The 122,928-nt window shown below is 37.0% G+C and overlaps 3 protein-coding genes, 3 non-coding genes and 1 pseudogene across 6 annotated transcripts in view; 6 read left to right on the top strand and 1 right to left on the bottom strand.

Annotated features, from left to right (window-relative positions):
* Positions 1 to 19,951: 19,951 nt before the first annotated feature.
* On the top strand, positions 19,952 to 28,511 carry RABGGTB (Rab geranylgeranyltransferase subunit beta). The gene is made up of 9 exons (XM_037042251.1): positions 19,952 to 20,045; positions 20,956 to 21,063; positions 22,263 to 22,460; positions 23,020 to 23,125; positions 23,940 to 23,992; positions 24,071 to 24,181; positions 24,760 to 24,885; positions 27,504 to 27,653; positions 28,001 to 28,511. The coding sequence occupies exons 1-9, from the start codon at positions 20,043 to 20,045 to the stop codon at positions 28,139 to 28,141; spliced, it is 996 nt and encodes a 331-aa protein (XP_036898146.1). The 5' UTR covers positions 19,952 to 20,042; the 3' UTR covers positions 28,142 to 28,511.
* On the top strand, positions 20,793 to 20,871 carry LOC118985753 (small nucleolar RNA SNORD45). The gene has a single exon (XR_005066188.1). It is a non-coding gene; the product is annotated as a small nucleolar RNA SNORD45 (small nucleolar RNA).
* On the top strand, positions 21,375 to 21,456 carry LOC118985743 (small nucleolar RNA SNORD45). The gene has a single exon (XR_005066185.1). It is a non-coding gene; the product is annotated as a small nucleolar RNA SNORD45 (small nucleolar RNA).
* On the top strand, positions 22,597 to 22,668 carry LOC118985748 (small nucleolar RNA SNORD45). Its single transcript, XR_005066187.1, has one exon. It is a non-coding gene; the product is annotated as a small nucleolar RNA SNORD45 (small nucleolar RNA).
* Positions 28,512 to 29,395: 884 nt separating the features above from the next.
* On the top strand, positions 29,396 to 103,912 carry MSH4 (mutS homolog 4). The gene is made up of 20 exons (XM_037042238.1): positions 29,396 to 30,408; positions 35,265 to 35,447; positions 46,018 to 46,178; positions 47,280 to 47,390; positions 49,876 to 49,991; positions 50,877 to 51,050; positions 59,988 to 60,160; positions 63,004 to 63,071; positions 70,540 to 70,614; positions 73,192 to 73,256; positions 74,336 to 74,505; positions 77,800 to 77,936; positions 79,215 to 79,318; positions 80,359 to 80,483; positions 82,339 to 82,539; positions 85,257 to 85,375; positions 86,676 to 86,804; positions 95,125 to 95,299; positions 96,960 to 97,048; positions 103,724 to 103,912. The coding sequence occupies exons 1-20, from the start codon at positions 30,165 to 30,167 to the stop codon at positions 103,910 to 103,912; spliced, it is 2,808 nt and encodes a 935-aa protein (XP_036898133.1). The 5' UTR covers positions 29,396 to 30,164.
* Positions 103,913 to 116,140: 12,228 nt separating this feature from the next.
* Positions 116,141 to 116,252, top strand: LOC118985673 (uncharacterized; annotated as a pseudogene).
* Positions 116,253 to 118,039: 1,787 nt separating this feature from the next.
* Positions 118,040 to 122,928, bottom strand: part of ASB17 (ankyrin repeat and SOCS box containing 17) — a 13,060-nt gene continuing 8,171 nt past the window's right edge. The window contains exons 2-3 of the mRNA XM_037044144.1: positions 120,976 to 121,255; positions 118,040 to 118,246 (exon numbers count right to left, since the gene is read on the bottom strand). Of these exons, the coding sequence (XP_036900039.1) occupies positions 118,040 to 118,246; positions 120,976 to 121,255 (487 nt within the window). The remainder of the gene's footprint in view (positions 118,247 to 120,975; positions 121,256 to 122,928) is intronic.

The following is a 122,928-nucleotide window of genomic DNA, read 5'->3' as shown; positions in this document are numbered from 1 at the left end:
TTATGGACACTGCCCCGCAGTGTCCCCGGTGTTATGGATGAGATATGAGAAAATTCACACGGACTACAGGGTCCTGTGGAGGAAAAGGGATGACACAGCTACTCCCTCAAGGGGGGAGTGCCTCAGAGCACCCTGGCCACTTTCTCAAGGGGAGAGCGTGCTGACACTTGCCTTGACAGGGTTTTATTATTGGGTTTCAATTTGCACAGGAATACAGGTGAAGTTCATTCATCGTTGTCAGGCAGTAAGGATCAAACAGATAGCATGTAAAGAACTATGAGGGCCTATTCTGAGTCAGGGGCTGTTAGCTAAAGGACTACAAAACTTTGGGAAACAAATTAATTTCCTGCTTGGACCCTTATCAATTAATTGAGAGTATTCTTACCAAGGCAGGTTTCACAGGATTTAATGTATTCTCTGTCTTTTTTAAAAAAAAACTTATTTAGTTGTTGTTCAAGTATAGTTTTCTGTCTTTTACTCCCATCCCAGCCCACCCCCCCCAGTACCCCCCACCTCCCTCCCATTTCTACCCCCCTTAGTTGTTGACCATGTGTCCTTTATACTAGTTCCTGTAGATCCTTCCCCTTTTCCCCTGAAATTCCTTCCCCTCTCCTCTCTGGTCACTGTCAGTGTGTTCTCTATTTCAGTGTCTTTGGTTATATTTAACTTGCTTGTTTGTTTTGTTGTTTAGGTTCCTGTTAGAGGTGAGATCATATGGTATTTGTCTTTCACCCCTGCCTTATTTCACTCAGCGTAATGCTTTCCAGTTCTGTCCATGCTGTTGCAAGGAGTAGGAGCTCCTTCTTTCTTTCTGCTGCATAGACTTCCATTGTGTATATGTACCATAGTTTTTGGATCCATTCATTTACTGCTGGGCACCTAGGTTGCTTCTAATTCTTGGGTATTGTAAATTGTGCTGCTATGAACATTGGTGTGCATAGGTTCTTTTGGATTGGTGTTTCAGAGTTCTCAGGATATAATCCTAATAGTGGAATTGCTGGGTCAACAGGCAGATCCAATTTTTAGTTTTCTTAGAAAATTCCATACTATTTTCCATAGTGGTTGTACCAGTCTGCAATCCCACCAACAGTGAACTAGGGTCCCCTTTCCCCCACAACCTCTCCAGCACTTGTTGTATGTTGCTTTGTTTATGATGGCCATTCTCACTGGTATAAAGTGGTATCTCACTGTGGTTTTAATTTGCTTCTCTCTGATACCTAGCACTACTGAGCATTGTTTCATGTCTCTGGATCCTCTATATGTTCTCCTTGGAGAAGTGTCTGTTCAAGTCCTTTGCCCACTTTTTAATTGGGTTGCTTGTCTTATTAGAGTGGAGTAATGTGAGCTCTTTGTATATTTTGGAGATTTAACCCTTGTCTCAGGTATCATTGGCAAATATGTTTTCCCATACAGTTAGTTCTCTTTTTATCTTGATACTGTTTTTCTTAGCCATGCAGAAGCTTTTAAGTTTGATGAGATCCCATTTGTTTATATTTTTCCTTTATGTCCTTTCCTGTAGGGGACATATCAGTAAAAATATTGCTATGTGGAATATCTGAGATTTTCCTGCCAATGTTCTCCTCTAGGACTTCATTGGTATCACAGCTTATATTTATGTCTTTTATCCACCTTGAATTTCTTTTTGGTTATGGTGTAAGTTGGTGCTCGAGTTTCATTTTGTTGCACGTAGCTGTCCAGTTCTCCCAACACCATTTGTTGAAGAGGCTATTTTTACTCTATTTTATGTTGCTGCCCCCATTGTTGAATGTTATATTGCCCATAGAGACTTGGGTTTATTTCTAGGATCTTTGTTCTGTTCCATTGGTCTATGTGCCTGTTTTTATGCCAGTACCAGGCTGTTTTGATTACAGTGGCCTTGTAATACAGTTTGCTATCAGGTATTGTGGTCCCTCCTACTTTGTTCTTCTTTCTCAAAATTGCAGCTGCTATTCGGGCTCATTTATGGTTCCATATAAATTTTTGAAATGTTTGTTCTATGTCTGTGAAATATGTCATTGGCACTTTAATGGGGATTGCATTGAATCTGTAAATTCCTTTGGGCAGTGTGGACATTTTGATGATGTTAATTCTTCCAATCCATGAACATGGTATATGTTTCCATTTGTTTGTGTCTTCCTTGATTTCTTTCTTCAGTGTTGTGTAGTTTTCTGCATGCAGGTCTTTTACCTCCTTGGTTAGGTTTATTTCCAGATATTTTATTTTTGTTTTTGCTATATCGAATGGGATTTGTTTCTTGATTTCTGCTTCTGCTGTTTCATTGTTGGTATACAAAAGTGCCTTTGATTTCTGGATATTAACTTTGTATCCAGCTGTTTTGCCAAATTCATTTATTAGTTCGAGCAGTTTTTTGGTAGAGGCTATAGGATTTTCCATGTACACTATCATGTCATCTGCAAACAATGACAGTTTTGTTTCCTCCTTTCTGATTTGGATGCCTTTTTTTTCCTTTTTATGTCTGATCGCTGTGGCTAGTACTTCTAATACTATATTGAATAGAAGTGGTGAAAGTAGACAACCTTGTCTTGTTCCTGATCTTAGTGCAAAACCTCTTAGTTTTTGCCTATTGAGTATGATGTTGGTCTTTCATATATGGCCTTTATTATATTGTGGAATGCTCCCTCTGTTCCCACTTTGCTGAGTGTTTTTATCATAAATGGGTGCTGTACCTTATCAAAAGCTTTTTCCACATCTATTGATATGATCATGTGATTTTTGTCTTTGCTTTTGTTTATGTGATGTATTACATTTACCAATTTGCAAATACTGAACCATCCTTGCATCCCTGGGATGAATCCCACTTGATCATGGTATATGATATTTTTAATGGTCATGGTGTATGATCTTTTTAATGTAATGTTTTGTTGAGGATTTTAGCATCTATGTTCATCAGCGATATTGGCCTGAAGTTTCCTTTCTTTGTTGTGTCTTTATCTGGTTTTGGAATTAGGATGATGCTGGCTTCATAAAAAGAGTTTGGGAGTCTTCCATCATTTTGGATTTTTTGGAATAGTCTGTGAAGAATAGGGGTTAAATGTTTTGTAGAATTCTTCTGTGAAACCATCTGGTCCAGGGCTTTTGTGTTTCAGGAGTTTTTTGATTACTGATTCAATTTCATCTGCTGTTATTGGTCTGTTCAGGCATTCTGCTTCTTCTTCATTGAGTTTTGAAAGATCATATTTTTCTAGAAATTTGTCCGTTTCACCTAAGTTTTCAAATTTCTTGGCATACAGTTCTTCATAGTAATTTCTTACACCCCTTTGTATTTCTGTGGTGTCAGTTGTAATCTCTCCTCTTTCATTTTTGATTGTTTATTTGGGTCCTCTCTCTTCTTTTCTTGATGAGTCTCCTTAAAGGCTTGTTGATTTTATCTTTTCAAAAAAAAAAAACAGCTCCTGGATTCATTGATCCTGAGAATTGTGCTTTTAGTCTCTATGTCATTTAATTCTGCTCTGATCTTGGTTATTTCTTTCCTTCTATTTGCTCTGGGCTGTTTTTGTTGTTGTTCCTCAAGTTCTTGTAGGCATAGGGTTAGGTTGTTTGTTTGAAATGTTTCTGTCTGTTTTAGGTAGGTTTGTATTGCTATAAACTTCCCTCTCAGGACTGCCTTCACTGTGTCCCATAAGTTTTGGGTTGTCATGAGTTCATTTTCATTTGTTTCCAGAAGCTTTTTGATTTCTTCCCTAATTTCATTTTTCAACCATTCATTATTTAATAGCATGCTATTCAATCTCCATGAGTTTGAGTGTTTTGGATCTTTTTACTTAGGGTTGGTTTCCAGTTTCAGTCCCTTGTGGTCAGAGAAAATGCTTGGGATGATTTCAGTTTTCTTAAATATGTTGAGGCTTTTTTTGTGTGTCCTATTAGGTGGTCTCTCTTTGAAAATGTTCTGTGTGCATTTGAAAAGAATGTCTATATAGCTTCTTTGGGATGAAGGGCTCTATATATATCAGTTAAGTCCATTTCATCTCTGGTGTTGTTCAGTGCCACAATATCTTTGTTGATATTTTGTTTGGAAGATCTGCCCATTTTTGACAGTGGAGTGTCGAAATTGTGTTGCTACTATAATTGTGTTGCTGTCAATATCTTTCTTGAAGTCCTCTAAGATTTTCTTTATATATTTGAGTGCTCCTATGTTGAGTGCATATATATTTACAATGTTTATGTCTTCTTGGTGGATTCTTCCCTTGAGTATTATGAAGTGACTTGCTGGGTCTCTTTTTATAGCCCTTTTTTTGAATTCTATTTTGTCTGAAATGAGTATTGCTACTCCAGCTTTTTTTCCTTGTCCATTTGCTTGGAAAATTTGTTTCCAGCCCTTCAGTCTTAGTCTGTGTAGGTCTTTTGTCCTGAGGTGGGTCTCTTGTAGGCAGGCTATGTGTCGGTCATGCTTTCTTATCCATTCAGCTATTCTGTGTCTTTTGATCGGAGCATTTAACCCATTTACTTTTAAGGTTATTATTGATACGTACTTATTTATTGCCGTTTTTGTACCTGTGTTCCTCTTTGTCTCTCTCTTTTCCTTCCTTTCCTTAAAGCAGTCCTTTTAGCATTTCTTGCAGAGCTGGTTTGGTGGAAGCGTATTCTTTTAAACCTGTTTGTCTTTGAAGCTCTTTATTTGGCCTTCTATCTTGATTGAGTGCCTTGCTGGGTAAAGTAGCCTTGGTTGCAGGCCTCTGGTTCTCATTACTTGGAATATTTCTTGCCATTCTCTTTTTGCTTGGAGCATCTCCATTGAGAAGTCAGTAGTTAACCTTATTGGGGCTCCTTTGTTTGTTACTTCCTTTTTATCCCTTGCTGCCTTTAGGATTCTCCCTTTATCTTGGAATTTTGCCCTTTTGATGATGATGTGTCTTGAAGTGGGTCTCTTTGGGTTCCTCTTGATTGGGACTCTCTGTGTTTCCTGGATCTTTGTGACTTTTTTCTCATCAGATTAGGGAAGTTTTCCATCATTGCTTTTTCAAATAGGTTTTCAACCCCTTGCTCTTTTACTCCTTATGATATCCCTATTATTCAGATATTATTGCGTTTCATATTGTCTTGCATTTCTCTTAATCCCTGTTCATTCTTTCTGAGCCTCTTTTCCTTTTCTTGTTCTTTCTGGGTGTTTTTTTTTTCTACTTTTTCCTCCAACTTGCTGATCTGATCATCTGCTTCATCCATCCTGCTTTTGATTCCTTCCATTGTGTTCTTCAGTTCAGAAATTGTATTCTTCATGTCCTCTTGGCCCTTGCTGATAGTTTCCATTTTGTTTTTCTTGTTGATATAGTTTGCAGTGAGTTCACTGTAATTCCCCTGTAGTTTCTGGTAGCTCATTATGAGCTCTTTGAACTTCTTGATAACCAGTGCTTTGAATTCAGTATCTGATAGCTGACTTGCCTCTATTTCATCTAGCATTCTTTTTGAGGCTTCCTCCTTTCCTTTCATTTGGGGGTTGTTTATTTATCTTCCCATTGCTTGTGAGACTTTTTGTTCACTTCAGCTTCTGAATTGATTTGTTCTGGCTTCCTGGGTTTATGGTGTGAACTTCTGTGGTATAATACCTGTGAGATTCAGTGGTGTAGTCTCCTTGATCTCCCCAGCTCACTGGTCTTGGGCTGTTTTTTGAATTTGGTCTGGGTTGGGGTTTGGGTTTTGGTTGTTTTGGTGTCTTTCTTTTGTGGGTCCTTCCCACCAGCTGGTTAACTGATGGTCCCTCTGTCCACCACCTTTTTAAATTTGTTGTGCTTATGAGGTCAGGTTTTGCTGAAGCTAATTCTTCCATGTGCACGAGGTTTTGAGGATTCTCTTTTGCTCTTGTTCAGTTGCTTCCACTGGGTAGTTTCTCCAGTTTTCAGTTGTATATCCAGATAGGTCTTGGATTGAGGTTTGCCTGGTTTCCACTCCCTCCTTCACCTTCTTCTGATGTTATCTGTTCATGGTTCTTTTGTTGTTGGGTTTCCTTTTCCAGTGGGCATCCTAGTGTTCACTGCTTCCCACTACTTTTTTTTTGTAATCAGTTAGAAGGGAAGGCAATATGGTTTATGACAGCAGGAGAGTATTCTATGATATTTACAGTAGCGGCCAGTAGAGAAGAGATAGGAGATCTTAGGCTATGTATAGTGTTAACCGTAATCTTCAACCCAACTAGCCACCTTTAAGAAAGGATGGAAAGAAGATAAGACTTGTTGGGGAGGGAAGGTTTGTGAGTTGGATCTAGAAAGCAGTGAGGTTGTGGGAGGTCAGACTCTGAAGTAAGGTGAGAATAAAGGATAGTAAGTAGGTGTAGTGTGTGAGTGAATAGAGTTAACCACTACAGCCATATAGTTCAGGAAACAATGAAGTGGGCTAAGATCTGGGAGGGGTGTTGTGTAATATTTATGTGTAATATTCACAATAGTGTGGGACAGCTATTATTTACAATAATACTACAGCAATAATCATATGACAGAACCTATGAGATACCAAGAATAGGGAGTATCGGACCTTCAATAGTGTGCTAATGGAGCACAGGTGAAGTGAGGGACAGTAAAATAGCTATACACTATGAATGAGAGGACAGGGGAAACCCATCAAATGATACAGTATAACCATCCAGGGCAAAGAAGACTATACAGAAAGAGGAGGAATACAAAGATACTATTAAAATAAAAAATGTAAGAATAATGAAAAATAATAATACAAATGTGCAGCAACTTATAATTTCCCTGCTATAGCAAAGTGAAATTTGTCTCTCTCTCTCTACTGTTGGGATGCCCCTCTTTGAGTCCAACTCTGGTCATATGCAGTTCCAAGATTTTGGTCTCACTTGTGGGTAAAAAAAAAAAAAGGCAGGAGAAGGGATGAAAAAAAAAGCAAGAAGTGTGGAAAGAAAGGAAGAAGGAATAAAACAAGAAGAAGGAAAGAAAGGAAAAAGGTATTGAAAAATAAAACAATGATAAAGTTAAAAAAATAAAAGATTACTTAAAAAAAGAAAAAAAAACACCTCTTGTTGGTTTCAAACTGGCCAAACCGGTTTTTCTGGTCTCACTGGCTGCAGCAGGCTGAGGGGCAATTGGTGTGGCCTTTCTCCCTTCTCGGTGTACTCAGCCAGTCTTGCGAGCACTCTCCTAAGATCCAGTCTGGCTCCTCTCCCCAGGGAATCCAAGACCTCTTTAGAGGACTCCTTCCCGGGGAGTCACTGCCATGGGCTGGGGTGCGGGCGTGCACGCCATCCAGGCTTCCCTGGTACCACAGGCTTGGGCGCAAACCTTTCCCAGTGCTATGGGGGAACACTAGGCCTTCTGCTCAACCTCAGGATCGCTGCCAGGCTGGGTGGATAGTAGGCTGAGCAGCTGTTGCAGGAGGATCCCCCAAGCAGTTTACTTTTCAGGAAATTTCTCCCACTCAGTCCTGCCACTCAGCTCAGCCCAATTCTCCAGCCAGACTGGCGCAGTCTGGGGTCAAAGTCGTACACTGCGACTCTCAATTCTCCCAAGCCAGCAACCACAGACTCCATGGGTGATCACGGCCCCCGTGTTTGCCTCCTCATGCCCATTCCCCTGTCTGCAACTTCAAGCAAACAGGTCTCTCCAGGTGTTGCTCAAACCACACCCAGCCGGGGAGGGAGGGAGCTGATGACCCGGCTCTCTCCCAAGGATTCTACTGTGGGCCCTCAGCTCCCAGAGATCGAGGCAGACCCAGCGCTGGGCCCCTGGTGCCAGGTGTGGGCGGAGCCTGCCAGCTCCAAGCTGGTCCCTCACACCTTACTGTCCTGCAGCCGTCTCCTCACCATCTGGTCTTTCAGTGTCCCCTACAATTTCTGGTTTCCTATTTTATTATATGCTGGGGCTCTGTTGGCTATTTTCCGCGTTCCTCCGCAGATTGCCCAGGTTTTTCTCCCATGTATGGAAGGAAGTGGAATCCTCTCTGTCCTACTCTGTCACCATTTTCCCTCTCCCATATTTTCTCTTAGGCCTGATCACTGGGAGAGCCCACCCTGTCTAGCACAGGGCTGCACCACTCTCTGTCATTATTTCAGGCTTAAGTCAGGCAGAGGAGGCAAGATAGCCAAGAAATTAGGAGACTTCTTGCAGACAGAATGAGGACTCAGGCTTTGTCAAAGCCGAGGGGTGAGGGTCCATCACCCGGTTTCTCCATAGTCCCCCAAGTCCTTCCCAGGGGCCTCCATGTGATCATGCCTGTCTTAGGTCATTACCCCCTCAGGGAATCTTACCCGTCATTGGCTAACTGACCAAGCATTGGGGGCCAGTTATGGAAGAAGTAAAAGGATTGAAATGGTGCCCCTGCCAGGGAGATAAGCTTTGTCTCCTTAGTGGCTTATGGTCTGGAGGTCGCTCACTCAGCCTTAGCCATGGAGGGGTTACAGCTTCTGAAACCAGGCAGGGAGGACAGTTCCCAACAGTCGGGGTGCATACAAGAGGCAGCCAATCAGTTTTTCTCTCCCTCTCTCTTTTCCCTCTTCATATTGCTAAAAATAAAATCTTTTTTTAAAAAAAGAGTGCGTATAGGGAATCTTTAGCCCCAGAGGTCAAGGATTGGGTTAAGTCACACCTCTATTAGTCAGCTAGGGCTGTCTTAACAAAATGCCACAGATTGGGTAGCTTAAACAACAGGAATTTATTTTCTTGACAGTTCTATAAGCTACAAGTCCAAGATCAAGGGGTCATCTGGGTTGGTTTCTGGTGAGGGCCTCCCCTGGGTTATAGACCTCACTGTCTGTACTTACACATGAGGAGAGAGAGCTATGGCGATGTTTTCCCTTGTTATGAGGAAGAGACTGTCCTAGTAGGGCCTTACCCTTATAACATGCAACCTTAATTGCCTTTCTGAGGGCCCTGTCTCCAAATGCAGTCACATGGGGAAAAGTTAGGGCTTCAAGATATGAATTTGGGGAGAGTATAGGGTGGGGGAAGACAATTCAGTCCATTACACTACCCTTTAATTGTTTTGTCTTTCTGGTGGCCAGCTCTTTCTAAGAGCCCCATTCAGAATCACCTAATTTGCATAAATGTAACATATGATCTTTTGAAAGGGGCTCATTATGATTAGTGAACTATTCCAAAAATTCCAAGAATTTAGGAACTCAGAGCCAGGGACTGGGTAACAAGGCCAACTCCATATTCTATACCACACTAAATTATGAAAATAATCAAATATTTTATAAAAGATACTTACATGACTGTTTTTATGTTCAATTATGAAATTTATTTTCATGGCACAGCTAGAGATTGATAAAGGGATTTAGAAACTTTCTAATACCCTAAATTGGGTATTACATAGGAATTAGAAGTTAAATAAAATACATACATTCCAAATGCTGACTTGAATTGATAAATTACAAGTCGAAAAATGTACCTACCAATTCTAAATATAAAACTCCTAGATAAAAATGTGTTCCAAAGCCATATGATGAGAATAATAAGAGAATTACAAGTTACAAGTTACAAGAATTACAAGTTACTTCATTGAAGTAACTTGTAATAAGTATTAATCAACAATTGTACATAACTACCAATGAAGACTTTGGTTACAAATGAACTTAAGCTACTTTAAAAAGTGAACAAATATTTGCCCCTTGAACAACTCAAGAGTTAGGGGCAATGAACCACCCATCCACTTCTACCCTTGTGCAGTAGAAAATTGCTAATAACTTTTGACTCCCCCCAAATTTCATTACTAATAGCATGTTGTTGGCCTGAAACCTTACTGAGAACATAAACAGTCCATTAACACATATTTTGCATATCGTATATATTCTTTATAGAGTAAGTTAGAGAGAAGAAAATGTTATTAAAATCATAAGGAAGAAAACAATCATAAGGAAGAGAGTACATTTACAGTGCTGTATGTATTTATTGAAAAAAAGCCACATGTAAGTGGGCCAGTGCTGTTCAAACCCAGGTTTTGTAAGGGGCCATCTGTATATTGAAGTGCCTCATGAATCTGAAGGGTGGAGATGGAGTCAGTTTGAGATAGGGACTAAAACCCAAATAGTCTCTAGCAATACACGAAATACCATTTTTCTAACCTGCAACTCTACTAGTCACTGGCATGTTTCAGTCTCTCTCATTCTGTAGCCTAGCTTTCTCTGTTGCTTTGATCTCATGATAGAATAAGATTTAGTGTTGATACATTACATTTCCCACTATTTATAAGCTGACTATCTAGGGCTATTACAGCCAGAAAGGGAGGTAGAGTCATCTCTCTAAAAAATAAATAAAATCTTAAAAGAACCATCAATTCACAGAAGTATGCAACATGATTATTAGTTGCATACTTCTGTGAATTGATGGGTTTTTTTTTAAAGATTTTATTTATTTTTAGAGAGAGGAGAAGGGAAGGAGAAAGAGAGAGAAATATCAATGTATGGTTGCCTCTCACATGGCCCCCACTGGGGACCTGGCCTGCAACCCAGGCTTGTGCCCTGACTTTGGTTCACAGCCCACGCTCAATCCACTGAGTTACACCAGCCAGGGCTGAATGGATGGTTCTTGAAACAAGATTTGGTCAGTTTATGGCAATTTTAATGTATGTTTAAGGAATTTGCCAGTCATCAATTTGCATAATGGGAGAAGAGATTATTCCAAAACCCCGATAAAAAGAAAAAAGAAATAGCTGTTTATATGCTCCCCAGAATGACATCCATTAATATGAAAATATTACCCATTATCAAGTACTACAAAAGGTATTTGGAGATTAAAGATTAAGTTCTACAGGCAACCGTGTTTTTGTTCATTGAATTTATTAGGGTGACCCTGGTTAACAAAATTATACAGGTTTCAGATGCACAATTCCATAACACCTCATCTGTGTACTGTATTGTGTGTTCACCACCCTTACGTCTTCTTCCATCACCTATATTCCCCCTATACCCTCCTCTACTTCCCTCTCCCTCCCCCTCACACACTGCAATCACCATACTGTTGCCTGTATCCATGAGTTTGTTTTCTTTTTGGTCACACTCTCCAGCCCCCCAACCATTCTCCCACAGCTATCAGCCTGCTATCTATGAGTCTGTCTCTATTTTGATTGTTAATTCATTTTCTTTATTAGATTCCACATATGAGTGAAATTATATGGTATTTGTCTTTCTCTGATTGGCTTATTTTACTTAGACTGATGCTCTCTAATTTCGTCCATGCTGTTGCAAAGGGTAAGATTTCCTTCTATTTTATGGCCAAGTAGTATTCCATCATGTAAATGCACATCTTTTTAATCTACCCATCTACCAGACAACAATGTTTTCATTGTTATTTCAGCACGTTAAACATTTCATTGAACTCACTGAATGAGGAGACTAATAAGATGTTAAAACTGGTAAAGGGAGAATTTGAAGAACAGACATATAGGCAGTTAGAAATGTTTAAAAGAATTTGCTAATAGATATAAGATTGGCTTATAACCTATAGGGCGATAAAATCTAAAGTGGTCCTCTTTTCCACAGAGCGGAAATCAGTTGTAGTTCATGGTTCATTTGAATTACTCTCAGTCTTGTATAATTTAACTCCTAACATTACAGAGTTATATAACAACCTAGCCAATAGAAAGACAATCACAGGTACATACCCCTTCAGAAAATACCCAGAGCACCTATTAGACAATACCTAGCACTTCACTAAAAGATTGCTCAGGCCCTGACTTGTGGCTGAGTGGGTTGGATGTCTCCCCACAAACCAAAACATTGATGGTTTGATTCCTGGTTAGGGAACATGCCTGGATTGTGGATCAGGTCATTGTCCCTCTCCCTCTCTTCTCCCTCCCTTCCCCTCTCTCTAAAAATAAAAAATAAAAAATTTATACAATAAAAGGCTACTCCGTAATTTCTTTTATCCATTTCGAAGTCTTTGACAATGTTTCCTGAAAGTCTCTTCCCTATGATCACAATCTGTGAAGATTATTTTTGATGACAAAAAGGCAGGTTTGACCTATTGACCTAGAAACAGCAAGAGTGTTAATTGTGTAAGCCTTCTTGTATTAACTTTGCAAATCCAGAAACATGATTAACTTCTGTCTGAAAGTTTTCATAAGGATACTCAAATTAGACATTTAGTCTCCCAAATTTGCTATCTGAAGCCTAGGGAAGCAAATCCAATAAACTCTTCACCAGATATCCCCAGTAGTACCTAAGAATTTGGGTGACTTTCTCTCCTCATCTTCTCCAAAATTTACTAAGGTTCTTGGCTTGCAAAGAAGGTCTCTGTAAAAATAAAACGCACTCTGTAAGCCATGTACCATTTCAGTTTTACTGGAAGTTTTTTAGGCATTGACCTTACATATAAACTTAGTTTGTTTATTAATAGTGAGCTAGTCATAGCTGATTAAATGAGAATTATTCTCAAATATGACTTTAGTTACACAATCAGTTTCTTCAATTATATCCTGGTGAGCAGGAGTACAGATTCCTTTTGAGTATTGCCATGAAATGTAAGGAGATCCAGTAAACATGTTTGAATTCTGGAGACTCAGAAACAGATCCCACTTTAAAATTCCAGTTTACAAAGGCAAAGTCCACTAGAGTGAAGGCTAGATATAGATTATGAATTTAAAAGGGTCTCCACACATATCCATAAAAAGAGACTGTTACAGCTGCATGAACAGTAATACAAAGAAGTAACCATGATTAAATTTCCTCATTGGTTAATTCAGTTCTCTGCAATTGTTCTGGATCTTGGAGCAGTTAACTACTTCTAAGAAGCCATCTGCTATCAGACTAAAGAGTCCTAGAAATCCTGATTCAGTGCACTGGTATGGTGTAAAATTTGTCTAAGCTATTGCAGCCTGGACGTCTGTACCCAAGAGGCTTTGTTGAAGAATGTGTCGATAGTTCAAAACACCTGATCCTTTCTGTGAGTCTCTGAGACTGCCCTGAATGCACAAACTTTGGCCTGTAGCTTACAGCCCAGTCTTCTATCTAGCATCAGGTAAAACGGGACCAACTGTAGATGACTGCTTTAGTTTAGGCAGCTGTAACAATACCATAGACTGAATGGTTTGAACGACAAACATTTAGTTCTTACAGTTCTAGAGGCTAGGAAGTACAAGGCCATCTCCTGTGCTGCAAACTGCTAACTTCTTGTATCCTCTCATGGCAGAAATAAGGTGAGGGAGCTCACTTGCCCTATCAGAATGGACTGTGTCCATCTGCATGCAGAGAACTTTACAGCCACATTCCCCCCACTCCCTTTGATCTCTTTGTTCTGTTCCCTCTCCCATCTTATAAAAGCATCTGCCTACACTGAGAGCTGGAAATGGGCTTTGAGACATTAGTCCTCCATCTTTCTGGGGGATGGGCTTTGTGACATAAATCCTCTATCTTCCGCGTGGCTGGCATCTGAATAAAACAGTTCACATCAGCACCTTCCTTGAGTATTGTCTCTATAGCACCAGGAAGCTGGACCTGTGCTCGGTTACAAAACTACTCTTTTCTCTTGAAAAATAAAAACCTAGGACTTCTGGCCAAGATGGAGGCATAGGTGGAAACACTGTGCCTCCTCGCACAACCAAGTTTAAAGACAACAAAGTTTTAGTAACAAAAACACAACCAAACACAGAAAATTGAACTGTACAAAAGTCCAACAACAATGAACCATTCAGCCAGACCAGTGAAAGGGGCGGAGTCAGTGGCTGGTGGAGCGGGTCGGGCAGGAAAAGGTAGCCAGACCGACCCAGGTGTGCAGGTGGCAGTTGGCAGACCCCAGGCATGGCAGACCCAGGGAGGGTGTGGGGCTGCTGCTGACCATGGTCACACATTCACACTCAGATAAACCAGGCAGAGGAGGGAGCAGTGAGACAGACCTCACAAACCAGGGCCCCAGCAACAGGAATTAAAGCCTAAAAGCACCAATTGGAAAAACTTTCAGGGTCGAGGTGCCAGGAGAAGCTCCCAGGCTCACAGAGAGTTCATTGGAGCGACCCAAAGGGTCCTGGAGGGTGCACAAGCCTACGCACCGAGGACAGCACCAGAATGGCCCAATTTGCTTGTGGGAAGCATCAGAGGGGACCAAAATCTGAGAGAGAGCAGAACAAACACCAGTTCCCCTCTCTGGCCCTGCCCCCATATACACTGTCACAACCCAGGGATGGGTTCTCCCCACCCTGGTGAACACCTAAGGCTCCACCCCTCATATATAACAGGCGTGAACAGACCAAAACATTATGGCTCAGGAAGAACAGCTCAAAGCCCCAGAGCCAATACTTCTAAGTGACCAAAAGATAGCCAACCTATCAGATGCACAGTTCAAAAATACTGATGATCAGGATGCTCACAGAACTGGTTGATTTTAGTCACAAATTAAAGGAATAAATGAAGGCTAAACTAAGTGAAATGAAGGGAAATTCACAGGGAACCAATAGTGATGGGAAGGAAACTGGGACTCAAATCAAAGGAGTGGACCAGAGGAAGAAAAAAACAAACAGAAAAGCATGAAGAAACAAGAATTCAAAACAATGAGGAGAGGCTTAGGAACCTCCAAGATATCTTTAAATGTTCCAACATCCGAATTATAGGGGTACCAGAAGGGGAAGAGGAAGAGCTACAGTGGAAAACTCATCTGAACAAATAATAAAGGAGAACTTCCTTGAAGGAAATAGACTACCAGGAAATTCAGGAAGCTCAGAGTCCCAAGGAAGGTCGACCCAAGAAGGAACACACCAAGGCACATCATAATTACATTAGCCAAGATTAAAATGAAGGAGAGAATTCTAGAAGCAGCAAGAGATAAGGGGACAGTCACCTACAAAGGAGTGCCCATCAGACTGTCAGCTGATTTCTCAAAAGAGACCTTATAGGCAAGAAGGGGCTGGAAAGAAGTATTCCAAGTCATGAAAGGCAAGGACCTACAGCCAAGATTGCTCTATCCAGCAAAGCTTTCATTTAGAATGGAAAGGCAGATATAGTGCTTCTCAGAGAAGGTCAAGTTCAAGGAGTTCATCATCACCAAGCCCTTATTATATGAAATGCTAAAGGGACTTATATAAGAAAAAGATGATGAAAAATATGAACAGTGAAAGGACAGCAAACTCACAGTTATTAACAACCACACCTAAAACAAAAGCAATCTAAGAGGACAACTAGATCAGGAATGGAACCATAGAAATGGAGATCACATGGAGGATTAGCAACAGGGGAGTGGGAGGAGGAGAAGGGGGGAGAAGGTACAGATAATAAGTAGCATAGACAGTAGGTAGAAAATGGGGGGAGGGCAAGAATAGTATGGGAAATATAGAATCTAAAGAACTTGTGACACATGGACATAAACTAAAGGGCGGGGAATGGTGGAGAATGGGACAACTGTAATGGCATAATCAATAAAATATATTTAAAAAATAAATAAAAATAAAACTGGTTAAAAAAACTATACAGAGCTGTATTTTTCTGTCACTATTGCTCTTATTATAGTTATATGGTCATCAAAGAACGTGACTTCTATTTCACAGAGAAAGCTTGGAGGGAGGCTACTGAGAACTGTTTGTCATACATAAACATTTTAACAGACCAGCAAAGCTCATAAATATTAACACAACTTTACATGGCTATACATATCACTTTACAGCCTAAACTGGCAAAAAGAAACATTTATTAACCTGACCCACCCAAAGCTATAACTTATTCCAGAGTATATAAAAATAAGAAACAAAAGAAATATAAAAAAGAAATGTATATAAACTTGATTTTATGCTCAGTAATCAATGATTTAATATCGTATGAAAGAAACAATGTGGTCATGCAATAATTATTCACTAATTCACTCAATATCAGCCCAAGGTTTTAAATTTCCTAAAGATCTTAAAAGTTATTTTCAGTCTGACATAATATAAAACATAACTACTATTGGAATTTTAGAAGTTACAATGATTCAATTTAGTGGAGCCCAAATTTACATTTAAAGAAATCAAACTTTATGTAAAATTTAGATTAGCTATTTTGACCAATAAATTAGTATAAAATGTTTAGGAAATTTAGACTAATTAATTTCTTCACTGAAAAATAAACTGAAATTACACATATGGTACTGTACTTATGTACAGGAGAGAAGGAGACATATAGGTGTTTTTTTTCTTTAACCTAAATTACTAAAACTTTGTGATCTATCCAAAGATTCACCTTAATTACATGAACTTGAAAAATGTTTCTGAGCTAGCAATTTCTGTAAGAATACTTTTTTCATTTAATGTCTAGCTCATTCAGAGTACTAGAGGTTAATATTTAAAATTTTCTGTTAATTTGGGGACCATTCCATTTATAACTACTTATTTATCTCTAAAAACTAATCAGATCGGAGTTGCTTAATCTGAGGCATAATCTAATTTGTTAATTCATACTGTTCAAAAATAGTAAAGTATTATATGGATGTGTAATTTCAGACATATTACAGACCTAGACACATTAAGAACTTAAACTTTCCCAGTGTACAACTTCAGCCACTGGCCAAAAGTAAACCTACAGGTTTGGATCTCAAAGAGCATTAAATTTAATGCCCCATTGGGCATTAAATTCTTAACTGATTAGGGCTCTCTCACATACAGATACATTAAAAAGAAGTAAATAGCAACAGGTGGAGTTAATTTTAATATACTGGGTCTAGCACAAATAATGCCCCCTTTTTAATTATAAAATCTTTTATTATAAAATTATAAGCATATAATTTTGTACATAACAACATTGCACTTAAGCACACCCTGACATTTTAGGTGAAATGTTCAAATTAAAACTTAAATCATCACACACACATTATTACCCTACCAATCACATTGAAGCAAGCATTACTTCTGCTAGACACTGTATTTTATTTAACTCAATATATCCAAAGTATCATTTAAACAATCATTACTTAAAAAATAGTTAATGAGATATTTTACTTTACTTTTACTACTAAGTCTTTGAAATAGGGAGTGTTTTTTATACTTAAAACATGTCTCAGTTCAGATTGGCCTCATTTCAAGTGCCCTATGCAGTTACATTGGTCAGCACAGGTCTAGAGGTATAGATGAAACTTGTTTTTCATCAATATTTTTTAAATTTCTTAATTATTTATTTTCAGAGAGAGGGGAAGGGAAGGAGAGAGGGAGAGAAACATCAACGTGTGGTTGCCTCTCATGTGTGACCCACTGGGAACTGGCCTGCAACCTAGGTATGTGCCCTGACTGGGGATTGAACCACAATCCTTTGCTTCACAGGCCACACTCAATCCACTGAGCTACACTAGCCAGGGCTATTTTTCATCAATATTGATGGGCATTTTTATTTTTTGAGAGGGCAAAATATACCAAATTTTAAAATTACCATAATATTCAGTGAAAAGTAAGCCTTCCTTAACTTCTGTCCCCAGGCATTTCTCCTTCTATTGGCAAATGCTCTTAGTAATTCTGTGAATGTGCAAATATTTCCATACACATTTCCCTTTGTTTCCCACATAAATAACAGTGTATTTGGCTACTTTCATGGCTTGGCACTTTTTGGCTTTGTTTTTACTTATTTTGGAGATCTTCCCAAAACAATATATGCAGAGTTTCCTCATTCTTTTTTAATTGGTTCATAATGAGTATATCATAATTTATTTAACCCTTGCTGGTTAATTAAAATATTTGTAATCTGCCCTGGCTGGCGTAGCTCAGTGGATTGAGTGCGGGCCTGCGAACCAGACGATCGCGGTTCGATTCCCAGTCAGGGCACATGCCTGGGTTGCAGGCCAGTTCCTTGCATGCTAACTACCAGCAGGGGACGCACAAAAGGCAACCATACATTGATGTTTCTCTCCCTCTCCCCTTCCCCTCTAAAGATAAATAAATAAATAAAAATTAAAAAAAAAAAGAAAAAAAAATAAAATATTTGTAATCTTTTGATATTGCAAAGACTGTAGCAATGACTATTCTTGCACAAGTCATTTCATATTCAAGGGAGAGTGTCTGTAGCATAAATACTTAGAAATAGAATCGTTGAATGCATTTGGAAGAATTGCTAGAACATATACTCCCCATGTAATCATGTGCAGGAACCTTATTTTCTTTAATCTACCTTTTATTTTGAGTTTTTCCCTTTGACTTAAACTGGCCTCACCTAGTGGGGCCAGTTTCACCAACCTCCACGTCCCTTGCTTAATCATTAAGCCCTCAGGACGATGAAGTTTGTGTCTGCATCCAACAGTATTAGGAACAAAGCGTGAGGTCTGTTGACTACAGAGAAGAGTTAAGGTCAAGTTAAGAAATACCACCTAGGCCTCAGTTGTGTTTCAGCCCCAGAAAGATCCCAACTAACTGCATGCTTGCAAAACCAGACTGAATAATGCTATGGCTGAAGTCAGGACTGGGTACAATGATCAACTACCCCCTAGCACTGACCAATCAGTAGACACCAGGACACTGACAATGACCCTAACTCCCTTAGTCACCATGATTAAATGATTTCCCCCCCCATATAACCCAGCCCCTTGAAGCTGGGATGGGGAGTCATTGGGGAGCCGGGTATTTGAGCATGAGCTACTTGTAACTCTCAGGGTGGCCCCATCTCCTTAATAAATCCTTACTTTCTTTGCTGTAAATGCCTGTTGGTGCGTTACTGGGCTTTCAGAAGTGCAGGCAAATGGACCCCTTCAGTCCAGTACCACCTATACATATTTCCATTTTGCTCACCATTGTTCCCCAGAACCTACATAAATATTTGGCATCCAATATATATTTGCTGATAAATTTATAATTTAAATATTAAATCCAATATATTTATAAAATAGAAAGGAGGCTTATTTTTCATTTCTTCAGCAATTACTGACTCAATCATACTTTTCGAATCTGATGCTTGTATTAGTTTTATTTTGACCATTCCTTTTCCTGGGAGATCTGATTACCCCATCTCTCCCTGGGTTTCTTTCACTCCTCCACAGCCCTCCCCCATCTGATTAAGAAGCTAAAGGTGGGAAAATCACATTAATATTAATAAGGCAGCCCTGGCTGGTGTAGCTCAGTGGATTGAGCACGGGCCTGCAAACCAGAGGATCACAGATCAATTCCCAGTCAGGGCACATGCCTGGGTTGCAGGCCAGTTCCCAGCAGGGGACCCACCAGAGGCAACCACACATTGATGTTTCTCTCCCTCTTTCCTTCCCTTCCCCCCCTAAAGATAAATAAATAAAATCTTTAAAAATATTAATAAGGCAGACTTTGTAAAATAAAACTATTATGTTAGAGACGGTTATCACTGAATGTTAAAAGGCTCAACTCACCAGATATGGTTAATTCTAAGCTTACACAATTTTAATAATGGAGCCTCAAACTGTAAATGGAAATATCAACAAAATTACAGGGAGAAACAATGAAATCTATTATCGTAGATTCAACACTCAATTGATAGCCCACACATATCACACTCAGGAACCCTATTCCAAATTGTTACTGAATACAACATTTGTGGTGCCAATTTTTTCTAACTGGTGTTAAAAAACGATTAAGTATGAAAGACCTAAGAAAGCACAAATGAGAACAGCTGTAACTCCCAGCAAATCTGAATTCTGTGGAAACCTCTTAAAAGAAACTGGGATATTTCTGTTTTCTAAAGTTATTTCCAAAACTTCAGCTTTTAGCACTTCCTAAAGAAGTAGGAGGCGGGGGAAGGGGAGGGCGCCGACAGAGAATGGACAAGGCAAATTGAAGTGGAATAGGAACATTTCCTAAGTCCCTCAAAAACACATTCATTGAACGACTACTACGTGCAAAAATTCTAATTACCAGCGACTTCGGATCTTCAGCAAAGAGCCCTAAGAACAAGTAATTTCTTAAAAGTAGTCGAGATATTTAAATATTACATAAAACTTTTGGAGCAATGGATACGATTACGAGACGAGAAAAGCCCCTGTACCCAACGGCAGAGCCTTTGGGTACAGGCAGCGAAGACAGCTAAGAGCAGTCGGTGGGGTCCTAGGGCAGCGATGGAACAGGCGGACGTTTGGTCAACTAAGTGGGGCCTCGGAGGGGACCTGACGGGCGGTTCTGCGCAGGCGCTTGCCTCCAAAATACACCCAGGAACTATCGAGCTTCCCTTTTCGCTTTCAGACATGGTGAGTGTGCGTGTGTTTTGCGCTGCTCTCTGCGGTAGTCTGGGCAGGAGGCTGGGTAGGGTGATATTGATCAGCTCAGTGATCGTAGCGTGGTACATCAAATATTTGAGAATGGTTGGGTAAAGGCACGGGCCTTGGAAGGTTTCTTAAGGGCCCTGAGGGGCTGAAGTTATTATTCAGCTTTTTTTCCAGACCTCATGGGCCCGGTTGCGGCTTTTAATTTTATCCAGGTTTCTTCCTGTTTGGCGGGCTTCAGTATTCAGTGGCCCAATTTCTAAATCCCTCAAAACCAGGACAATAGGCGGTACTTTTTACCTTCCATATACATACGTATATATTTTTTGTGGCTCAGTTCTTAAGAATTGTGATTGGCATGGTAGTAAATTTTAAATGGGATCGAAAGCAGATTTACTACTTAGTACGTTTTGGTAATCTTCATGACATACATAAAATGACAATGAGTACGTTGCAGTCCCAATCACGAAGTAAAAATAAATGTGGAGAAATAGAGCAGCATGCTAGTTACCTGGGGGCTGGTTGCAAGAACAGAAACTGAAGCTGGAGAGGGACATGCTTTAAAACTTGGGGTTTGAAGGAAATGCTTTGAAACTCGAATGAATTTTAGTGCTCCCGCTTGCTTTTTGTGACATGCGAACCATAAGTTGTCTTGAAATGCTAAGTTTTGATATTTTCCTGTGTTAATTTTACTGTAAGGGAAAGATACGCAACACATAAAGGTATTTTTGGGGTCTGTGATGAGTTGGCATGTATTCTGAATCTAAAGTTGATTACAACTACTTTAGCTCTAGAATTACTCTGAGACCTGAAAAATACCTGAATCATTATGAGGGCTCTGGGCTGAAACATCAGAAGATAACCATTTATGAAATCATCACTTTTATTTTGAAAGGGCACACCACAGAAGGATGTTATTATCAAGTCAGATGCACCTGACACCCTGTTATTGGAGAAGCATGCAGATTATATTGCATCTTATGGCTCAAAGAAAGATGATTATGTATGTATGATTTTATGTTGAAAGTTTTTTTCGAACAAATCAGATTCTTCCTAAGCAGTCAGTAGGTAGGTCATTATGGCCCATGTTTCTTAAAAATGGTATCCAACTCCTGCATTCCAAGGACTGAAGGTAATGTCCTTGAAGTGCAGTGAGGACTGCCATTAGATAATCAAGGTTGAATATACATCAGAATTATAGTTCTTACCGCTACTTAGAGGCTGTGACAAACTAGATTGCTGTCTTGCCCAGACTACAAGAGGTTTGAGAAACCAAATAGATTTCTACTTTGGTAGTTGAGGTGATACTTTCAAGGTCAATGATGTCTTGGCATGTATTACCTGAATTTATGGCTGATGTGTAATAACACTAGCTCTAGAATTACTCTGAGACCTTGAAAAACTCACGTTGATTTTAAACCAATGTAGAGCAGTTTTCCTCTGTAAAAGTAGGAAACAACTGACCTGAAAATAATTTTTCCCTGTAGTGTCCAAGCAGCTGTGTTATTTATCATTCTTGGGAAACACCTAGTATTGGTAAATTCATAAGTGATTGGTTCTCATAACTCGTTATGGGGGGATTGGGAGCATGTTTTTTTTTTTTCCTTTCCCTCTCCCTGAATGACTAAGGGATTAGGGCTCGACTTATTCCTGCCTTTTTTTGGTGTTCACCTGCTGCTTTCTTCAAACCCTGACTTCTGGATCACAGCAAACTACTAACCCCACCCGTGTGGTTCAAAGCATCTTAAAATGTAGCACTGATGACTAGCAAAAATTTGTGTCTGGAATAATCTTAATAGCAGACTTTATTTCTCTTTGATTAGCCATTGTTACCAGTTTTAATGTTTTACCTGTGACTTTTGGTTTTTGTGTATTTATATCGCTTAATAACAGGTAATGCATATTTGCACAAAGTCCATGTATTAAAAGTGAATATCTAATAAGTCCAATGTAGATATTGTGAAAGAAATGTTCCCCCTAAACTTGTGTCTTTTTCTGACTTAGACTTATGCTTGGCTCCTGGGAAAGATTAAAGTGCTATTTATATAGTCACAAGTGAGTTATATACTTATCAGATAGTGGGTTCTCTACCCACCCACCCTCCCCACCAAACTCAACTTTTGACAGTATTAAATGTTTTTGTGTTCTGTTTCTAACCCAGCATGAGTTCAGACTGACACAGTAGAGTAATTTGTGTTTTAGGAATACTGTATGTCTGAGTATTTGAGAATGAGTGGCATCTACTGGGGTCTGACTGTAATGGATCTCATGGGACAACTACATCGCATGAATAGAGAAGAAATTCTAACGTTCATTAAGTCATGCCAACACGAGTGTGGCGGAATAAGTGCTAGTATTGGACACGATCCTCACCTTTTGTACACTCTGAGTGCTGTCCAGGTAAATGCTAATTAAATTTAGCAGTTATGGTAGTGTATGCTCTTACCTGAGAGTGAGGACATTGAAACAAGGAAGGTGACAAAATGAGTATGTGAAAAAGTTAGCCTAACTTTTGCAAATGAAGTCTATTCCACAAGGTCAATGATGTCATGGCATGTATTAGCTGAATTCAAATTTGATGTCAATTCTAAAATCACACTGAGACCTTGAATGGTAAAATGTTTATATGTTTGAGAAGAACTAGGTAGAATTAAAAATGTTTTAATTTAGACAAAGAAGATCCACAAATAAGGGTCAAAAGTCTACAGAAGTTAGGCTGTTTAAGAGTGTTAAAATTTTAAGTTGCAGTTTATACGTAGAAAAATGATTTTTAGAGTTTGGGTTTGTTGATACTGTAATTTTGTTTCATGGAAGATAGTTTATATATTTGAGAAAAGTTTGCAATATGTGTAGACAAGAGGGCATGCTTGACGATGTAAAAGGTCATTGAGGAAGAACATTAGATCAGACTTACCAGGGTTGAAGATGTATTGACTTAATGTTTTGTTTTTGGTTATAGATTCTTACTCTCTATGATAGTATTAATGTTATTGACATAAATAAAGTTGTGGAGTATGTTCAGAGTCTACAGAAAGAAGATGGTTCGTTTGCTGGAGATATATGGGGTAATGTCAGTTTAATCTATGCTACCCAAAATACCAATATGAAAATGTTTTGTTCTAGTGATAAGCTTTGCTACATATTTTTTAAGTATAATTTATTGGAAGCTTTGCTAATTTATAAACGATTTAAGCTCTTCATCTTTTCAGGTCCCACTAAGCAGCTGGTCTAACTGGAGTTAATAGTCTGCTGGAAGTTCCAGCATGCACTGTGCTAGTTATATCAGCATATGGGAGCGCTGGAACAGAGGGGGCCAGTCTAAAAGATAAGGTAGGTGAATTTTTCCCCCAGTATTTGGTGGCTTTGTAAAGTTTTTTTTTTTTTTTTTAACAAAAAACTGCTTACTGGCAGGGGAAAACTATTAAAAAACTTTACAAACTTACTGAATATTTGAGTGGAGGGAGGGAATAGCATTTTACTTGGTAAATGTATTTAGATAATCTCTACTTTAGGGCTGAATACAGTGCAGGCCGGAGAGACCAGCTGCTTCCTGGGATGTGAAAATCAACTTTTATATACTAGGGTAAGTTTATTATTATTAGAAATTGACTAGTCCGTTTGGCTCTATAAATTACCTTCCCTTTCTGGGCACTATATAAGCAACTGAGGATAATTTGCTGTATTTTTGAGAGAGCATTTTTTTTCTTAGTTTTCTTAGAAGTAAAATGACATCACTTGAGATTTAGTTTACATTCTGATGACCTAAAAGTAAATTTTAAGCTTGAATTTAACTGTGGTAGTTGTACAGAGTAGCTTGTATGTATTATGATCAGAAGCCTCTAAGAACACTTAAATTTTGGTGTGATCTTTCATTTTTAGGAGAAATTGATACAAGATTTTCTTTCTGTGCGGTGGCAACTTTGGCTCTATTGGTAAGTTATGACAATGTATTGAAATTAATGTTTATGGTTATTCTGGAATTTAATAGGGATTTTTTTTTCTGTTTATAGGGGAAGCTGGAAGCTATTAATGTGGAAAAGGCGATTGAATTTGTTTTATCATGTATGAACTTTGATGGTGGATTTGGTTGTAGGCCAGGTTCTGAGTCCCATGCTGGACAGGTAATTCACTAATACAGATTAAAATACATTGATAGCAGTTTTAGTTTTTGTTAAAGATGAGTGCAGTTAATTTGAATGTAATATAATGTAGGATGTTAAATAACAATAGTTGCTAATTGCTGGTTAAAGAAAACTTTTTTTTAAAAATAATAGTTTGCTTTGTATGCATTCCCCTGTGGTGAAACTCTGTCCCAGTCAAATATAAGTAGGTTTGTAATCACCAAAAATACATTTTGATTTTTCTTAGTTTCTAACTAAGCAATTGAAAACATTTTGTTCCTATCTACTTTGAATGAAACTATTGCGTGTGTCAAACAACATTGTATACATGTAAATAGTTATGATACAAAATTATTTTAGCCATGGAGAAGTTTTGACAGTATTTCATTGCAAAATTGGATCCTGGTAATAGTACGCTTGGATTTTTTTTTTCCGAAGAATATTGTGACATTTCCAAGTTTGCAGTTCTAACTGTTGAAGTGTTACTTAGTTTTTACGAAGAGTGGAGTTTTAATTTGGTAATATTTACTACTTATTGAAAATTATTATATACATACACTTTATGTCTGTAATTTTAGATCTATTGTTGCACAGGATTTCTGGCTATTACTAATCAGTTACATCAAGTAAATTCCGATTTGCTCGGTTGGTGGCTTTGTGAACGACAGTTACCTTCAGGTGGACTGAATGGAAGGCCAGAGAAGGTATTGTTTCATAAGATAAACTGTTCTAATAGCTTTATAAGCTTTAGTGAGTACTACTTTATCTTAGCTCTTACAATATTGCTCTTGTAAATTAATAATTTTTATCTTCTGTTACAATTTTTCTGTTGTACCCCTGAAAAAAAGGCCCTTGTGAAAGTAAAACAGCTGGGGCTGAAATGCTTCTTAAACCTGGTGACCATTTATAAGACAACTCGATGTTTACTGGAGGGAAGGCAGTTTGGAAGGGTAATAAAAGCGGGTCAGATACACAGTGGTGGAAGATGGTTTGACTCTGGGTGATGGGCACACAATACAGTATGCAGATTATGTATCATAAATATGTACACTGGAAACCTATATAATCTCATTAACCAAGGTCACACCAGTAAATTTAACTGAAAAAAAGAATGCAGGTTGGGAGTTAAACCTTGTGAAAAAAAGACACTTGAAGGAAAGATGTGCATGGTGCCTTTACAAATTTGTCTTTTGATCTTTTCTGTACTGGGGTAGACTCATGTTTGTTTTCACACATAATCTGAATTCTTTAATGGTCTTTCTCCCCTTTTTATTTCTGGACAAATATTAAGTTATGCATTAAAGGGTTTATGTCTGGGAGCCAGACTACTGTTCAGTGAACACGTTCATCTAGTATAGAAATCTCCATGTTGGCCCTGGCTGGTGTATCTCAGTGGATTGAGGACAGGCCTGCAAACTGAAGGATCCCCAGTTCAATTCCCAGTCAGGGTACATGCCTGGGTTGCAGGCCAGTTCCCAGCACGGAATGTGTGAGAAACATTGATGTTTCTCTCCCTCCTTCCCCTCTAAAAATAAATAAATAAAATCTTAAAGAAAGAAAGAAGTCTCCATGTTGACTTATGGGTGTGAAGGGACAATAGATTTGTCAAATCAAAGAGATTAAAAAAATATATTGTTCTGGCCTGTGGCTTAGTTGGTTAGAGCAGCATCCCATAAACCAAAGGGTTGCGGGTTTGAACTCCTATCAGGGTATGCATGGAAGGCAAACAGTGATGTTTCTCTTTCTCTCTCCCTCTCTAAAATCAGTAAACCTCCTTGGGTGAGGATTTAAAATACTGTTAAAACTTTTCATTCAAAATTTTTGTCTTTTTTTGAAAGGAAAAACTAATTTTTTCACAGTTGGATTTGGAAGAAGGGAAAATTTTTTCCTTCAGTGTGTTTAGCTCTCACACATTATCCTCTAAACAGTTTTGTTTAGTTCTCACACATTGAATTGGGTCTGTAAAGGCCAGATAGTAGATATTTTCAGCATTGCAGGACATACAGTCTTACTGCAGCTAAACTACCCTGAAGAGCAAATGCTGCCATAGACCGGCAGTTTTCACTTGGTGTGCTGCAAGAATTTTTAAAGCATGCAGTGCCTGACTAGTTACAGGGACTGATCTCTTATTTTGGGTTGTCAAAATAAAAAACAACAGCAACACAACAATAGCTGTTTTACTGTGATTGTTACATCAGCAAAAAATATATTTTTTGTTGTGCCACAGATTTTTAGTGATTTTTGTGTTTCATGGAATGAAAAATGTTGAAAATGCCTGCCAAAGACAAGCAATATATAGGCCTAGCTATTTTGCAATAAAACTATGGATACATTTGTACTTCATAGGATTTTTCCTGTCAGAAAACTTAAAACTGCATGTGTAAAAACTTCTTTGGTTGTCTAGGTTTAACTCGAGCTATAGCTTGTTGGGCCTTGACCTAAAAAAATAGGGCCTGGTAGTTCTTTAATTTTTGTTTACTTTTACTTCCTTAATATTTCCAAATAAGTCGGGGAGGGAGGGGCACCTAGGGAAATAACCAGGTGGTTTCTACTTAAGATCCTATTGAAAACCTGACCAACTCTTTTTTTTTTTTTACATTTTATTTATTTTGAGAGAGGGGAAGGGAGGGGGAGAGAGACATTTGGCCTCTTCAGTGACCCCAGTCAGGGACCTGGCCTGCAACCTTGGTACGTGCCTTGACCAGGAATTGATCCGGGACCTTTAACTTTGTAGAACAATGCCCAGCCCTCTGAGCTATACTGGTCAGGGCTGGGCAACTTCCAACAGTTAGAAAATGGGTTGGGATTGGAATTGGAATTGACAGGAATGGGCATATACAGTGTAGGGCAACTTTTAATATGCCTGTGAATAACCCAAGGATCTTGTTGAAATGAAGATTCTTAACTCATTCTCAGATGGGATCTTACATTTCTTAAACAGCCATGTTTTGAGGAGCCAGGCTATAGGTGGTTTTTAAGCAGGTGTGTTGGACAGCACTTGTTGACTATTCTAACTGTGGAAATGCATCATACATCACCATAGATTTCATGAGCCTTACCACCAGCTTCTTGGATAAGAGACCGAGTTAGGCATTCATTCACTGCGATGAAATAAATGTAGGTGGATGTTATGAAGTACTGAAACACAGCATAGCTTTCTGTGGATTGGAGAGTTTGATCTTTTTTTTTTTTCCGTCATTCCGTCTTTATGAATCAGGATTTCCAACACTGCATATCAGTCTGTCCCTGTACTTCTCCCCACTCCTACCCATGTGTGGTTTAAAGAATAAAATTGTGGCAACTTTGTGGCTTTTTCTCCTAGTTACCAGATGTGTGCTATTCATGGTGGGTGTTGGCTTCTCTAAAGATAATTGGAAGGCTTCATTGGATTGATAGAGAGAAACTGCGTAGCTTCATCTTAGCATGTCAAGATGAAGAAACTGGAGGATTTGCAGACAGGCCAGGAGATATGGCAAGTATATTTCTGACATGATGTAACAGTTACATTTCAGTGTTTTGTGTTGTATGTTTCTAAGCTATTCCAGATTTATCCAAGTGTTGCTTTGAAAGCAAGATGCTATTTTGGGTAATTTTTGAGACTACAAAGAATATAAAACAAGTTTTCAGAAATTTCTTATCACATTGCCAAAATAATGTATGGTTACATCACAATTTGAAGCCATTTTTTATTAAGAAAACTTGAAGCATATACTCAAGTAAAGGAAATAAAGTGAGGTCCAATATAGATAACTGTCATTCAGAAGCAGGGTTTTAGACATTTTCATTTTGTAACACTAAGTTTTCATTTTTTTTAAATAGGTAGATCCCTTTCATACTTTATTTGGAATTGCTGGATTGTCACTTTTGGGAGAAGAACAAATTAAACCTGTCAGTCCTGTTTTTTGCATGCCTGAAGAAGTACTTCGGAGAGTGAATGTTCAACCTGAACTAGTGAGCTAGATTTATTGACATAAAAGTTGCTTGGTATAATTTTGTCATCTTTTGTCATCCTAACATTTCTGTATTTGAAATGCTTATCAAACTTAAAATGATTTCTATGTTAATATTTTATATATGATTGTGTTAATTTTAATAAATTATACAATTATACATACTGTAAAATAAAGGTCTGTCTTGTTTATGTTTCAATGTATTTAAATTTTCCTAATGGTAATCTGTAATTTAAGAACTCTAGTTTGTGTTCCCTTCATATGTTACATAGTAATTCATGTAAATTGACCTGTGTCAATGAGATTGTTAACTGATACAAATTGATAAGCCCCACAGAAGAATTAAAAGATGCACAAAAATAAATGGCTTTTGAAGTCTGGGAGTTATTTCGAGTGCTTATGGTTACCCTGAAGTGGTCACAGTAACTTAGGTAAATGACAGTTCACCATCTTAGAATATGATTGCAACTTGGACTACACTTTTTTTATAATTTTGAATTTTTTTATGGCAGAGTGCGAGCTATTTATTACTGAGGGAGTGTTGGCTTTTCCACCCTCCTGAGATAGACAGATGCCACAATAATTTTTTTAAGATTTTGTTTATTTTCAGATAGGGGAAAGGAGAGGGAGAGAAACATGGGTGTTTGAGAAACATTGATCTGTAGCCTCTCCCATGCCCCCAGAGGGGGACCTGGCTTGCAACCCAGGCATGTGTGCTTACCAGGAATGGAATCAATGACCTTTTGTTTTGTGGGACAGTGCTTGACTTAGTAAGCCACACCCAGTGGGGCCTGACGGCACTTTTTGTATCTTCAGAAAGACTGAAATGAGCACAAGTGTTCTCAGAGTGTTGCATTTTTGGCGAAAAATATTTTTCTTGAGATGGAATTTGGAATTTCTCAAATGTGTTTGCAATACTCTGTGTTGGTCATTTTAAGCGATTTTGTACGTGAATATTCACAACACACATTGGTCAGTGTCAATTTTAACATTTTGAATATAGGTGCTTAGATCAATCGGAATGTCCAGGAGTATTTTGACAGGTAACTAATTTGAAGAGTTTTGGCTAAGTTGCAGTCTTACTGAAAGCTTGCAAGTCATTAGGTGGAACATTTAAATGGCATGCACAGGAAGTGTTTGAAGAAGCTTGGAGGGCTGCCATCATTGCCTGTGGTTGAACTACTCTGAATACCCAATTTATGATAATTGCATGTGTTCAGTGTTTTAAAAGGATGCCTTCTAAGGGTATCAAGAGTGTATCTGTATGAAGTTGATACTATTTCCATACTGAAGAAAACTGAGCAGATACATAGTTTCCCAAAGATTATTTGTTGAAAAGCTAGAGTTTGAAGTATAGTCTGCTCCTAAATGAATTACAGGTGTGAAACCTCAATAGTAGAAATTGAGAGATTGGGATCTATTAAAACTGCCCCAGGAGAGATCCATTGTTTGCCTGGTTCGTATTATACTGTGTACAGAACCATCTGTTTACTGGTTGAAGGCTGTCTTGCAGTGCTAGTGTCCTTGTGGATGCTTACACTTAAGAGGTTAACTGCTCTTCCCTGTATTTAGCCACAAGACCCATGTTAGACGGATTGTACCATAAAGTGTAAGCATGAAAAAGGAGCTAGTGTATTTGGGAGTATATGGGAAATGTTAAGCCTTGGGATACAAGAAATAGGGTGCTATGTAAATAATGGGGCTACCAAACTGATGGTCATTGGTAGGCTACCTACATGCAGGGTACCACCTAAACTACATGTTGAGGAGTACTGTACCTCAGATAAAGGCCATAGCCAAATCCTGCAGGGGTGTACACCAGTTATGAATAAGGGAAAGGTGGTATGGAAAGCTAGGGTCCTCTGCCCCTGCGCTCTGTGGCTTTGCGCCTGCGCTCTGTGGCTTTGCGCCTGCGCTCTGTGGCTCCGTGCGTGCCTTTGCGCGACGTCCTCCCGCCTTTTCCCTGCGTTGCTTCTTTCTCACAGCTAAGGTCCCGTTCGGAAGTGTCACCCTGGGGCCTGAGGTTTGTGAAGATGCTGAGGCCTGAGATCTCTTCAGCTTCACCTTTTGCCCCTGCTGTTTCTCTTGAATCTCTAGAGGCTCGGTCCCAAGGGCCCCGCTACAATTTCGGGATCCAGGAGACACCCCAGAGCCACCCTTCAGCCAAGGCCTCGGCCGCCACGCCGACCGGCACGTCTGGGGCCGCAGGCGACCGGAGCAGCAGCAGCAGCAGCAGCAGCCTCCCTCGGCTTGCGCCACGTACCCTGCCAGCTCAAGGCAAGGAGTGGGGAACGGATTCCCCACGGGGGCTGACCTGAAGCTCCTGGAGGTTCAGGGAGCAGGGGCTGGTGGTTTGCGCAGTGAGATTTCAGTTGTGGTTTGGTTGGAGGGTGACAACCAGGCGCTCTGGGAATTTGAGGGTCTGAGTGATTAAAAGGCTGGACTCTCCAAATTGATATTATTACGAGGATGTGATGGTGGATGGCGAAGTTCTGATGAAGGCCAGAGTATCCGGTATAATATCGCTCCTTCCTTTAGCCCAGCCTTCCCCACCCAAAATACAGTTGGTCATTGATAGTGTGTGGGGTGGTGGTAGGGTCGCAACCCTACCCAGTCGAAAATCCTTGAATAACTGGACACCCTCAAAACTTTTCTAATAGCCTACTGTTGACCGAAAGCCTTACCACTGATAATATAGTCGATTAATGTGTGTTTTCTATGTTTATATGTGCTATATACTGTATTCTTACTATAAAGCAAGTTAGAGAAAAGAATATTATTAAGAAAAATCTGTGATTAAATACCTGTATGTTCACATACTGGTATGTTTCACAATAAAAAGTAATAACGCAAAACAATTATAAGGAAATATATTGATAGTACTTATTGAAAAAAATATGCTTATAAGGACCTGCATGGTTCAAACACCTGTTCAAGGGCCAACTGTATATGACAAAATGATAGAATTTGTGTACAGTTTGGTGATAGGAGTGATGAACCTATTGGCTCCTGAACTTAAGTCTCCAGGCCTTCTAGGATATGATGAAAATAGATTAAACTTAACATTTTATCAAATTCATGTTAATGGTGTGCTTAGTATTTTAAAATGTGTATCCTTCAAGGTGAGTTCAACTCATTTATTTTATATTTGATCACCCATGGCAAAACCATCACTTTTTTCACATTCTATTGCAGCTTAATGGGAAGTAAACAAATGTCGGATCCAGTGGTCACTTTTCAGTTTATCCTTTGTGACCTTTCCACTGTATTTAATACTCATCAGTCTTCTCAAGAATTCTCTTAATTTGGTTTTCTTGATTCTACTCCTCCAATTTTCTCCTACATTCCAGAGAACTCTGCTCAGCTTTGTTAGTTTCCTAATTATTGGTTTGTCCTTAGAGGTTTTTTTTTTGCCTTCTAGACCACTTCAACCTGGATGTGATGATTATCACCACAGTGCTCATTGCATCTATACTACAAATTCCAATTTCAGACTGTCGTCTGAAGAGTTTCAAGTGAGGGCCCTATGGACACCTCAGACTCACTATATGATTAGTTGAATTCATCTTCCACTTAACTCAATCATTGGGCTGCCTAAATCTTAAACTTAGAAGATTTTAACAATTCAAATGTTCCCTCACTCACAACATCCAAATATAGTCCTCTCTATATTGTTCAAATAATTCTGTCCTTATCTCTGTCCCATTATAGGCCCTCAAATTTTATGTCTGAATTGTTGCATCAAACTTCTAAGTATTTCTTTTTCCAAGCTTAGTGTCACCAGAGTCATATGGAAAGTGAAAATGTTATCATATCCCTTGCCATTTACGTCAGTGGCAATTTTCAGGTAAAAGATCAAACTCTTGAGCAGGATAACAGGCCGTTCAGGGTCTGTTTCTGGACTTTACAGCCTTATCTCCCATCAGCTCTTAATGGTTACTCCATTTTCTAAGCTAACTGGGGTTATTTTCTAAGCTACTTGGAGTTTTTACAAGGCAATATGCATGTTCACTTTGTTAGTATAATCCTCCTCTTCATGAAATGATTTGTCACACATTTATTTTCAACACTAATAATAGCATCCACCAATTAATGAGTGCCTGCCTACTCTCAGCTCCTTACTAGGCATGTGGTGTTTATGATCCTCATAGTAATTCTGCAGTGTTTTTTTTTTCTTTTTTGTCCCCATTTACAGAAGGACCCAAGGCCCTCATGGGTGAAATAGTAATGCTAAGAGATGAGAATAATAATAATATGGGTTCCCTGGGAACTTACAGTTCAGTAGGGAAGACAGACTTAAACATCAATAAATAAAGTTTTTAAATACCTCAAACTGTATTTGAGGTATTCACAGATGTTTGGGGTCTTTGTATGAAAGGTAGGGAAACAAAAGGAAAATTTTACAGAAGGAATACAACTTGACCTGGTGTTGAAGTATAATTAGGACAAAGAGTGTTAGCTAAAGAGGAAAGAACAACTGAACATTCTTAAGAAAAAAAACCTTATGCAAAAGCACAGAAGTATGATGTAACATGCCTACAAATAATTTTGTTTGGCTAGAGCAGTAGGGTAATCTGATAGAAACTTGAAGTACTTTTTGGCAGTTGGTAGGGGAGGCAAATAGGTTTTGTTTGCCATGCCAACAACAGGTCTCTGGCTTTGGTTAATGGGTACATTGTAGTACTGTATCCTGGGGGTGGTAGGGGAGGCATTTGGGTGGAGAACCACCTTTTAGAGGGAAAATGATGAATTCTCTATGGACACGATGGCTCTGAAGAACCTCTTCGATATCAAAATATTCATATTAAGGCAACTGAACATACGGATCTGGGGCTAAGAAGAGAAACTTGGGAGAGATACAGATTTATAAATTCCCAGTATATTTGAGGTTAGAGGGAAGAAGATAAAGAAGGTACAGCAAAATAGAGGTCAAGGAAAAGAGTGAGTGAGTTTCAAGAATGAGCTTAGAATCTAAAAGTAAACAGAAGAAGACACAGCCCTCTCTTCAGATTCTGGTAACCACCCACTCCTTTCCTTAGCTTCTTTAAGCCTATAGATGGTAATGGAACACACTTTCTTCCAGAGGTACGCTCTTCTTTATGATGTTATCCTTACACTCTTTCCACACCTTTGTAAATATTCCTTTTGTCAAACTCCTACAGTTATTCTAGTTTGAATATGTCATCCAACTTTTGCTGGGAGTTAGATTTTATCATATGGTGAGTATGGGGAGACCCTGAGGAGTTGTAAGAATGAGAAACATACGGTGAAATCTCCTTTTCTAAAAGCAATATGAAGACTATTAGGCAAAATACTGAAGACAAGGAGAACAATTAGGAGATTTGCAAAGGTTCTGAAGAAGATAAGGGCCTGAAATGGGCTAGGAAGAATGGAGGTGGAGAGGAATTTTAGATATTTAAAGAAAAAGAGTTATGAGACTTGGTCATGGATTGATTGTTAGAATTGATGAATGGGGAATTAAGAATGACTCCTAAGTTTATGGCTTGGGTAATGGTACAAGATGGCACAGTTGACCACAACTGGTAATAAAAAAAATTAATTTTGAGGAAAAGATACTGAGTTCAGTTATGGACATTTAAAAATTTGAGGAAGATATCTAAAGGTTCACATCCAAAAGATCAATAGACATAGGGATCTAGAGCTACAATGTCTGGTAGAAATTTGTGATGATAGAAATATTCCATATCTATGCTGATATGGTAGCCACTAACTGAATGTAGCTTGAGAGCATTTGAAACATGACTAGTGTGATATAAGAACTGAATTTTAAATTTTATTTATTTCTGATTTAATGTGAATAGCTACATGTTTTAAATAGCTACTATATTGAATAATGCAGGTATCGATGTAAGAGTGATTTGTGCATTTTAAAAAAGGTTTTGTTTATTTCAGAGAGAGGGGAAGGAAGAGGGAGAGAGAGGGAGAGAAACATCTTTATGAGAGAGAAACATCAGTTGGCTGCCTCTGGCATGTCCCCAACCTGGAACCTAGCCCACAACCCAAGCATGTGCCCTGACTGGGAATTGAACCAGCAACGTTTTGGTTCACAGGCCAGCACTCAGTCCTCTGAGCCACAGCAGCCAGGGTGGTTTTTGCACTTTGCATTTTAGGACTGAAAAAGTAAAAGAAGAATAATATTTTGTGTTGTGTGAAAATTACATGAAATTCAGATTTCAGTGTCTACACATAAAGTTCAATTGAAATACAGTCATGCTCATTCAATTACATATTGTGTATGGCTGCTTTCCCACTATAGTGTCAGGGTTGAGTAATTGTGACAGATCTGATGGCCTACAAAGCTTAAAATATTTACCATCTGGCCCTTTATTAAAGTTTGCCAACCTGTGACACTCCTCAGTGTCGAGGAGTTAGGGCTGTGTTTGAAGGCTTGAGAGTTGTCAGGAAATAGATATTAATAGAAACCAAGATAATAGATGAGATTCCCAGAGAAAATGGGTAATGTTAATATGAGAGGTGGTGAAAAGGTATGGAACCCTGGGAAACCAATAGTTTAGAGGCAGACAGAGGAAAAGGGACTTGGCAAAGGAAACTAAAAAGCGACTTAAGGAGAATCAACATAGAAAGTTGTCATGGAAATAAAAGGGAATGTGAGAAAAGAGCCCCATTATTTTTTTAAAAGACACTATGCAGGCTGTTGTTGTACATTCTTTTCACTTTTATGACAACCCTGTAAAATAGATAATGTCTCAGACCAACAGTTTAAGTAAGTAACTGAATTCAAGTGAATCTAGTACTTTCTTTGTACATTTACATGGGAGGAGAAAATTTTAATGCAGAAGTCAACAGAGGAAAGGCAGCCTCATAAGTAAACCTATATGGTGTGTTTAAAGATTGGAAGGTAATTTACAATTTTAGCAAGAGTAGTGTTAGTGAACCTGTAGAAGCAAAAGCCATATAAGCAAACACTTTTCCTTATGTTTTAGTACAAGATTATTTATCAGTAATGTCATTTATCATAATTTGTTACATTTTAAAAAATCATTAACTGATAAAATTTTATAGAAAGTGAGCATGGTATAAATTATAGGGATTAATACATAATTGCATAGTTATAAATCTTTAAGAATTGATTTTTAATTTTTTGAATTTAGGTTCATACTTTGGAAACAAAAGATCTTATGCAGAAAAGACATGTGCATCAAAGTTTACTTTTGGTACAAGCTCTTCTTCCGCACAAGACAATAATTATGTTCGAACAGTAAAAACTCCATTGTCTGCTGGAAATCCCCAGAGATCAGGTTATAAAAGTTGGACACCACAAATGGGATATTCAGGTAAAATGAGTGGAATATTGACCTAAGTGACTTTTTGAAACTTTAAAAGGTTTTAAAATTATGAATTAGGATGGCTAAGTTCATTGGAAGTGTTCTGAAACTGATATGAGTGATTAAAAGATAAATACATTCATTTATCCAATATGTAATCTGAGACAAGTTTAATAAACCTATGTAGTTTCGATAGTTTGTTAATAAATGCAGGTCTACATTATTTTAACCTTTCTGAGCACAGAAAGGAAGCACAGGAAAGGAAGAGCTGTCCCTTTTGTACATAATGTTTGTTTAAATCTAGAAGCTGATTCTGGTTTTAAAAAATACTTAAATTTTAGTTTTTATCTAAATCTACTAGATTTTCTTGAGGGGAAAATGAGTGAAATAGGTCTTAATGTATAAACATTCCCTGAGGTTCATACAGTAGAATTTCTTGGTTACCGAGTATGTGAATGTTTTCATGTGAATTTACAAGATTATGACAGATTGTTTTTCTGAGTGTTTGTACCAACTACAGTCTTACTAAGAATTAATGAGAGTTCTAGTTATTCTACATCCTTCTCAACATTTGATTTGGTCAGATTTTCTTAATGTTTACCACTCTAACAGTTGTAAAATACTGCTCTGTAGTCTGAATTTGCATTGTTCTAGTTACCAATGAGGTTGATTATCTTTTTGTATACTTTTGGTCATAGCGCTCATTTTTTGTGAAGTGACTGTTTATGTCCTTTGCCCATTTTTCTTTAAGATTATTTTCTGGATTTGGAGAACTTATTTGTATATTCTGAATACTAAATCTTTTGATGATTGCATGTATATAGCTTCTGTAGGTTTGTAGTATGTCTTCTTCCTTTCTTTGTGATGTCCTTTGATAAACAGAAAATCTTAATTTTTTAGTAAATGTTCTGTATCTGCTTGAAAAGAATGTGGTTTTTTTACAATTGTGTATATAGATTTCTACTAGGTAATTTTTAAAGTTGGGTTGGTTAAGTCTGTATCACTACTGACTTTTTTATAGAGACATGTTAAAATCTTCCATTATGATTGTGAACTTACTTATTTCTCTTGTAGTTCTGTAATTTTTTTAGTATTTTGAAGCTATTTTAGTAGGAATATAAAAATTTAGTAATATGTCTTGCTATAAAATGGCTGTCTTCATCTCTAGATATGCTTTTTGCCTCAAAGTTTATAGCAACTCTTGTTTGTTAGTGCTTAAGTACTTAAGTAAATTGCTTAAGTACTTAAGTACTTAAGTAGTATATATTTTTCTTTCTTTTTTTTACTTCTATACTCTTTTCTTTTTTTAAAATATATTTTATTGATTATGCCACTACAGTTGTCCTATTTCCCCCCCTTCACTCCCCTCCATCCTGCACACTCCTCCACCACTATCCCTCCCCTTTCATTCATATCCATGTGTCACAAGTTCTTTAGATTCTATATTTCCCATAGCGTTCCTGCCCTCCCCGCTGTCTATTTTCTACCTACCATCCATGCTACTTATTCTCTATACCTTCTTCCCCCTTCTCCTCCTCCCACTCCCCTGTTGCTAACCCTCCATGTGATCTCCATTTGTATGTTTCCGCTCCCGATCTAGCTGTCCTCTTAGTTTGCTTTTGTTTTAGAAGTGGTTGTTAATAACTGTGAGTTTGCTGTCCTTTCACTGTTCATATTTTTTATCTTCTTTTTCTTAGATAAGTCCCTTTAACATTTTATATAATAAGGGCTTGGTGATGATGAACTCCTTGAACTTGACCTTGTCTGAGAAGCACTATATCTGCCCTTTCATTCTAAATGAAAGCTTCGCTGGGTAGAGCAATCTTGGCTGTAGGTCTTTGGATTTCATGACTTGGAATACTTCTTTCCAGCCCCTTCTTGCCTTTAAAGTCTCTTTTGAGAAATCAGCTGACAGTCTGATGGGCACTCCTTTGTAGGTGACTGTCCCCTTATCTCTTGCTGCTTCTAGAATTCTCTCCTTCATTTTAATCTTGACTAATGTAATTATGATGTGCCTTGGTGTGTTCCTTCTTGGATCCAACTTCTTTGGGACTCTCTGAGCTTCCTGGACTTCCTGGAAGTCTATTTCCTTTGCCAGATTGGGGAAGTTCTCCTTTATTATTTGTTCAAATAAGTTTTCCATTCATGGCTGTTCATCTTCCCCTTGTGGTACCCCTATAATTTGGATATTGGAACATTTAAAGATGTCCTGGAGGTTCCTAAGCCTCTCCTCATTTTTTGAATTCTTGTTTCTTCTTTTCTGTTTGGTTGGTTGTTTCTTCCTTCAGGTCCACCCCCTTGATTTGAGTCCCAGTTTCCTTTCCATCACTATTGGTTTCCTGTGCATTTCCCTTCATTTCAATCAGTTTAGCCTCCGTTTGTTCCTCTAATTTGTGGCTAAAATCAACCAGTTCTGTGAGCATCCTGATCACCAGTATTTTGAACTGTGCATCTGAAAGTTTGGCTATTTCTTGGTCCCTTAGACTTACAGGCTCTGGAGCTTTGGACTGTTCTTGAGTCATAATGTTTGGTCTGTTCACACCTGTTATGTATGAGGGGCGGAGCCTTAGGTGTTCACCAGGGCCAGGCGACCCAGTAGCTGGGTTGTGATGCTGTATGTGGGGGCGGTGTCAGAGAGGGAAAAAAATGGCACTTTGCTCAGCTCCACGCTCTCTCTCAGATTTCTGTCCCCTTTGCGGCTTCCCACAAGCTAATTGAGCCCCTCTGCTACTGGTTCCCGGATGTGTGGACCCGTGTACTCTCCAGGACCCTGTGGGTCTCTCCAGCAAACTCTCTGTGGGCCTGGGAGCCTCTCCCTGCCTCTCAACCCCAAGAAAGTCTTTCCAGTTGGTGCTTTCAGGCTCTAATTCCCACTGAGGCCCTAGCCTGAGCCGTCTGTCTCACTGTTCACTCCTTGGCTTCGTTTATCTGTGCGTGAATGTGTGACTGCAGCCAGCCAGCTGCCCTGTGCCCTCACTGGGTCTGCCGGTCACCGCCCCACACCTGGGATCCACCAACTGCCTCAGCCTCCACTCCTGGGTCAGCCAGCCCCACCCTGCTCCACTGCTGACTCCACCCCTCTTATTGGTCTGACTGAGTGGTTCCTTGTTGTTGGACTTCCATACAGTTCAATTTTCACTGTTTTGGCTGCATTTTTGTTTCTAAAACTTACCTGTCTTTAAGTTTAATTGTGGGAGAGGGCACAGTGTTTCCACCTATGCCTCCATCTTGGCCAGAAGTCTTACTTCTATACTTTTATATAGTCAATTGACCTCAAAGAAACATTTACTACTTTTGCTAGGCTTACATTTTCAGATTCTTATATTTTCTGGTATACACCCCAAAATTCCTCAGTATCTTTCTGCTCTTTAATATTTTTTAAAGGTAAATTGAAAGTATCAGTATGACCTCATGGTGTATTTTTAACACCTTTATTAAGATATAATTGGCATACAATAAACTGCACATTTAAAGTGTATAATTCACTCGGGCTGGTGTGGCTCAGCAAATTGAGTGCTGATCTGTGAACCAAAGGGTCCCCAGTTCTGTTCCCAGTCAGGGCACATACCTGGGTTGAGGACCAAGTCCCCAGTAGGGGGAGTGTGAGAAGCAACCACACTGATGTTTGGAAACATTGATGTTTCCCTCTCTTTTTCCCTCCCTTCTCCTCTTTCTAAAAATAGATAAATAAAATCTTTAAAAAAAGCAAAACAAAAAAATTTACGTGTATAATTCAACATATTCTGACGTATAAACACAGGCATTCCTGAAACTCTTCCGTGCTTTTAAGAAGTTTTTTGTATGTTTGTTTGGATTTTTGTTATGTTTATGTTTTGTATGGTTTTGGCATATATGTTTGTATATTTATGTTTTGTTTAGGAATTTGTTGTTTTCATCAAAAGAATTGGTTTAATAACTCTGTCTATCATTACTAGAAAGCAGAAATTGGAATTTTTCATTTTAATAGTGTCAAATTTGTCAATATTTCCTTCTGTGATTACTGCTTTGTGTATATCGATTAGGAACTTTATTTCTGTCCCAGGACAGAAAAATATCTGCCTGTAACTCCCAAGAGTTTTGAAGTTTTTCATTTTATATTTAAGTTTTTAATGTACCTGGAATTGATTTTTTGTTTATGAGATAAGTCAATTTCATTTTTCTCATAGAGATAATGTCTATTTCTTGAATATCGTTCCTCCACTGAATGGGAATGCCACCTTTGTCATGTATCATAGACCCAAATATTTATGCTTCTGTTTCTACCTCTCTTTTAACCTCCATGAGTCATTATGTCTATCTCTGCCAATATCACACTGTCTTCAGCTGTGTATTACATCTTGATTTCTACAAGGGCAGCCCTCCCACCTTTATCTTCCACTGACCATTTTTTCTTCTTCAGAGGAGTCTTGACTCTTCTTGTCCCTTTGCTATTCCATATCGTTTTTAGGTCAGTTTATCAAGTGTGTCTCAAACAACACATTGAATTATTAATTGAAGTTGCATTTGTACTAATCAGTAGATCCCTTTAGAGAGAATTAAAATACTGAGTATTTCATCCATGAATGTGGATATCTCTTCACTTAGGCCTTGTATAAAGTTTTTCCACAAGGTTTTATAATTTTCTACATACAGATTTTATATATGTTAGATTTATTTCTGTTTCTGATAATTTTTTAAATTATATTTTATTGATTATGCTATTATAGTTGTCTTGATTTTCCCCCTTTGTCCTCCCTCCACCCAGCACCTACTCTCCCTCAGGCAATCTCCCCACCATTGTTCACGTACATGGTCATGAATATAAGTTCTTTGGCTACTCCATTTCTTATACTGTACTTGACATCCCCATGGGTATTCCGTAACTACCTTTTTGTACTTCTTAATCCCCTTACCTTTTCACCCATTTCCCCACAACCCCCTCCAATCTGGCAACCTTCAAAATACTCTGTATCCATGATTCTGTTTCTGTTCTTATTTACTTAGTTTGTTTTTTAGATTCAATTTTTGAGAGATATGTGTTCATTGCCAGTTTATTGTTCATAGTTATGATCTTGTTTTTCCTAAGTCCCTTTAACATTTCATGTAATAATGGTTGGTGATAATGAACTCCTTTATCTTTTTCTTGTCTGGGAAGTTCTTCATCTGCCCTTTGATTGTAAATGATAGCTTTGCTGGGTAGAGCAATCTTGGCTATAGGTCCCTGCTTTTCATGACTTTGAATATTTCTTGCCAATCCCTTCTAGCCTGCAGAGTTTCTTTTGAAAAGTCAGCTGACAGTCTTATGGGAATTCCCCTGTAGGTAACTAACAGCTTTTCTCTTGGGGCTTTTAAGATTCTCTCTTTACTTTAATCTTTGGCATTTTAATTATTATGTGTCTTGGAGTGGGCCTATTTGCATCCATATTGTTTGGGTCTCTCTGTGCTTCCTGGACTTGCATGTCTATTTCCTTCACCAAATGAGGGAAGTTTTCTTTCATTATTTTTTCAAATAGATTTCTAATTTCTTGCTTTTTCTCTACCCCTCTGGTACCCCTATGATGTGAATGTTGGAACAGTTGAAGTTATCCCGGAGGCTCCTTATACTTCCCTCATTTTTTTGAAATTTTTTCTTTTGTTGTTCTTTCTCTTGATTTTTATTGTCAGTGACTGTATTAGTTTCCTAATATTGCCATAACAAACTACCACTGACTTGGTGGTTTAAATAAAAATTTACTTTCTCACTGTTCTAATGGCTAGAAGTTCAGGGTCAAGATATCAGTAGATTGCCTTTATTCAGAGGCCTCCCTCTCTCTTTGATTTGCAGATGGCTCTCTTCTTCTGGTCCCTTTACATAGCACCCCTGTTCTGGTGTGTGTCCTAATCTTCTAATTTTATAAGGACACCAGTCATATTGGATTAAGGCTTAGCCTAATGATCTCATTTAACCTTACTGATTTCTCTAAAGACCTTATCTCCAAAAACAGAGTGTGAAAAGATTTACAGTTGTTTGCATGGAAAATAATACAATAATTAATAAGTACTACAAGAATAAAGTCTGTGTGTTGTATACTCATCCCTATAGACCTACCTTTTCCCCCACCTTGTATAATCACATTCTGAATTCAGTTACTATCCCAGTGAACCAAATGGTTAGGACTTCACCATATGAATTTGTGTGGGGGGGGCACAGTTTATCCCATGATAGCCATATTGTTGTATTATTATTATTTCTAATAACTTTTGGCTCCCCATTGCTGTTAAGATCAAGTTTAAATATCTTGATATAGTTTATGAGGGAGTGCATGATATAGATTTAGTCAGGCTTTCCAGCTTCGTCTCACCTATTTTCTCACTTGTATTTTACATTTTAACCTTACTCAACTTTTTTCTGTACCTTGAACATGGTACTCTCTCTCTTTTATGTATGCTCTTTCCTTTGCTTAGAAAACTCTTTCTTCCCCTCTTCATATAGTCAACTCTTTTTTTTTTGGTTGCTGTACTTTTCTATTAATCTGTGCTCTTGGAAATACTGAGATATGCCTCAGAGAATTCCCTGAGTTTCATACATAGTCCACTTTGCCTCGATTGTGTGTAGCAACATGATTTCCCACTGGTAATCAGGATTGACCACTTTACTCATAGATGCCCCCCAACCTTTCGTTGCTAATTGGTTCAATAGCATACATAAAGAGCTAAAAATGGTCAGGTGGGAATTTCATCTTCCAAATCAGTGGAACCGTGGTTGTGTCATCTGGTGGAAGCAACAACCTTGTAGAAAGTAAGATCTCCAAACCAGCAGAGCTCAAAGTTGACAGGATGGAACATAAAAATGCTTAAGGTGGGCTCATAGGTATGATAGTGTGAGTAGTTACTCCCACTTCTACCTTTTGATTCCCGGACCTGTATATTCTGGCTCTGAGGAATACAGCATCTTTTAATGGTCTCTGATTCAAAACATATACAGCATTCTCTAAGATAGAACCCATTCTTTGAGAGTGCTGTACTCTAGTTGACACCATAATGGAGTTTAAAAAGCCATTCTGCTATTCTGTTAAGCTCAACATTTCTGAGTGGTGGGATATGTGGTAAGATCAGTCAATTCTATGGGCCCGGGTCCATTGATGTATTTCCTTTGCTATGAAATGAGCTCCTCGATCAGATGTATCACTGTGCTGAACACCTTGATGGTGAGTAAGTGATACTATGAATTTATACATGGTAATGCTGGTGAAAGCATTGTGGGCAAAGAAGGGAAATCTGTATCTACAGCATGTATTTGTTCTAGTGAGGATGAATATTTTCCCCCTCCATAATGGAAGAAATCTAGTGTAATGAATCTAAGGTTATGGGCTGTCTCCCTGGGGAATGGTGCTTTGGGGGGCATTTAATGTTGAATTTTAATGTTGGCAGATTAGGCACTCAGCAGTATGATTAACCAAGTCAGCTTTGGTAAGAAGGAACTCATGTTGAGCCCATGCATAGGCGCCATCCTTGCCACTGTGGCCGCTTTGATTATGGGTCTATTGAGGAAATACCTGGGTAGCTTGGTAAAGAGGCTACTTCATATCCACAGAGCATATTATTTTGTCCACCTGATTATTAAGAGTGTCCTCTGCAGTGGATGCTCAAAGTTTATGCCCATTCTAAGAGATTCATCCACATCTTCCCCAGCTTTTCTTGTCACCATCTTCTAATCCTATTCCTTCCAAATCTTTAACTGTCTAGCTAGACTTTAGGAACTGCTTATGAATGAGTCTAAATCTATGTGCCTGGTTATCCTTATTCCAGACATGTAGATACCTATACTGTTTAAAGTTCTACCCAAATTAAAGATTGAAATGAATAAAATAAGTTAAAAAAGCAAAAAAAATAGTAATGCATATCAAATATCTTTTAGAAAATATTTTGTTTATTTCTGGGAGGGGGGAAGAGGAAGAAAGGGAGAGAGAGAAACATTTTGATTGTTTGCCTCTTGTAGGTGCCCCAACTGGGGACAGGGAATTGAACTGGTGACTTCTCACCTTGCAGGATGACATCCAACCAACTGAGCCACACTAGTCAGGGCAGCATATCAGATATCTTAATGAAGGAGGAGTTTCTTAGAAGAAAAGTAATGGAAGAAATTATAAACAAAAGCATTGTCTATACAAAGAAGAAATCTTTGAGATATGAAAAAATTAATATTAGTAGTAACTACAAATTATTCTGATTGAGTTACAAAATACTCATAAAAACAGATTGAAAACATTAAGACCTAGTAAAAATTGTACCCCTGACCAGGTAACTTGGTTAGGGTGTCATTCTGATATACCAAGGTTGCAGATTTTACCTCCAGTCAGGGGCTCAAGGGGAAGCAACCAGTGAATGCATAAATAAGTGGAACAGCAACTCTGTGTTTCTATCTCTCTATCCCTCTCCCCTTCCCTCCCTTTCTCTCTCTAAAATCAATACATAAAAAATTAAAAAGACCTAGTAAAAATTATATTAAAAGGGTATAAACATCTCAAAAGAAAATACAGAAAACAGAGGAATGTGTTAAATTATATTCAATTTTTATAGTCATTTAAAAAATAGGAATTTAAGCTTAAATCTATTAAATTAACCAATAATAATAATAATAATAATACATTTTAGAGGTAATTTTTGGTAAGGATACTATAAAATTGTTTTTTCTCATACTGCTGATGGAATTAAAAATTGGCATAATTCTGAAAGGAAATTTGCTAATATATATGAGATCCTTAAAAAATGGTAGTGTTCTGGGGATACAATGCAATATCCATGATGTATCATAGGGTTTTATACTTGAATCCTATATAATTTTATTAACTAATGTCATTCCAATAAGTTTAATAAAATTAAAATGGTGGCTTTCTATTATTTGACTTCCAAGGATCCACTTTAAGCAAATAATAAGAGACCCAGAAAAAAGCTTTATGCATAAGGATGCTCATTATGCAGGGTGGGGCAAAAGTAGATTTACAATTGTGTGTAAAACTACAATAATTAATGAATAATAATATAAGAATAAACTCTGTGTTTCACATCCAATTGTATACCTATTTTGCCACACTCTATAGTATTGTAGGATTGTTTATAACAGAGATAACAGTAAGTATTCTTATAGAAGTTTAAAGGACGTGTCTGCTGAGAGTACTGAAATTTCCATTGGAAAGTGGTATTATTTTACAGTTACAAATAGGAAGGTCATATTCTATTGCAGAGCTTCAACTGACTCCTATAGATGTAATGTGAGCTCAATCACAATGTATAACATGGCTTTCATGGCAAAAGGATTCTGAAAACTAGGCATAGTAGCTTTTTACATGAATTCTTAAGTTGACTACTAACAAGATAAATGTGTAAGTAATTTTGTATACATATTAGTAGAAGACTAGAAAAAAGTAATCTAGGTCAGGGAGAGAAAGGAGGGATGAAAAGGGGTACCTAGAAATGTTGACAAGGGAATATAAGAAATTTTACTTTGAAAATAAAATTTAGGTATTTTTAGTCTGACATTTTTATCTATGAATAATGCTGTATATTTAAATAATTTCATATACTTTACAAACACTTTTATATTATTGCATTCTTAAAACAACTTTGTGTAAAAGGTTCTGTATTTTCAATTTACAAATGAAGAAATAGTAGTTCAGAAAGGTCAAACAACCTACCTGTTTATAAGGCACATATCTCAAAACCAGTTATATTCATATATGTAGTGATCAAGAGCACCATACTCGAAACCAGACTTCCTGAGTACAAATTCTGACTCTGCCAGTTCCATCTGTGCCTCAGTGCTCTTGTAAGTAAGTGGAGAAAATAATGATGTCCGATAGAACTGTTGTGACAATGAAATGAATTAATCCAAGGGGAGAATTTAGGACATTCTTGTCACATTAAGAAATAAGATATCCACCATTACACAGATATCTTGAAATTGGAGTTTATAGTTATATAATGTTTTATACTTGAGTTAGGCAGAGCACTGATTCCTTTATATTTTGTGATCGATGATTATTTATTATGAGATAATTTGTTTAAATTTATATAGCTTTAAAAAAAAGATTTTATTTATTTATCTTTAGAGGGAAGGGAAGGAGAGAGGGAGAGAAACATCAATGTATGGTTGCCTCTCGTGCGTCCCCTGCCGGGAACTGACCTGTAACCCAGGCATGTGCCCTGACTGGGAATCGAACCATGATTCTTTAGTTTGCAGGCCTGCGCTTAATCCACTGAGCTATGCCAGCCATGGCCATATTTATATAGCTTTTAAATGACAGAGTAAGATAAATAATCTAGGTTTTTTGATCCCGAATTCAGTGTTTCTTTTATAGACTACATTTCAATAAAATGCAAAATAAGACACTGTGTAAATTTGTTATTTCTGAGTGTGAATGAAGTTTAAGTTTTGGCAAAATACTGTGGAAATTAATATTTTTATTTGGTCTGAATATGAAAATTTATTTTTTAATGACTAAAAAAGGATTATTGTCTTGGATATTAATAGCCATGTCCTAGACTTGAAGCCTTGAGATCTTGAGAAAAAACTAGAAATTATTATTATGAATGTTTACACATTAAATTTTTTTTTTAGCAGCTACGTCCTCATCTGCAGTTTCTGCACACTCCCCATCAGTTATTGTAGCTGTCGTAGAAGGGAGAGGACTTGCCAGAGGTGAAATAGGAATAGCAAGTGTTGATTTAAAAAGCCCACAGATTATATTATCTCAGTTTGCAGACAACACAACATATACAAAAGTGAGTATTTATAATCCTAGAAAATGGTTGATCTAGTGGGTACTAGCCATTTTCAAGTCAGTACTTTACTAATTAGTGTACTTTTTGGTAGAATACTGATTATTTGGTATTATTTTAATGTTAGTCTGAATTAAAATAAAATTGTTCTATATCTGATTTTTAAATATATCTAGTCCTAAAAATAGTGTTTTGCTGTTAAACATTCTAAATTACTGTTAATATTAGTTTCTAAAATTATCTTTAAATTGTAATTCCTGGATTTATTCTAAAAATAATATGTGTATTAATGCTGTCTCCACAGTGTTATTTCTACTGAATTTCAAATACTTGAATATTATTTTTGAGGTTTAAGGAAAGTTGGTCTCTTAGATTAGTCATAATTTAATCTCTTCTTGCCTTTACTTCTTATTACTCATGAAGAGGGGCCACTGGTCTGTTGCCATGGGAATTTTTGTGACTTAACAGGTAGAGGTAGTCTGTGGCTACTCTTTATATTCTAAAAAGCATACTACCTTCATCTCTGTATATTTCAGATTTTTATGCAACTTAAAAAGAATAGGAAGCAATTTTTTATAAAATAGGAATTTTAGTCAAACTGACTAAGAATTTCTGTGTTCTAGGGTAGTTTTCAGAAATGTACCTTATACTGTGAAAAGCATAACTCATAAAGCAAATGTTTCTCATCTCTCATTTTTTTACTTTTTAATTTCTAAGCTATACTGGTAAAGTCATATTGATTGTATCGCCATAGTTGCTCTTTTGAGTGTTTTTGATAGAGATGAATAAAATGCTGGTTAGAAAAATTTCTTTAAAAAATCTTAGGAATACATATTTGATCAATTCAAATTAATTTTTAGACTTAGAGATATTACAAGCTATTGTGACTAAAATACAACTTATGTTTATGTTAATTTATATTTGTATAGGATATATATTTAATATACAATCATTAGAAATACCTTTTAATTGAAATATGTAATTAAGACAGTTAATTTTATATTTTATGAAGTAATTTTAATTCTCTCTCAAAAGATTGAAACTTTTTTGTTTTAGAGAATCCTAAGTTTACATTTAAGAAATTGATTATTCAAATGATTTCAGGTGATCACTAAACTCAAAATTTTATCACCTTTGGAAATAATAATGTCAAATACTGCTTGTGTTGCGGGGAACTCAACTAAGTTGTTTACTCTGATCACAGAGAATTTCAAGGTAAGTGATTTTATTCTCAATAGTTACATTTGAGATCTTTATTTAAAACCCAGTATTTCCATGGCTGGTGTGGCTCAGCAGATTGAGCATCTACTTGCAAACCGACAGGTCACCAGTTTGATTGTCATACATCAATGTTTCTCTCCCTTCTTTTCCCCTCTCTCTAAAAATAAATAAATGAAACCTTTAAAAACTCCAATTCTTTGAGGAACTTTATAGGGTGGGGCAAAAGTAGGTTTACAGTTGTATGTGAAACACAAAGTTTATTTTTGTATTATTATTTATTAATGACTGTATTATTTTCCATATAAACAATTGTAAACCTACTTTTGCCCCACCCTAAAGGATACACCAAATACAAATTCTAATCTAATGAACTGTTAATACATACAATAAAAAGAACAGGGAATCCACTAATTTGACTTTGCACCTTTATCTACTTTAAATAAAAGGAAAAATATTTTAGGTACTAAGGAGGTTTTTTAGAGTATACAGGAAGCAGACCATTAGAGAAAGCATGGATTTCCTTAGGTCTGGCTTCCTGGAGACTAATTACTAAGCTAGCAGACGCGTTGAAATTAAATTTCTTGTTTTTTAGGGAATAGCAGCTATCAGCAAGTACTTTTCCTTTAGAGAATTTGATCTGTATTACAGAATTATTTCAGCTTCACCTGGTAGTATGGATTGCCTCACAGTTAGCCTACTACTTTAGCCTCCCGCTGTGGGACTATGACAGGTGCGTGCTCTGGAATCTTACCGGACCAGTGCACTTTCCCTCAGTGAGGCCGTTTCCACCATATATTATGGTTTATTTCATCCCTCTAGCAAATCCCCCTTTTTTTGTTGTAAGGGCAGCATTGCATTTGGAATAATTCCTGATGAGTGCAAATTATTTTTATAATATACTGTATTTTGTAATGTTTTCAGACTCCTCTTCAACACTTTTGGAATCAAGCTGAGATTTAGGGTCCAGTGAGTTCTTTATTATTCTTAATATACAGAATCTGCAGTCATGTAAGATTTCTTCTGGTCCTCTTAGAGATCCTATGTAGTAGCTTTGCTGTGTTTCACTCATTGCTAAAAATTGTCCCTCATGTAAATCTGTTGTCTCCATTAGACAAGTCTTCTCATGTTGTTTCTTTCATTCATTATTTTTAACTTCTTTCTATCGCCCTTATTAGTGCATACCTCTCAAACTTCCATTATTTTTTTGATTAAGCATTACAAGTTTTGGTTATAAATAACCAAGTTAAACTAGCTTAAGTAAAAAAGGAAATGTATTGGCTTGTATAAATTGGAAGCCACATATTTGGAGAGATAGTATTCATACTGTCATTCCCACCACCATCTTTTTTTTTATCTGCTGATAAATTACCTCTACAGTGGTGTCAAACTCATTTTCACCAGGGGCCACATCAGCCTCACAGTTGCGTTCAAAGAGCCAAATGTAATTTTAGGACTGCATAAACGTAACTACTCTTTAACTAGGAGCAAGGAGCTTGGTGCTGCCTATTGCATATCAACTATGCTAGAAAAGTGACTTACTTTTCAGAATTTTACTTGTATGGAAATTATAGTTAATAAAAGTTAGATCATAGGGTTGTTGTCTTCACAATGACAGCTGTTAAAATATTCTTGGCACATAACAAATTACCTATCTGTTTACAGTTGTTTTCAGTCTTACAGATTTTAAAAGTACAGCATTGGATTACCTTTCTTACCTAATTTTATTCAAAGTAGTATACCTCTTGCTCTACAACTTTATGCTGTTTTTTCTTTTTTAAAAACAAATTCCATTATTGACTTTATTTTAAGTAGGTTAAATTCACCTCATGTAGACATCATTTCATAAATTTGACAGGTGGGATTGATGTTTTCATTTTAGTCAACTAGCACATTATAAGTATGTCAGGTTGATTGTAAAATTTTGTGTGATGATGTTGTTGTAGAGTAAAATTACTAGAAGGAAGAGACTCTTGTATTATTTTTTATTATGATTCCTAACATATTGAGTTAAATTTCATGTGAATACACTTTGGTAAGAGCTATAGGCTGTCTGTCATTCACTTAGCAAGACACATAATCATTCTTTTTTGCAGATAACAAAACTTTTTAATTCTGGAAAACATTAAAAATAAACTTTATATAATATTTAAGCTATGTACAGACATGTGTTTAACAAGCCAGTTTTGGGCAAGTGCATGAAACTAAACATTTATTTATTTATTATCTTAAAAATATTTATGTATTTATTTTTAGAGAGAGGGGAAGGGAGGGAGAAACAGAGGGAGAGAAATATTGGTGCAAGAGCTGTCAATTGGTTGTCTCTTACATGCCCCCAACTGGGGACCTGACCCACAACCACTGTATGTGTCCCGACCGGGAATCCAACCAGCTAGCTTTCTGTTCATAGACTGGCATTTAGTACCCTGAGCCACACCAGTCAGGGCTAAAAATTCATTTTGAAATTAAAATTTTTTTTCAGAATGTAAATTTCACTACTGTCCAAAGAAAATACTTCAATGAAACGAAAGGATTAGAGTACATTGAACAGTTATGCATAGCAGAATTCAGCACTGTTCTGATGGAGGTTCAGTCCAAGTAAGTTATAACTTAAGGAAAGTTATAAATGTTTAATGTGAGTTCTACAAGGATAATATCTTTTGTCTGATTTGTTCTCTGCCATATTCCTACCACCTAGAAAAGTGCTTGGCTTATCATACAACTGGATAATTATTGAAATAGTTAGAATAGTTAATTCAGGTTTGCACACAAGACATATCTTGTTAACTGAATTTATATAGAATCTCTCCAAATTAGTCATAATCTATTGTCCCCTAGTGGTTGCTGCTCACTTTACTTTGGAGTCAGCAGCTCAAGTAGCTATTGTAAACTAGAAATGAGAGGGCACAGGAGTTAAATACATTTAAAGTTTTGTTTTGTTACTTCATACCTTTACTCCTAAAAGCCTCAATCTGAGACAGGGAATGATATTTTTGGAAAGGCTATTTCTTAGAACATGCTAGATAGACACTTTCTCTGAGCCAGGTTGGACTACTTGTTTACTCAGTTAATCACAATGACTACCCTCCCTGGGATTGTAATGGACTTTCCTATGCCTTGGGGTCTCCCGACTTACCTTTAAGGCTCAGAGTCTTTCAACATTATGTGAATATTTAGAATGGTGCATCAAAAATGACACAAATTCCTGTTGAATATCGACTTCTAACATATGGTTTATTGGCATCTAATATCCCTTAAGTGTCAGACTTCAGAAAGTTGTCTGTTTTCATCAAGTTTTATGTTTTGGAGATAATTTACATAGTTTTCAAAAATCAGGAACACTTAGTGTATTTTTGGGGGATTTGAGTGGTGTTATGCAAATATTTATAATTTTCCTGATATTGAGGTAAAATAAAGTTTTCATTTTATGGTAGTTTTTTTGTTTTAAAGATTTATAGTATTGTATCATTGGTCATCTTGCAGGTATTACTGCCTTGCAGCTGTTGCAGCTTTATTAAAATATGTTGAGTTTATTCAAAATTCAGTTTATGCACCCAAGTCTCTGAAGATTTGTTTTCAAGGTAGTGAACAGACTGCCATGATAGATTCATCATCAGCCCAAAACCTTGAATTACTAATTAATAGTCAAGACTGTAGGTAAGATCACCCATTTTTTATAAAATATATCAGTATATTTTATTATATCATTTTATATGAATAGTTATTATATATTTTAAAAAATTAATGGAGAATGATTGCTGTTGTTGCTGGATGCTTCAGATGTTTCACCAAAATCAGGTATTAAAAAAACACTTGTGGAAATGGCATAAGCATCATGGCGAAGTGAGAGGACTCCGTTGTTTTTCCCCTTAAACTGACAGCAAATCAGACAACTATAACTTAACAAATGGTCCCCTGCTCAGCACACAAACATGCCTGAAAGATCCATGCATTGGGGCATCTGAAGTTGAGCATTTTGGTGACACAAGATAGGGAAAGGACAGGCTTATAGCAGCTGCTGATGCAGTTCAGAGCTTGCTGTAACTCCAGTGAGAGCACGAGCAGAGAAGTCAGGCCTCACACTGTGGCTGGAGCATAAGACAGGCAGAAGCTGTTTCTTTTGAGTAAAGGTTTGTCCTTGCTCCATTTCATTGTGGGAGAGCCAGGTAAAGGTGGCTGGGAAAAACTAAACAACACAGCAGTGCTGGCCACCATTACGGGAAGGGGGGCAGAGCTGCAAGTTGCAACTTTGTTCCCTGCCACCACCTTCCTCTCAGAGCCTGGTAAAGAAAGGTGGGAGGCTTTAAATAACTCAAAAGGGTGACAGCCATTACTGGAAATGGGCAGATTCATAGGATAGCAAGCTTGCTCCCTCCACCCAACACTCCCCAGCAGAGCCTGGTGAAGAATTCTGAGACTCCCCAAGCAGCATAGCAAAAAGACAGTACCTTACCTATCAACCTACTAAATTGTTGAGAGGAAAATAGATTCTAAACAAGAAAAGAGTTTACTACATCAGATGCTGTGAATAACAAAGGTAAGTTAGGAACACAGAAAGAAAATGAAAAATCTCTAGAAACCAGACAGTGATTTAAGGTTTTAATTATTTATTTTTAGAGAGAGGGGGAGGGAGGGAGAGAAACATTGATACATGATGCTGATCACACACCCCCAACCAGGGACCTGGCCCACATCTCGGGCATGTGCCCTAACCAGGAATCAAACCTACAACATTTCAGTTTTCGAAGTGGTGCCCAACCCACTGAGCCACAATGGTCAGGGCCCAAACAGTGATTTAAATGACAGAGAATTCAACACTGCAGTTATGAAACAAAAGGATTAGAGTACATTGAACAGTTATGCAACATAGCAGAATTCAGGACTGTCCTGATGGACAATATGATATATAAAATAACACAGAAGGGCAGTTCAATGAGGTTAGGAATAACATCAATGAATAGAAGAAATACTTAAAAGAGATTGAAACTATAAGAAAGAACCAACCTGAAATTCTGGAGCTGAAGAATTCAATAAAGGACATGAGGTATTCACTAGAGAGTATTGAAAATAGTGTAAACCAGATGGAAGACAGAGAGAAACCTAGAAGTGACCCAGGAGGAAGATGAGAGAGAACTAAGAGTAAAAAAATTTAAGAACTACTTGACAACATTAGGAAGAGCAACATAAGGATAATAGGTATGTATACCTGAAAGAGAAGAGAAGCAGGAGAGAACAGAGGGCCTACCCAAAGAAATATTGATGAGAACTTCCCAATTGTATCAAAAGAATTGGACTTTAGCATGGAGGAAGCTAGCAGAATGCCTAATTATATCAATGCAAAGAGACCTACAAGACATTTTATTCAGGCTGTCAAAAATCAATGAGAGACATGACCTGTGTGTCTGAGTTGATTGGGCATCGTCCTGCAAACCAAAAAGTCACCAGTTTAATTCCTGGTCAGGGAACATGCCTAGGTTGCAGGTTCATTCCAAGGTCACTGGGTACATGAGGCAACTGATTAATGTTTCTCTCCCTTTCTTTCTCTCTCCCCCTTAAAAATGTTAAAAATGTGCAGATAACCTGAATAGACACTTTTTCAAGGAAGCCATAGAGATGGCCATCAGATAGATGAAAATATGCTCAAATTCACAAGTCATAAGAAAAATGCAAATCAAAACAATGAGATACCACCTCACACCTGTTAGAATGACTTGTCAATAAGACAAGAAATAAGTATTGGAGAGGATGTGGAGAAAAGGGAATTCTTGCATACTGCTGGTGGGAATGCTGCTTGGTGGAGACACCATGGAAAATACCCAGGTTCCTCCAAAAATTAAAAATAGAACTACCATATGACCCAGTAATTTCACTTCTGGATATGTACCCAAAGAAACCCAAACATGACTTCAAAAAGACATATGCATCCCTATGTTCATTGCAATATTATTTAGAATAGCCATGACTTGGAAACAACCTAAGTGTTCTTTGATGGATGATTGGATAAAGAAGGTACTATTTAGCCATAAAATGATGAAATACTACCATTTTTAGCAGCATGGCTGAATCTTGAGAAGGTTATGGTAAGTGAAATAAATCAGATGGGAAAAGGCAAGAACAGTATGAAACAAAACAAACAAGCAAACTTGTAGATGCAAACAACAGGATGATGGTTACCACAGGGGAAATCATAGGAGGGAGGACGATGAGTAAAGTGTATCAAATATATGGTAAAAGACAGAGACTAGACTTCATGTGGTGGCCACACAGTAGACTGTACAGACATCAAATTATACAGATGCACATTTGAAACTTATGTAATATTATTAACCAGTGTCACTCCAATAAATTTAATTAAAAATATATTTGTACTAAACAACAACAAAAAGTCCCAATGCAAAACTAAGCAAAGGATTTGAATAGGTTTTCCTCCAGAAAAGATATACAGGTGGCCAGTAAGCACATGAGAAGATGCTCAATATTGGTAGACATTTGGGAAGTGCAAATCAGAACCACAATTATGTACTACTTCACACTCAGCAGGATGGTGATTATGGAGTAAATGCAAAATAAATGTTGGTTATGCTTTGAAGACATTAAAAACCTGGCTCATTGCTTGTGGGGATGTAACATGATACAGTCACTTTGGAAAACAGTATGGTAGTTCCTCAAAAAGTTGTACATAGAATTACCATATGATCCAGTAATTCCACTTCCAGGTATGTACCCAAAAAACTGAAAGTAGGAAATCAAACAGATACTTGCACATCAGTGTTTATGGCAGCATCATTCACAGTAGCCAAGAGGTGGAAATAAACCAAATGTTCACCAATGCATGACAGTGAGTAAACAAAATGAAATGTGTACACACAATGGAATATTATTTAACTTTAAAAAGAATGAAATTCTGATCTATGCCACTAGATATATGAGCCTTGAAAAACATGCTAAGTGAAATATGCCAGACAAAAGGAAAAATGTTTCATGATTTCACTTATATGAGGTATATAAAATAGGTAAATCCATTGGATGGATTTACAGAGTAATTAGGAGGTTACCAGGGGCCAGGGAAAATGGGGAATGGGGAGGTGCTCTTTAATGGATATAGAATTTCTGTTGGGATGTTGAAAAAGTTCTGGGAATAGTAGTGGTGGTTACATAACATTGACAGTATTTTTAATGATACCGAATTGTGCATTTAAAATGGTTGAAGTGGTAAATTTTATGTATGTTTTATCTTGATAAAAAATGATACGATTTGTACTCTTTTAACAGTCTCTCCCTAAGGTTGGGAAGGGTACTTGAATTTTTCAGAGAGTAGAACTTAAGTGTTCTCTCTGTCTCTCTCACACACACTGATAAACATGTGAGGGATGTGTTAACTTGATGGAAGGAATCCTTTCACAGTGCGTACATATAGCAAATCATTGCAGTGTGTACTTTATGTTACAGTTTTGTTAGTTATACCTCAATAAAGCTGGAAAAAGATATTGTAGTTAGAATACCACATAATTAAAATAATTAGCCTAAAATATATACTGGATATGCAAGGGCTTTGTAGTCATTTGAGAAACTAAAACTAAAGTTGGATCTACTTGGTCTGTGGTGTTTAGACTAGTTGCTGGTTTTACTGGTAGCCTAAACTGACTATTAGACAGAGTACCAGGATCAAGCCGTAGAATTTACCACAAAAGGTAATAGGAATATTGATGGTCAACATTAATGAGAGAGAGGGAGAGGTGTAGACAGACACTCACACACACACACATTAATCAATTTCATCATGGGGACCTAAAGTAAAATAAAAATGTTACTAGAAGATAATGTAGACAACCTGTGGTGGTGGTATAGCCGAAATGTATTAATCTGGGCTCAGTTTGTCACAAAGAATTGTGAACATGTCTTTTCTCTTTAAGGAATGGCAGTCTAGAGGAGACACATAGTGCCATTAATATGTGCTAAGTACAGTGATAAAAATTGACATTAAAATGTTGGGATCATAGCAAAGACAGAGTTTGTGGGCTTGGTTATTAAATGGGAATAATTAACAAAAGTATTCTGAGGGAGGTAATATGTGAGATGTTTTGAAGTACACATAGAAGTTTTCCAAATGAAGAAATAGCAGAGTTTAATAGTAAAAAACATTAAGTTGTGAAACAATGATTTTCTATTTTTTAAAAAATTTTATTATTTTTAGAGAGAAGGGAAGGGAGTTATATTTTGAAATACAAATAGAAGTTATCCAAATGAAGAAATTGCAAAGTTTAAGATAGTAAAAAGCATTGTTATGAAAGAATGATTTTTTTAAGGATTTTATTCATTTATTTTAAGAGAGGGGAAAGGAGGAAGAAAGAGAAGGAAGGAGAGAAACATCAATGTGTGAGAAATGCTCACACATCCCCAGCTGGGGACCTGGCCCACAACCCAGACAGGTACCCTGACTGGTAATCGAACTGGTGACCAGGGAAATGCCCGATCAACTGAGCCACACTGGTCAGGGCTTAAAGAACAATTTTCAGTATAACAGTATGGTATATGCGAAGAAACTATAAGCTATTCAGTATTACTGATTGGTAAATGCAAGGAGAGAATTAGTAAGCTTAGAGTAGTTAAGTCTTAGCTTTCAGTAATTAAATACAACTTCAGACATGAATAAAAGGGACACATTTTAAATGATTGTGAATTTTAGTATTAAGATAATTGAAGAGCATAAAGAGTACTTTGGACAACTGAAATCTTAAACTGCTCAGTGCTGCTAGTTTAGAGTCATATTTGTTTAAATATCACTGTCACTTCATTGTGCATCATCTTGGCTTCACTTTTGATTATGTTGAAATCTCTAGACATTATTTGCTGTTGCAAACTTAGAAATCTAGGTCATCTAATTTTATTATTCATTTTAGTCATTAAGAACAGTTTAGATCTGTCTTGGTACTGTTGGTACTGCTTTTAGTAAAGGTAAAAGTAATATTAATATTATATATACTAACTTCATTTCCCCATCAGTAGAGTGTCCTCAACACGTTTGTAGTTTAAAGATGTTTAATGGTTGCATCATAATGGTTTAAAATTATAGTCTTTTTAGGAGTTTACATTTATTTGTACCTATTATTCCTTTTCAGCTTAGCAAATAAGTAACTTTTCCTCTTGCTAGATAAAAGGTATTAAAATAATATGATCTGGAAAAATTAGACTATCATTGAATAACATAGGGTAACAGAAAGTCAATAACCAAGCCTGATAATTATTACAAAGTACTTTATCCTCAGTTTCACTTTGTCACATTTCATAATTAATCATTGTTTATCATCATCAAACATTGCTTGAGTTCCTGTTATAAATTAAATAATATGATATATTACCTTCAGGAGGTCATATTATAGTTGAAAAGGAGATACTGAGGTCTTTTCACAAACTTGAGTCAGAGTGTCAGGTTAAAAGGTGGATATTCCGCACACTGAACTTTCTGAATAGCTCTAAGGTTTCCATAGACTTGTCACTTGTTCAGTTCATTGTTTCACCTGTTGATTTTCATGGGAAATGGCAAGTTTGGGTGCACTCCTCACTTCATTTGTTCCTGCAGAAGTCAAGTTCTCAAAAAATTTAAAAAAAATTAAAAAAAGAAATGTGCCTGTGATGAGAGATCCCAGCCAGGACACAATTTGAGTAGTTCCCTAAGAATTTGTTTAAATTGATATAGCAAATAGAAAATCAGGTACTTGACTAAAACTTAAGAATCATTCTTGTTTTCCTCTCTTCTCAATCTAGATTCAATTATCAAAATAATCCTCTTCATTCAACCTTCAGAGTACATACCAATTCTGGATAATTTCTTACCATTTTCAAGGCTACAGCCCTAGTGCATACCTTCATCATGCCAGCCTGGACTACTGTAGTATCCCTTAACTCGTCTCTCTGCCTTCTTAGTCTCCTACAGTTACTCTATTCTCAACCTAATGGCTAGAGTGTTATGTTTTTAAACCAGAAATCAGATCTTGGAACTCTCCTGTTTAAAACCTTTCAATATCTTACATTACTGTTAGAATATAGTCCAGACTTTTTTTAAAGGTTTTATTTATTTATTTTTTGGAGAAAGGGGAAGGGAGAGAAACATTGATGTATGAGAAAAACATTGATCAATCGCCTCTTACATGCCCTCAGTGGGGGACCTGGCCCTCAACCCAGCCATGTGCTCCAACTGGGAATTGAACTGGTAGCACTTTGGTTTGCAGACCAGCACTCAGTCCACTGAGCCACACCAGTCAGAGTATAGTTCAGACTTTTTACCAAGGCCTACAGGGACTTCTGTGTCCTGGCTTCTATCAGCTGGCTCCAGTGGTGTAGCCTTCCTGGTCATCCAAGCTGGGCACTTTAGGTCTGTGACCCCCTGCCTTCAGGTGGGCTGGGTACACCTTCCTGTTGTAGTTGAGCCTTTATTGCTGTTGGTACATCATTAAGTGGGGTTTATTTCCAGCCCAGTCTTCTACAAGGACTGGCTGTGACCACCAACTTCTGTGGAGGATCAGCTATGCAAGGGCCAACCTCATGAAGCAAGATTTACTTCAGCAGGGCTGTTGTGGCTGCTGAGTTCATCCCTTGAGTGTGTTATTTGTGGAGATGGTTGGGTGGTGCTTTGGTGTGGTTTGAAGCTGTCCGCTGAGTGCGTTGGCTCTGGGGCCTCCCAGGAGGTGCAGGCCAAGGTCATCTGCCTCCTGCGTTATGCCGGGGGCCATTTGGCATGAGTTACAAAGCAATCTGCAGATGGCTGCTACTTGTGCTAGACTTGAAGGTGTCCAGGAGAGGCCAAGCTGCGAACCAAGGCTGGCTGTTGCTAATGCTGGGCCTGGGGCCACTTAATGAGAGGTACAGGGCACAGTGAGGCAGATGCTGCTTGTTTGAAAGATTTTGGGGAAGTTTGAACATGAGCCAAGACAAGCCATTTGTATGGTAAAGCCAGTGGAAACAGCTTGGATGGGCCCCCGATGTTAGGTGGGGCAGGGTCTTAGGAAATCACCAGGTGGGCTAATACTGTGAGCCAGGTTGATGGAGATTCAGATTGTCCATGCCCTTGTGCAGGCTCTGTGGGATTGGGTGGGTTGGGGTTTCAGAAAAGGAAAATGACCTCTGTCAGCACTTCAATCTGGAAGAAAGCTGCCCCTCCTTCTCTTGGCCTGATGCCCTGATTGAGAATTCCTTCCTATATCCCTGGTGCCTTTAGAGCTACTTCCCAGTGCTGAAGCTCAGGAGTGAATACTAGTAAATTTCTGCAGGGGGCTTGGGGACAAGTCCTTTAAAGGGAGCCCCTGGGTCTTTAGTGGTCCTTTGTCTCAGCCACAATTCCTACTGTTTTTTTTTAAGATTTTATTTATTTATCTTTAGAGGGGAAGGGAAGGAGAGAAAGAGAAACATCAATGTATGGTTGCCTCTCATGAGTCCCCTGCTGGGAACTGGCCTGCAACCCAGGCATGTGCCCTGACTGGGAATCAAACTGCGATCCTTTGGTTCTCAGGCCTGCATTCAATACACTGAGCTACACCGGCCAGGGCCCTACTGGGTTTTATAGCCAGAAGTTATGGGGACTTTACCTGGCACTGGAACCTTGGGCTGGGGGGCCAGGTGTGGGGCTGGGAATCCTGGCACCTCAGCAGGATAGCCCTCCTGATTTCTATCCACCACTGGTATTCCTCATCTCTGCCCCTCAAATAATAATAATTAATTATTATTGTTTGTTCTGCCCCTCCTACTAGTTTTGATGTAGCTTTTTTTCTTTGTACCCTTAGTTGTAAGGACTGCTGTTCAGCTAGATTTCAGGCAATTTTAAATGATGATTGTTCTGTAATTCAGTTGTAATTTTGATGTGGTTGTGGGAGGCTGCGAGTACCACATCTGCCTACTCCTCCATCTTGACCAGAAGCCTGTTTTTCTTTTTTTTTAGAAACAGTTTCTGTAATTGAGATTATTTTTTCCTTTCATTTGTAATTCTCTAATTTCTTAAATTAGAACCAAGTGATTATATTAAATACTTGTTTTATCAATGTGAAAGTTCTTTCCCCCTTCAGGATTAATTATTATCATTTGCTTTTCATCACAGGAAAAACTATATTTTTATTATATAAATTTTTATCGATATCATGCTGTTACTGATGGAATGCTGTGGGTTAGAACATTTTATGTTAGTCTGAATATTGAGAAAATTGTTTTTTTAATTTAAATTTTTTTATTTTTTCCATTACCATTTATCTCCTCATGCCATCATCTACCTCCACCCACACCCCTTCCCCACCCCCCACTGCAATCACCACACTGTTGCCTGTGTCCGTGGAAAAACATGTTACGTGTAAGAAGATACTGCTGATCCTTGTTAATCAAAGTGTGGTTCATGGACATACAGCATATTACGGAGCTTATCCAACATGTAGATTCTCAAGCCTTATCCCAGACCTACTGAATCAGAATATGCATGTGATTTGTGTGCCTGTTAAAGTGTGAGAATCACTACTGTAGATCATAGTTATTCAATTACAAAGTTAGAGTGCAATTTTCTTGAATTTTTTCTTTGTATACCTAATGAAAATTTTCAAACTTGTGATTTCAAAGGAATAATCACACCCTCTTTGGTGTTCTGAATTACACTAAGACTCCTGGAGGGAGTAGAAGACTTCGTTCTAATATATTAGAACCTCTAGTTGATATGGAAACCATTAACATGAGATTAGATTGTGTTCAAGAGCTACTTCAAGATGAGGAACTCTTTTTTGGACTTCAGTCAGGTAAATGAATATTCTCTAATTTTATAAATACAAATTATTAGAAAAAATAGATTATCTTGTAAGGACACCAGTCAAGTTAAGGCCCACCCTAATGACTTCATCTTAATTTGATTACATCTGCGAAGATCCAGTTTCCAAGAAAGGTCACATTCACAGGTACTGGGATTTAAGACTTCAAAATATCTCACTGGGGGATGCAATCTAACCTATAACATGAGGTAAGAGAACTACCCTTGGTACCTGGCTATTTGTTCATTGGCATAGCAGTGCAATGTTCTTCTTAAACCTCTAGGTGGAAGGGCAAGTTATATACATTGTTCCAAATCCAGTTCTGGTTTCTAGGAGCTTCGGCTGTCTTCCATACCCCATTCCCCAACCACCCGTCCTGGTGTTCTGGGAAGCATTTACAGTCTGAACAGTTTTTCCTCAGTCCAATTCCCAATACATTTTAAATAGTTCCTTCAAAATCCTGGCAATGTATTGACTGTGACTGCATTTTCAATGTTGTTAAATATATTTAATATATAGTTATATTAAATATATTTAGTATTTAAATATTAAATATTTTAAATATATCCCAGTGTGTTTAGTGAACTTTTGGATAGGTACAAGGAAACCATTTTTAACTGGTAATTTTTTCTTGGTTGCAGCAACATCTTACTGGCTTACCTATACCTGGCATTCTGTGTAATACATAAGTGCCCGGAGTGTTAAGTCATTTAATCATGTAATATTAGTCAAGCTCTATCTCTATGTTTTTTCTGTCTTGACAGTTTATAATTTATCATTGCATGTAAAAAGTAGGGGAACACAACCATACAGTATGGTGGGAGATGAACTTTTATAGTTCATTAAAATATGAGAGTCTGAACCTCATTAAAAAGCCCAGTACCTACTTTATTATAGGCATTTTATACATATCAGGGATAAAAAGATAAGGAAGATTAAGCTATAAGTTTCTGTCATCAAAGATCTTACATTCATGTTAGGGAAACAACTCCAATATATGATGCAATGTGGTAAATGCAGTAATTATTGATATTTTATGGGAACACAGAAGGAGGAAATGGGATTAAAAATAGAATCCAGTGGGATTCACAGCTTTATCTTAAGGAAATGAGTAAGACTTTGACCAAAGAAGAAACCTAGAAATGACTTTCAAGACAAAGGGAACATGCCTGTGTAAATTATGTTGATGCACATAGGGACAACAAAAATATTTTTTAGATGTGGTAATGGAGATAAAGATCTTGTGTGAGTCCCACTGGCTGTGATCTTGAATAGTCATTACTTTCTAGATTACACTTGTTTTTCTGGAAAGTTGGGGAAGGTAGAGTCAAGATAATATTCTACAGTTTTACTTACATTGATATAAAAAAGCTTGTTGTTTTTAAGTTTAAGGTATGGCCAATACTTATTTATGACTTGAAGCCTTGGGGAATGGTAAGAAATGAGAACTGGGATTAGCTTATCAAGGGCTTTTGTATAATACTAAGAAATTTGGATCCTATCATGTAAAACTTAGGGAGCTGATAGTTTTAAACTGAGAGAGTAGTATGATCAAGTCCTTATTTTAGAAAAACTATTTTGGTGGTTATGATAGATTTGGGAAAAGGAAAAAGAAAGAGACAAAAAGAGGAAGGCCAGTCTAAGTGAGAACTTTAAGAATCTAGTAGAGTCACATGTAAAATGTCACCATAGCATTATGTCACATTGAAGAATATAAAAGTAGTATATACTGAGCCTGTTTACTCTAATTTTAAAAAATAGTTTAAATATAAATTACTCTTGAATTGCAAGTTAGAAAAGGACACAGTGCTAGAAGTAGACAAACTGAAAATTATCAAAAGACTAGGCAGTTGAACAGAAAGCAAGTGACAAAACTTTTTTTTTAAGATTTTTTAATTTATTTATCTTTAGGAAGGAGAGGGAAAGGAAGGAGAGAAGTAGAGAAATATCAATGTATGGTTGCCTCTCGTGAGTCCCATGATGGGAACTGGCCCGCAACCCAAGGCATGTGCCCTGACTGGGAATCGAACCGTGATTGTCTAGTTCGCAGGCCCGCACTCAATCCCTGCCGAAACTTTTTTTAAAGGATAACAAGTTGGAACCACTTTGTAAAGTGTCAATAAGTCTACACAAAATCTTTTGAGGTTATATATTATGATTGTAATAACAATGAGTCATTATGTTTATTATATTTTAAGTATGAAGAGATGCATTCTTAAAAGACCCGTATATTAAATGTCTAAGAAAAAAAACAATTTGGGAATATTTAAAAGGGATAAGTTATAATTTTCTATACATTTACTTTTATAGAATACTTTAAGCTGGAAAATGAGTTGAAAGAATAAAATAAGTTTTGAGCTCTGGTATGTGTGGGGTACTTTACACACTTTGTCTCAATCCTCACAGCAGGCATAGGGGGTAGATGTCATTATCCACATTTAAAATGGAGGAGTTAGGTAACTTCTGGAGTGTTACATGGTCAGTGGTTTATGCTTTTAAATTAATGCTTTTATGTATCAGGAAGAAAAGTTAGAGATTAAAAAGGTGGAGAGATTAAAAAGGTGGAGAGAAAATCAAAAAGCCAGAGATGTAGTGTTTCAAGAAGAATGGGGTGATTAATAGTATCAAATTTGGAAGGCAGAGAGTAAGTAATCAAAATTAGTAAATGACCATTAGGATTTATTGCTTTATTCCTGGCACTTGTAAGATAGATAAAGACAATTAAAACAATATTGCAGGTAGAACTGTTCTATTGTATTATTTCAGGATATTTTACATAGTCTATATTTTAAACTACAACAAAATTTAAATGCTCATATTTTTGTTTATTTCAGTTATATCAAGATTTCTTGATACAGAGCAGCTTCTTTCTGTTTTAGTCCAAATTCCAAAGCAAGACACGGTATGTTTATATATACATTTTATGGTATATTTTTATACATTGTAATATAATTTGTCTGTTTAAAAATTGATTTTAGAGAGAGAAAGAGAAAGAAACATTGATTTGTTGTTCCACTTATATTTGCATTCACTGGTTGCTTATATGTACCCTGACTGGGGATTAAACTCACAACCTTGGCTCAAACCAACTGAGCTACCTGACCAAGGCATGATATAACTTGTCTTAATGTAATGTAACAGTTAGAAAATGTCAAGATGTTTTGGAAAAGCACTTCATTATTAGTGTCTAGATTTTTTATGCCTTTTAAAGGCAACAACTTCTGAATAAACTAAATGTTCTCTGAAAATCTTCAGCATGAAATTACTTGCCTAAGATGATTTATTATATTTTCCTTCAAGAATATTGATTTTAGACAATGCAGTTTTCTGGTCATAAATATTTATTGAGAGTAGTGCTTAAAATTTCTTACTGGAAGTAGCTAAAATGTCTTTTCTTTATGTAATATTTATGACTATACTATTTAATGTATCGTGTTAAGAAAGTTTGTGTTTCTCATTATAAACATTGAAAATTCTGCAGTATTTGAAAATGTCAATATTAAACATTTTTTCAAGTCTTACCCAAGTTCTCTGCTTTATTTGAATAAGTTTTAATTTTTCTCAATTGACTTCAGATTGCCATATAGAATACTCGAAACCATACATTTTTTTATTCATTCAACAAGTTATTTTATTTTACCAAGCATGTAAGTGCTAGGGATACTATAAGAAGTAAGTCCCTAAGCCAAAGAAATTTATGATCCAGTGTGAGATTTAGGTTAAAAAATCAGTTACAGTATAGTAGTATCAAGAACTATAAGTGATCTGATATTCTACCCTACTTGCAAACTAACAAGTTAGCCTGACAGGGTTTCGTGAATGCTGACAGAAGATACGAGACTCCTGGGTCAGAAAGAAAGGACTTGAGTGCTCAAAGCAATGGTAGTAGCCTGATCAGGATTTTCTTATTCTGGTTCCCCAAGCTTTATTTCCTATGTATAGTATATTGCAAGAGAGAACTGCTGGACTTAGGGAACCAGAGTCTTTTCTAATGGGAAATAAGCATACTTGCCTGCTGTTATGGAGGATGACACCATTTTAATCTTACAAGACTATAAGCAAAGTTGCCTGTTGTTCTGTATCTTTCAAGCCTGCTCACTGTACAAACAACCTTGAACAGATTGTCAGAAACAAAGGCAGTCAATGCCTCTGCTTATAAGGTAGGCAGAGATGTAGAGGCCAGCAGAGAATTGTCTCCTAATTCTTCCTGGAGAGAATCTCTTTCTGGCTTTGAAGAAACAAACTGCAAAGATACTCTGTATTATGGGTTTTTTTTATGGCTGTGTAACAAATTACCACAACCATAGCAGCCTCAGCTACCCATATTTGTTACCTTATAGTTTCTGTGGGTCAGGAGCCTATGCATATCTTAGGTTGGTCCTCTGCTTAGGGTCTCAAAGCTGCAGATACAAGTGTCCTCCAAGCTGGAAACTCGTCTGGAGTACTCAGCAAGGGAAGGATTTGCCTCCCCACTTATGTGGTGTTGGCAACATTTTGTTCCTTGCAGCTGTAACATTCAGAGCAGCTTCTTCAAGCTGACAAGGCAGGGAAAGGTTGAAGAGGGAGACAAAAAAGAAAAAACAAGGAGGAAATCGCTAGTGATGTAAGAGGTTAAGAGACTGCCCGGGTGCTTGTGGTAAGACAATCTTTCTACAGCAGGATTTTTCAACCTTGGCAGTGTTGACATTTTGGGCTGGATAAATCTTGTTGTCCTGTGCATTGTTGGATTTTTAGCAACATCCCTGGGTTCTACCCACTGGATGCCACTAGCACCCCCCTAATTTTAACAATATGATGTCTTTGGGCATTGCCAAATGTCTCCACAGGCCAAAATTTCTCCTAGTTGAGAACCACTGTTGTACACACTCTAAAGGACAGAGGTCAAGTGATTGGCCATGTGCCCTCATAAGACCACTGCTTTACAAAACTCCGTATTTCTATCAGTAAGAGTCAGTTGAAGCCTTGGAATTTTTCCTGCTCTGTCAAGACTTTTCTCCCACCAGCCTTTACTTTTATTGTTTGTGTGAACCAATGTTTTTGTGAGTCAGTACTTACTTTTCTTCCCCATTTTTAGAATTAAAGTTATTGGGGTGACACTGGTTAATAATATCATATAGATTTCAAGTGTACAGTTCTATGATACATCATCTCTGTTCACCACCCAAAGTCGAATCTTTTTCCCTCACCACATATTTGACCCTTTACCAATCCCTAAGCTTGCCATTCCCTCTGTTAAATACCATAATGTTGTTTGTGTCTGTGAGTTTTAACGGAAACCTGTCTCTTTTTTGTTGTGACTGCTGTTTCACAGACCTCTTAAGTGGTGCTCGTTCTCTTCACATTGCTCCTACTTGGGAGGTTAGAGTGTGTGTCCTCCTTGCTCCTTGTTGCCATTCAGATCCCTCTTCCTAAAAGTCACTGGTTTTGACTCTCATGTAGTCAGAGGTCCCTCAAAGCTGCCCAGCAGTCATTGTATATTTTCCTTGTTCATTTGCTTCTTGTTATGCTCTGAGAAACTATTTCAATCCATCTTCTTTCTTCTTCAGCCTTCAGCACCTCTCTGGCAGTGATGGCAAAATCGTTTTCTCTATCTTTTGGGTGCACAGCTACACTGTGTTTCTCAGACTCCCTTCTGGGCGAAGTAACTGAGTTTTGTCTAGTGGAATGTGAGTAGAAGTGGTAAATGCCAGCTTATATCTTATTCATAGAAAATTTGCTCTTTCTGCCTCTTCTAAATAGATACAGAGAATCCAGTAGAGAGATAGTGAAGCCACAAGATAGAAGGATCCAGGGTTTTTAAATGGCAGTATGGAACGTTGCCCTCCCACACACATCAGAACCACATCAAAATTTGTATGAACAAAAGATAAGATATTGTTATATTAAGTCTTTGAGATTGGGGGTGTATATTCTAGGGCTTGGTGTTATTTTACCTTAATACCAGTTCCTTCCCCCACTCCATTCTAAGCTGATGNTTGCTCTTTCTGCCTCTTCTAAATAGATACAGAGAATCCAGTAGAGTGATAGTGAAGCCACAAGATAGAAGGATCCAGGGTTTTTAAATGGCAATATGGAACGTTGCCCTCCCACACACATCAGAACCACATCAAAATTTGTATGAACAAAAGATAAGATATTGTTATATTAAGTCTTTGAGATTGGGGGTGTATATTCTAGGGCTTGGTGTTATTTTACCTTAATACCAGTTCCTTCCCCCACTCCATTCTAAGCTGATGATGACCTTCCTTCCTAAAAGTGAAGAAATCAGAAGAGAACTTCTACAAGCTCCTGTGACTGCATTTATCTACACTTACCAGCATGTATCTTCTCTCATTACTGTGGATAAACTACCTGTCCATCCTCCTGGCTAAAGCCAACACTTTTACTTGTTTCTTTGATTCCACGACTTCTTATCTTTGCAGGGGACAGTACTTCAGAATATTTTCTGTGTTGCTTGTGTCAGTTTCCCCCTTCTACTTGTGTTTTTTTTTTTATCAGCATACAAACATGCTGTTATCATTCTTAAAATAAAAAAATTCCCTTATTTTACTTGCCCTTCATTAAGACAAAAAAAATTCCCTTATTTTACTTGCCCTTCTACTTCCTCCCTATTTATCTTTCTCTTTACAAAAAAATTCCTTGAAAAAATTACCTGTAATTGATACCTCCAATTATGCTTTTTGTCTCCTGAACCCATCGCCATCTGGTTTTCATTATCACTATTCTACTAAAGCAGCTCTTGTTAAGGCCACTGATAATCTCCACCTTGCTAAAGCAAATAGTTAATAGAAGTGCTGATCATATTTGACCTTCCAGCAAAATTGGAAGAACACAACCTTTTGCTTGAAATATTTTCTCCATTTGCCTTAGTACCTTTTTCTTCTTTTATTCCTACCTTTCTTTACATGTGTTACCATTTTTAGACCCATAAAACGTAGAGAAATGTACACATAGAAAACTGCAGAGAACAACAATGCAGTGCTCATTGATTTCTCACAAACTGAACATCTGTGTAATGACTACCTAGGTGAAGAAATAGGTATTACCATTACTTCAAAAATTCTCCCTTCTGGTCCTTCCCATCATTATTCTCTTTGACCCTCCAAAAAATCCCCCAAGTTTTAGTAATCACGCTCTTGTTTTTCTTTATAATTTTGCCTATTTTTAAATCTTTGCATATAACCATTGAGTTTTTATTTTCTATATCTGGATTCTTATAGTCAATATTATGTTTATGGCATTTTAGTCGTGTTGCCGCATGTAGCTGTAGCTCATGTATTCCCATTGCTGTATAATATTTCACTGTATGAATATTCCATTACTCCTTTCACTGTTGTTTGACTTTTTGAGTTGTTGACAGATTTTGGCAATTGGAAATAATGCTGGTAAACCATCTTGTACCTGTTTCTTAATACAATTGTGTGTACATTTTTACTAGGTTCATGGTTAAGAATGGAATTTTGGGGTCATGGAATAAGTCTTCAACTTCAGGAGACAGTGACAAAATGATTGCCAGAATATTTTCCACAATCATTGCACAATTTATGGTCTCATCAGCAGTGTATCAGAATTCTCATTGTTCTTTGCCCAAACCTGATATTGTCAGCTTTAAAATTTTAGCCACAGATTGGTAAATAATGGTATTTTATTGTGGTTTTAATTTGCACTTTCCTGTTAATGAAGATGAACATACTTTCAGATGTATATAGACCATATGAATACATTTTGTGAAAGTCTTTTTGTGAAAGTCTCTTGCTCATTTTTCTCTTGGGTTGTTTATCTTCTTATGTGATTTGTAGAGCTTCTTTGTACATTTTATTATTTTATTTTTTTCAAGTTTTTATTCATTTATCTTTAGAAGGGGAGGAAAAGAGAGAGAGAAATATCAATGTATGGTTGCCTCTCGTATGTCCCCCGCTGGGAACTGGCCTGCAACCCAGGCATGTGCCCTGACTGGGAATTGAACCACAGTCCCTTAGTTTGCAGGCCTGCACTCTGTCCACTGAGCTATACCAGCCAGGGCTTCTTTATACATTTTAGATATGAGCCCTTTATTGGTTCTGTGTTGCAAGTGTATTTTCATACTTTTTAGTTTGCTTTTTCCAATTTTTAGTTGGATGCTGTTGGTGTACTACCCATGCCCCCTAGGCATTCTCTTTTGTACAGGGAGAGCTTCTACGGCAAGCAGCTGCAACTTACTGCCTGAGGACTTTCTCTAGCCACAGGAGAGATCGGAGTTGTTGCTCCGGCAATAGGTCATAACCAATATGGAACAGGACTGGATGAATAAAGATCCATTTTTCTTACCTATGGAGATAGCTTCTGAAGCCTACCTTACACCATCTCTAATAGGTCTTCAGCAGGATCGAGCCATAGTACCATTCAGTAGTAATAGCATCATCAGTGCATCCTGTTTTGCTGTCCTCTTCTCTTCGTACTTCTGTACTCCCTTGCCTGTGCCTACAGTAGAAATTACTTTTCAAGTAAATTCTTTGCCCTCAAATTCTAGTTTCTCAAAGTTGGCTTTTGGAACTGGTCTTGGGTCATGGTATCTTTTGCTGAAAAGATGTTCTTAGTTTAAATGTAGTCTAACTTATGTTTTTTCCTTTGTAGTTAGTATTTGTTTTATGCTGCTTGAGAAGTCTTTATCTACCTCAATGTCTTGATTGCACCCATGGGATTTTAACTTACAGAAATGACTGAGTAAGGTTAGTGCCTTTAAAAGGAGATTTTTATTCCTTGCTATTCCTGAGAAGAGGAAGCATGCCTCTCAAGGCCACATGGGAGAGTACCAGGGTTGGTCAGGAGTCGAAAGGAGTGAGGGTAAAACATTGCAAAAGTATTATGGGAAGTTGTTAGTAGAAACATCCCCTACTGGGTAGAAAGCAAGACACAAATGTGGGAGTTTGTGGTTGGAGGGCTTAATAAGATTTTTATGTACCCATCAAAGCCAGATTATGGGGACTATATGAACAACTTTAGGCATTAGTTTGGCCCTATGATTAATGGCTGCCAAGTAATTAATTATGAAATTTATAAAAATAAATTAGAACACCCAAGGTAATGAAAATATTCTTTTTTTTGTTATATTCCAAATATTTTATTGCTTTAATTTTTATATTTAGATCTACAACCTGCCTAGAATTGATTTTTGGATGTGGTGTGAGGAAAGTGTGACATTTTATTTTTCTCATATGAATTCATAATTGTATTGGCACCATTTATGGAAAAACTGTTCTTTTCCATAGTGTTCTACAGTCAACGTTTGTCATAAATCCAAGTACTCATACTATGGGGTCTAATTCCAGACTGTCCTTATGCTTCTTTGGTTTCGCTCTGTTCTTGTACTGATACCACAGTTTCTTAGTTACTCTAACTTTGTTATAAATTGATATTTGTTAGATTTGGTCCTTTCATCTTATTCTTGTACAAGAGTATCTTGGCTATTTTGGAAGATGTTCTTCTTTGGCAATAGTGATAATAATTGTCTTCTGTTTGGTGAATTTTATTTATTTTTAATCTTCCAGTTAGTCTAGAAATCCATTATAAGAGAGCATGAGATAACTTGTTTTAGGACTAAAAACCTCCACTTTGGTATTTCTTCTAAACTAACCCATATGGTCACAGAACAGATCAGGTATTGTGTATGAAATGGAGATAAAGTCAGCGGTTATAAAAAGAAACAGTTTCATATCAATTACTATTATATCTTAATAGTAATATCCTAAAAGTGCTTGTGGGTGTTAGTAGATTAGTCCATCTACAAGAACATCTTCATGTTCCCCAGGTTTAGTACCACTGCTCGATGTTAGAGATAGTACTACAATATAATCTGTAAAAAGTTCACTTATAAAATTTAGAATGCTGGTGTTGCTTTATTTTGAAACCTGTATTTAATTTGGATGCCTGGAGTTATGAAAGTTGTCTTACTTGAACAAACAGGAACCAATGAGGGAAATTTGTATTGTTCTGTAATCTGAAATATTTGGAATCAATTTTTTGGATCATCTCTCCACAAATACTTTTTGTGCCTTTTTCAATCAATCCTAGTTTCCTAGTGCTGCTCAGAATTGAGTTGTACCTCCTGTTACTACTGTGCGTTAACACGGTGAAACCAAAGTGCTTGAACAGAAATGAAAATTGGATACATTGACTTGAACTCTTTCCATTGTCAGACTTTCAGGAAACTAGTCCACTAGTCTCATTATAATGGATTGCTAATTTCTAAACAGTGTTTAGGCTGGCAGTCATGCTGGCTAGGTTAATATATACAAATGTATGGAATATGGTAAGCATAGAACATTTTAGAGGAAAACCCATTTTTGTATTAAATACTTTAGATGTTCACATTTGGATTTTTATGTTAATAGGTTAATGTAGCTGAATCAAAGATAACAAATTTAATATACCTAAAACATACCTTGGAACTTGTGGATCCTTTAAAGGTAATTTTATGTGTATATTGTACTAAACATGCCTTGCCATCAGTATTTTTTAAATTTTTGTTTTGAAAAAGTTTCAAATGTAGAGAAACTTCTAAGAATAGTATAATTAATTCCCATATTCTCTCTCTTTACACTCAACACACACACACATTATTATCCTTACTATTATTTTTCTTACTGAACTGTTTGAGAATAGGTTGTAGTACCTAACTACTAAAGTGTATACCCTAAGAACAAGGATGTTCTCTTACATAAACACATGATTATACAATTCAGGATATGCAGCATTCGTACACTGCTATTGTATAATGGATAGCCCATATTGAAGTTGTCCTAAAATGTTCTTTATGTATTTCATTCCTGCTACAGTGTCTAGTTCAGAATCTTGCACTGTATTTAATGTCGTATTTTTAATACTCCTTTAAATTGAAAAGTTTCTCAGCATTTCTTTGTCTCTTCGGATATTGACATTTTGAAGAATAAGGATCAGTTGTTTTTTAGGATATTCTTCAATTTGTATAATTGTTCTTATTAAATTCAGCTTATTCATATTTGGTGGTAGTGCTCTATAAAAATGTTGTATCTTTCTTGTGACCTCATTTCTCTATGCATGGCAGTATTAACTTTGATCAGTTTCTTCTCTTTAAAGTTTTATGTATGGAGAGATACTTTGTAACTGTAAATATCCTGTTTTTCATCAACATTTCACCCATTTATTTCAATATTTATTGCAACTTTTACCTGAAGTAATTGTTATTCTGATGGTTCAAAATGGTAATTTTTCTCTTCAATTTTTAAACACTGTCTTGTGCAAAACATTTGGAAAATACAAGTGACAAAAAGAACCACTTTTGTAAAAGAAAAATAATGAAAAATGTGGAGGAGTTTTACAGAATTCATTTTGATAAATATATATATATATAATAAAAGCAAGTTGGCAAAAGATTTCAAAAGTATTGTTATTTCTCTTAAAATCAAAGAGGTATAATAATAAATCTTCCCCTTCAATTGGAAGATTTGCTGAAACAAATTTTAAATTTTGAAATTTCAAAGACAAAGTAAAAGCCAAAGAAATTTATTATAGGAATAGTTTATAGCAAATGAGAAACAAAATACTAACTTCTGTCACCATAGTATACTTATGTAATTTTTAAAGAAAATACTGGAATGACGACAGTGGAAATAAGGAAAATGACCCCCAAACAAAAATCAAAGTGGTTAATAAATAGTACCAAAAATGCTTAATCTCACTATTATTCAAAGAAATAAAAATTAAAACCATAATTTTTATCTTTCCAAGAAGCAAAGATTATTTTCCTTCTTAATGGATGTAACTAATTGCTGAGAGAGCAGTGAGACAGGCAACTAGCTAGCTTTTAGGAGTACAGTTATATCTTTACAGGAGAGTTTCAAAACAGATGTCTTTTTTGAATTTAAAACTCTTTCCATTTCTTAAAATATTTTATTTATTTATTTTTAGAGAGGGGGAAGGGAAGGAGAAAGGGAGAGAAACATCATCGATTTGGTTACCTCTTGCATGATCTGAACTGGGGACCTGGTCTGCTACTCAGGCATGTGCCCTGAGGGAGAATGTGACCAGTGACCTTCCTGTTCACATGTTGGTGCTCAATCCAGTGAGCCACACCAGCCAGGACTAAAATAGATTTCTTTGATCCTGTAATACTACTTCTAGAAAGACATATGAAAGGACTCCTAAGAAATGCTGACCAAGATTTATGCCTAATGATGGTCATTGCAGCTTTATGTATATTAGAATATAAGTACCATAGTACTCGAGTAAGTAGGGAAAGACACTTCTTCCCACAGGGTGGAATACATAATAGGAATTAGTTCAAATTTTTACTATAGAAAGTTTTTAATGTATATGATATAGTATTAAGTTGGGGAGAAAAGGAGCATGCAGTGATGTAACTTTTTGATTTAAAGAAGTGATAGGAAATGTACAATAATATTTAGGCTATCTTTGGAGGGGTGATAGAATTATGAGTGATTTAAATGTTTTTCTTTATGCTTTTATGAATTTCTTAGTTTTATCACTGTGTAAATACTATTTTTTATTCACAAGCAAAATATTCCCATTGCCTCATAACAAACTAATTTATCAGTTTAAACATGTTTTCTCCTTCTCTTTTCTGTTTATTCAAGTAATGACTATTTACAATTTTCATTGATACTTTATTTTATCATATATAAATGGAGAAAGCACTTTTTTAGTTTAATGTAAATTTAATGCAAATTTTGGAATTATATGTACAGTATTCCCAATGGACAATGATAGCCGTTTAAGTATTGCACCTACCTCTAATAAGCAGATAGATGTTAACAATTAGTTGGAAGGCAAGAAAAATGGAGGCCACTTATTAGCCCTGTGCTCTTTATATGGAAAACGGAAAAGATACTATCCATCCTCACTTATATACCTAAAATATATTTTATGAGTATAAATAAGAAGATAAGCAATAATGTACTTGGTAAGCTATAAACTATTAAACAAATGTAAAATGCTGTGTATGAATAATGTCATAATTTATTATCCTTTATTTTATTCTTTAATAGATTACTCTGAAGAACTGTAACATGCCTTTACTAAGAGCTTACTATGGATCCTTGGAAGATAAGAGGTCTTTTTGTCACTCACCTGTTAATGAAATATCAGATTCTCCCTTTCTTCCTGATTGTAACTGATTTTAACGACTCCATTTATATTCCGTAGAACAATTACTTCAGCTTTGGTTAATAGACTCTTTAAACTAGTCATCAAAACTCTAACTATGCTTTTTGTATTATAAATACCAATAAGCAGGGTAACAGCACACTGAGTATTTGTGTTAGAATAGCATTAAAAATTGAAATCATATACAATTTAATGTCTTTTGTTAGCTATTTTCTGTGGAAATACAAATGTAAAAAATATTTTTCTTTTTTGCTTAATCATGAAGGGCCTAATATAACCAAAACTAGTAGATATGACTACTGAATAAGATCTAAATATAATTTAATTTTAATACTGTTTTTAGCACTAGGAACTTGGTTCTTAACCAAAAAGACTTACGATACTTAAGAACTCTTATTATATTGATTTAAGCTTCAGATCTTCTGTAAAGCTACAGATGGAGGTTCATAATCAAACTGAATTAATTGCAAATAAAATGCAGAACAGAATAAAACAAAAGGTTAGGGAAACAGGTGTTACCAGACTTCTGGTTTGCATGATTATTGTACCTAATCACTTTTATACTGTCTCATAATATATATTTAGTCTCCCTTACACCAACTGAGAGGACCGTATGTTAATTCTTCTTTGAATCTTTGCATCTAACACAGAGAATAATACATGATAGGAGTAAATGTTTATTGAGTCAATAAACATGAAGCTAGAATTTTTGTCACAGTTGTGCAGGGGCATACTTTATACTCACGGGCACATTCCGTATGTATAGTCTGGGAGCTCATGGCAGCGTGGAATCGTTCTTGGTGGCCTTCTGTTGTTTCACAGTCTAGTCCTACCCAACAAAGTAGTTTCAAATCGACATAGTCACAGTTCTAACTTAGATAAATTTAAATTTATATATCATTTAATTGTTTATTTTCAACATAATTTAAAAGAGTAATTTAAGAAAATGTTATTTGCTATCATTAACTGTGACTCAAATTATAGATTATAACTTTTTGACTTACTACCTATAATGTTCTTTTTTAGGTTTGGAATCATACTTGAAAAGATTAAAACAGTAATTAATGATGATGCAAGATACATGAAAGGATGCCTGAACATGAGGACTCAGAAGTGCTATGCAGTGCGGTCTAACATAAATGAGTTTCTTGACATAGCTAGAAGAACGTATACAGAGATTGTAGATGACATAGCAGGTAATTTAATTACTTGAGCATATATTTTTTGTTTTTTAGAAATAAAACAGGTTTTTTAGACACTGCTTTTTTGCTGATGATAACCTGCCATGCGTATATTTAATTTATGTTTTTGTTATCAAAATAGGTAAGGTTAAAACATACTGTCATTTATGGAATATTAAAAAAAAAATAAAGATCTCAGAGTGTCGTGATATGTCTGTTTTCCCCTCCAAAGTTAAGTAAAGTGGTAGCCTCACACAACATTGTGTAGATACTACACAAAAAATGCAGGCTGTCAGTACTAAAGGGTTTCAGTGGAGGGAGAGAGATCATTTGTGTCCAGAAGAAGTGGCATTTGAACTAGTGCAGTAATTTAACAAATTAAGGGGTTGGCAAAAGTCAGTTTACAGCTGTAAGTATATGAAATGCAGAGTTTATTCTTGTATTATTCATTAATTGTTGTATTATTTTCCAAATGAACAACTGTAAACCTGCTTTTACCCATTCCTGTATTTACTGAGCTCTTAGTAAATAAATGTAGACACTGTTCTGGGTACTGGGAATACATAGGAAAAGACAAAGCCTCTGTCCTCATGAAGTTTATGTTGTAGTAGAGGAGACAGACATTAAAAAAATACACACATATATATACTTGCGTGTGTAATTATGTATATCAATATTGATATGTATAAATTACATATATTGTATAACTTCACATGAATATAAAATATGAAGAAAAGTAATAGCAGGTTAGAGGGATCAGAGAGACTGGGTATGGAGGCACAGAGGATGGAACTGTTTTTAGTAGATAGAGCAGCCTAGAAGGAATTTTACCCACTTAGCAGTAAACAAGCTGAAGCACAAAGATATCAGGAAACCACAAGGGGTAGTGAAGAAATTTGTTACGATTGAGCAGGGCATTCTCTTACTGAACTAGTAGGAGACATCATCATAAATGTATACTGGAGACCAGAATTTAGTTAGGAGTTTGGATTTTTCCCCAGAAAAAAATGAAGAGAACTCAGATGTTTTTCCTCTGTGGAGTGAATTGATCAGGAAGATGTATTGAATGGATTTAGGTGGAGCTGTGGAGACAGGGAGACCATTTTAATCTATTACAAATTAAAACATTATTTGGGGTGAGAGCTATGCGTAAGAGAGGAGAGAAAGACAAAGACTGAAGAAGGATTTGCTAAGAATTATTAATCGAGTAGATGTGGCCAAGGCAAAGGGGAATGTGGCTACTAGTGCTCACTGAGATCTGTCTCCTTAGAATGGTGGTTCTACTGAGAAAAGTAGGAACGTTGGAGAACCTGCTTTAGGAATAAAGATGTTAGTTTTCTCAAGTAATATTCAAAGCATTAATGGTCATCATGTTAAAAATACAAATTTAGAACTCTGTACTGAGCATGAAGCTGATAGGGAGATTTGGATACTTTTTAAATTTTATTTAATAAATCACCAATTTCCTTTTTGGAATACTTTGTTTTATAATATATGTTTGATAGGGGGAACTGCTCATTGTGAATTAATTATTGCAATAATTTAAGTGTTTATTCTCTTTTCAAAAAAGTAGAATGAGTAACAAGTCAAAACTAATATTCCTAAGACAATAGTCTTGGTTTTATTTATTTTTAATTACACTTTATTGATTATGCTGTTACAGTTGTCCTGATTTTCCCCTTTGCCTCCTTGCACACAGCACTCCCCGGTCCTTCAGGTAATCCCTTCACCTTTGTTCATGACTGTAGGGCATGCATATAAGTTCTTTGGCTACTCCATTTCTTATACTCCACATCCCCATGACTATTCTGTAGCTACCTATTTGTACTTCTTAATCCCCCTACCTCTTTGTCCATTCTCCCACGCCCCTCTCCCTTCTGGCAACCACCAAAATGCTCTCTGTATCCACAATTCTATCTCTGTTCTTCTTGTATGGTTGGTTTGTTTTTTAGATTAAATTGTTGATAGATAGGTCTTTGTTGCCATTTTAATCTTCTTTTTCTTTAGTAAGTCCCTTTAACATTTCATGTAATAATGGTTGGTGATGATGAACTCCTTTAGCTTTCTCTTCTCTGGGAAACTCTTTATCTGCCTTTCAATTTTAAATGACAGCTCTGCTGGGTAGAGCAATCTTAACTGCAGGTCCCTGCTTTTATGACTTCGAATATTTCTTGCCAATTCCTCCTAGCCTGCAAAGTCTCTTTTGAGAAATCAGCTGACAGTTTTACCTACCTCCCCTGTAGGTAACTATCTGCTTTTCTCTTGGGGCTTTTAAGATTCTCTTTTTACTTTTAACTTTTGGCATTTTACTTGGGATGTGTTAATTCACAGTTAACAGTTTGGGTAGGCTGGGAAGTTGGGTAGGACTGAGTCCCAGGGGATCTCCAGGCTGGGGCAACAGTGTTAGCCAGGTTAATGGAGTCTGGAGTCTCAGATATGGCACCTGCCTGCCATCTCTGTGGCTCTGTGGGGAGGCAGGTTCAGAAAAGGGGCAATGGCCTTTGCCCTTTGCCCCCATATCTGTCTGGGAGAAAGCTGTCCACCAGCTGTGCCCTGATGCCAGACCCTTCAGTTCCTCCCTCTGTGCCTGGTGCCTTTGAAGCTCCTACCCTGGTGCTGGAGCTCTGAGGAAGTAAGTCTGAGTCTGTGTGTGGGTTCTTTAAGAGGAACTTCTGGGGAATGTAAAAGTTTCTTCCACTGCCTTAATCCCCACTGGGTTTTGTAGCCAGTTGTTATGGGGATTTATCTTCCTGGAACTGGAACCCTGGGTTAGGGAGCCTGAATTGGGTCTTGGACTTTTGGCTCTTGAGATATCACTCCCAATTTTATATCCGCCACACGTGGATATAGGACCAGCCCATTCCGTGTCTCCACCCCTTCTACCAGTCTGGTTGGATGTGGTCTCTAATTCCACAGTTGCCAGACTTCTATTCAGCTACATTTTTGATGGTTCTGAGTGGTGGTGGTTTTATATTTTAGTGCAATTTCGATGTGGTCATGGGAGGAGGTGAGCCATGTTTATCTATGCTGCCATTGTGACCAGTTTTATTTTTTAATTTTAATTTTTATAATTTCCTTTACTCTCAAAATACCAGCCAAAATGACTACCTTTGCTCTATAATTTTTTGTTCTGGAAAGAATACTTGACCAAGTATGTTAGACATTAAAAATCTTTACAGTTTAAAAGTATAACCAGACCTTATTATTTATCTATAAAATAACAAGACAAAAAGCATGTGACATTTTTAAACAAAAAGAATGATTTTTTAATTAAAATTTCTGTGTTTTTTGTTTTTTTCTGGTCACTAGGAATGATATCACAACTTGCAGAAAAATATAGTCTTCCTTTAAGGACAAGTTTTAGCTCTACTAGAGGATTTTTCATTCAGATGACTATAGATTGTACAGCCTTACCCAATGATCAACTTCCTTCAGAGTTTATTAAGGTATACTTTAGAGCTTGTTTAGGAAATTATTGTTTCTGATTTTATAGGATTACATTACATACTTGTGTTTTTAGACATTCTTTGAGTTTTACATGCCAAATTTCTGAATGTTATGTGTATTGCTTATCTTACATACTAATGTAACAACTATGCTAATCTGAGTGATTTAGTAGCTTTCTTTTTAAAAGGATTTTATGTATTTACTTTAGAGAGAGGGGGAGGGAGGGAGAAAGAAAAACATCAATGTGTGGTTGCCTCTCATCTGCCCCCAACTGGGGACCTGGCCTGTAATCCAGGCATGTGCCCTGACTGGGAATCGAATTGGTGACCCTTTGGTTCACAGGCCAGTGCTCAATCCTCTGAGCCACACCAGGCAGGGCAGAATTTTTTTTTCCAAGAGGAATACCAAACAGTGCTTCCCACAATTCTGGAAGTCTGATATGGGTAGAAAAGAGAAGAGGAGGGGAGGGGAGGGGAGGGAGGGAGGAAAGGGAGGGAGGAAAGGGAGGGAGGGAGGGAGGAAGGAGAGAAGGAAGGAGAATAAAGTCTAAAAGTTATTTTTGATCAAAGAAATTTGGAAAATACTGTACCATCTCATTTTAGGTAGTTCTCCAACACACATTGGTATATTAAAGGTTAAAATTCATGAAGTAGAAAAATCTACTTAACTTACTGTTATCCAATATTACCAAACTTTTAGACCAGGGAAATATTTTTTCATATACACATATTAACTCCTCCATAATATACCAGTTTGGGGAAATCTAACCCACTCTTATCTTTGCTCTCTCTGTTTCCAGGGAGTCCCTTTTGATAAAAACAAACCATTTAAATTTGGGGGTTTTAAAATATATACTGTATTACCAAGTAAGGTGGATAGGTGAAGAAAGGGATGGGGTGAGACTTAGTTATGGGGTTGGAGATGGAGTGACGTTCAGTTATGGGACAAGGCCTGAAACGGGTCAGAGATGGAGTGAGGACTATTGATACGTATCCTGCACATTACTTGATAATAATATGTAGCGTTTTAATATTCTATGTGATCACTTTAAGACCTATAAAAATAGTCATGCCTGATGGACTAAGTTAAAAAATTCTGCTTTAACTTTAGAAGTGATGTTTTTCTAATTCACAAACACTTAGGACTTTATCTGTGAAACTATATCTGAAAAATTAAAGTTATTAACCTGAATACCTATATTTTTATTGCTTGATATCTGTATGTTTTATTTCATAGGAGTGTACATGTATCTTGACTCTTATTTAATTTCTGAACAGATTTCTAAAGTGAAAAATTCTTATAGCTTTACTTCAGCAGATTTAATTAAAATGAATGAAAGATGCCAAGAGTCTTTGAGAGAAATCTATCACATGACTTACATGTAAGAGCATTTAGAATTTTTGAATATTAAATTAAATTGGTCTAATTTGATGTACTGTAATAGATTTTATTAATTGATATTTTGACTGCAGAATAAATGTTAGCAAAGAAAAGAACATTCCTGGACAAAGTTAAACTTTTCTCTTTGTGATTGGGAATAGTGAGCCTCACAGAAGCTTTAGTGCAAATCTAATTGCCAAATAACGCATTATTACTGATACTTCCACCATAATGTAGAACTTGGCACATCATGGGCTTGTTGTGAGTTTCATTCAGTTCAGTCTTTTTCTGTGCTATGTAAGCCCTTCCACTTCTTATGCCGTACTACTTACACAGCAACATCACAGTACTGCCAGTCTCTTGCCATTCATGAAATAATAGCAACACTGCTAGAAATAGTAAATAGGACATTTAGAATTGGTGATCTGAGATGATAAAGAGACGCATTGGGCTTTCAAAACAATTTAGGGCATAGACCACAGAGATGACAAGACATAGCACATTTTGGGAACATATTTTTCCTTGTAAGGTTAAAATTTTTATGTTATATCACAATTGTGATAACTCTGCCACATAAAAGCTTAAAGAATTTTATTGTTCGAGTGTGTGGGGGAGAGAGAGAGAATATATGAGTGAAAGAAAATACGTGATAGGTTTTGTGGTGAATTTTAACATGTAAAATCACAAAATTGTTAGCAGATAGGATCTGTTGAAGTACAGTAAGGACTTATATAAAATATTTTCAAAAAATATTTTCATCAATAAGTTTATTTTATTAAGATTTAATTAAAATCAGTCATTGCAGAAACATGGTGCTAACATACCAGAAGAATTCTTTGCTACTAAGTAGCTTTGACGTCAAGTATGAAGTTCAATTTCCTCCTGTCTACAGTGAGACAGTAGAACAATAGAATATCTGTAGTGTACAACTCAAATGTGAATGTTATTTTACCTCAGGCAATGAATTTAATACTGTTTTACAATTACATTGTACACTCGTCTTAGAAAGTATCACTTACCTTACCAAAAATGTACTTTCAGGATAGTGTGCAAGCTGCTTAGTGAGATTTATGAGTATATTCATTGTTTATATAAACTGTCTGACGCCGTGTCAATGCTGGACATGCTACTGTCATTCGCTCATGCCTGCACTCTTTCTGACTATGGTAAGTTACTGTCTTTGAAGTAAATACGTCACATACTGCAATTTGTATTCCATTCAAGCAGTTTTATGTAACAGTTATGAATGTTTTATATTTTTACCTTAAATATAGTCTCTTGCCTCTGCTCTTAGACTCACTCAAAATAGAGAAACTGAAACTACCCTTAAAATTTATTTTAAAAGTCAGAAAATTATTTACCAAGAAATTGATAAATCAGAAGAAAAAATTGCAAGAAATTTTAGAGGTTCCCAAAATAAGAAAGACTACATAGCTGTCTCATTGGTGAAAATGACAATGATCCAAATTTATAAAGTTTCAATCTGAAGACTCAGAAGTAGTCTGACTAATACTGTTGGACATGTGAAAGGAATCTCCAAAGTGAGCATTTTCTAAGCCAGCTCCTTAGGTGTGAGCATCCCAGGATCAAGAGTTATATCATATTTTGTACAGGCCTTGAATATAAAGAATTGTCCAATGTTAGATGAATACTTCAAATTATCCCCTTGACATTTCTTATTCATCTTACTAGTAACAACCATACTCCAGTATACAAATTTGCAGAACTAGTATGTGATCATTAAGGTTGAATAATTACGAACTTAATAACATTAAAATTTCTACCTATAATCATCAGTAGCATTTCCAAAATATTATGTTAATTTATTTTTATGATGGCAAATAAATATCATAAAATTATTTTTCATGTTCTCATATTTTTTATGAAAATGTTAACTTTTTCAATTGGTATTTTATAGGTCTCACATTTTGAATCTTTTGTATTTCCTTTTGGGTCAAAGACTTACATTAGGGATCGGCTAATCTTAATAGTTTTTGTAACTATTAAGATATTTAATGTTGCTTCATTTTTTTTAATTGCAGCTTTAAGATTTTATTTATTTATCTTGAGAGAGGAAGGGAAGGAAAGAGGAAGAGAAATATTAATGTGTGGTTGCATCCCCTGCTGGGAACTGGCCTGCAACCCAGGCATGTGCCCTGACTGGGAATTGAACTGCGATCCTGTGGTTCGCAGGCCCGTGCTCAATCCACTGAGCTATGCCAGCCAGGGCTGATGTTGCTTCATTTTAATTTGAGAGGGATCATCTTGAAACTCCAAACCTATAAATATTGAGTTTTTGCTATTAAAATAATTTGGAATAACTAAAAATATTTTTTCTAACCATCCTTACTTTTATAATGAATACTTTCAAGTTTATCTGTGTTTTATTTTAAGGGATGTGACATTTTACATTCCTTTCACCTTCTTCTCCCTATATCTCAAAGACTATCCATAGAGACATGATCATTATTTGTTTCTATAAATTAACAATAGCTTTTGTGTGTGTTTTCTCTAGCCTCTGAGATTTTGTTTTAAATAAAATTTCTATAAGGGTTTGGACAAAAAATTATTTTTATACTTGATTTTATTCTATATTTGTACTCATTCGAAAAGCTAAGTATGCCAGAGTTGAAAGAATGCTTAAGGCAGGAATTAAGTAATGGGCAATTTTTTAGTACCAGTAATTTATTGTTATTTTAAAACTGTTATCAATGGCTAGTTGATTATTCTTAATTTATACAAATATGAAAATGTTATGAACTTTTTTGGAGTCTAGGACAACAGGGAACTAAACCCTAGAGTTTTCTGGGAGTGAATAAAAGTGATGATGTTTAGGGTGTGTCAGATATAATTTAGATGGATGTATATATTTGTGTATTATTTGGGATAAAATAATGCCTTAATAATGTTCAAAATTGACCCTAGTAAAATCACTAAGTTGTTGAAGTATGTACACACCACAAAATCTTTCAATATAAATATATACTAACCTTTCAAAACCATTCTATTTTTTTTCTTTAGTTCGGCCAGAGTTTACGGATACATTAGCAATCAAACAAGGATGGCATCCCATTCTTGAAAGAATATCTGTGGAAAAACCTGTTGCCAACAATACCTATATTACAGAAGGAAGTAATTTTTTGATCATAACTGGACCAAATATGAGTGGGAAATCCACATATTTAAAACAGATTGCGCTTTGTCAGATTATGGCCCAGATTGGTAAATTATGGCTTGCTTTATAGTTACCAGTTCTGCTTCCCATGTAAAGTGTTTGATGTCCGATGTTTTAGATCCAGGTTCTTAATTAACCCAAGAACAGTTTGGAGTAGATTTTCTTACCTCAAAGTATATGTAGTAGTGTCTAGTATGTAGACCATAACTTTTAGAATTTGCTATTTATTAAGCTTCATCCAGTTTTGGATTGGAGTATACTAAAAAATTAGAAATAAAACGTAAGTAGGAATTTTCTTACTATAACTATTAATGTGGTATCAGTTATTACTAAACAGAATGATTTAATTATCAAAAGCAAACTTTGTTGTGGGAAAGCATTACATAAATAAGTTGCTGTCTTTAATAACCCATAGAAGGTATTTCCAAAGTGATAGCATTGGTCAGATAAGCATTTCCCTTATTTAGTTTAAGAGGTACCAATAACTTGAGGTCCACAGAAATTGATATATCACACACACATGCACACATATGCATATAAATGGCTTTCACTCGCTAGTTCAATTCCCAGTGAGGGGACATGCTTGGTTTGCAAGCCAGGTCCCCAGTAGGGGGTGTGCAATAGGCAACCATACTTTTGAGGTTCTCTCCCTCTTTTTCTCCCTCCCTTCCTCACTGTCTAAAAACAAACAAATAAAATCTTTAAAAAGAGAATACATATTCATATGTAATATAATCCTATTTGTGTTTGGTTATAGAAAATGCTCTCCTTTGAAAACAGGCCATGCAATTATTGGACAGCAGTAAATATTAGATCATTCATTATATTAAATTGAAATTCGATTTTCTATAACTTCTCTCATTAGTCTTACTTCTTATCCTCCATGCATCACAGAATAATTTAATGACAGGAGAAGTAGAATAATTTTCTCAAGTATTTGAAGGGCTATTATTAGAACAGACTAGATTATTCTGTGATGCATGGATGTTTAGAACATAGGCTTTGGAACTAAGTTTGTCAAGTTACTACTTACGTGGTCTTAGGCAAATTATTTAACCCCCTTAGTTTTCCATCTGTAAGTGAAAATTATAACACTACCTACTTCTGAGAATAGTAAAAATTATGTGAGATAATGTATATAAAGTGATATGGACTTACAGAAAGAATATAAAAAAACAGTTTTCAGGCAGAAGTAAGAACATGTTCTTAAGTATGGAAGAAAAAAAAATAGCATGGTATTCCCAAGGAACTGCAAGGAGTTCAGAGGCTTTGTAGTTCCTTTGCTTTATAGAGCAAAAAGTGGCTGTGAGGAGTGGCAGGGTATAAAACTGGAGAGATGGGCAGAAGTCAGATTACAAAGGGCCTTAGGAACTTAACTGAGGATATTGAACTTTATCCAGAAATCTGTAGGGAGCTATTAAAATTTAGGCAGGGGAATGGTATGATTGGATTTGACTTTTAGATATATCACTCTGGTTGATGTATGGTTAGATGAGAATCACACCAGATGCAAAATACCAGCCAGGAGGCTTCTGTAATAATTTAGATTTTAAAAAAGTTGAGAGCCTTACCCTGGCTTGTGCAGCTCAGTGGATTGAATGCTGGCTTGCAAACCAAAACATTGCTGGTTCGATTCCCAATCAGGGCACATGCCCATGGGAGTATCTTTCACATACTGATGTTTTTCTTCCTCTCTTTCTCCCACAGTTCCCCTCTCTCTAAAAGTAAATAAATGAAATCTTTGTTAAAAAAGTTGAGAGCCTTTTTGATGGAAGTAAAAGAGAGGAGAAAATATAAACATATATATGCTATATTCTGTACTTGGTACTTTCACATTTATTTTTCCATTTAATTCTTCTGATACTCTTACAAATTATATTCAAGAAATATGCTCTCTGGGGTCTGATCTTTATAATTAATATTGTTATTATTATTTTTATTAGTATTGTCTTTGACTTCTGCTTTCTTTTCCTACCAGTTTTAATTTCTTAGAGGTAGATCCTATTCTTCATCATTACCTTTGTTTTAAATTCTGGAATAATCTGGCTTTGTTTACATATTTCCATTATTTCACCAAGTATACAGATAGAGTTTTGATACTTTCCCATTCAACTATTTGTATATTTTCTCTTATGATTTCAGAATGCCTTTTATATGTCATTCCGTAATATAGAGGTAATTGTATTAATCAGATAGATTTGTTTTCAAAAGAATATTTTAGATTAGTTAGCCTGATAACTTCTCAGGCAGAAACAATCTTGTAGATGAAAATTCAACTTAAAAAAATTTAAATATTTTATTTTTATTCTGATTGAGTATATTTATGTACATTTCTATTAACAGATATTTTCTAATGTGTTTTTCTATAATGATTTTTATCAACTTTAGCTTCATAAGCATTTCTCTTAAATTTTATACTTTGAATGTACATCATCTATTATTTAAAAATTTTATTACACTTATAACAAACCCCTCTAATGTACTTAGGTATATATATTTTATTTGAACTTTCAAATAACTTATACAGTAGGTAGGGCAAGAATTCTATTTTATATATGGAAAAGACTGGGGAAATATAAGTGTTGTCCAAGGTTATATAATGAATAACATAGCTGGGGCCGTGTATTCTGACTCTATATTCAGTGATCTTTCTCCCACCTAATCCTTAGGTAGGAGAAATAATCTGCGGTGGTGGGAAGTGGAAATGTTAGTACTTGCATTTTACAAAAACATTTCAGTGTACTTTGATCTTATATTTCTATAGGCTCATATGTTCCAGCAGAATATTCTTCCTTTAGAATTGCTGAACAGATTTTTACAAGAATCAGTACTGATGATGATATAGAAACAAATTCATCAACATTTATGAAGGAAATGAAAGAGGTACCAAAACTAAACTTATGCTAAAAACATTAAATTCTGCCACTGATGGCCAATCATCATGTAAGAAATTATTCTTAAACATGCAGATGTGCTTGTACTACTCTTCAAGAGCCAGAGGGCAGTCAAAGACAGCTTGCTAGTTTCTGTCTTACGTGGAAATGGAAATGAATGTTTTATTGAAAGATATAGTTTTAAAGAAAGAGTGTTACTGAATGATACAAGCATGCTTTCACATTTTTGTATGGGATATGTGAAGGTCTCAGAAGGATGAGGAACTGTTCAGGAACATTTTGCATAGTATCTGTTGTTCCTGTTAGGCTTAGTTTTAAAAGAAAAGATCACTGTGTTAGAAGGCTTTTGAAAATCATTACATATTCTGTACTTTTATAGAATTTTCACTTCTAGTAAAGTATGTATCATTACCTATATCTGATCTGAGCAGATGTCAAGTAGACTTGAAGGGCTAAAGGAATTTAATATAGCTCTTGCCCTATCTTTAGCAGGTAGGAATAATTGGATCACTATATAGTCTAATTTTCTGTAGATAGATGGGGAATAAAATGATCATTTCTCCACAGTATATGATGTTTATATAATTATTAGCAGAATGTGTTGACTATCTGTAGGACAATATAGCAATATATTAAGTGCTTAAATTACATTTATTTTTAAATAATTTTAACTCTTGTGAAGCTTAGACCCATAGGAAGGTAAAAGGACAATGAGGGTTACTATTGTGTCATTGCATATTAAAAGTGAAATTCTGGTTTTTGAGAAGGAGGTTAATAATCTTCATTTGAGAAGGAGCATATCTTAAGGAAAGGTCTTTGTTGGGCATGGATTTAAATTTATTTATTTAACCAGGAATCAGTGGACATGATTGGATGTTTTTGAAAATTTTCTTTCCATATTTACCAAGATATAGAGAAGTAACAGTAAGTTTTGAGAGATAGTTTTGAATATTTGATGACAATTGATTAGTCATTTTTGGAGAAGAAAATGACCAGTTTTATGCTTCATTTAAACATTTAATCCATTCCTTTATTTTACTGTATCTAAAACATCAATATTTTGAGAAACATACACATATGCTTATATCTATAAATATATCAGCTATTCTCTTGGAATTATTAGTCATGAGATTTTTATAAAGCAATATGTTAGTTTCTGCTCAGCTGTATTTCTCTATTAAAATATATTTCATATGAACTAATAGAGACACTGGATTTTTCTTCATTTTTCTATGATAGTGATAGCTATTTGGTTATAATGAATAATGTTAAAATTATATATTTTTCAGATAGCATACATTGTACATAATGCTAATGACAAATCACTCATATTAATTGATGAACTTGGAAGAGGTACTAATACAGAAGAAGGTATTGGCATTTGTTATGCTGTTTGTGAATATCTGCTGAGTTTAAAGGTATTATTCTCTATTTTAAGTATATTAATTTTGAGTCGTTTTTTGATGTGTCTTTTATATATTTATCGTGATTGCATTTTGCAGGCACCTATAAACAGCTCTTTAAACAATTTTAGGTTGTAAAAATTGCCATAGCATTTGTAGTTTTGTTACTTTATTTCTGACAGAAGTAGGAATGGTTGGTGTGATATTCATGATGTAGACAAGGAAAGAAGGAAGTCACGAAGTACAAATAATATTAAAACTAGTCAACTTGGCCTTAATTTTTATCAAATTAAATAGCAAAACATTAAAGCATTTCAGTAATTGTCTCTGTGTAATAACAATGACTATGATGTCATAGTATGAAATTTAACTAGGCATCTGAGGTCACCTTATGGAAAATATTAATATTTTACCTGAGAGTTCATTCTTTTAAAAAATGTTTTTTAACTAATCAATTATATAAAACAAACTATGATTTTTCTCTATTATTAAGCTAATTTATAAAATTACCTTTTAGATCATCACTTAGAATACATACAGATATGAAAAAAACTTAAATAAAAATATTTTTTCATATATAAGGTATCTTAAAATATTCGAGCCCTGGCTGGTGTAGCTCAGTGGATTGAGTATGGGCCTGTGAACCAAAGAGTTACTGGTTCAATTCCCAGTCAGGGCACATGCATGGGTTGCAGGCCAGGTCCCATGTTGGGAGCACCTGGGGGGCAACCGCACATTGATGTTTCTCTCTCTCTCTTTCTCTCTCTCTCTCTCTCTCTCTCTCTTCCTTCCCCCCTCTTTAAAAATAAATAAAACCTTAAAAATAATATTTCTAAGAGTCCATGATGATTTACTATATGTACCTTAATATACCTTAAATAAATCTAGAAGTTTATCATACAGAATTGAAGAATATTATTTTATACTTGAAGTTATGTGATGAGTCAAAAGTAACATTATTGGATAACATTAGTCTTTGTAATACTGAATCTATGTCATTTGATCAGAATTTCTCATATGAGAAATGTGTGTGTGTTACTTGTTAGGATTAAAAGCTAATTCATATCTGTGATAGTTAATTTAATGGTAACTTGACTGGGCTACAGAGTACCCTAGAGACATTTGGTCAAACAGTATTTTGGGTGTAACCATGAAGGTGTTTCTAGATGAGGACAGTATTTGGATTGGTAGAATGGGTACAGCAGATTGCCTTCTCTGATGTGGGTGGGCGCCTTTCTACTGGGGGGGGGCCCAGTTGAAGTCTTGAGTGGAACAAAAAGGCCTACGAGTAAGAGGTTAACTCTACCTGCCTGACTGCCTTCATTCTGGGATATTGTTTCTTCCTGCCTTTGGACTCAAACTGAAATATTAGCTCTTGCTGGGTCTTGAGCCTGCCAACATTTGGACTGGAACTACCATCAGCTCTCCTGAGTCTCCAGCTTGCTGATTCCAGATCTGGGGACTTGTCAGCCTTCATAATCACAAGAACCAATTCCTTAAAATAAATCTCTCTCGACTTCCGCCAAGATGGAGGCATAGGTGGAAACACTGTGCCTTCTCCCACAACCAAGTTTGGATACAACAAAAGTTTTGGAGAACTAGGACACACCCAAAGACCAGAACACGGAATTATACGGAAGTCCGACAGCAACGGGGACGGTAAGAGGTGGAACCAGCAGTGGAGCTGGGTCGGGCAGGACAGACCTAGGAGCGCAGGCAGCCCAGAACTAGTCGGTGTGCGGAACAGACTGATCAAGGTCCACATTCTCGCGCAGTGAGACGGACCACACAGGCCCCCGGGGGCGAACCCAGTGGTGGAGGGCTGACAGCGGTGGCACACTCGAGTGCCGTGTAGCGAGGCACGTGGGCCTGGTGACGGTGGTGGCTGCGGTGCTGGTGGGGGTTGTGGCAGCAGGAGGCAGAGGGAAGCCATTGTCCCTCTTTGACCCCGCCCCCACATACAGCATCACAACCCAGCGACTGAGTTGCCCTGCTCTGGTGAAAACCTAGGGCTCCGATCTGGCTACTTAACAGGCACGAACAGCCCAAAAGATGGTACAAGAACTCAAAGTCCCAGAGCCAATAACTCTAAGCGACCAACAGATTGCCAGGCTCTCAGAAGCCCAATTTGAGACACTATTTATCAGGATGCTCACAGAATTGGTAGAGTACAGTCACAAATTGGAGGAACATATGAAGGCTAAACTAATTGAAATGAAGGGAGATGTCCAGGAAACCAATAGCGATGGAAAGGAAACTGGGACTCAAATCAATGGAATGGACCAGAAGGAAGAACAAAACATCCCACCAGAAAGGAATGAAGAAATGAGAATTCAAAAAAATGAGGAGAGGCTTAGGAACCTCCAGGACATCTTTAAACGTTCCAACATCCGGATTATAGGGGTACCAGAAGGGGGAAAGAAACAGCCACGAGTGGAAAACTTATTTGAACAAATAATAAAGGAGAACTTCCCCAGTCTGGCAAAGGAAATAGACTTCCAGGAAATCCAGGAAGCTCAGAGAGTCCCAAAGAAGTTGGACCCAAGAAGGAACACACCAAGGCACATCATAATTACATTAGCCAAGACCAAAATGAAGGAGAGAATCCTAGAAGCAGCAAGGGATAAGGGGACAGTCACCTACAAAGGAGTACCCATCAGACTGTCAGCGGATTTCTCAAAAGAGACCTTACAGGCAAGAAGGGGCTGGAAAGAAGTATTCCAAGTCATGAAATCCAAAGACCTACAGCCAAGATTGCTTTATCCAGCAAAACTTTCATTTAGAATGGAAGGACAGATAAAGTGCTTCTCAGATAAGGTCAAGTTCAAGGAGTTCATCATCACCAAGCCCTTATTATATGAAATGCTAAAGGGACTTATATAAGAAAAAGAAGATGAAAAATATGAACAGTGAAAGGACAGCAAACACACAGTTATTAACAACCACACCTAAAACAAAAGCAAACCAAGAGGACAGCTAGATCAGGAGTGGAACCATAGAAATGAAGAACACATGGAGGGTTAGCAACAGGGGAGTGGGAGGAGGAGAAGGGGGGAGAAGGTACAGAAAATAGCATAGACAGTAGGTAGAAAATAGATAGGGGGGAGGGCAAGAATAGTAGGGGAAATATAGAATCTAAAGAACTTGAGACACGTGGTTATAAACTAAGGTGGGGAGAATGGTGCGGGAGGGAGTGTGCAGGGTGGAGGGGAATGAAGGGGGGAATAGAACAACTGTAATGGTATAATCAATAAAATATATGAAAAAAATGAAAAAAAAATAAATCTCTCTCTCCACACACATACATCTCTATTCTGTTTCTTATGGGAAACTTTAAAAATATAGATTTTGGTGTTGACAGTGGTTCTAAATAGAGAGAATTTTAAGGATGAGCTTTCTGAATTGATTATGGGGTTTCTGGAATTGACTCTGTATATGATTAGATTAGATAAGATAATCATGACTATTTCTAGCAGTGAGAAAGCACTGGTTGTCCATAGTGTGACCTGGCAATAGAAATATGCAAAATATCACCATTGGATACTCTTAATCAACTACTTGTGAAGAAGCAAGGAGCTAGGTGACTGTACATATGATACTTTCAAGTATTTTTGGCAGAACAGCAAATATAATGAGATTGGCTGGTTGCTACTAACATTACTGGACAAAATGGAGAAAGAAAAGAGAGAGTTCAGGTGTTCAAGCGCCTGCATAAATCTCTATATAAATAACCCAAAAGCTTTCCTATGTACCCTAAAGGAGAGTCTTACCTTCTGGAACCACATGAATGAGATTCCTAAAAATCGGACCTAGATCTCATCCTGTGACTGGCTGAATTACAATGCAGGTTGAACTGTTAGCCACATAGTAACAACTGTCTTATTAAAGTGAGAGCATTGATTAGGAAGAAATGAGACCCTGAAAGAATGTGGGAAGACCCTGATGAAGCTGGGGCTCAACACTGAGCCTCAAAATTCTGCTAAGTCTACTTTCACCAGTGGAAGAGGCCTGCCATGTGAGCAGATTAACTCTACTCTACCTGAGGAAACTAATGGCCTCCCCTGAGGCAACTGCAACATAAGACAATGCTGGTTTTCCTTAGAATCCGTCTTTAGCAACCTTCTTTGCCACAACTAGATGAGGGTACTAGAATGTCCCTAAAGATGGGGTACACAGTATGGCCCATAAGGAGGTACACTATACTTCAAAAGAACTATCTGTGTCTAACTTATACAGATAGAAATTTGTGGAACACGTGTAGAACTGGATATGGATATAATTATCCCATATATCAGGAACATAAAGTTGGATTGGACTGAATTTATTGATTGGACTTGTGAGGGAGAGATTACACATTTAATGTTGCAATTTGGGATATTCAGTTGATTGGTTGAAACATGAACCAAAAGGTGGCCCGCATTGAGTAAGTTGGAGGTGTTGGGCCTTCCTTGCTTTAATGTAGAGATCTTAATCTAAGAAATGTCTAAACCTGAAGAGAAGTTTTATTAGAGTTTATTTGAGCCAAACTGACATGTATTAGAGAGCATGACCTCAAATGCTGCAGGGAATAACAGTTTTGCAGTTTCCTTTATGCATTTGAAATTAAGGCAGTAACATAAGGAAGATTATATGGGGGTCGGAAAAAATAAGGTGGGGTTTGAATTATAGGATAGTTAAAATTACGTGGTTTCTTCAGGGTTAATACCCTTTTCCAGGGTGATTACATCTCATATTTCACAGGTGTGTTAACCCAAAAGAACAATGGACAGGACTGGCTTAAACCTTTTACTAAAGAAGTTATAGGCCTGGGGCACGACTATCCACTATAACCTGCCCAGTTAGCAATTTATGATCAGATGCCCTGTGAAGTTACTTTCCATGGAACCCCCTCTCTTTTTTCGTCCACAGAGGAAAGGATTCAATCTCTCTCTTAGGGAGATTGCAATGTTCTTTTGGATTTACCATTTAAGACATACTCACCCACCCTGGACGGGTCCAAAAGGCATACTTTTCACCATGACTGTGAGAAATAAATTTGTGAGGAGAGTGTGAACATTCTTGAAGATCTCTGTGATTGTTTTTCTCTGTAAGCCAGACCTCGCATTGGGAAGTGCAGTCACTGAATTGGGAAACCTAAATACAAGGGAGTAATTGGAGCTCAGGGTGGCAGGGGCCAACTGGTGGCACTCAGCCATCAAAGGTAATGTGGGAGTGGCTACCAAAGCAGACAGCAGAGTCAGAGCAGAGCCATCAGAATAGTCTTGACTTGTCAGATCTGTGGCATTGGCTAGTTGATCATGGTGTTTATAGATGTGAAATAGATAGGAAGTTTATTAAATTATGGCTCAATCTGTATAAACATAAAAGTTGTAGGTCAAGAGAATAAAGTCTATCCTAAATCATAAAAACAGAGTCACAACCTGTTAGCCAGCTTCTAGACTTGGGCCAATTTATAGACCTAGAACCTCTTAAATGAAGGGAGGCCAGGCCCCCTTGAGGAAGGATTGTGGTACACTGCCATAAATTTATTCTCTTAATCATTCTCCCAGCCCTTGGTCATACATTTTGAGGACTACTGGATACTGGCTCTAAACTAACTCTAATTCCAAGAAACCCAAAACATCACTGGGGTCTACAAGTCAGAGTAGGGGCTTGTGGAAGTCAGGTAATAAATGGAGTTTTAGCTCAAGTCTATCTCACAGTGGGCCCAGTGGGTTCCCAGCCCATGCTGTGGTTGTTCCTTCAGTTCTAGAATGCATAATTGGGATAGATGTACTCAGTGACTGGTAGAATTGCCACATTGGTTTCCTGACTTCCTCAGTAAAAACTATTATGGTAGGAAAGACCAAATGAAAGCTACTAGAACTTCTTCTACCCAGGAAAATAATAAACCAGAAGTAATACTGCATTCCTGGAGGGGTTGCGGAGATTAGCGCCACTGTCAAGGACTTGAACAATGCAGAGATGGTTATTCCCACCACATCTCCATTCCATTCACGTATTTGGTCTGTGCAGAAGACAGATGGATCTTGGAGAATGACAGTGGATGATTGTAACCTTAACCAGGTGGTGACTGTAATCACAGCTGCTGTATCAGATGATGTTTCATTGCTTGAGCAAATTAACACATCCCCTGGTGCCTGGTATGCAGCTAATTGACCTAGCCAATGCTTTTTTCTCTCTCCCTGAGAATCAAGACCACCAGAAGCAGTTTGCTTTCAGCTGGCAATGTTGGCAGTGCACTTTCAACTTCAGGGGCATATCATCTCTCTAACTCTGCGTCGTAATTTAGTTTGTGAAGATCTTGACCACTTTACCTGCCACAAGATACTACATTACATTACAATGATAATCTTATAGTGAGTGATTGGATCTAGTAAGCAAGAAGCAGCAACTACTATAGATTTGTTGGTAAACATCTGCGTCAGATGGGGGAAATAAATCTGACAAAAGTACAGCGGGGGGGCCTTCTATTTCTGTGAAGTTTCTAGGGATCCACTGGTGTAGGGCAATTTGTTACATTTAGCTCCTGCAACTGAAAAAGAGGCAAAATACATAGTTGGCCTTTGGATTTTAGAGGCAAAGTCATCCCCATTTGGATGTATTACTCTGGCACATTTACCAAGTGACCTGAAAACTGTTAGTTTTAAGTGGGGCCCAAAACAAGAGAAGGCTCTGCAACGTGCTCAGCCATGCAAGCTGTTCTGCTGCTTAGGCTACATGACCAAGCAGAGTCAGTCCTGCTTGAAGTGTCAGTGGCAGATGGAGATGCTATTTGGCAGGGCCCTGTGCATGAATTATAGCACAGGGCATTTGAAAAACCACACTTGGCCTGCTACTGTGCCTTAGTAGAGACACATGGGCTGTCAAGTTGTCATGCAACCTGAGCTGCCCATCATGAACTGGGTATTATCTGACCCACCAGCCAATAAGTTGGGTGTACACAGAAGCACTCTGTTATCAGATGGACGTGGCATATAGGTGATCAAGCCTGAGCTGGTGATAAAGGTACGAGTGAGTTGCATGAAGAAATGGCCTAAATGTGCATGGTCCCCATCATGCTACACTGCTCTCTTTCTCAGCCTGTACATGTGACCTCATTGATAATCCCCTATGATCATTGACAGAGGAAGAGAAGACTTTCCTGGTTTACAGATGGTTTTTCATGATATTCAGGTGCCACTGGGAAGTGGACAGCTACAGAAGTGAATCCCCTTTCTGGGACACCCCTGCAGGACAGTAGTGAAGGAAAATTGTCCAGGCCAGCAGGACTTCAAGCAGAGTACCTAACTTGTTCATTTTGCTTGGGATATAAAAGTGCCAAATGTGTAATTATATACTAGTTCATGTGCTGTGGCTGGGACCTGGAAGGAACATGTTTAGAAAATTGGTGACAAGGAAGTCTGGGGAAGAAGTATATGTATAAATTTGTCTTAATGGGGAAAATGTGAAGCTATTTGTGCTCCATGAGAATACTCAACCAACAGGTGGCTTCAGCAAAGGAAGATTTTAATAATGTAGTGGATAGGATGATCTGTTCTGTGGATACCTATCAGCTTCTGTCTCCAGCCACTCCTGACATCTTCCAAAGGACTCATGAACACAGTGGCTGTGATGGCATGGATAGAGATTAGGCATGGACGCAGCAACATAGATTTCCACTAACCATGACCATTCTGGCTACAACCACTACTTTGTACCCAGTCTGCCAACAATGGATGCCAACACTGAGCCTTCAATATGGCACCATTCCCCAAGGTGATCAGTCACCTGCCAGGTTTGGTTGCATTGGACCACTTCCATCATGAAAGGGGCAGCAATTTGTTCTTATTGGGCTAGGTACTTAGTCTGGATACAGATTTGCCTTCTTTTCATTAATTGCTTCTGTTAAAACTACCACCCTTGAACTTAACAGAATGCTTTATCCACTGTTGTCATACTCCACACAGAATTGCTTTTGATCAAGAACTCACTTCCTAGCAAGTGGTGTGAAGCATTGGGTCTGTGCTCATGAAATTCACTGGTCTTAGCCTGTTCCCCAATAGCTGCCTTGATAGAATGAAATGGCCTTTGGAAGACAGTCACTGTGCCTGCTAGGTGGCAGTATCTTGCAGGACTGCAGCAAGGTTCTCCAGAAACCCATTTATGTGCTGTCCTTCATTGAATATGAATTTCCTAAACATTTTTAAATGAATCTACCACGTTAGCCTTAAAGCTATTAGTTTCATTCCTACACTTCTGCTAAGCTACTTGGAAAACGGAACTAAATTTTATGTTTAAGAAATTAAAATTTTCTTATTTAAAAAGCATTGATATTTATTATTATATATTCTAGGCATTTACACTGTTTGCTACGCATTTCTTGGAACTATGCCATCTAGAGGTCCTGTATCCTAATGTAGAAAACATGCATTTTGAAGTTCAACATGTAAAAAACACCTCAAGAAATAAAGGAGCAATCTTGTACACCTACAGACTTTCTAAGGGATTCACAGAAGAAAAAAATTATGGTATTTATGTCAAAATTATATCTATACACTGAAAGTCTACATACTCTCATAAGACAAAGTTTCTTCTCCTCTTTATTTGACTGTCAGTCTAAGTACTTGGTCATTCTTTTGAGTGCTTAAATGCACTAAGACTGTTTTCTATGTCAAACTCATTTTATGAGTTTAATACCGTACTTATGTATTAAGCTTATTTTATTTTACTTTTTTATGTTTATTTTTATTTAATTATTGTTCAAGTACAGTTTTCTGTCTTTTACTCCCATCCCAGCCCAATCCCCCAGTGCTCCCCACCTCCCTCCCATTTCCCCCACTCCCCTTAGTTTTTGTCCATGTGTCCTTTATACTTGTTCCTGTGAATCCTTCCCCTTTTCCCCTGAAATTCTCTCCCCTCTCCCCTCTGGTCCCTGTCAGCCTGTTCTGTATTAAGCTTATTTTAAAACATATTAACCAGTAACTATGTAGAATTACAACACATAAAGATCCCAGAAGTATTGGTATCTATCCTTAGAAAAATATAGTTTATATTTGCAAGTTATTTAATGAGTTGAAAGTCATATATTCCTTACATACTCTGTCAGTGGTAGGTTTCTTTCTCTGTATTCTTCAGAGTCTGAGAACTTGATAATTAAATCTAAAAGGGGTAATTTACCCCATTTTAAGACATTTATGAACTTGATTACATTTTTATCTGTGTTATTATTTGACATGTGTAAAATCTCATGGATTTAGAGAATTTTCAATTGACTTACAAAGTTCCAAAAATTATTTTTGCAGTAAATGTGACACTTGGCAGAGGGAAAAAAAGTATTTTTCCATTTGAAATAGGAAGTCAAATAGATAACTTGTATCAAATGTTTAATCTTTATAAGTTTTAATTTCATCTGATGAATGAGAATAATTTCCATCTATATAGGTTTGTGAAGATTGAATGAATTATCAAATATGAACTATCTAGTATAATTACCAACTTCTGAATAAATATTAGAGGGCTTCTATTGTCTCTAAAGCAATAAGTGCAATAAATTATTAGCACACAGTAGTAAGTATATATGGCATTCATACAATGTAATAAAATTAAATTCTGAGAACGTGAAGACTACTAGTTGGTACTTTGAGTTTGCATGAAGAGTAATAACCTACCATCAAAGCTTCTGAGAAATTCCTCCCTCATTGATCTGCTAGAAACAGGAACATTCAGCTATAGGGACATCTCAGTGGCTAAACAATGTCCTCTCTTGCAAAACCCATATATCCTTGGACCATGTGTCAACCAACTGCATTTGTAGTTGCAATTTCAATGTTATTGCTATTCAATAACAATTTCAGTGTTATTACTATTCAATAGTTATTACTATTCCTAATCTTTTTTATTATGCAATTTTCTAATTACCTCTTTCCCTTTCCCTAACATGTTTTATTGTATCTCAGAGGTATCTTGAGAGATAATTGATCTAATTTGCCTAACATGTCTTGAACATATAATTAAATCTAATAAATGGTAAGTTAGACTTTGGAAAACTTAATTTTGAGAATTGTCAAGTAGTTTAGAAAGGTCTGAGAGGAAAAGTTTAAATCCGAAAGAAAAGATTAACATTGGTTAAAAGAAACACTGATACCAGCAATAATAATATTGAAGTCCCATCATTGTTTATAATTTTAGGGTTAAAAGCTGCAGAGGTGTCATCACTCCCACCATCAATTGTCTTGGATGCCAAAGAAATCACAACTCAAATTACCAGACAAATTTTGGTAAGAAACTTTTTAGCAATAAGAATCATTCTTCAAATTCAAGAGCGCACTTTTAGTGTGCATGTTTATAATGGCCTTGTATTTAAATATGTAATAATTCACATTAATAGTTAAAATATTTAAAATAAAAACCTAATATCTAAATAAAGAAAATCCTCTTCTTAAAATTTTTGGTTTAATTCATCGCGGTTTCCAGTAAATCAACTAATATGAGACAAAAGTTAAACAGTTCAGTTCCTACAGTACTTACTGCTACACTAACTTTCTGATGAGAAAATAAATCTATGTAAAGTATGCATTATAAGTAAAAATCACTATGCATAACATTTTAAAATCTTCTTTATAGTTTTCAAAGCTCTACTATCTATTATCTTATATAAACCTCATAACTCTTCATGAAACAGTTACATCTAATAAAAGATGATAAAAGGTACAAGTTTTACTCATATTTTTACAGATGAGGTTCATAGAGGTTAAGGGATTCGCTAGGAAGTAGTAGCTCCAAAACTGAATTCACATCTATTCGGTCGAAATTTGGAAATTTCTTTTTGTATCAGATTGATTTATATTGTTTTAAGAATCCAGCATTTAGTAAACTGAGCTAGGTACAGAATGAAATGTTCTATGGTAGTAATAGTTTGCTAGGTCTTTCACACTTTCTTAATCTACCTTCAATTTTTAATGCATTCCTCAGTCTTTTGGGTTCCTGTACTGTCTTTTTGAGTTCACTTTTCCAGTTAATGGCATTTGGATCCCTTCATCCGTCATTTTGACAGTGCTCTTGTCCTGGAAAACCCCTTTAACTGGGGGCAACTTCTTCAGTAATTGTGCAGGCTTTGGCTTTTCCAATGATGCTCCAAATATGCTTGCGGAAGGCTAATTTTATTTGATACACTATATTCTAAGATGGACACTTTAACCTTTGGAATTATAACGAGTCTTATTATTAATGTACATATTTAATGTTGTGGTGTTTTTGTTTTCCTCCAAAAAACCGTTATCTTGGAGTCACACAAATAAAGTATATATAACTGGAAATAGTTTTGTACTGAAAGTTGTTGGTGAACAAAAATTAACTCCTGTTCTCCATTAAAAAAAGGCTAGTTTTTTCCACTACAAATTCATATAGTTTAACTTTAGTTTAATATTTATTAGTTTTTTATGCCATTATTTTGATGAGTATGGTTTCTTTAGTAATTCTTTCAAAACATTCTGTTGTTCCTAAGCCCTCTGTGACCTCACTCTCAACAAGGAATTCACCTCCTATAATTTTTGAAAGGCTTGAAGTCCTCTTGATGAGTTCTAGAATCTTTTCCCCCTCAAAATTCTACTTTGGAATTTTCTTTTTTTTTTTTTANAATTAACTCCTGTTCTCCATTAAAAAAAGGCTAGTTTTTTCCACTACAAATTCATATAGTTTAACTTTAGTTTAATATTTATTAGTTTTTTATGCCATTATTTTGATGAGTATGGTTTCTTTAGTAATTCTTTCAAAACATTCTGTTGTTCTTAAGCCCTCTGTGACCTCACTCTCAACAAGGAATTCACCTCCTATAATTTTTGAAAGGCTTGAAGTCATCTTGATGAGTTCTAGAATCTTTTCCCCCTCAAAATTCTACTTTGGAATTTTCTTTTTTTTTTTTTACATTTACACTTTTTATTTTATTTATTTTTCTAAAATATTTATTTATTTATCTTTAGAGGGGAAGGGAAGGAGAGAGGAAAAGAAACATCAATGTATGGTTGCTTCTCCTGCATCCCCTGCTGGGAACTGGCCCCTGCTGGGAACTGGCCTGCAACCCAGGCATGTGCCCTGACTGGGAATCGAACCGCAATCCTCTGGTTCACAGGCCCGCACTCAATCCACTGAGCTACACCAGCCAGGGAGATATTTTAAAAAAATTTTTTATTTAATTCTTGTTCAGGTGCAATTTTCTGTCTTATATTCCCAGCCCTGCCCCCCGCCCCGCCCCAGGGCTCCCCACCTCCCTCCCATTTCCACCCCCCACCTTAGTTATTGTCCATGTGTCCTTTATACTTATTCATGTGAGTCCCTCCCCTTTTCCCCTATGATTCTCTCCCCTCTCCCCTCTGGTTCCTGTCAGCCTGTTCTGTATTTCAGTGTCATTGGTCATATTTTACTTGCTTGTTTGTTTTGTTGTTTAGATTCCTGTTAATGGTGATATCATATGGTATGAGCGAAATAAGTCAGGCAGTGAAAGACAAATATTTTGGAATTTTCTTTTGCACCCATTTATCTTCCCTTCTTCTCTCTTATCTCAGAAGAAGAGATTATCTTTCAACCTATTTAACTGTTCTACAGTCTCTCCAACCCTGTTAAGATGTTACATCATTGGTTTCCTTTCTTCTCCTTGGATCGTTAGTACTTTTTAGTCTGACTTTTCTTTTCCTACGACTACACTTAGGTTTTTTCCTAAGAAAAAGACGTTCTTTTTTTTTTGCCTTCTCAAACTCTATTTCTCTTCATTTTACTGCCAACTTCTCAAGAGTTGCTTCTTCCATTTCTCACTCATAAACTGGATCTTCCTGTCATCACTCTACTGAAAGTTTCCTCTTATATGCGAGGTAATAGTAAAGTCATCTGGCTTTTTTTTTTTTTTTTTTACTTTTTTTTCCTGGTCGCTCTGTGGCATTCGGCACTACAATTCTTCCCTTTTCATAATTCTTTCCTGCTTTGGCTGCTGTGGAACTGTTTTCCCCTGGATGTTTTCAGTCTCCTACATCTTCGATTATTTCTTTCCTTTCTTTGTCAGTGCTTTTTATCATTTCACTTATCAAATAAAAGTATTTCTAAGGTTTTGCCCTGTTTATTTAGAAGTCTCTTCTTTGTGATCTCATTTTCTCTTCAGTTTCCATTTTTATTTCTTATTGACTCAATCTATATAAGGATTGGGCAAAAGTAGTTTTATTCTGCCATTGTGACATAATTTTTAGTTAGTAAGTCTATTGCAATAATGAACTTGCATGCCTCTTCCCATACTCATAACTATAAACCTACTTTTGCCCCACTCTGTATTTTCTCCATATTTCTTGAAATCTTAATTCATGTTTGTAGCCTTTAATAGGTCCAAAATTATATTTATTATCTTCTGTAAAATCTCTTTTCTTCATTTTCAGTCTTCCTTTGATCCATCAGTCATCTATGAATCCTGCTTCTTAGTCACCTCTCTTTAGAAGTAGGTAGTGAGTTCTGTCTTTTCCAGCCCATTCTAAATATTTCTACCAGATTGTCTCCTAATGTATAGCTCTTATCATATTGTTCCCCTGCCAAGGAACTTTCAACTGTTTCTTAGCCTAGTGTTAAAAGCCTGCTTTGATATCTCAAAACACAGTCCTAGGATTACCTATGTTAAAATCATCTGTAATATTGGGTACCATTCTAGATTTTCAGTGGTCTCTTGTGGAACAGGAATGTACATTTTTAACCAGTCTTCAGATGATTCTTTTCAAATTTATTTGGGTGACATTGGTTAGTAATACTGTATATGTTTCAAGTGTTCAGTTCTATAACAGATCATCTACATAACACATTGTGCACTCTCCACCCAAAGTGTGGTGGTTTTGGAACCTAACCAGTAGGGGAGGTCCTACCACTTGCTGCCTACCAAGCAAGTGTCCAGAGACAGAGTTCAGTGGAAAATAATCTTTTATTTAACAATCATATAATTTGAAATAATGACAAGTTTCTGTCTCAAATATCTGGGTAAAAAACTTAAGAGGAAAGAAAAACAGCATGAAATCAAAAATAGTTATTTAAATAGTTGGCATTACAACTGCTACATAGGTTCAAGAACTGAAAATAACATAAGAGCAAAAATCTTCACAGTGCTATTATCACCAAGGTCTCTGGAAATAAAGGCAAGTGTCTGCTTCAAAGCCCATTTCCTCTAAGACATGCAAAGAAAAATCACTCTGTCACCTTCTGCCAGCTCAGTTCAAGGTTGCACTAAGAACCTCTTTTCCCACCCAAAAGTATCATAAATGTGGGTGGCTGAGCTGGTCTCCAGTCTCTGTCCAGCTTCAGGCATCTGTCAGAGTCTGTGCCCCAAGGCTTCCGCTCACAGGCCTGCCCTGGCCACTCTTGGCAGGCCTGCTGGTGACCTTTGACACACACCTCCTGCTTTGCCCTAGGGAGGGAAGAGGACCAAATAATGTTTTGCTTTCCAGCACACTCTGTTTCAAATGTCCTCTCCCAGAATCCTGTGTGTTTCCAAAGCCAGTGGGAGCGTCTAGCTTTCCAACCAGTGAAGGCCAGTGTCTGCCATGTTTGCCTTTGCCCCTTTTCCAGCAGCCATGTTTATAAGGGGTCAGAGTCTCCAGTCACACATGCTCTGTACAAGCTCCCTTCTCTGGCGGCTTCCCTTCATGAGAAGGGCAGAGCACCTGAACATTCAATTTTGCCTTGGGGTTTTCTCTCTGACCCTTTCCTTCTCTTGGCAATTTGGTCTGACCCATGTGTTACATAGTTTGCCCTCCATCACCATATATTTGACTCTCTTTACTTTCTTTACTGCTCCCCTTCACCTCTGGTAACTACTTCCAGTTGTTTGTGTCCCTGAATTTGTTTTATTTTTTTCTTTCGAATGATTCTTAAACACACTAAAGTTTGTTAACTACTGCTGTGTAATTTTCTTATGCTTACTACCCTAACCTTAAACATTAGTTCATTATATAACCTACTTTTCTGCCACCCTCAATTACTTGTCATTTTACTGTTTTAACCTGATTGCTTGCTTGCTTGCTTGCTTCCCTTCCTTTCTTCCTTCTTTATTAAATTTTTTAAAAATATTTTATTTATTTTCAGAGAGAGGGGAAAGGAGGGAGAAAGAGAGGGAGAGAAACATTGATTGATTGGTTGCCTCTCATGCCCCTAACTGGGGACCTGGCCAGCAATCCAAGCATGTGCCCTGAATAGGGAGTTGAACCGGCAACCTTTCAATTTACACAGCAGCACTCAATCCACTGAGCTACACCAGCCTGGGCTTATTTTTAATTATCTGAAAATTCAATTTATTGGGGTGACATTGATTATATAAGTGTACCATGCTTTTTAATGGGTCTGTTCTAGATGTTTCCTTCATCAAGAATGCCTTTTCTTCCAGGTTCCTCTATCAAGATTCATTCTAAATACCCCATCATGTTTAAGAGTTGGTTGACCAGAGCGGGAATTGAGCTCTTTTTCCTTTGAGCACTTTGTATTCTCACATGGGACTTATCATAATTACATTGTTGCTTATAAACATGCCTTTACATTGTAAGACTGATCTTGAGTTTCATTAACATGTCAGGTAGACATTTTTGTATCTCCTGTAGACATAAACACAAGATGTGGTATCCAGATTATAAATGATAATAGATGTTCAATAAATGTTTATTTAAATAATGAACTGATGCTTGATCAATGTATTAAATGTGTAAATACATAATAACCTTATTCTACTCATGAAATCGTATTTATTTTTTCTATAGTAATACTGTAGTAATACTGTAGTAATACTGTAGATATTTTAGAAAAATGTCTAAAATTGCTTGCTAAATGTCTAAAATTGCTCTTTGTCTTAAAGACTTGAGAGGTTTTATTTCCCTTAGTAAAGGGAAGCTCACTAAGACTTTACATACTAAACAGTTAACGTTGAAAATGCTGATTCCCCTATCTAGCTCAGGTAGAGAAACGAATGAAGGATTTTCTTTTTTTTTTTAATTTAAATTTTATTTATTTATTTATTTATCTTTAGAGAGGAAGGAGAGAGGGAGAGAAACATCAATGTATGGTTGCCTTTCCTGCGTCCCCTGCTGGGAGTTGGCCTGCAGGGAACCGGCCCGCACCCAGGCATGTGCCCTGGCTGGGAATTGAACCGTGATCTTGTGGTTCACAGGCCTGTGCTCAATCCACTGAGCTACACCAGCCAGGGGAAGGATTTTCTAGCAGTACTTCCAACTCTGAAATACTATTCAAGGACCAAATATCTTAAGGTCTTCCAACACATTAGAAAATTCCCATTTTAAACATTATTTCTTGGGTATCCTTAAGTAGTTAGCTAAGCATCAAGGCATAATTTTAAGTAGTTAATTGTGTCGCTTATTTTTATGTTGTAATTCACCTGTCAAGTAATATTTTCTCTTAGGCTTAGCAGTTTCTGTGTAAGAATGTTTTTGAGGGATAAGCTGTTTATGGATGAACCATTCTTTCTACCAATTTATCTGTTGGGGAATTAAAGTAGGAGATTGCATAGTGGTAGCCTTGAGTGACAATTAAAATTTTGAGTACTACATAGCAATGAGCAATGCTGTTTTTCCATAGTTTTTTAATGACAAATATTTGTAGAACACAGCTTTAGTGGATTTTCTCTTACTTTTTGGTTTTGTGTTGAGATATTTGACCTATTTAGCATATTTTTTTCATTGAAATGTGATTTTTCAAGGATCTAAAGATCTGTCATAAAGTTGCAAATACTAATGAAAACTTTTATTCTCCAAATAATATTTATTGCTTCTGCATATTCCTTGCTAATTGGATAGAACTGACTTATTTGAAAGGATTAGTTAACCCTTGGGTTCTACATTTCTGTCAAAAGATATGGAAAATTACTAAAAGTTTAATGTACATTCATAGTAGGCATATTTTAATTTTTATCTGTATTTTTTCAATAACAGAAAAACCAGTGGAACACCCCTGAGATGGAAAGACAGAGAGCTGTGTACCATCTAGCTACTAGGCTAGTTCAGACTGCTCGAAACTCTCGGTTGGATGCAGACAGTTTGCGAACATATTTGAGCAATCTCAAAAAGAAATATGAAGCAGATTTTCCCAAGGCTGAGCAAGTTTCAGGGAAGACTGAATAATTCACAAATTATACAAATGAAATTAAAATTCATTTTATATGTTAGTTAGTAACTACTTTATATTGATCTCAGAATTATCATCCCCTATGTATTCTGTATAAGAAAATGTTTGTTATTACTACCTACCAATAAGAACTATTTAAAGGGTTGATTTTTAGGACAAAAAACAGTATGATATGATACTTTTTTCATTTATGAAAACTTATATTATTGTTTTAAATTTATACTTATAAAGTTAGAATTTAAAGTGTTATAGTAAATATCTTATTTTAAAAAACTTTCTTTTTATGTTTGGAAACATACATGAGTTTTTTACACTTTATTCTGAAGCAATAATACCCTGTGTCTCAGTAATTTTTTACTTAATATCCCAAATTCTAACACTGGGTGCTTCAGAAGTTAGTTAGAATGATACTGGAAATTTTAAAGTATTTTTTTTGACATTCACTGTAGTTCTAAAGGGCAAAAATAAACAAAGGCCGTTTGTAATGCGGCGTGTTTTTGGAATGGGGAGTCACCACCACAGACCCTTTCAGTTTTCCAAATAGCCAGGCTTACCATTTTCATTTTTGGCCATCTGTTTTAGGTGAGCCATTATTACCATGGCTGCAGAAAGGTAATCCTGATTTGTTTATCTCAGTTCTTGGTTGGGAGGGGACATCACATAGACTTGTTGTTCCGTAGGCATGTGGCTACACCACCGTTTTAGAATCTCCCCACAGGTCGTTGTTTTATAACTGGACAAAGAAAACGGAAGACCACCAGTTGTTCAGTAACTGTAAAGAGTTGTTGTCTTCTCAAACTCCTAATTTCTGCATTTTCATTACAGTGGATGACTTATTTACATAATCTCAGCCCAGAGGCCAAGATAGAGAAATTGTTCTTTTCTTGGACAACTAAGTGTCTGGAACTCAGGGTGTACATTCAAGAATCTTCAGAATTCATACTAATTTGGCCTAAAACTTATTTAGAGACTGGTTAGGGCCCTATTTTTTGTTAAAATACACATATTTTATCTTACAAACTTATTATTAATATGTTTAACTTTATTAAACTCCTTTTCAGCATTCTAAGTACACATTAGTAGCCAGACATATTGAAAAAGTTATCATTTGAATGATATAAATATACTGTTGGAAGAGTAAATGTAAGTTAGTAATGACATTTACATTTGATATATATTAAATGCCCTATTAAACTACTTATATTCTCCATTGCCCTCTTTCAGAAAGAGTATTTGGATTTGACCATTAGCTACATATTCATTCATAGCTTTTGAAATTAATTGTATTTTATACATTCATTCCTAAAAGCAGTTAGATAATTTAGGTTTGTGGCAGATTTCAAGAAGGCACTGAGGAGGAAGAGGGCATGGCAGATTGTCGGGGAGGATAGGGAAAAGGTGAGGAAGCAATAAAGGGCAGAAGGGGAGCAGACTGGAAGAACAACAGGCAAGCAGAGACAGGTGCACAGTATTAAAGACATTGGATATTATTTCATGAATTGTATTAAGTTCCTTTTCGTTCCAATATTAGATTGCACCAGACTTCTAAGAAACTTTGCATCATTTAGACCTTTTAATGCAAAAACTGCAGCCAACTGATTTTCTTTTATTTTAGATTTGTAATTCTGACATAAAAATAGCTGTATATTTTCTTAAAATTAAGTTACTGATACTTTTTCTTCAATATTATTTTGTATAGCAGAAACTTCAAAAAGCAAAGCAAATGAAGATATAATTATCATGTCATGGTACTGTAGAAAGAGGTGAATACTAGGAAAACAGTGCATTTTTTAATTTTAAGGTTTATTTGGCTCTACTCTTTAGACCTCTTTGCCTTTGCCTTTCTCTAAAATTATAGATCATTATCTCATAATCCAGCCTTTTAAGATAAATGTCCATAATGTTGTACCAAACTCCTTCAATTTCCACCTCCAAGCTATTCTTTTAGTCTGTTCCACCTTTCTCCTTGTATAAAGGCATCGTTTTTAAAGTCTGGGAGTAAGGTATGTGAGAGTAGAGGAATAGGGCAGCTTATCCTTGTGCATAGGAAGCAATGCACTTACTTTAAAACTTATATAGTAAAATTAATTTTTTGGTGTATAGTTCTGGTTAAATGGTGCACATTTATGGATTCTTGGAATCACTACCACAAGCAGGACATGGAACAGTTCCATTCCCCCTAAATGATTCCCGTAGTACTGTCTCTTTACAGTCGAATCCTTCCCTGGCTCCTAACTTTAACCCAGCAATCACTGGGAATGATGAAGTATTCCTTCCCTATAATGTTTTTGTGGATTCTTTTCTGGAGTGTCCAATAAATAGAATAATACAGCATACAACCTTGTGAGACTGGCTTCTGTAACTCAGCATAATGTGTTTTAGAATTTGTCCATAAAGTTTTGCCTTTTTATTGCTGACTAGTATTTCATTGTTTGAATGTAACACAGTTTATCCATTCACTCACTGAAGAACATTTGGATTTCCAGATTTGGTGGTGATTATGAATAAAGCTGTTATAAACATTCATGTACAGATTTTTGTGTGTTTTAGTTTTAATTTATCTAGGTTAGCTAGGAATGAAATAGCTGCATCATATCATAAGTGTATGTTTAATTTCATAAGAAGTTGCCAAACTCTTTTCCAGAATGGCTATATTATTTTGTATTACCATCAGCCATGTGTGAGAGTTCCAGTTGTCTCACATGTTCTCTATACTGGGTATTGTCATTTTGGGGGGTTTGATTACATTTTAGCCATTCTAATAGATGTGTGGTGAATAATTCATTTTGAAAAATTTAAAGCTATTCTGATCATTATTTATACTAAGCAGTGATTTTTTTCCCTTCTTCTAAATTATTTTTTAGCTTAACCCTTCTGATAGCATATTTTTAAATCTTTCCCTTCATGCATAAGTTTTCAAATAGGTCTTACTCTTTTTTTTAATATATTTTATTGATTATGCCATTACAGTTGTCCTATTTCCCCCTTCATTCCCCTCCACACCCCCTCCCCCACCATTCCCCCCTTTAGTTATGTCCACGTGTCTCACATTCTTTAGATTCTATATTTCCCCCACTATTCTTGCCCTCCCCCAATGTATTTTCTACCTACCATCTATGCTACTTATTCTCTGTGCCTTCTCCCCCCTTCTCCTCCTTCCACTCCCCTGTTGCTAACCCTCCATGTGATCTTCATTTCTGTGGTTCCGCTCCTGATTTAGCTGTCCTCTTAGTTTGCTTTTGTTTTAGGTGTGATTGTAAATAACTGAGTTTGCTGTCCTTTCACTGTATTTTTATCTTCTTTTTCTTAGATAAGTCCCTTTAACATTTCATGTAATAAGGGCTTGATGATGATGAACTCCTTGAATTTTATCTTATCTGAGAAGCACATTATATGCCCTTCCATTCTAAATGACAGCTTTGCTGGTTAGAGCAATCTTGGATGTAGGTCTTTGGATTTCATGACTTGGAATACTTCTTTCCAGCCCCTTCTTGCCTGGAAGGTCTCTTTTGAGAAATCAGCTGACAGTCTGATGGGAACTCCTTTGTAGGTGACTGTCCCCTTATCTCTTGCTGCTTCTAGGATTCTCTCCTTCATTTTAGTCTTGGCTAATGTAATGATGATGTGCCTTGGTGTGTTCCTTCTTGGGTCCAAATTCTTTGAGACTCTCTGAGCTTCCTGGACTTCCTGGAAGTCTATTTCCTTTGCCAGACTGGGGAAGTTCTCCTTTATTGTTTGTTCAAATAAGTTTTCCACTTGTTGCTCTTCCTCTTTCCCTTCTGGTACCCCTATAATGCGGATGTTAGAATGCTTAAAGATGCCCTGTAGGTTCCTAAGCCTCTCCTCATTTTTTTGAATTCTTGTTCCTTCATACATTTCTTTTTGGTCATTTTTTTCTTCCTTCTGGTCCACTCCCTTGATTTGAGTCCCAGTTTCCTTTCCCTCACTATTCATTTCCTGTGATTTTCCCTTCATTTCATTAAGTGTAGCCTTCATTTGTTCCTCCAATTTGTGACTAAAATCAACCAGTTCTGTGAGCATCCTGATCACCAGTGTTTTGAACTATGCATCTGATAGGTTGGCTATTTTTTTGGTTGCTTAGAGTTACTGGCTCTTGAGCCATAATATTTTGGTCTGTTCACGCCTATTACGTACAAGGAGCAGAGCCCTAGGTGATCACCAGGGCGGGGCAACTCAGTGGTTGGGTTGTGACGCTGTATGTGGGTGCGGGGTCAAAGAGGGGCAATGGTGGTCTACTCTGCTGCTTCCCGCCGCTGGGGCCTGCATGGTCCATCTCACTACTTGCTCCTTCGCCTGGTTTATCTGTGTGCAAATGTGTGACCGCAGTCAGCCTGCTGCCTTGTGCCCTCAGTGGCTCTGCCCGTCACAACCCCACGCCTGGGATCTGCCAACTGCCGCCTGCGTGCCTGGGTTGGTTTGGCCGAGTTTTCCTGCACGACCCTGTTTGGACCCAGCTCCACCAGTGGCTGGCTCTGCCCCTCCTACTGGTCCAGCTGAATGGTTCATTGTTGTGGGACTTTGGTATAATTCAATTTTCAGTGTTTTAGTTGCATTTTTGTTACTAAAACTGTGTTGTCTTTAAACTTGGTTGCGCGAGGAGGCACAGTGTTTCCACCTACGCCTCCATCTTGGCCAGAAATCAGGTCTTACTCTTAAAAACTACAAAAAAATTACTAATATCTACTGTGGAACAGGCAACATACTAGTTGCTAAAGGTACGAAAGATGCCTGACCTTGAAGTACATTTTGCAGGTGTAGTAAAGAAGGAAAAAAAAACCCATGTGTTAGAGGTGGAACACTATGTTATAAATTTAATCATGGAACATAATAAAAAGTGCAATGGCACAAAAAATTATAATAATGTTTGTGCGTCAAGGAGTTTAAAAGATAGTAAAATATATCAGGTATTCATGAAGAGAAGAGCATTTTTGGTAGAAGGATCAGGATATGTAAAAGCAAAGAAATATGCAACAGTAAGCTCTTTGGTTTAGCTGGGAGGTAGAGTGCATATGAGAAGGTGAAAAAAAAAGATGAATCTAGGTGCTTTATGTAAATTTCTTCTGTAGACCACTGAAGAGTTTTAAGGTGTGTGTGTGTGTGTTTCCGAAGGATGGGAGAGGGTTCTGGCAGTGGAAGTCAAGGGATAACAATGAGATTTCCATTTTAGGAAGATCATCTGGGTGACAGCATGAGTGATTGGGGAAGGGTGATTGAAGCCATAGGGAGGAAGACAAAATTGTTCAAGAGACTGTTTTAATGGTCCAGTAGAGAGTTGATCATTAAAGATAGAAGCAATGGGAGTAGAACAGATGTGTTGAGATAGGTGGAGGAAAGAAGAAGAGAGAGTAGAGTAGCTGGTAGGAGAGAGAAGATAATTGATTTGTAAGATATTAAGGAGATTTAGTGACTGATTAACCAGATTAGTGACTCATCCAGTTTTTTACTGAAGGAAAGGTGTTATGGGTTCAGTTGCCCCCATCTCAGCCCCTGCACCTCAGAATGTGACCTTATTTGGAAATAGGATCATTTCAAAGGTAATTAATTGAGATAAGGTTATACTAATATGGTGGGCCCCTAATCCCGTATGACAGGTGTCCTTATAAGAGGATTGCCACATGAAGACAGGATTGGAGTGATACCTGTATAAGCTAAGGAAAGCCAAAGATCTTTAGGGGATTACCAGAAGCTAGAAAGAGGTGAGGAAACATTCCCCTACAGATTTCAAAGGGAGCATAGCTCTGCTGAAACCTTGATTCTAGTTTTCAGAACTGTGAGACAAATTTCTGCTGCTTTAAGCCATCCAGTTTGTGTTACTTTATTATGGCACATCTAGCAAACTAATATAAGAAAGAAAAGTTAGGACTTTCGGCCAAGATGGAGGCATAGGTAGACACACTGGGCCTCCTTGCACAACCAAAATAAGAGCAACAACAATTTAGAAACAAAATGACAACCAGAACTGACAAAATTGAACTGTATGGAAGTTGGACAACCAAGGAGATAAAAGACAAATTCATCCAGACCGGTAAGTGGGGCAGAGTCGGGGGGCTGAGCCGAGACGGGTTATGGCATAAAAGGCGGTGGCACTGCACATGAAATGCACCTCCGGCACACAGGTGGCAGCTGTCAGATCCCGGATGCGGGGTGGCAATGGGCAGTCCCAGTGAGACAGCCACTGTGAAGCGAGGCACTGTGCTCAAGATGGCAGACCAGCAGTCCCACATTTGGGCACAGGTAAACGAGGCAAAATTGGGGAGCAAGACAGACCTTGCAACCCAGGGCCCCAGAGATGGGAAATAAAGCCTGAAAACATCTGTGAGGGTTGAGGCACAGGGAGAGACTCGCAGCCTCACAGGAGAGTTCACTGGAGAAATTCACAGGGTCCTAGAATGTTCACAAGCCCACCCACACGAGAATCAGAACCAGAAAGGCCCAGTTTGCTTCTGGGAAGCGACAGAGGGGACCGAGATCTGACAGAGCAGAACAAGGGCCATTGTTCCCTCTTGGACCCCACCCCCACATACAACGTCCAAACCCAGCAACCGGGTTGCCCTGCCCTGGTGAACACCTAGAGCTCCACCCCTCATATGTAACAGGCATTATGAGACAAAAAAAATGGCCCAAATGGAAGAACAGATCAAAGCTCCAGAGCTAATACAACTAAGCTACCAAGAGATAGCCAACCTATCATATGCACAGTTCAAAGCACTGGTGTTCAGGATGCTCACAGAATTCATTGATTTTGGTTGCAAATTAGATGACCAAATGAAGGATACACTAAGTGAAATGAAGGAAAATGCACAGGGAACCAATAGTCATGGGAAGAAAACTGGGACTCATATCAATGGAGTGGACCTGAAGGAAGAAAGAAACTACCAAACAAAAAAGAATGAAGAAACAAGAATTCAAAAAGTGAGAGGCTTAGGAACCTCCAGGACATCTTTAAGCATTCCAACATTTGAATTATAGGGGTACCAGAAAGGGAAGAGGAAGAGCAACAAGTGGAAAACTTATTTGAACCAATAATGAAGGAGAACTTCCCCAATCTGACAAAGGAAATAGACTTCCAAGAAATCCAGGAAGCTCAGAGTCCCAAAGAAGGTGAACCCAAGGAGAAACACATCAAGGCACACCATAATTACATTAGCCAAGACTAAAATGAAGGAGAGAATCCTAGAAGCAGCAAGAGATAAGGGGACAGTCACCTAGAAAGGAGTTCCCATCAGACTGTCAGCTGATTTCTCAAAAGAGGCCTTCCAGGCAAGAAGGGGCTGGAAAGAAGTATTCCAAGTCATGAAATGCAAGGACCTACATCCAACAGTGCTCTATCCAGCAAAGCTCTCATTTAGAATGGAAGGACAGATAAAGTGCTTCTCAGATAAGGTCGAGTTCAAGGAGTTCATCATCGCCAAGCCCTTATTATATGAAATGTTAAAGGGACTTATCTAAGAAAAAGAAGATAAAAAACATGTATAGTAAAACAACAGCAAACTCACAGTTATTAACAACCACACCTAAAACAAAAACAAACAAACTAAGCAAACAACTAGAACAGGAACAGAACCATAGAAATGGAGATCATATGGAGCATTAGCAACAGGGGAGTGGGAGGAGGAGAGAGGGGGAAAAGGTACAGAGAATAAGGAGCATAGATGGTAGGTAGAAAATAGACAAGGGGAAGGGCAAGAATAGTATGGGAAATGTAGAAGCTAAATAACTAATGACACATGGACACGAACTAAAGGGAGGGAATGTGGGTGGGAGAGGGTGTCCATCAAGGGTGAAGGGGAATGAAGGGCGGCAGGGGGTGGGGGAATGGGACAACTGTAATAGCATACTCAATAAGAAAGAAAGAAAAGTTAAATGTGATTATGAGTGTTGATGCTATCAACCATGTTGAAAAATAGGGAAGTACTGCTAAGAATTTTACTAAGAAGTAGTTCTGGGAATTACTGAGAGGTGCTGCTGCTTGGGAGGGGGCTCCGCCCACAGGGCCCCTCTGGTCGCCACTGATGCGAATAAGTCTACCAAGATATGATCTGCTTGGGGAGAAAAGGTGGCTAATGTCTCAAAGGAGAAGGTCCAAAAGCCTGTTCCTCAGTGGGCTTTTGGGGGGTTCAGTTTGGGCAGGAAAAAAGGTAAAGCTCCATCAGTTATTGTCAGGCAGTAAGGATAAAACAGTAGATGACAAATGAAGAACTAAGAGGGCTTATTCTGAGTAGGCTCAGTTAGCTAAAGGGCTATAAAACTTTAGGAAACAAAGTCATTTCCTGCTCAGACCCTTATCATTTAATTGAGAGCATTCTTATCCAAGCAGGTTTCACAGGATTTTATGCATAAGCCTGATTGCCCCAAGGAACCTGCCCTTTCCAGCACAGGGCTGCACTGTCCTCTGTCATTGTTTCAGGCTTAAGTCAGGCAGGGGAAGTAAAGCAGCCAAGAGATTAGGAGACTTCTTACAGACAGAATGAGGACTCAGGCTACGTCAAAGCTGAGAGGCAAGGGTCCATCACCCCCTTTTTCTATAGCCTCCCAAGTCCTTCCCTGAGGGCTCCCCATGACCATGACTGTCTTAGGTCCTCCATCCCTTGAGGAATCTTACCAGTCATTAGCTAACCAGTCAACCACCCGGGGACAAGCAGGGTGAAATAATCGGGATAGAGGCTGTGCCCCTGCCAGGAAGATAAGCTTTGCCTCCTTCGTGGTTTATGGTCCCAAGTTCGCTCACTCAGCTTTAGCCATGGGGGGCATGTTACAGCTTCTGAAACCAGGCAGGATGGTTTCCAACAGCTGCTTTTCCATTTTCTGGCACAGATATGAGCCATGTTTAGTGAAAGTGATAACTAGACCAAATTCACTAAATTCTAGTAGTGTTGAAGGTGTAAGAGAAGAAGGAAGGGAAAAATGGATGGAAATTAAGAGAATAAATGTAAAAAGATTTGCTAAGCTATTTTATCAGAGAAATCTCTTCATCTGAATCAGCAGTCTAGTGTTTCTTTGTGAGCTAGACTAAGACTACTTTTTTATACTTTCTTCATTTTAACATATTTTTAACCCAAATAATAACTATGTTTATGCTATTAAAATATATTCAAAAGTTAATATACCGTAGGCACTATACACTCATATACTTATTAGGTTATAATAGGCTTAATTATAATTCAGTGTAGTTTAATTAAGTATATAAATTAAATCCAATAATGCATTAGTACCTCACAGGAATGAAAATGGAAGGAAAGGAAAAGCAAGTAATCTAGTTGTTTTGCCACTTTGCTGTTTCCATTCTGTTCTTTAGAAACTTAAATTACACAGCTTTTTTTATCTTACTATAAGATCAGAATGAATACTCTTTTCCTATGAATTGTTAAAATTCTAAAAAGTATATTTTATTGACTATGCTATTACAGTTGTCCCATTTTCACCCCTCTATCGCCCCCCCACCCTGCACCCACCCTCCTACCTGCATCCCCCTCTGTTAGTTCATGTCCATGGGTTGTATTTATAAGTTCTTTGGCTTCTACATTTCCTATACTATTCTTAATTTCACCCTACCTATTTTGTATTTACCATTTATTCTTCTTAATTCCCTGTACCTTTTCCTCCATTCTCCCCCCTCCACCTCCCCACTGATAACTCTGCATGTGATTTCCATTTCTTTCAATCTCTTCCTGTTCTAGTTGTTTGCTTAGTTTGTTTGTGTCTTTGAATTTTAGGTTCGGTTGTTGATAGTTGTGAGTTTGTTGTCATTTTACTGTTCATGTTTTTTGATCATCATCTTTTTCTTAGATAAGTCCCTTTAATATTTCATATAATAAGGGCTGGGTGATGATGAACTCCTTTAACTTGGCCTTATCTGGGAAGCACTTTATCTGCCCTTCCATTCTAAATGAGAGCTATGCTGGATAGAGTAATCTTAGATGCAGGGCCTTGCCTTTCATGACTTGGAATACTTCTTTCCAGCCCCTTCTTGCCTCCAAGGTTTCTTTTGAGAAATCAGCTGGTAGTCTTATGGTCACTCCTTTGTAGGTAACTGTCTCCTTTCTCTTGAGACTTTTACAGTTCTCTCCTTATCTTTGATCTTGGATAGTTTATTTATGATATGCCTTGGTATGTGCTTCCTTAGGTTCAACTCCTTTGGGACTCTGAGCTTTCTGGACTTCCTGGAAGCTTATTTCCTTTGCCAGATTGAGGAAGTTCTCCTTCATTATTTTTTCAAATGAGTTTTCAATATCTTGCTCGTTCTTTTCTCCTTGCACTCGTATGATTCAGACATTGGAATGTTTAAAGTTGTCCCAGAGGTTCCTAAACTTCTCATTTTTTGAGTTCTTGTTTCTTCATTCTGTTCTGGGTGACTGTTTTCTTCCTTCTCCAAACCATTGATTTGAGTCCCACATTTTTTCCTGTCACTGTTGGTTCCCTGTACATTTTCCTTTACTTCACTTTTCATAGCTTTCACTTTTTTATTTTCTGACCATAGTCAACCCATTCTGTGAACATCCTGATTACCAGTGTTTTGAACTGTGCATCTTATGGGTTGGTTATCTCTTCATCACCTAGTTGTATTTTTCTGGAGTTTTGGTCTGTTCTTTTATTTGGGCCTTTTTTTTTTTAATCTTGGAGAGCCTGTTATGTAGTAAGGGGTGGAGCCTTAGGTATTAGCTAGTGTGGGGCACCCAAGTTGCTGTGTTGAGGCACTGTATGTGGGAGAGGAGCCCAAGAGGGAACATAGCCACTTGCTCAGCTCTCGGCTGGCTTTCAGTCACTTCGTCCACTACCCACAAGCGATTGAGCCCTTGTGGCACTGATTCCTGGGTGGGTGGGTCTGTATTTGTTCTAGGACCATGTGGGTGTCCCCAAAGAACCTTCCTGCAAGGCTGGGAGTTTCTTCTGCCACTGCAAGCCCCACATATTTTTACGGCCAGAGATTTTGAGGCTTTATTTCCCTGTGCTGGAACCCCAGTTTGCATAGTCTGTCTTGCTCCCCAGTTGTTTTTCCTGGTTTATCCACATGCAAATGTGGGACCACCTGCTTTGCCAGCCTCCATCTTGTCACACATCCTCTTTACCCTGGCTGCCTGTCTCTGCCTTTCCTACAAGTCTAGATGAATGTTTCCTTTTTAACTCCTTGGTTGTCAGACTTCCATACAGTTTGATATTCTGGTAGTTCTGTTTTGTTTTTTTTTTAATTTGTTGTTGTCCTCCTTTTGGTTGTTTGGGAAGGCACAGTGTATCTACCTATGTCTCCATCTTGGCCAGAAGTCCGAACTGTTAAAATTTTTATAGTCCTCAGATTGCAAGTAGGCAGTGCAGATGGCTACTATTTGATAAAATCTATAATGTATCCTAAAATACATAGTGCTGAGGTGGGGAACAGATTCTCATTGTGAAGAACTGTGAAGGCATAGCTATGTATGGTGACAAATGTTACTGACTAAGACTTACTGTGGTGATTGCTTTGCAATATATACAAGTATTGAATCACTGTATATATTGCAAAGCAATATACTGTATACAGTATTTAGGTATACTGTATACAGTATTTAGGTATACACTGTATACCTAACACTAATCTACAGTACCTCTTATGTGTAGGAGATACGTTCCAAAACCTCCAGTAGATGCCTGAAGCTGAAGATAGTCCCAAACTCTATATATGCTATGCTTTTTCCTATGCATACATACCTTTTCACTAAAAGGAAGCACTTTATTTCTTCTCTTTGGCATATCTGAATTGAGAGCATCACTACTCTTGCATTTTGGGGCCATTATTAAGCAAGATAAGGATTATTTGAATGCAAACACTGCAATACCATGACAGTTGATCTGATAACAGGTGGCGGGCCACTATGAGACTAACAGACAGGTAACTCCTACAGCCTGTATGTGCCAGACAAAGGGGTGATTCATATCCCTGGTGGGTGTAGCAGAACACAAGCTTTCTCATACTACTCAGAATGGCATGTAATTTCTAAGCTCATGAATTATTTATTTCTGCAATTTTCCACTTAGTATTTTTAGTACACAGTTGACTGTGGATAAATGAAACCCTGGAAAGTGAAACTGTGGCTAAGAGGAGACTACTGTAATATATATCAATTATACCTTGATTAAAAAAATACTACAGGGTCTGAGATTTTTACCTTAATTGTAGACCAGCTGGTTAGCTTACTATAGTTTGATGTTTGCTGTCAGAAGTCAAAAGAATCTCTTCTTGGCCTTTTGGCTAAGATCAAGTGTAGTATCTGTTCTTATCAGTTTAATATCAGTTGCCCTGGCTGATGTGGCTTAATGGTGAGTGCTGGCCTGAGAATCAAAGGGTCACTGGTTCAATTCTCAGTCCAAGGCACATGGACCCCAGTGGGGGACACATGAGACGCAACCACACTTTGATGTTTATCTCCCTCTCTTTCTCTCCCCTGTCCCTTCTCTAAAAAATAAATAACTGAAAAAAAATGTTGAAAGACTCCTGGGTCTAAAGTAAAAGACTTGATACTAATGACTTAGCATGCAGCTTGAGCATCATTGCGTTTATATCGGTTCCATCCTGTAAGACAGTGAGTGGTCCGTGTAGATGTGCATGCAGTGGGTTTGTGTTACAGCTGAGGAACACCAAGTTTGGGAGCTCCGACCATTTATAATGAGCTTGAAGCAAGCATACTCGACCTTTTCTGCATAGGAAGAAATCACTTATGTTATACTATTTACTGAGCAAATCTGCCCTTTGCCTACAGGGAGACACTGTCTCTAGCTTTCAATGTTGCTCACTATACAGATATCCTTAAAACAGTCGTCAGGAATGAAGCAGCCAGTGTCTTTCCCCATAGGACAGCAGAAACATGAGAGACACATGGAAAATTGTCTCCTGATGCTCATATTTGTGTTGTAACAATTTGACCACATAGTTATAAAGAGAAAAGTCTAGTACCCTAGATATTAAGAAAGAAGAGGCTAAAAAATTATACTAGAAAATGTGTCAAAGTGGTCAAAAGGTACAAACTTCCAGTTATAAAATAAAAGTCCTGCCCTGGCTGCTGTAGCTCAGTGGACTGAGCGTGGGCTGCAAACCAGAGGGTTGCTGGTTCAGTTCCCAGTCGGGGCACATGCCTGGGTTGTGGGTTGGGTCCCCAGTAGGGACCAAGTAAGAGGCAACCACACATTGATGTTTCTCTCCCTCTCTTCCTCCTTTCCCCTCTCTCTAAAAATAAATAAATAAAATATTTTAAAAAAATAAAATAAAATAAAAGTCTTGGTGATGTAATGTGTAGCATGGTGACTATAGTTAATACTACTCTATACTTGAAAGTTGCTAAGAGAATAGATATTAAAGGTTTTTATCACATGAAAAAATTGTAACAGTGTGGGGACCATTTTTTAGTATATGCATCTATTGAATCATTGTGTACACCTGAAACTTATGTTATTTGACAATTAAATCTCAATTTAAAAATACTACAGGGTTAGCATTTAGATATATTACAGACCAGAATACCAAAGCTCCATATTATAACTTAAGGCAAGTTATTTTTAAATATAATCCACTGCTGTCACCCTGCTCCACCCCCTACCCTTTAGTTGACTATTTCTTCACCTTGTATTATTTGATACTGTGGCTGTTACAGAATTACAAATTCTTCTCAAGGAAGGAATGGTGTGTTAATTTCTTTAATTATTTCCTGCTACTGACTATGATACTTTATTTGCCAAAATACTTAGTAAATAAATGTTTCTTGATATAACTGCTTAATATAAAATAATATTTATCTAGCTTATAACATACTAATAAGAAGATATTCATAATTCAGAAAATTAACATGACCAAAATTTCCACAAGTGACAATAATGCTATAAGGCAAAACAACTTTAAAGATTGGATTAAAAAGGTAAATATCAAAATAAAATGCATGTATTTCTTCCACTGTATAGAAAGGTAATGGGCAGAGCCATGTGTTGATTTAAAATTGGTTCATTTAGGGTGTCATGTGAAAATATATTTCCTAAGGTAATATTTAATGCAGTAAAAGTTTGCATGAAGTTAGTAGTTTATTAACTTCTAAGACATATGATGGTGAACATCCTTAAAGAACTCAGAAAAAACACATGTGTTAACTTTCTAAATTCAGGTAGTTCTGTAGACGAACAGGAATTAGAAGTGAAAATATTCCATTTGGGAGCATGTTGTTGGTCAGCAGTTGAGACCTGATGGTCATTCTGCAGAGATGTAGGAGCTCACATGGGTCTCGGTGTCTCGTTGAAGGGATGTAGTCCAACCAGTCCGAGATAATCGGACGTCTTCCTAAACTCAGCTGTGTCTGAAGGAAAGGGAAATGGTTTCATTTTGTTATTTGAATCATTGGATTAGTTCATGTTATTAACATTTTTGTTTTTTTATTCAAATGAATAAAACATACCTTAATATGTTTCTAAAACATTTTCACCTAAGGCAAGTACTTTTACTCCCATTTCATTCTTACAACTATATATATATATAAACTTTAATATGTCTAGGACACATACATTATTTCTTACAACTATGAACCTGCATGTGCTTTAACTGTAGATCTCTTACCTATGTTTTATTAACTTCTTCTAGAGTAGTAGTGTCAACTCGGATATGCACTGGAATTATCTAGGGCACTTTAAAACATATGATATGGTGCTAAGGTTCTACTTCAGGGATTCTGATTCAGTTGGTCTGGGGTTGGGCAGAGACAACATAAACCCTAAAAATTCCCTGAAGTTGTTCTCCTATCATTATAGAGAACAACTTCATACTGCTAAGGCATGAGAAGACCTGATAGGAGGCCCACGTGTATGAAAAGATAACTATTAAAGTTTCAGTTAAGCTACCCGTTTATTAGAGATTTAATTCTAGAAGCCACATGTTAGTAAATTGATTTAGGAGTAAAAAAAATGTTGTTTTGCATAGACATTTCTCCAGTAGAACCTATACTCTACAGACTCTATGATATTCTCACCTAAATGCTGTATAACTTTTCATTATTTATTCAATACTGCACTACTTAAAGAATATCTAGTATATGCTCCAACTGAGCTTGGTACTTGTGATAATGCTAGGGTGCACTGTTGTCTGTGATGACAGAACTATGGTCCAGAGGTAAAGCTGTCTAAATATATGTTTATAATAAAATATATATGCTGTGATAGGGGAAACTACTGAAAGTGTGGAAATGCAAAGTAGGGGCATTTGAACTGTTTTTAAAGGCAGTTTTCATACTATCTTTCACCATCTTGCTCAATGCTACTCACTTTAGCTCATTAAAATGCAGTTAATTGGAGGCTAAATTTTTGTCCCTTAGACAGGTGATCTTGGTCAACTCACTGTGTCCTAGTAAATACTATTCTACTGTGATTATGCCTTGGGAATAGCAGTTAATGGAACTGGTCCAGAATTGTTTTCATCTAGAATTACTATGCAGGACTAACACTAGACAGGGACAAGCAAATTACTGAAGATGCATAAAACCTTAATTGTTTTTGTTTTAAAAATTGGTTGCTAAGGCCTTGGCCAGGTAGCTCAGTTATACCTAGGTTGCAAGTTTGATCTCTGTAGCTTAATGTACCTAGGTTGCAAGTTCGATCTCTGCTCAGGGCACATACAAGAATCAACCAATGAATGCATAAATAAGTGGAACAATAAATCAATGTTTCTCTCTCTCTCTCCCTCCTCTAGTCTCCCCTTTCCTCATGCTCTCTAAAATCAAAATATTAAAAAAATTTATTGCCAAAATAACTTGATTGATTTGCTTTCAGTCACTTTTACAATTGTTCCAGGCATGGTTGATTGATGTGCACTGTTGAGACTTAAAAAGAAAGCAAGAAAAAAACCAGCAGAGTTATATTTATAAGGAATTTGTTTCTGAAGTTGCACATTTAAAGATAAGGGGAACTGCTAAAGTCCTTGGTAATTTTACTGGTTTAAATTTACAGGAGTAGCTTTCTTTCCCTTGAGGAGATTTACTTCTTGCTATTCTAGTAGACATAATACAATTATGCTGAAACTTGCAGCTTGTTTTGTTAGGGTAAACATGCCCTCCACACAGTTTTTTTTTTAATCCTCACCTGAATACATGCTTATTGATTTTAAAGAAAGGAGAGGGAAGAGAGGGAGGGAGAAAAACATCAATTGGTTGCTGCTCTCATGTACCCTAACTGGGACCAAATTTGCAACCCAGGCATGTGCCCTGACCAGGAATCGAACTCCCAACCCTTTGGTTTATGGGACAGAATTCCAATCAACCGATCCACATATAGTTGATTGTTTTTCTCAATTTGGTTTATTTCCAAAAATCTTATCAAGGAGAAGCCCTCCATATATCAGAGGGATATTTTCCACTGAACAAATATTTTAAGCCTTTATATTTTTATGCTCAAAATTACTTTGAGATTTTGAAAAGAAAAAATTTGTATTCTGATTATATAAAATTGGATTGTATTTGTGGGGAGAAATGTAACTCTCATTTTAAAATTTTCTGTTGTGAAAAAGGTCTGGTAAAATTTTATTGTTTTTTCTTCTGTTTTATTGTTCATGCTATTGCAGTCATCCCAACTCCCCCCCCCCTTTTCCCACCTGCAGCCAGCCCCTCCCCCACTCAGGCAGTCTCCATGCCTCTGTGTCCATTGGTCATGCATATATGTTCTTTGGCTGATCCTTTCACCTTCTCTCATTCATTGCCTCCCCACCCCGCCCCCGACAGCTATTATGTTTTTTAAGAGACATAGAAATTTTATAGAGACTTTTTATGTAATTACAATATAACAACAATAAAAATTTATTTAATAATCACTAAAATAAACTATAAACTTAGCTTTTGGAATTTCCTCATATTTATAAGACAAAATTATGAAATAAAGGACTAATATTTGAGATAATTTGGATTTTGTCTATTTTTACAGGCATATTCTCAATGATTAATTTTTCAATGTAATCAGATTTAAAATTAGTTTTATTCTTATCTCACAATTTTATCTTACAGTTGATCAATATTTGAGCCCAAACTCGAAAAACAACTTTGCTTACCTCTATTTCCCTGACTGCAATGACAGGAAGCACTCTGGCACAGAGTGCTAGACATGTTTTGGCATCTTCCTGGATGTCTACCAATTCGTGATCGACCATTATTCTCACTCTTGAAGGGTAGAGCAGTATTGTTAATACAATGTTGATAGGGTTTTTTTCTCTTTCTAAGATTCCATATTGCAGGAGTATTTTTAAGATACTGGATTGTCTTGTCTGAGCTACGTAAAGTAGAGGTGTGATGCCACTGAGTGGGCTGGGGCAGTACACTGGTGTGAACGTCCTGTGAATCAAACAAACAAAACCTCACTGAACATACAATTAAGAAGTATGGCAAACACTTTATCTCAACCGTAATGGGAAAATAATAATACTACCTTCTGTGTTCATTGCCTTAACTTTTAATGTAACTTTACATATGATGTCTTAGTTTTCTGCTCTCTGAATCTAGACTAAACTGAAGGTTAAAAAAAAAATAAGACAACTTCTACTACATACTTAAACCCCCTTTACACTTTTAAGAACAAAGCAAAAAAGATTTTCACTGTGCACAAAGTTTTAGTAACATCAGTTCTGCTTCTCGTTTGAAGAATCCACTGTGATTAGAACAAGTGTTAGAAAACTGATGTAGCTCTGGAAACTAAAATGGAAGAGAGAAGAAGGCTTTTTTTTATTATAGTTTATTAATGGAACAGAATTATATGACCACTTTGATATCTTTTTGTTTTTATTGCTCTTGATTATGTCAGAGCTAAGCTTCAATTGTGTTTGAATACTGAACTAAAACAATAAGTGCAACTACTTTAATTCTGATTTTTTAATTCTATTTTTTTACTTTTATAAAATTAGAATTGGTATTTGAAGGTTTAAGAAATGTAAATGTCTTCTCAGGTCCCACAAGGGCAAAATTTTATTTACTTTGCTCAGAAAAGTTTTGAAAGCCTCCTACGATCTTGTTTTTCATGGAGTGCTATGTGATGACTAGACTTGAAAATTTCTCTTCCCTCTGACAGAAATGAAAATTTTATTTCTCCTGAATTTATATGGTCCTTTCAATTGTTTCATTTAAAGATATTTATGTTGAATTCATCTCTCTCTATAGATAGGACATACTACAGAGGCTTTTAAATTATCAAGCCTTAGTTTGGCCAAGTAAACATGGCATATAAACTATAAAGTCTGGCTTTAGACAACTATGCAAAGCAAAGGAAGTGTTATTCAAAAAGAGGAATTGAAGATTGCGTATACTTATTTAAGATGAGAGGCAACATGGTATAACACCATAAACAATGGAGATTTAGGGGTTCTAGGTTCTAGGTTTTGGTTCTAGCTAGTACGCTTGGTAAGTCAGCCTCTTTGAGTGTCAGTTTCCTCATGCATTAATGTGTTCATTTACTTATTCAATATTTGCTTGTTCAGAGCATACCAAGTAATAGATATGCAGAGACCAAAGATATAGTCCTTGATATCAAGATGCTTATTACAGTGTAGTAAGGGAAATAGACAAGTAATTTAATAAATACAATGCAAAGCTATAATTGCTGTGATAGACAAATGGTTGGGTGCTTGAGAAGAGCTGAGAAAGTGCACTTACTCAACTGGAATAGCCATTGCTCTGGGTTATCCTGGAGCTAAGACTTGAAGGATTCGTAATTATTTGCCAGCAAGAAGATTGGAAATAATGTTTCATTTACAAACAGAAAGCGACATTGGAGGATTGTTATGCCTGAACTAGCTATATAAAATTAGTATTTCATTTTAGGCAGGTTTTTTGGTTGGTGTGTATTTGGGAGTCTTAGAAACCTCCTCTGTGGTGATTCCCTAGACCAACTGCTTTATCTCCAAAAGCTTCCACGAGCACTTATATGATGATATTTTGTGACTTAAACAAAACAATAGCATGGCATAGTGCAGATCAGCATTTTGGAAATTGAGAAGTGGGTTTTTGTCATAACT

This window comes from Sturnira hondurensis, unplaced genomic scaffold (assembly GCF_014824575.4).
Source record: "Sturnira hondurensis isolate 20B ecotype Veracruz unplaced genomic scaffold, ASM1482457v3 Scaffold0000648, whole genome shotgun sequence".
NCBI lineage: Eukaryota > Metazoa > Chordata > Mammalia > Chiroptera > Phyllostomidae > Sturnira > Sturnira hondurensis.
This window is presented reverse-complemented; position numbering and strand designations above follow the sequence as displayed.

Bases quoted from the DNA above. Each gene is read 5' to 3' on its own strand.
- MSH4 (XM_037042238.1), top strand. From the start codon at position 30,165: ATGCTGAGGCCTGAGATCTCTTCAGCTTCACCTTTTGCCCCTGCTGTT. The intron at 49,992-50,876 runs GTAAGTTATAAC...GTCATCTTGCAG, and splicing joins CTGATGGAGGTTCAGTCCAA to GTATTACTGCCTTGCAGCTG. The intron at 82,540-85,256 runs GTAAATTATGGC...ATATTTCTATAG, and splicing joins TCAGATTATGGCCCAGATTG to GCTCATATGTTCCAGCAGAA.
- RABGGTB (XM_037042251.1), top strand. The intron at 23,126-23,939 runs GTAATGTCAGTT...TTTCATTTTTAG, and splicing joins GTTTGCTGGAGATATATGGG to GAGAAATTGATACAAGATTT. The intron at 23,993-24,070 runs GTAAGTTATGAC...TTCTGTTTATAG, and splicing joins TGGCAACTTTGGCTCTATTG to GGGAAGCTGGAAGCTATTAA.